The sequence below is a fragment of the Podarcis raffonei genome, chromosome 6 (genome assembly GCF_027172205.1).
Source record: "Podarcis raffonei isolate rPodRaf1 chromosome 6, rPodRaf1.pri, whole genome shotgun sequence".
Classification (NCBI taxonomy): domain Eukaryota; kingdom Metazoa; phylum Chordata; class Lepidosauria; order Squamata; family Lacertidae; genus Podarcis; species Podarcis raffonei.
Genome location: NC_070607.1, coordinates 94,285,916 through 94,399,790, shown reverse-complemented (window position 1 = coordinate 94,399,790; position 113,875 = coordinate 94,285,916). Strand labels below are relative to the sequence as shown.

Here is a 113,875-nt window from a genome sequence, read left to right as displayed (position 1 = left end):
TGGGGGGGGGAAGCCGTGACTCTTTAAAGTTGTATCCGAGTGCTTTAAATACAAGGTGGCTTTCAGGTCTACAGCAACAGTTTGTGTTCCTCTGCTTGAATTTCCTTCGCTTCAGAGTGCAGTTTGGTTGCTCCTCAATACGAAACAAACAGCAAGCAGCGCTGGACGCGAGCACGCCATTGAGGAGGGGTCCGGGCCTGACTTGCTGCTTTTCTGCGTGCAGGGATTTGGGCGGCGGGGATTCCAGTTGTGGCAGCCCACCACCACCACCTGCGTGCAGCGATCACACATGTTGACAGCCTCGGTAGAAACCGAGCCGAAGCTGGACCGCGAGGAAGCGGCGGGTGAACACTCCGCTCCCCACAAAATGCGTATTAAAAGCTGCGGCGGCGGCGGCGCGTGCTCTCCCCGCTTGCTTGCTTTTTTTGCAACGTCAAGCAGCAGCAACCGTCTCTTAATAAGCAGAGGCGGCTCTCGCTCGGTCTCCCGGCCGCCTCCGCCCCCCTCTCGTCGAAGATGGCCGCTGCAGCGAGCGGCAGAAAGGCCGGCTTTCCCCTCCCCGAGGCGAGACCTCCCCTTTCTGGCTCAAAAAAATAAAATAAATAAATTGCACGCACACATACGTTGGAAAAAAAAATGCACATAGATAGACCAACAACCAACCAGCCCTCCTTTCCTTTTTTTATAGTCGATTGCAAGAGGCGGAGGAGGAGGCGTGCCGGCTTACAACGCCGCCTCCCCCGTCTCCTCCTCCCGGTTTGCAACTGGCAACGCCGGGCTGGCCAATCAGCGCTCGAGCCGGCTCCGGGCACCGTTCCATTTCGGAATGTTGATACAGCGAGCGGACCAATGGCGTGCGGCGGAGAGAAATATGTGTGTGTGTGTGAGTGCGCGCGCGTGTGTTTTTTTTTAACCCGGCTCCCTCCGCTTGCACGAGCTCCGAGGGGGCGGGAGGAGGAGGAGGAAAAGCCGAAGGCAGCGCGGGCAGCAGGCGGTGGGGCAGGAGAGGGGGGCGTGGTCCGGGGGGAGCCGCTCTCTCTCTCTCTCTCTCTCCCTCGCTTGGCTGGCTGGCGGGAGGGAAAGTCTGGGAGGCAGCGCGGGGGGCTTCACCCCGCACAGCTTCTGCGGCGGCCCCCCTCGCCCTCGGCGGGGAAGGGGGCTTGCAGGCCCCCCTCCTCCTCGGCGTTGCCCCCCCCCCGATCATGGAGCCCAAGCCGCGACTTTTCAAACGCCTCGCCTCCTCCGGCGGCAGGATCTGCTCCCCGCCGCCCGGCTTGACGTCCGCCGGACCCTGCTGCCCCGACGGCAGCCCCCCGGCGCCCGGCTTGTGCTGCGGGGTGATCTCCGCCTCCTGCAAGCCGCTCGCCTCCCCGTACCCCCCTTCCTCCTCCTCCGAGGCAGCCAGCAACGCCGTCTACACGGTGCTGGTGGAAGATCCGGCGTCGATCCGGAGGAGGTCCCGTCGCAGGAGCTGCGAGGACGGCGCCGGCAGGAGCTCCCCGGCCGGCAGCAAAGGCAGGCTGCAGCTTTTGCAAAAGGTAAGAAGCGGCGGGAGGCGGCGGCAACTTCGCTCTCCCGCCCCGTCCGGCCCCGTCCCGTGTCGCTGCTGCTCCCGGCCTCGGCCGCGCTGTCGGATCTGGCGAAGGAGAAGCGGGTGGGTGTGTCCCGCCATGGCGCACAGGAGCACGGAGGGCGGGCGAGAGACGCAGGCGACTAGCTGAAGTTGCAAAGACTCGACGGCCGTGGGCTTCGCGGCGCTGCTGCTTCCTTCGTGGACTTCTGGGGCGGAGAAAGAGATACGGCCGTCCTACGCAGGGGAGGCCAGGAGTGCGGGGCGTGTGTAGGGAATATTATTTTTGCAGAGATCGGAAAAAGGAGAGTCCCCAACGCGTTTGGCAAGAAACTGCTTAGAGCCTTGGAGGCGGATTTCGGTTGCGGGGGGGGGGGTGCATTATATTTGCAAACGGGGGGAGGGGAATGCCCAGAGCCATGCATGGCAGCTGGAGGGTGGGACCGGGAAGTTGCATAGGGAGGGTGGGCTGGAGGAGCGGCCCTTACACGAAGCCACTGAGAGCCGCCGCGCTTGCTTGCAAAATAAAGAAGTCCCGGGTGGGTTGGAAAGACCCGGCTTCTTTGCAGACGGCACCCGCGCGCGCGCAGCCTTTTTGCCTAGGATCGGAGAGCGGAGACTAGCCGCGCAGTGCGATCCTTGGAGTGCTTTACTCGGCCGTCAATTCTAAATAGTAGTTGGGGGCTCCGCTAGGCCCCCGAAGCAAAAAGGGCCCGTGCCAGCGCCGAGCCCCTGCCCCGCTGCGCTTGCAAAGAGAGACGGTGCACGCCGTCGGGTCCAGCTGGCAAACCCGAGAGGCGCCCGGTTTTCCCGGCCTTGCAGCAACCCCGGCGAAAAGTTTGATTCCCCTTCGCGAAAAGATGGCGCCTCTCGCTGCTTGCTTTGCTTGCGCTGAAAGTTTTTGATCGAGGGGAGGGAATTGCAATGGGCCGGGACGTGGAGCGGAGCTGCAGAGAGCCGCCTTTTCTCTCTCTCTCTCTTTTTTCCGCCCCAGCCCATCCCCGCCCCATCGGGTCTCCACCCCTGCATGGCGGGGCGCGAGGGGCTCGGAGGGACGGGCCATCAATCACGCTGCAGAACAGGCACCGCGCTGGGCCAGGAGGGGAGGGCCCACCGGGGTGGGTGGGCTCGGCCTCGGTTTGTGGGTGGGGGAAACAGCAGCGCCCGCCTCCGGAGCGCTTCGCTGGGGATTCACACGTGCGCCGTGCAGGGGGCGGGGAGGCGTCGCTTCTGGATCCTGCTGGGAGTCCGAAAGGGCGAGTTGAGTCGCAGGCGGCGGCGGGCAGAATCTGGAGCTCGTGGGAGTTGGAGGCCAGAACATCTGCAAGGGCACCTGCTTGGCAAAGGCTGGTGCAAATGTTGGGCCTTGATTATTTCTGCGTTGCGGGAGGGGTAGACTAGATGGGCTTTGGTGGTCTCTTGTAGGAAAAGGTCTGCTGGACCAGGCCTGTGGCCCACTTTGCCCAGCACCTTCTCTCCTCCTGCAGTTTGCAGTGACCCATTTGGAATAAAGGTAAAGGGACCCCTGACCATTAGGTCCAGTCGTGGCCGACTCTGGGGTTGCGGCGCTCATCTCGCTTTATTGGTCAAGGGAGCCGGTGTACAGCTTCCAGGTCATGTGGCCAGCATGACTAAGCCGCTTCTGGCGAACCAGAGCAGCGCACGGAAACACCGTTTACCTTCCCACCAGAGCGGTACCTATTTATCTACTTGCACTTTGACGTGCTTTCGAACTGCTAGGTTGGCAGGAGCAGGGACCGAGCAACGGGAGCTCACCCCGTCGTGGGGATTCGAACCGCCGTCCTTCTGATCGGCAAGTCCTAGGCTCTGTAGTTTAACCCACAGCGCCACCCGCGACCCTCCCATTTGGAATACCTCATCTCAAAAGGCCCTACCTGCCCGTGGGCTGTCTTGCCAGAGTGGTGCATGCTCTAGTTATCTCCCGCTTGGACTACTGCAGTGCGCTCTACGTGGGGCTACCTTTAAAGGTGACCCGGAAACTGCAATTAATCCAGAATGTGGCAGCTAGACTGGTGATGGGAGCGGCCGCAGGGACCACATAACACTGGTCCTGAGAGATCTGCATTGGCTCCCAGTACGTTTCCAAGCACAATTCAAAGTGTTGGTGCTGACCTTTAAAACCCTAAACGGCCTTGGCCCAGTATACCTGAAGGAGCGTCTCCACCCCCATCGTTCTGCCCGGACACTGAGATCCAGCTCTGAGGGCCTTCTGGCGGTTCCCTCATTGCGAGAAGTGAGATTACAGGGAACCAGACAGAGGGCCTTCTCGGTGGTGGCGCCTGCCCTGTGGAACGCCCTCCCTTCAGATGTGAAGGAAATAAGCAGCTATCTTATCTATAAAAGACATCTAAAGACAGCCCTGTTTAGGGACGGCTTTAATATTTAATGCTGTATTGTTTTTAACACTCGATTGGGAGCCGCCCAGAGTGGCTGGGGAAACTTAGCCAGATGGGTGGGGTATAAATAATAAATTATTATTATTGTTGAGTTGGAAAGGGGGAAGCGAAATGATCAAGCAGGTGGAATGAGAAAAGGTTCCAGTGTCTGGGACTTTTTAGTTTAGAGAAAAGGCAAATAAGAGGGGATATGGTAGTGGTGTGGAAGTATGCACTGCATGTAGAATGTGGAAATAGAAGAAGTTTTTCCTCCCATCATTGCACTATAAATCATGGCGATTAAAGGAAGCTGAAGGTTGGAAAATTCAGGACAGATAAGACAATCCTCCTTTGAGCAGCGCATTGCTAAACTGTGGAACTCACTCTCACATGAGGCAGATTGGGGGCCACCACCAAGAAGACCTCTCCTTTGTTTCCAGCTTCTGAACATCACTTGTAGGGGTGCATGCACAAGTCGAAACAGGCTTGAAAGTGTTTAGGCAAATTTCAAGAGCTGGGAGGGATTTTCCAATGAGCTGGGGATCCCATGTTGCTTGGGAATCTTTCCTGACCATGTTCCAGGAATCTGTTTTATGCAGAGTCATATCACTCGTCCATTCAGCTCCATAGTGACTATGCCATGGATGAGGAATGTGTCGCCCTCCAGCTGCTGGTAGGCCACACGTGTCCGATTCCTTGACCGTTGACCCTGCAGGCTGGGGCTGATGGGAGTCCAGTAACATCTGGAGGGCCAGAGGTGCCCCATTCCTGGTCACGGTGTACTTGCACCTCTCCAGGATTTTGGATTGGAAGTTTTTTATTTTTATTATTTGCAGTAATTTATTAAATTTATATACCACACTTCACCACAATATCTCAGGGCGGTTCATGGAATAAAATACAAGTTAAAAACAAGTAAATAATTAAAACAAAAAGAACTAAACAATTTAGACCCCCACCCTTCCCACAGACGCACTGTAGAATATTTATCAGCCAAAGGCCTGGTTGAAGAAGAAAATGTTCGTTTGGCACCTAAAAACATATAATGTGTGTTTAAAGGTAAAGGGACCCCTGACTATTAGGTCCAGTTGTGTCTGACTCTGGGGTTACGGCGCTCATCTCGCTTTGTTGGCCAAGGGAGCCGGCGTACAGCTTCCGGGTCATGTGGCCAGCAGGACTAAGCCGCTTCTGGCAAACCAGAGCAGGGCACGGAAATGCCGTTTACCTTCCCGCCGGAGCAGTACCTATTTATCTACTTGCACTTCGAACTGCTAGGGTGGCAGGAGCAGGGACCGAGCAACAGGAGCTCACTCTGTTGCGGGGATTCGAACTGCCAACCTTCTGATCTGCATGTCATAGACTCTGTGGTTTAACCCACAGCGCCACCTGTGTCCCTAATGTGTGTTTAGGGAAGTCTTTAATGGCTGATGTTTTAATGTATTTTTAATCTTTTGTTGGAAGCCACCCAGATTGGCTGGGGAAACCCAGACAGATGGGTTGGATAGAAATTAATAATAATAATAATAATAATAGTCCCAGGTGAGCGTCCCTGGGGAGAGCACTCCGCAGGCGGGGAGCCACTGCAGAAAAGGCCCCGTTCTCGTGTCGCCTCCCTCTGGACCTCTCACAGAGGAGGCGCATGAAGAAGGGGCCCAGATGGTGATCGCAGTGTCCGGATCGGTTCATATGGGGAGGTCAAACCCAGCACTTTGAATTGGGCCCAGAAACTAATAGGCAGCCAGTGCAGTCGGGCCAGGATCGGTGTGCTGAACTCTGCACCAGCTGAAACTTCCAAACCGTCTTCGGAGGCAGCCCTACATAGAATGCATTGCAGTAATCTAATCTAGAGGTTACCAGTGTGTAGACAGGGTTAGGCCAAGGTGCTCTGTCACTGAGGTGCAACCCCTCTCTGAATGGTGAGGGTTGCCCACCCCTCCCTGAAGAAGTGAGGGGCAAAGTTCATGGGTGAAATTGCTCTCTTAGGGAACCGTCGTGTCTCAGGGTCGCCAAGCAGAGATGGGAGGCTGGTGGCTCTGGTGTTTTAACAGGCCCCCAAGGCCAGCCCCCAGTGTGATTCGTTGGGGCTTCTAGGCTGGGCTGGGTCTCTGTGATTTAGTGTGATGGGTGCTCTTGAGAATAAGCAAGGTTTCGTGCAGGAGTGGGGAATCTGCTACCTTTCAGATGCCATTGGGCTGAAGCTAACAAAAAAGTTACTATAATTAATATTTTACACACACACACACACACAACATTTGTTTATCCTCACACACCTATAAACATAAGCACCCCTATTAAATCCTTAATAAGCCAGTCCTAATATGCCAAACATAATAACACTATAAGCCAAATGTTTATTTGGTAGCGCTCTGGGTGTTGTTGAAAACATTACAATTCTACTAGTACAAATATTTCAAGGTCAGCCCTTCATCAAAACACCCTTTCTCTGATTCCACCCGCCCCCAAAGTAATTTGTGTATGTGTGTGTATTTGGGAGGGGGTCCCTTTTTCAACCTCTAACTTCCATCCTCCCTGGTAGGGCTGGGTGATGTTTTTCAGCATCATGATTTTTCACCAGCTAAACATCACAATATATTGATATATCACAATGTCTGAAATAAGGATGGAGGCTTCACGGTTTCCCCCGCATTGTGATTTTTGCATAGCGTAACACACACTCACGCACCATGATTCATAATTTATATCCGGGTCTAAAATCATGAAACGGATATCACAATATGGACCCGTTTTGGACAATATATTGCCCTTGCCTGCTGGTGCAGATGGAAATGGGATTCTAGCTCCTATTTTAGCAGGTCAACAGTACCACTGAACGTCCACTAGATGGACGCTGCTGTGATTCACTCCTGGGACACATATTTTCTCCCTGGGCTTTTTTAAAAGTGGGAAGATGGTGTGGAATAATTGGCTTTGAGGCTGGAGGCAGAGTCATGCACACTTCCTTGAAATTTCGCCTTTGTATCCTTTCTCCAGCCTTAACCTGACATGCAACAGGTTTCACCAACTTCGTAGTCATGAGGTCTAGAAGCTTGGTGGTGTGCTTTTAATTGTTTTGTTAGAGTTGAGGTTCTTCGAAAGCTGAGGTTCTAGAATTGTACGACTGCCTACATCACCGGTCAGAGCTTTGGAACCGGTGCTGAGGTTGGTGCAGAGAGGTCCAGTCTGCTGTAGTGGTCGGTTTCTGTAGACAGATGCAGCTGTGCTCAGTTCTCCTGTTTTTAAAAAAGAAAGCTCTCTGGGAAGCTGACTCCTTGCAGCATTGAGTTCATACCAGCAGATGCCCTCTGTCAACAAGCAAGGGGCTCGTCATAGTTTGAGCTGCAGGGTGGCAGCTGAGCATTGGAGAGTTTTCTAATTTGGTGTCGTCTACGAGTAATCTCTTAGTGCGGAGTGAGATAAGCTAAGAAGGACAGGAATTAAGACCGGGGTGGAGGAGGGAAGGTACATTTATTTTTTGGCTATTTAGAGCATTTGTAACCTGCTGCTCAGCCAATAAGGCTCCCAGAGCAGCTTACATCATCATCATCATTTGCAAACTTTATATACCGCCCTTCATCTGAAGATCTTGGGACGGTTCGCAAGATAAAAATACAGGATAGAAGCACAAAATAAATAGTAAAAACAATTGCCCTGCAGACTTACAATCTTAAAAAAACCCACAGCACACAAGGAGAGAGGATCACGGAGGGAAGAGGAAAACAAAAACCCAGGCAACAATTTCTGAACAGTTGTTCCTATAATATCCAGGTGCAGGATGTGCCTGATGGACCTCTTGCAGAGCAGGTGGAAGGAGCCTTGCGCCCCAGCTCTCCCACCCCCAAGTGACGTAGCAATAGTTTCTGCAGGTTACAGGAGGGTGGGGTGAGTGTGTCCTCCCAGCCCTACTGGGAGACTCTGGGAATGGAACCTGGGACCTTTTGCATCCGAGGTGTGTGCTCTAACATTTTGCAACAGCCCTTGCCCAGACAGGTGTTGCTGGCTTGCCCACTGTGTATCATTTCTCGCAGCCTCGCTCTCAGACTGCTGTAATCCAGGGCTTTCCTGTTGACCTGGGTTGGCTGATATCAGGGATGGGGAATCCCTTTCTGCCCCAGGGCCTCATTCCCTTCCGGACCATGTCTGAGGGCCCCATCCCCTCAGGGGGTTGAGCAGGGCTGGGGGGGGGAGAAGCAGGTGGAGCATCGAATGCAAATTAAATGCCTAGTTTCTACACACACAGGCCAATGGGATTTTTAAAAAAAAGATTTCTGGGACTCATCCCAGTTGCCTTCAATGGAGGGGGGTGGCCTGTGGAGAGTGTCAAGGGCCGGACGGAGCATCCTGGGGGGGCCACATTCAGCTGCAGGGTCTGAGGTTCCCCACTAGGGCTGGGCAATATCTGGTTTTTAACACCGTGATGTACCACTAACTAAACATCACAATACAGTCATACCTCGGGTTACAGCCGCTTCAGGTTGCGTTTTTTTGGATTACGAATCGCCGAAACCCGGGAGTTACTTCTGGGTTTTGGCGCTTGCGCATGCGCAGAAGCGCCGAATTGCAACCCGCGTGTGCACACATGCACAGACGCAGGTTGTGATCCATGCGGGTTGCGAATTTGCACCCCGCATGTATCCCGTTCGCAACCCGAGTGTCCACTGTACCTCAGGTTAAGCACTTAATTCGTTCTGGGTGTCCGTACTTAACCTGAAACTGTTCTTAACCTGAAGCACCGCTTTAGCTAATGGGGCCTCCCACTGCCGCTGCGCCACCGGAACACAATTTCTCTTCTCATCCTGAAGCAAAGTTCTTAACCTGAAGCACTATTTCTGGATTAGCGGAGTCTGTAACCTGAAGCGTATGTAACCTGAAGCGTATGTAACCAAGGTACCACTGTATATCAATATACAGTGGTACCTCTGGTTGCGAACGGGATCTGTTCCGGAGCCCCGTTCGCAACCTGAGCAGAACGCAACTCGCATCTGTGTGTGCGCGGGTCACGATTTGCCGCTTCTGCGCATGCGCATGACCTCATTTTGAGCGTCTCCATGCGCGAGCGGCGAAACCCGGAAGTAACCCTTCCCGGTACTTCCGGGTCGCCGTGGGACACAACCTGAAAACGCTCAACCTGAAGCAAAGGCAACACGCAGTATGACTATCACGATGTCTGAAATTAGGGTGGGGCTAGGCAGAAGGCGCTGGCTTCACAGTTTTCCCCACATTGTGATTTTTACATGCATGCCCCCCTCCTCAATGATTCATGATGTATTGCCAGGCCCAAAATTGTGAAACCAGTATCACAATATGGACTTCAAACCTGTTTTGGATGATATATTGACCTATCACCCAGGCCTTTCTTTCCCCCCCATTGATATGTTGGCTTAATCCTTACTACTTTCTGCAAAAGCAGATTGTCACAGGTTTGCCGGGTTACCCTCTTCTTTCCCCCCTGTTCCTTAAAGCGAAGCTGCTCAATATTTGTGGCATTTATTAGACTTGTGAGCCAAAGCCGCAGCAAAGGGAGCAGTTTGTAGTTTAGCTGACTCTGGCTTTCCTGGTCAGCCCCTTCAGAAGTGGATTGGTGTTCAGTCTAAAGGATTACAGAGCTCAAAAGCCGATCCACATAAAGATAGATGGATAGACCCCGGAGGTGCGGCTGAACTGCCCGCCCTTCTTTCTGAGCTGTGCTCCTGCTGCCTGGTGTGAGTAGATTTTTAGCGCGAGCGCAGAAGAGGAATCGGCCTCCATGTTAGAACACGCTTATCAGTCCTGAACGGGCTTTGCTGGCTGGGGTAGCCTGGATTTCAGTTGCAATAAGGCCAAGCTCGCTCCTGCCTTTGTCTGCACCTGCTCTGTTTATCTAAGATAAAGCCAAGGGCTCCTGAGCTTTAAGAACAGAGCCAAGCCCTTCGTGGCTGCTCACATGCGTGACCAGGGGGTGGGGGGTGGGTGGGTTCTTTTTTTAAAAAAGAACACCAATACAGTGGTACCTCGGGTTAAGTACTTAATTCGTTCCAGAGGTCTGTTCTTAACCTGAAACTGTTCTTAACCTCAACCACCACTTTAGCTAATGGGGCCTCCTGCTGCCGCTGCGCCGCCGGAGCACGATTTCTGTTCTTATCCTGAAGCAAAGTTCTTAACTTGAAGCACTATTTCTGAGTTAGCGGAGTCTGTAACCTGAAGCGTATGTAACCTGAAGCATATGTAACCTGAGATACCACTGTACAAGCAGAACCACAGAAATAATACAAGGCCATGTGTAATAATAATAATAATTTATTATTTATACCCCGCCCATCTGGCTGGGTTTCCCCAGCCACTCTGGGCGGCTTCCAACAGAATATTAAAATACAGAACCTATTAAACATTGAAAGCTTCCCTAAACAGGGCTGCCTTCAGATGTCTTCTAAAAGTCTGGTAGTTGTTTTTCTCTTTGACATCAGGAGTTCCACAGGGCGGGCGCCACCACCGAGAAGGCCTTCTGCCTGGTTCCCTGTTACCTTACTTCTCGCAGCGAGGGAACCGCCAGAAGGCCCTCAAAGCTGGACCTCAGTGTCTGGGCAGAATGAGGGGGGTGGAGACGCTCCTTCAGGTATACAGGACCGAAGCGGTTTAGGGCTTCAAAGGTCAGCACCAACACTTTGAATTGTAAAAGTAGAGAGAGAGAAAGAGACATTTTTATCACAGTTATCTTGGGGCCCATGTCAAAATAAGGTAGCAACCTTTCATTACCTCACTGTGCTGTGTGATGTTGATCTGCGGAACTCGCCGCCACAGGACAGGATGTGGTGGCAAGCAATTCTGGGCTGAAAGGAACTGGGCAAACTCTCAAGGGCTATGGCCAGCTGTTGCTGTTGATTTGCTACCTGCGTCCGGCATCAAACGCCTCTGTGTCCTTTTCCAGAGTCCTGCCCACTGCAGTGGGAAGGGGCTTCCGGCGGAAGCGGAGCCGGTCAACGGGAGGCCGAGGCACCTGTCCGATCCCTTGGTGCCGAAGCGGCTGGAGGATGAGGCGGCGGCACTCCGACTGCTGGATCAGGGCCCCCTGCATCATTCAGCCTACATCCCAGTGCCCAGGCAAAGGTAGGGTCATTGGAGAAAAGTTATTTTGGGTTTCTGGAGGGGGTAGTTCCTTCCTGAGTCTCATTTATTGCAAAGCTCATTGAATGGTGGGAATTGGAAGGAAAATGCACCGGTTTAGTGAAGGGCTGGTATCTTATCCATCTCTCGCAATGGATTGCTTTGCTGCATTTGGAAAACCTTCGGGCCGTGTCGTTGGCCTTGAGCGCTGGGGATTTCCCTGAAAACTAGTTCGGTGGCCGCAGCGGAGGAGCGCAGCTTGTTTTTGCTGCGGGCACTGCTTTCTCCAACTCCACTGCGAACATATTGACACCTGCTTTTCAGGACAGCTTGCTAGGTGCTGCATTCCTCTGGAGGGTTTTGTCACCCTTCTGTTAAACCGTGGGTAGGCAAACTAAGGCATGGGGGCTGGATCCGGCCCAGTCGCCTTCTAAATCTGGCTCATGGACGGTCTGGGAATCAGCATGTTTTTACATGAGTAGAATGTGCTTTTCATTTAAAATACATCTCTGGGTTATTTGTCGGGCATAGGAATTCATTCATCCCCCCCCCCAATATAGTCTGGCCCTCCACAAGGTCTGAGGGACAGTGGACCGGCCCCCTGCTGAAAATTTTTGCTGACCCCTGTGTTAAACGGTGATCAGCACGGGTCCCTGCTGGGCGCAGCTGCCATTGCTTTTGTTCTCAACTTTTTAGTGTCCTTGGTGTGTGCCAGGGCCGCAGCCTCTAATTCAGGGGTCAGCAAACTTTTTCAGCAGGGGGCCAGTCCACTGTCCCTCAGACCTTGTGGGGCGGCCGGACTATATTTTTTTGGGGGAAATGAACGAATTCCTGTGCCCCACAAATAACCCAGAGATGCATTTTAAATAAAAGGACACATTCTACTCATGTAAACACACACTGATTCACAGACAGTCTGTGGGCCGGATTTAGAAGGCGATTGGGCCGGATTTGGCCCCTGGGCCTTAGTTTACTTAAAGGTAAAGGGACCCCTGACCATTAGGTCCAGTCGTGGCCGACTCTGGGGTTGCGGCGCTCATCTCGCTTTATTGGCCGAGGGAGCCGGCGTACAGCTTCCGGGTCATGTGGCCAGCATGACTAAGCCGCTTCTGGTGAACCAAAGCAGCGCACGGAAACACCGTTTACCTTCCTGCCAGAGTGGTACCTATTTATCTACTTGCACTTTGAGGTGCTTTCGAACTGCTAGGTTGGCAGGAGCAGGGACCGAGCAACGGGAGCTCACCCCGTCGCGGGGATTCGAACCGCCGACCTTCGGATTGGCAAGTCCTAAGCTCTGTGGTTTAACCCACAGCGCCACCCCTGTCCCTTAAGTTTACCTACCCATGCTCTAATTCAGATGTTAGCAAACTTTTTCAGCTGTGAGCCGGTCCACCATCCCTCAGACCATGTGGGGGGCCGGACTATATTTTGGAGGGGAAAAAATGAACAAATTCCTGTGCCCTACAAATAACCCAGAGATGCTTTTTAAATAAAAGGACACATTCTACTCATGTCAAAACACACTGATTCCTGGACCGTCCGCGGGCCGGATTTAGAAGGTGATTGGGCCGGATCTGGCCCCCGGGCCTTAGTTTGCCTACCCACGCTCTAATTCAACCCCTGGTTGAAGCAGGGACATGGGAGAGCTTCTTTGCCCTCACACCTGGCAAAAGGTGTTGCAACACCGAATTCTCTGTTCTGGAATCCCGGACGGCCTTTTCCAGGACGCTCCCTTACCCCTCTCTGTTTTTCTATTCCCTCTTTGCACTCCACCCGCCCGCCCCAGCTCACCAGAACCAAACACACTCATCAGTCTGAAAAGGAGTTTTCTCTTTGTATTTGTGGTTAAGGTACATAGACTGTTGCTATGATTTGTTAGAAGGCGGTGGTTTTTATTCTGATGGAACGTAGAAGGGTTGTCCTGCCTAGAGATCGCACCTTAGAATCCTGCCTTTGCTTACCTGGAGCAGCTGAGTTTTGCAGAATCGGGAACAGGGGGGATGCTATCTTCAGCCAGGGTAGGATGAAATTACTTTCTGGAGGCCATACCTCTCGTGTGTTGAAATTTGCCCCCTTATCAATATCTGCCAGTCTCGTGGCCATGCCAATCGGCTTCATGCCACAGCTGATATTTTTTCCTCCGCTGATGTAATAATATGAAGAAACACCCTTAATGTTCAAAGTGCACCACACACTTAACACCTGCGGCTTTTTAAACTTGTAAGTGTGTGTGGGGTGTGTGGGTGTGTTTGTTTATTAATACGTTGCACAGTTTTGTGCTTTATGTTGTAAACCGCTCTGTGATCCTTTGATTAAGGGTGGTATAGACATTGAATAAATAAAGTAATAGTAAATAATTAACTTGTTGGGTTCTTAAGAAGCACCCTGGAATGTAGAAGGAGATATATAATATTTCTGGATATATGGAAAAATCTAAGGGGTGGGTGGGTTGGAGAATCAGATTTTGGAAGGGAAATTGACTTTATGCAAATAGATCCTTTCTTATCATATCTAAATTTCCTCTTAACATTTGGTGTATAGCGAATAACTTGAGTCAGCCTCTATGGTTGTACTGTATGGTATATTTATGGAATTTTTAAACGTGCAAATCTTGCATATTTTTATTTAGAAAATTTATATCCTGACTATTGATGGAATGATAATTGACACAGCTTGCAATACACTTTAGTACCATACGTAAACTCCAGATAGAAAGAAGTTAGACTTTCTGGGCTCTGTGGGGTTTATTTCCAGGCAGGTGTGGAAAGAGTTGCAGACGTTGTCTTACGGAAACAATAATTCTAAATTTATCACATGTCCGAGATGAAACTGCAGGTTGCTGCCCTAAGTATATCTTAGTTCTTGCCAGTAGGAAAAACAGAAATGATGAACATTTCGATGAAAAAGGAAAAAGAAAGAAAGGGTTACCTGGGCTTAGAAACAGTATGCAAGAATGCAGAGATGGAAAATAACTAAGGATGCATTGACACCATAAATATAAACATGGCTTTCCCAAAAGAATTCTGGGAAGTGTAGTTTGTTCAGGGTCCTGTGAGTTGTTAGGAGACTCTTATTCCTCTCCCAAAGCTACATTTCCCAGAGTTTGTAGGGAAGAGGGATTGGCTGCTAAACCACTCTGAGAATTGTATATCTGGGAGAGGAATAACAAACTACACTTCCCAGAATTCTTTGCAGGGGAAGCCATGACTGCTTAAAGTGGCTTAAAATTCATGATGAGAATGTGGCCTACATTCAGAAGAGCTGGTTTTTGCCACAGTTTCCATGTTTACTCAGGAGCAAGTTCCACCAAGTTCAGGCATGTCCAAAGTCCGTCTTGGGGGCCCAATCCGGCCTCCGGCCGGTTTTTTGCAGCCCCTGTGGCAGTTTTTTTATTGTAGTCAAATCCTAAAAAAAAGAAAATTCCCCAAAAAACTCAACAACTTAAACCCAAAAAAAGGCGCTGAACAACAACTTCTACTTCTTCTTTTTTAATATAATTTTTTTATTGTACAAGCAGAGTCTTAAAATGCATGCAATACCAGCAAACAAACATAGAAATTATTGAGAGTATACATACAAAAGAACAAAAATAAAGCAAAATAGAAAAAGGGGGGGAGAGAAAAGAAAAAAAGAAGAGAAAAAAGAGGAATAAAAGTATGAATAGAGTAAAAAATATAGTATCTCATATTTTAGTCAGCAAAAAAAGAGAAACTTTGGACTATTAAAAGCTCATCAACTTTGGTCGGCCCTCACGCATGTTCACTTCATCAAATCTGGCCCTCTTAAAATTTTGGGCACCCCTGACCAAGTTCAACGCAGCTCACTCACAAGTGCAGAGCTCTGTCGCCTGTGCGTAACAATGAGACGCCAGTGAGATGCAAAACGTTACTAGAAAGCTCAGCTGAATATTCACAGTGTATTCCTGCTCCTTGGTTATATTACACAAAGGTTTTGCTTTGTTTATGTTCTACTCCACCCCGGAAAATAATGTGCTGCATCCCCGGCTTTGCGAGCAAAGTTCCCCTTGCGGAATGGGACTTCCCCTCCCCTTAGGGACCTCCCCCCCAACGATTTGGGGAAGGTTTTGAGGGTGCACAGAAGGGGAAGTTCTGTTGTGCAAGCAGAAGTCCGTTGCACGAGGGGCTCTGGAAAGGCCCAGATTCATCCTTGGAAAATGTGAGCGCAACTCCGTTAGTCAGCGCCCAAAGTATTTTGATTCTGAACTTCCAGGGGACTGGGATGTCTTGTAAAACAAAAATCTACCCTTTTCCCCTTATGGGGTGTCCAAGAGCCCATTTAGAGTCCTTACGTAGGTTCCCTATTGGTAGGAGAAAATAACAGGCCAACCAGAGAATATTGAGAAGCAAAGCAGCTAGTAAGCTTGATCTTTATTGATCTGTTGCAACAGGGTGCTCCCCTCACACGCAGGAAAGGAGGAGGAACCCAGAATAATGGCATGCAAGGCCTTATATAGACTTTTGAAATTGCCACCCTGTAGATCAAGACCACCCCCAGAAACATCATACATACATCACAGAAGGGGTATGGCTCAAACCCCCCCCCCCCGATACATCATACCTACATCACAGAAAGGGCGGTCTACAGCAGAAATCTGAGTGCTTTGTTTACCTCCTGTCTGCCAGGTTACCTGTTTAATGGTCACTTGATTGGATTGCCTGGGGAGCCTGGCCAGTCTTTTGTAATGATAAATACTTAGTTCCTGAGCCAGGTCACAGGCTCACATCTTATTCATATCTTAAATGTGCCCTTAAGACAGGATTTGTGAGGAAAGAGACAATGGGGAGGTTTCCCACTTTGACCTTGCAGAGAAATCATGTGCTCAGTTTGGGAATCAAAATGGTTTCAGGTCAGTCTTCCTGTGCTGATCTATGTACGTGCTTGGTTGGTACACTTATGGACATTTAACATATATCTAAGACCTCAAAATTCCTATCACAAGCCCGCGGGTCCCTGCGGAATAAAGGAAGGAGTCCAGCCACCGGAGCAAATAGCTGTAGACCAAAGTTTATTGCGCAACAGGTTCAAAGAGGAATTTTGAACCCTGAGGAAGGGGGGACAAGGACTTTTAAAACTTTCCCACCATATCCCAGAATACAGTTCGTACAGCATCATTGCTACATCACTGGGCGCCACAGTTCAAGAAGGACACTGACAAACTGGAACGTGTCCAGAGGAGGGCAACCAAAATGGTCAAAGGCCTGGAAACGATGCCTTATGAGGAACGGCTAAGGGAGCTGGGCATGTTTAGCCTGGAGAAGAGGAGGTTAAGGGGTGATATGATAGCCACGTTCAAATATATAAAAGGATGTCACATAGAGGAGGGAGAAAGGCCGTTTTCTGCTGCTCCAGAGAAGCGGACACGGAGCAATGGATCCAAACTGCAGGAAAGAAGATTCCACCTAAACATTAGGAAGAACTTCCTGACAGTAAGAGCTGTTTGACAGTGGAATTTGCTGCCAAGGAGTGTGGTGGAGTCTCCTTCTTTGGAGGTCTTTAAGCAGAGGCTTGACAACCATATGTCAGGAGTGCTCTGATGGTGTTTCCTGCTTGGCAGGGGGTTGGACTCGATGGCCCTTGTGGTCTCTTCCAACTCTATAATTCTATGATTCTATGATTCTACATCACTGACATGTCACAAAAGGGGAGGGGTAGACAGGGGTTACACTAGTTTAACCTGGGCAAACATGTCCCGACAAGTCCTTGGTACAAGATTAGCATAAGCAGACATGTCAGGGCAAGACTCAGGTATAAGATTAGCATAGGCAAACACCTCTGACGTCCCACCACCCAAATTACAATAGAACTTCCTTTGCATGTCTGGACCCCTAGGCATATCTGGTGGTGGGTTTAGGCTTTCCTTGGCCAACAATCAGCTCAGCAATTGTCACCTTTGGGCACTTCCTGGGGTAGGAGGTGTGTATACATGGAGGAAAAGGGGATGCGGGTGGCGCTGTGGGTTAAACCACAGAGCCTAGGGCTTGCCGATCAGAAGGTCTGTGGTTCGAATCCCCGCGACGGGGTGAGCTCCCGTTGCTCGGTCCCTGCTCCTCCCAACCAAGCAGTTCGAAAGCACAAAAGTGCAAGTAGATAAATAGGTACCGCTCTGGCAGGAAGGTAAACGGTGTTTCCATGCACTGCTCTGGTTCACCAGAAGCGGCTTAGTCATGCTGGCCACATGTACACAGCTGTACGCCGGCTCCTTCGGCCAATAAAGCGAGATGAACGCTGCATCCCCAGAGTCGTCTGCAACTGGACCTAATGGTCAGGGGTCCCTTTACATGGAGGAAACTGGGAAAGGAGTTGATTTTATATGATTTTTAAAGCTAGGTAACTTCCCTGAGCTGTCAAGTCGAAAGGATGCAATCATGCATAATATTTGTAACATTTAACAACTTTAAAGATGTGCCCCCCCCCCACGTAATTTCCGTAACAATCTAGGGCTTGGATATGTTGATTTATGGCTGTGAAGCTGCACTTGAAAGTAAGTGGGTGACATTTTTGTTGAAATCCTGGGCGCCAGAGGATTTGGCAGCAGTGCCTGTCTCTTCCTAAGACTAATGGGAACAGGGTCAATTTCTCTCTGTCCATTGAAGGCTTGATTGTCTGGGACCTGGTGCAGGGCCTTCACTGCTGTGGCTCCCAGATTGTAGAACTCCCTGCCTCAGTGTGCCCAGCTGGCCCCAGGTCAAATAGCATTCTGGTACATTGTAAAGACTTTTTTTCCGGTTTGCCAAGTGTTTTATGAATATTTTCCTACACACTCCCCCCCCCCCCCCGCTTCATACTGTGAGTGTGCCTGGCTGTGGTTTCCTCTTATTGCCACGTGGCATTTTGTGTTATCTTGCGATTGTGAGCTGCCTTGAGCTGAAAGGCTGATAAGTAAACATTTTGATTAATTAAATGAAAAGTATACGCAGGAGAAGACGTCTTGCAAACTTGTTCAGCTTGTGTAATGTTCTGCGGGTTGCAGAATCCTGCTTTTCTGCTTGCAGAATTTGGGTTCTTGAGGGGTGGCTGCTGTGAGCTGTTCTTCTCCTGCAGACAATCCCATTTCATACTCCCATGTATGTCCCAAATTATTCTGCCCCCTGAGTTCTCTGCCTTCAGAGTTTTCAATTTAATGGGGGTGGGCTAGCGTAACTGAGTGCTGGAACGATGGAGGGAGCCGAGTTCGATTTCTGACATCTCCCGGGAACAAGGCTGTGCCTGAGACCCTGAAGAACCATTGGCAATTCGAGCAGAGCTAGGTGGATCGCTCAAGAGCGACAGGCCACAGTTCATCTGTAGAGCACATGCTTCGGGTGCAGCAAACATCTGCTTCAGTCTTCTGTTGAAAGGATGTTGTTTGAGGGCAGGGTGGATTTGATTTAAATCATGATTTAAATCACTGGTCAGTAAGACTTGATTTAAATCAATTTTTTTAAAGACTCATTCTTGCTGGTATAACCTTAATATTTACAACCAGATGAAGGTTTCATTTCTGGAATAATAAATTTTCAGAGTAGTTTTTACAGTTACATCAAAAATTACTGATTTGGTTATAATTATGACATTATTGTAAGGTTTAATAAGTTAACTGTTTTTATTTGGACAACTTTTCTGCTGTGCTTTATTGGAATTTAACTGTAGCAATAACATTATAGCATATGTATACATGTTTGTTAGCTGATGTGGTTCAACGTTTTTTTTTTTTATAAAAAAGAACTTAGACTGAGTTCTTAGCACACATGAAAAACTTAAAGCAAATCCTTATTTCCTGATGAATAGCCTTTGGACTCTAATGTAACTTGAATAGGAAACTATCTTTGGAAAGATCTTTGCCCCAAAAGCATTTTATTTTAATCCGATTTAAATTTTTAAAAAATTAAATCCGATTTTTAATTTATTTATTTTTAAATCTTTGATTTTTATCCACCTTTTTATCTCCACATTCAAGTTCCCAAGGCCTCCAGGTCTCTGAACTCCCCCTTCCTCTGCCCCTCCTGCAGAAGCTGTCAGCCCCACGCTTGTGGCGGGCACTCTGGCTGCAGCAGGCTTTTGCAGGCCGTGCTCAGCGCTGCCGCTTGTGAGCTCCCTGAGCTGGCAGTGCGGTGCACGCTGGCAGGCCGCGTCACTTTCCGTGCCGGGGAAGCACCTGGGCTAAAAATAGGCCTTAAAGCAGGCAGCAAATTATGTGTGTGTTTAATCTTCTTGGATTACAGGCAGAGGAGGCGCTGCTTTGCTTTGCTGTCTGCCGGAGCTGAGAGCGGCAGGACGCCACTTCCTCTGCCCGCGGGTGTGTGTGTGTGTGGACTGCTGTTAAGCAAGGCGGCCGTGGCTGGAGCGCCACCTGGTGGGATGGCGATGCCCTGCCTCCGCAGCTGGAGTTAAGAGAGTTTCGTTGGAGAATTTTGGAACGGCCAACGGCAGGAATGCACAATCTCCCATGATTTCCAAAAAACAGAAAGGGGGGGGGAGGGACAGATTGTGAAGATGCTGGAGCATATCAAATTGCAATTGGTAGTTTGCTGCGTTTGATGGATTGCGCACGTCCGGATCTTGGCAACATGGGCCGTATTTTAAGCAGACAGGTTGAAAAGCCAACTTGGCAAGCTGGGAAGTGAGTTTTCAGGCACCAGCATGGTACCCAAGATTTCTGTCTATTATTGCCAGCAGCAGGCACCAGTGGCTTAGGTTTATGCTGTTGTGTTTATGGTTTGCTCTTGGCTCCTGCCCCTTGGCCAGAGCATAGTCTGTATGCTGAAAGGAGAGGAGACGATACGATAGTCTTTATTGTCATTGTCCTATGCAGAACAACGAAATTGAAAAAAATCTACACCAGACATTCAAAACCAACAAGCCTGCTATCCCAGGAATCCCAACCTGGTTAGCTCCCTAAAAACTCTGATACCCCATTTTTAAATACAATATACTCCCATGCAGACTCCTTACACTGCGTTTAAAACCAAAATTGCATTTGGGTAGAAACTGTTTCTCGGGCAGCTAGTCCTGGTCTTTATAACCCTGCACCTTCTTCCAGAAGGCAGACGCTGAAAGAGATCATTTCCGGGGTGCGCACTATCCTGCGCTATCTCTGCAGCTTTCTTATGGCACCTGGAAGCATAGATTTGATCCAAGGTGGGAAGAGTGCGCCCAATTATTCTCTCCACAGTCTTTACAACCCTGGACAGCACTGGTTTTCCCCTGACTGTTCAGCTCCCAAACCACACACACAGACCCTAAGTTTATACACTCTCAGCAGTACAATGGTAAAATGCCATCAACAGGTCATCGACTGTAACTGAAACTGCATTACACAGTCGCTAAAGCAGCTGTCTCTTCCTACTACAGCTCTTTGGCGTTTCTCTGTCCTTTTGGCACACTCTGCTGGCATCAGGATGGGCGCTCTGCACATGCTGCACTCTGCAGCAAGCAATGCTTCCGAATCCCGGTTGCTGGAAAATACAGGAGGGGAGGGAGGGCGATTGTAACTCGGGTCCTGCTTGCTGGTTCCTGCAGTTGCGAGAACACTTCAGCTTTCAAGTCTTTAAGGAGATGTTTTTATTTTGCATTACAACTCAGCTTTATAAAGAATAGTACAGTGGACGCTCAGATTGCATATGTGATCCGTGCGGGAGGCACGTTCGCAACCCGCAGTGTTCGCAACCCGCAGCGGCGCGTCTGTGCATGCGTGGGTTGCGATTCAACATTTCTGCGCATAGCATGATTTAGCATTTTTGCGCAAGCACCAAAACCCGGAAGTAACCCATTCCACCGTTCTGGTACTTCCAGGTTTGGCGCGGTGCGCAGCCTGAAAACACACAACCTGAAGTGTCTGTAACCCGAGGTATGACTGTACATGGCAATCCAGACCTAAAGCAAGCTTGTTTCCTCCTGCTCCGGAGGGTAGAACTCGAACCCATGGCTTCCAGTTACAAAAAAGGAGATTCCAACTAAACATCGGGAAGTAGTTTCTGATGGCAAGAACTGTTCAGCAGTGGAACGGTCTCCCTCGGAAAGTGGTGGAGCTTTTAAACAGAGGTTGTGTTTGTGTGTTTGTGCATTTCTCAGCGATGCTTTAGTTGAGAAATTCCTGCCTTGCACGCGGGTTGGACTAGATGACCGTTGGGGTCCCCTCTACAGATTCCATGAAATTGATGCCATTTTTACGTTTACGTGGAGGGCTTGTTGAATGTGGAGGCGGTGGAGCTGTGCACCACACAAGCTTTCGCAGGAAGGAAGCAGCCTCTGGGCCAAAACTACCCGGTTGCAAAACGTCCTCTGTTCCCTTCCTCCCTCTCCTCTCCACCCCCATCCCGGACTTTGGCTGAGGAGTGCGTGTCTGTAGGCTTGTGGAAGCTCCTAAGAGAGGGGCGCATACCCCTCTCTCTCTCTTTCTTTCTGTGTGTACATGTGCCCACCAGTGCAGGCCGGAAGGACTGAACCCTCCCTTCCGAGGACTGGGTAACTTGATACTCGGCCGTCCCGGAGTGCTGTTCATCCCAGAGGGTTGCCTCTGGGCTCCTGCAATGCAGAACGGTCTAGAGAGACCTGTTAAGGCATTGCTGTGTGGTAGTAAACAGCTCAGCTTGGCCCCTGGCCGACTTGGCTCCCTCTGTCTCCCTGCTCCCGCCTGGTGCGCTGGGCGTGTTTGCGCACTGGGTGTGCAGGCTCATTTTCCTTTTGTGTGCCTGGAGGGTTTGGGGTGGGGAAGGAAGCAATTTATTCTCTCTCTCTTTCCCTCCACTGCAAATCCCCCCAAAATCCACCTTTTCTTTTAATCCTTAACTCCAAAGTTCCTAAACATATGTGGAACTGCAATGCCACGTGAGCGAGATGGACCCAGCAATAAAAGATAATGGGAGAGGATTTACCCCGGCAAATTATTGGTCAAAATTGCAAATACCCAAATACAGATGGTCATTTACCCTCGCTAGATTCAACGTGCTGCCATTTGCCTTATTGCAGGGCAGATTTGAGGGTAAACCGTACGTGGAACGAGTCTGCCCCCGCGGCTTGATGGAGGTAGAAACTGTCTCTCATGCCTTGTTACGCTGCCGTTTCTGCGGGGATCTACGCTTGGTATTTATCACTCCTGTTATACAAAAATCTCCAAATGGGTCCGAACTTCAATGTCTAAAACTCCTGGTAGAGGACAAGGATCCAGAGATCACGCTAACGGTGGCCAAATTCTGTGCGACGGCCACAAAACTTAGGGAACAAGCTGTACAGTGGTACCTTGGGTTACATACGCTTCAGGTTACATACGCTTCAGGTTACAGACTCCGCTAACCCAGAAATAGTTAAGAACTTTGCTTCAGGATGAGAACAGAAATCGTGCTCCGGCGGCGCGGCAGCAGCAGGAGGCCCCATTAGCCAAAGTGGTGCTTCAGGTTAAGAACGAATTAAGTACTTAACCCGAGGTACCACTGTACTACCAAAATGATTAAGGTTTTAAATGACAATTTTAGGTTATATTTTAGTGATCAAGATTTAATATATATTTTTAACTGCCGCTATATCTGTATTGTCTCTGTTGTACCCAATTGCAATTCAATGTATCCCTGTTGTGTTCTATGATTTTCCTGATATTGTGAGTGAGTCGGAAATGGTCTGTGACCGTAATAATAAAATTCATTCATTCAGTTCCTAAACATTTGCCTGCTAAGCCTAAGTGTGCATAACTTGGAAGGACGTGGGTGTTACGGGTCTTGTTTTGTTCTTGTTTTTATTATGTATTTTGAGTTCTTATCTTGTATTTTTATGCTGCGAACTACCCTGAGTTCTTCGGATGGCGGGCGGTATACCAATTAAACAAACAAACAAATAACTGCTCTGAACTGTGTCTTCCCCTGTGTCGAATGGAAGACTTGTAAGTTCCTCGGGGCAGAGACCTGCCTTCCAGAAAGTAGCGTGTAGTTGGATGGTGCCCTATATCAAGATAAATATCTATATATTCCTTTCAGGTTAAATAAGGGGTGGGCATTAATCCCAAGGATACATACCCTGGGCTTCTTAAAGGAAAGTAGATGTGCGTTATAATCCTGGGAGTTATAGTTTTAAGGACGCTGAAAGTTGTTAGGACACCCTGTTCCCGGAGCTGCTTGCTATTGTTTAGTCGTGTCCGACTCTTCGTGACCCCCTGGACCAGAGCACACCAGGCACTCCTGTCTTCCACTGCCTCCCGCAGTTTGGTCAAACTCATGCTGGTAGCTTCGAGAACACTGTCCAACCATCTCATCCTCTGTCGTCCCCTTCTCCTTGTGCCCTCCATCTTTCCCAACATCAGGGTCTTGTCCAGGGAGTCTTCTCTTCTCATGAGGTGGCCAAAGTATTGGAGCCTCAGCTTCAGGATCTGTCCTTCCAGTGAGCACTCAGGGCTGATTTCCTTCAGAATGGAGAGGTTTGATCTTTTTGCAGTCCATGGGACTCTCAAGAGTCTCCTCCAGCACCATAATTCAAAAGCATCCATTCTTCGGCGATCAGCCTTCTTGATGGTCCAGCTCTCACTTCCATACATCACTACTGGGAAAACCATAGCTTTAACTAAACGGATCTTTGTTGGCAGGGTGATGTCTCTGCTTTTTAAGATGCTGTCTAGGTTTGTCATTGCTTTTCTCCGAAGAAGCAGGCGTCTTTTAATTTCATGACTGCTGTCACCATTTGCAGTGATCATGGAGCCCAAGAAAGTAAAATCTCTCACTGCCTCCATTTCTTCCCCTTCCATTTGCCAGGAGGTGATGGAACCAGTGGCCATGATCTTTGTTTTTTTGATGTTGAGCTTCAGACCATATTTTGCGCTCTCCTCTTTCACCCTCATTAAAAGGTTCTTTAATTCCTCCTCACTTTCTGACATCAAGGTTGTGTCATCTGCATATCTGAGGTTGGTGATATTTCTTCCGGCAATCTTAAATCCGGTTTGGGATATAATAATAAGAAGAAATAGAATTTATTATTATGGTCAAATACCAGCTCAGGAGCTACAATTCTCAGAGTGGCTTAATTATTCATCCCTCTTCCATGGGAACTCTGGGAACTGTAGTTCTGGGAGGGGAAGAGGGGTCACTTAACAACTCTCAGCATCCATAGCAAGCTACAGCTCCCAGAATTGTTTGGAGCAAGCCCCGACTCTTTAAAGTGAATTTTACCCCAGGAAATTAACTGCCGCAAGGGCTGGATTAAAACGACCGGCAGGCCGGATTAGGGACTTTGTACGTGCCTGCCATAGAGGCATCTGGCTGGTCACTGTGAGAACAGGCTGCTAGACCAGATGGGCCCTTGGCCTCATCCAGCAGAGCTGCATAGAATCACAGGATTGCAAGGGACCCTGAGGGATCCTCTAGTCCACCCCCAGCAATGCAGGAATATGCAGCTGAACTGTACGGGCCAAATCCTGTGATCTTGGCATTATCTAAGCAGCTGGGGTCTTCCAGTGTGCTTGGATAGCAGGGCCATAACTTATTCTGCAGTCTCCAGTCCTAAATATGGTCTTAAGAGCCGTGGCAAATGGTGCAGGACCCAAAACGAACCGTTGCAAACTGGCCGCTCTTTTAAAGTGAAAAGCCTGCATGGTTTTCTTTGCAACTTGCTTGCTAAAGGCCTGGAAACAGGACGTTCCATTTCTGGCCTTTGCTTTCTCCAGCTTGGATGTTTGGCAGCCGCTTCCCGCAGCTTGGACAGAAGAGAAATGCATTATTTGTTTGTCCTTTCTGGGATCATGAGCTGCTGCTACAGGAAGTCATGTGGGAGTTGAGAGCAGAGGTTCTCCACTGCTGGGATGGAGGGGAGCCCAGATTTCGCACTAGGCCGTCAAATCGCTCAGGCACCGGCTTCCCATTGGCTGGTGCGGCTCAGCAGGAGGGAGGCGATAGGCTGTGAGTTTGGGAGGGAGGAGCCTTCGTATTTTTGATGTTTACACTTGTGCACCGGGGAGTCCTTTGACCCTTTATCTGAGCAAAGCTTCCTGGAGCAGGCCTTTCCGCAAGCCCAAGATGGCTTTGACAGCCTCTGCAGCCTGGAATGTGTGAGCAGGGTGTTGCCTGCTTTTTTAAAAAATAAAATTAAAATTAAAATTTGCACCCAGGCAATCCAGATTTTGTGCTGAGCACAGCCAAATTCTGCAAGTGGAAGAAGTTATTTTAGCATGGCGTCTCCCACTTTGCACAATAGGACCAAGCCAGCTAGCCCTGGGAATTATCCAATGCTTATTTCCCCTAAATTGATTTTTGAATTTTATTGTTATTCATGTTTTTATACTGTATTTTATGCTGCTTTTATTGTTAAGTGTTTTAAATTTGTTGTTAGCCGCCCTGAGCCCAGTTTTTGAACCGGGAAGGGCGAGGTATAAATAAAATTATTTATTATTTATTATTATTATTTTATATTTTGACGGCTTCTAGATTCTCTCTCTCCAGAGCAAGTGTGCTGGGGAGTGTGGCAATGGACTAGGCTTCCTTCCCCGCCTCCCCACCCCCACCAAAATTGCACAGTGACACCCCCACCCCTCCACATTTCCTCCTAGCTTTGTGGTTTGGTGGAAGGTCTGGCTGTCTTGTTGCAGAAGCACCTGGAGTGACTTGGCTGCTCTGTAGCCCAACAAGCAAGCTCTCCCCACACTGATTTTTCTGCAGGCAAGGTATCCTCCTTGGTTATTCAGCAGCCAAACTAGCAAAGGCAGAAGCCTAGCAACCATGATGTGGTGTCCCCCATTTCCAACATTCAAGCATAAAAAACACCCCATATAATGTGAGATGCGCATTCTAAGCTGGTGGGAGGTAGAGAGGCGGGGGGGGGGGGGAGAGAAGCAAAAGGAGCGCTATAATTCAGTTCTGCTGCTTGTATGACCTGCCAAGCCAGCCGTAAATTCAAACCGGTGAGAGAGAGAGAAAAGCTTCTGTTTCTTCGGCAAATGTCACAAGACAGGAAACGCCGCAATTGGCTTCATAACTTCAGCATCTGTCGTTGTGCTTTCTCTCCGCAGCAGGGACCCACGCTCGAGAGCCGGCCGTGCCATTTGGCAAACCGCTTACCTTGTAGTTCAATGTTCATTGGATTCTCTCATTATGAGAGGGGCAAAACCCTCAATCTACTTTCCCCAGATTTCAGGTTAAGAACGGACCTCCAGAACGAATTAAGTTCTTAACCCGAGGTACCACTGTACAATGGCCAAACTTAACACTCTAGTAAGGTAAAGGTAAAGGGACCCCTGACCATTAGGTCCAGTCGTGACCGACTCTGGGGTTGCGGCGCTCATCTCGCTTTATTGGCCAAGGGAGCCGGCGTACAGTTTCCGGGTCATGTGGCCGGCATGACTAAGCCGCTTCTGGCGAACCAGAGCAGCGCACGGAAATGCCGTTTACCTTCCTGCCGGAGCGGTCCCTATTTATCTGCTTGCACTTTGACATGCTTTCAAACTGCTAGGTGGGCAGGAGCAGGGACCGAGCAACGGGAGCTCACCCCGTCACGGGGATTCGAACCGCCGACCTTCTGATCGACAAGTCCTAGGCTCTGTGGTTTAACCCACAGCGCCACCCGTGTCCCTTTTAACACTCTAGTACTCTAGTACTGACCAACAAGGGTTCAAAAGCACATCAAAGTGCAAGTAGATAAATAGGTACCGCTCCAGCGGGAAGGTAAACGGCGTTTCCGTGCGCTGCTCTGGTTCGCCAGAAGCGGCTTAGTCATGCTTGCCACATGACCCGGAAGCTGTACGCCGGCTCCCTCGGCCAAGAAAGCGAGATGAGCGCCGCAACCCCAGAGTCAGCCATGACTGGACTTAACGGTCAGGGGTCCCTTTACCTTTACCTACTGACCAATAAAATGCCTCTCATGTTCCCACTGCACCATGTGCTCATTGCTTTCTGCACTTGTTTGTCTTGGAGGAGGTACTGGCAGCAGCGCTAGAAATTCGCCAGGCGCATTTTGCACCCGGCTATTGGCCACTTCCAACCGAGTGAAGATGCCCAGGCGCCAGGAAGGCATTTGACACCTCCACCCTCTGGAGGTGCATGTCTGGGGATCCCTGGATCTTGCCCTTTTTTTCGCACACACCCTGTTGAATTCTACCTGCGATACAAGTTTCTCGCCGCCTGGCCCCCAGATGGCAACAAGACATTCCATTTTAGCGGCTGTAACCCTGGTTTCAGGAGCCATTTAGTGCCTCTCTGAGTTTCCAACACTGAATTGGTGGCGGTTGTATTTTTGATGTGAGCTTTCTTGTTCGCGAAATGTGTTACAGAAACGATCTGCACCTACTTGCCCAGGGGTCAGCAAGCTTTTCCAGCAAGGGGCCGGTCCACTGTCCCTCAGACCTTGTGGAGGGCTGGACTATATTTTGAAGAAAAAATGAACAAATTCCTATGCCCCACAAATAACCCAGAGATGCATTTTAAATAAAAGGACACCTTCTACTCATGTAAAAACACACTGATTCCTGGACCGTCTGTGGGTCAGATTTAGAAGGCGATTGGGCCGGATCCAGGCTCCGGGTCTTAGTTTTCCTACCCATGTCCTTGCCTGGCTAGTGATGGGTTCAGCTTCATTTTTTTAAAAAAATCCTTATTGCAAACACATAGATACATCCATTATACATAAATAAAATGAACAGAAAAAGAAAAGAGAAAGAGAAAGAAAAAGGGGAAAAAACAGAAAGAGAATGAAAACAAAAAATAGAGCTAACTTCAAAAAACAAATATTTTCAAATTAACTTCTACATAGGGAGTACAAGCCTTCTTTACACAGCTTTGGCTTGACTCCTTAATTCGAACCGTGACTTCCTGCTGTCCACGAACGTACTTAGTAAATCATTTTTTCTCCAGATAGCTGTATTTAGATGGTAAGTCTCAGAGAAACACTCTCATTGCCAGTGGGATTTAGTCTACACTAAGCCAAGCGATGCCCTGGAAGCCTTCTTTTCCCATGTAATTTATAAAGACATCCCGGGTTCAGCTTCGTTTTGTTCTTCAGCCGGGGCTTGTGCAGAACCTTGCCCCCCCCCCAAAACCCCCTCCTGTTGCACGAGGCATCCTCTCTTTCCGCTTCTCCTCCCTGCCCTGGGGCTGTGTTTATGTTGCTTCCAGCCTGCCGATTCCTCCCGGTCTCTGCAAAAGTTATTTTGGAGTTGCTTTAGGAAGAGCTGCTTGGCGCTGTTGCTGTTTTTGTGGTCACGGTTGGCGGAGTGGGCGCCTCGCCAGCCAATTGGCGTGACCTTCAGTTAAGCCAGAACGCTGGAGGGTGGAAGGGGGAGTGGTGGGCAAATTTGGCCGCGGCGCCTGTTTATGTTATGTTCGGAGCTCCCTGTACTCCTTGAGTAGGAAGTCCAGCTTCTCCAAGGGAACACACACGCCCCGCTCTCGGAAATTCGGTGACATCACTGTAAGGGGTGGGTGCTAACATGCACAAATGTGGGTGTTCCATTTTAAGCCGCATGTGCGCCTCTCCTTCTCAGGAGATAAGATAAATAAAACTTCATTCGCATTAGCCAATGGCCATAGCAACAGTAAAACATTACAGTATACGCAGAAAAGGAAATTTGATATAAAAGCAGAATTTAAAGTCCTGAATCAGCAGTCAGTTAGTGGCCCTTATTCTGATTGCCTCTGCTATGGACCTAGCAACCTTTGCTGTTATCTGCTCATTTTGATCTGATAGAAGGAAGCGCATTGTGGCAGTGGTTGAGCGCCCTGGGATCAGTGGGCTGATGATCTTGTTCCTCAGGTCTTTGTAGAGAGTACAGGACAGGAGGACGTGTGCCACGGTTTTGGTGCTGCCATCTCCACAGGGGCAAAGACGTTTCTCAGGCGGGATCTTTTGGAATCGACCCTCAAATACCGCAGGTGGCAAAACATCCAGTCTTGCAAGTGTAAAAGCACGTCTGTATTTTGGGATGATAAGTTTGTGCAGATATGGGGCCAGAGAATCAAAATGGAGAGGTGGAAACTGAACATACCAAGGGCAGAATTTCCTTATAGTGGCCAGGTTGGTTCTGATGCTCGATATCTTTTAGATGTTGACCAGTTAGTCTGTTTGCTTTAGTGGGGCCCATAGTGAGTAGGTGTTGTGGGGATAGGCCACAAGAGGGAAGTTTTTGATAGACGGTTTTAAGCCCGGCACTTTTATGGGAGTATTGAAATACTACGGATAGTAAACCGGGGGGATTTGAGTTTAGGCGAAGCCAGAAGTTAAGAGTTCTTTGCCAAGTCAGTACTTCTACTGAAGGGAGACTTGCCTCCAGTCTTAATAATGCGTTTGGGATGCATGGCGGTACAGAAAAAATCAGCCTTAGAAACTTTGTTTGAACAGCTTCCAAAGTGCTAAGGTGCCTACTCTGGAGGTGGTGCTTGTTTCTAAAGGCAAATGTGGAATCAGATTGTTTGGGTTGCGTGTTGTGGGAGAGACCTGTTCAGAGGAGGCTAAGTCAAAGCTGGAAGGTCAAGGTTGTGGCGGGGACGGGACATAAAAATAAAGGGATTTTTTTGGGGGTGGGGGGAAATCTGCAGAGTGCAAAATCTCCTGAGAACGTAATCCACAGGTAGGCAAACTAAGGCCCGGGGGCCGGATCTGGCCCAATCGCCTTCTAATTCCGGCCCGCGGACGGTCTGGGAATCAGCGTGTTTTTACATGAGTAGAATGTGTCCTTTTATTTAAAATGCATCTCTGGGTTGTTTGTGGGGCATAGGAATTCGTTCATTCTCCCCCTCCCCAACTATAGTCCGGCCCCCCAAAAGGTCTGAGGGACAGTGGGCCGGCCCCCTGCTGCAAAAGTTTGCTGACCCCTGGGCCTTAATCCCTTTGCCTGTGCTGTTTGCACATCTCAATGTTTTGTTGAATTTCTGTTTTGAAGTGATTGATCTGTAAGCTGAAAGGGAGGGACCAGTTGGTTGATAAACCGGAGGATAAATATGTGTTGTGTATAAACGGTGTTTTGTGATTTATTTATTTATTTAAAACCCTATAATATAGAAAACATCATCCTTAAGGGCTAGAAAAGTCTTAATTCCAGGAACAGCAGTTTTTCACTTGCATGAAGGCCACTCCTAGGAGCGTTCGTAGATGGCTGTAAGGCAGCTTTTGCCCAGCTGTGGCAAGTTCTGTGCAGGGATTTATGCTGGAAGTTGCTCTTCTTGACAATGTGTTGTTGTTGTTGTGTTTCCTCCCCTCTGTCCTGCAGAAAGTTGTCTGAAAAGGCGGGGATTGACGAGGTCATAGCGGCTGCAGTCCTCACAAGCCTTTCCACCAGCCCGGTTGTGCTTAACAACCCACCCAACGGTTTCAGCGCAGGTATTGCAAAGACTCTGGGAGAAGAGGGGAGGTTGGGCTTTGAGAATGGCAATGCCGGCTTCCTAATATTGTCCCGGATAATTTTACAAGATGTCTCTACTCCGTTTGGGTTTCTGGAACATGTCACTTTTTACAGTTTACAGCACATGCGTGGCCAACTTTCTCTTGATCCACTGTGCCGTGTCTGCCAAACGATTTATATTTAAAATACTATAGATATAGATACATACACTGCTTGATTGTAAAAAAACAAGCAAACCCTCAAATCAGTTTGCGAAAAAGATAAAACAATAAAATGATAACTAAGAAAAGGTAACAAAAGAAGAAAGCTTAAATAGTCTAAAAACACATGAAAAGTCGCATCAACTTTCTGAACATCTAGATAGGTAAAGGCAAAGGGACCCCTGACCATTAGGTCCAGTCGTGACCGACTCTGGGGTTGCGGCGCTCATCTCGCTTTACTGGCTGAGGGAGCCGGCGTACAGCTTCCGGGTCATGTGGCCAGCATGACCAAACTGCTTCTGGCGAACCAGAGCAGCGCACAGAAACGCCGTTTACCTTCCCGCCAGAGTGGTACCTATTTATCTACTTGCACTTTGACATGCTTTTGAACTGCTAGGTTGGCAGGAGCAGGGACCAAGCAACGGGAGCTCACCCCGTTGCGGGGATTCGAACCGCCGACCTTCTGATCAGCAAGTCCTAGGCTCTGTGGTTTAACCCACAGCGCCACCCGCATCCCTCTGAACATCTAGATAGCAGGTGCCAAAAAGAGTAGTTAGGGAATCCTAAAGTTTAGGTGCTGCCACACCAAAAGACTGAGTTGTTACAAATGCACCTGTAACAGTGCCCACTTCGATTGAAGTGGTCAAGTGGGCGCATATGGGCAAGGCGATCTTGTAGGCAAACAAGTTGTCACTTGTTGACACCCATCTGTCTTAAGAGACAATGGAGAGCACCTCTGGGGGTGAAGTCACATTGCTGCTTTAGTAGCACCGAAACGACCTCCCTGGAGCGCAAAGCCTGAGCAATTGCCCTCTTGGCCTTGCTGATGGGGTCCAAAGTAATCACAACAATACAATACAATACAAGTTGTATTGGCAAATCGGCTAGCAGTACAGATCTCGTGAGTCCAGGTGTTATATGCTGACAAGGCCTCACTTCTGTCAGTAATTGTGCTGCAGCATTCTGCAATACTTGCAGCTTGCGTAGCAATTCATTATTTTTATTTTTTACTCTTTAAGCTGCCCCGGGAACATTTCGGGTGCCTGGCAGGAAGCCCTGTTCCATGCCAAGCTCTTTGCACCCCTAGCTTAGCCTTGTTCATCAGGGTCTCTGCTTACATAATAACAATAACAATAATAAAATATTATTTATACCCCGCCCATCTGGCTGGGTTTCCCCAGCCACTCTGGGTAGCTCCCAACAGAATATTAAAAAAAGAATAAAACTTCAAACATTAAAAACTTCCCTCAACAGGGCTGCCTTCAGATGTCTTCTAAAAGTCAGATAGTTGTTTATTTCCTGGACATCTGTTGGGAGGGCGTTCCACAGGGTGGGTGCCACTACCGAGAAGGCCCTCTGCCTGGTTCCCTGTAACCTCACTTCTCGCAGGGAGGGAACCACCAGAAGGCCCTCAGAGGTGGACCTCAGTGTCTGGGCTGAACGATGGGGGTGGAGATGCTCCTTCAGGTACACTGGACCGAGGCCATTTAGAGCTTTAAAGGTCAACAGCAGCACTTTGAATGGTGCTCGGAAACGTTGTGGGTTGAAGCATGGAAAGAGGTGTGCGTACCTCTGACTGACTTTTGCGTGGTTGGAACGAAGCCTGCTTCATCGACTGCCCTGCTGGCTCTTCACTCTGGCCCTGCTGGCATCCGGCCCTCGGAAGGTCCTGCACAAGGGGCTGTGGCCCTCGGAATGAAAATCGTTCTGACACCTGTTTTGTTTTTGGTGCTCCAAGGTGTTTTAGGCATGCTTGGGGTGGTGTGCAGTTCTGACGTCTTTTTTTTCTACCCCGCAGCAGAAACCAACGGTGATGTTTGGAAGGAAGTCCCAGCCATGTCCTCCAGCTGCAGCAGCAGCAGTAACAACAGCGGCGACTGGAGCTGGGACCCTCCCAGTGACTTCTCCACCCCCTCAACGCCGTCCCCACCGCTCTCCACGGAGGCTCCCGCCAGCTTCCTTCCCTCACTGCAGTCGGAGCTGGAGGAGACCGAGGCGACACACTTCCTGTTTGGTGACCCCATCCCCAGGAAGCGGAAGGTGAGAGAGTGGGGCAAGGGGGGGCATCTTGGGAAAGAATCGTAGAATTGGAAGGGACCCCAAAGGACTACCGTATTTTTCGCTCTACAGTCATACCTCGAGTTGAATGTGCTTTGGGTTGAGCGCGTTCAAGTTGCGCTCTGCGGCAACCTGGAAACATCGGAGTGCATTACTTCCGGGTTTCGCTGCTCGCGCATGCGCAGACGCTAAAAATGACGTCACACGCATGCGCGGCAGTGGTGAAACGCGGCACGCGCAGACGCACCGTGGCGTCTTGCGTTCCGTTCAGGATGCAAATGGGGCTCCAGAACGGATCCCATTCGCAGCCCGAGGTACCACTGCATAAGACGCATCCGACCATAAGATGCACCTAGTTTTTAGAGGAGGAAAACAAGAAAAAAAAATTCTCTGAATCAAATGTTGTAAGGGCATCCCGTCAGTCCCTTCTCCCTCCTCCTGGAAAAGCCAGCGCGGCTCTTTAAAGGGAGCGCTGAGCAGAGCCTCCCGCCTGCATTCGCTCCATAAGACGCACACACATTTCCCCTTACTTTTTTAGGAGGGAAAAAGTGTGTTTTATGGAGCGAAAAATACAGTACAGTGGTACCTTGGGTTACATACGCTTCAGGTTACAGGCTCCGCTAACCCAGAAATAGTACCCTGGATTAAGAACTTTGTTTCAGGATGAGAACAGAAATCGCGCGGTGGCGGCACAGCGGCAGCGGGAGGCCCTATTAGCTAAAATGGTGCTTCAGGTTAAGAACGGTTTCAGGTTTAAGTTCTTAACCCGAGGTACCACTGTATATGGAACTTGCCGAACTGACTCCAGGACCAGAGAGAAGAGACGGTGGAAGAAGATCGGAAGAAGTTTAAGGAATATTTGAAAAAAATATGTTAATATTTAAATCTTAGAATAGCTTTGGAAGTGAATATAGGCTGTCGGGTTAGAAGTAGAAGATAGTGTATTTTAAAATAGTATTATTTGTAAGTGATAAAATGTGAAGATTTTTATGGTTAAAGTGAGTGTGGTAAAAAAAAATGTTTAGAAATTATGATATATGTAAACTGCTAAAGATGAGGTAAAATGAAAATCAGATAGCAGGGACTTGGGGAAGCCCAATGAACAATGTTTAGAAAAAATAAGGATAAGACAAGAATTTGTTTGTATTGTTTGTTTTTCTGTGTTGTTTGTTTGTGTTATAAAATGAATAAAAAAAATTTGGGGGGGGGGGAGGAAGGGACCCAAAGGTCATCCAGTCCAACCCACTGCAGTGCAGGAATCTCAGCTAAAGAGTTCCTGACAGGTGGTCACCCAACGACGGCTGAAAGACCTTCAAGGAAGGACAGTCCACAACCTCCCAAGGGTGACCGTTCCACTGCTGAACATAATAAACCTTTGAATCTGTGATTCTACAAGTCTCTGATTGCGGCTGCTTGGTAGCCTTTTAGCCCAAATCTTCCAGGGCTGGAACAGGTTCCTGGTCCCCAGGATAGGCGTTGAGACTCCGAGGTGGGCCTGAAAATGGTACTTTTCTCCCGTTTCTTACAGAACTCCACCAAGGTGATGTTCAAGTGCTTGTGGAAGAACTGTGGGAAGGTGTTGAGCAGTTCGTCTGGGATGCAGAAACACATCAGGACCATCCACCTGGGGTAGGTTTGGGCACCCTGGTGGGAGCGTTCAGTTGCTGGCACCGTGGGCAGGTTGGGATTGCAGTGGGGAGAAATGTTGACATATTGCATGCTTAAACCCATTTTTGGAAGTGGGAAGATGAAGAGGGAAAAAGTTATGTGTGTAAAGGTAAAGGTGCCCCTGACCATTAGGTCCAGTTGCAGACGACTCTGGGGTTGCAAGCTCATCTCACTTTACTGGCTAAGGGAGCTGGTGTTTGTCCACAGACAGTTTTTCCGGGTCATGTGGCCAGCATGACAAAGCCGCTTCTGGCGAAACCAGAGCAGCGCACGGAAATGCTGTTTACCTTCCTGCCAGAGCGGTACCTATTTATCTACTTGCATTTTGACGTCCTTTTGAACTGCTAGGTGTGCAGGAGCTGGGACAGAGCAACGGGAGCTCACCCCGTCGCGGGGATTCGAACTGCCGACCTTCTGATTGGCAAGCCCTAGGCTCTGTGGTTTAACCTATGGGGTCACAAAGAGTCGGACACGACTAAACAACAACAAGAAGAAAGAAATAATCTTTCTTCAATTCCAGTGGCTACTGCTAGCCCCCCTCCATTTTTATTATTTTTACTTCTGCCAGGAGGAAAGCTGACCTGGATCAGAGCGACGGGGAGGAAGACTTCTACTACACGGAGCTGGACGTCAACGTGGACTCCTTGACGGACGGCCTGTCCAGCCTGACGCCCGTCTCCCCCACCTCCTCTGTGCCCCCGGCCTTTCCCGCCTTGGAGGAGCTGCAGCCAGCCCCGGGGGTTCCTTCGTTCAGTCCGGACATTTCCGCGGCGCCTCACCTGAGCCAGCCGATGCACATGGCCATCCTCAGCCAATCGGCGCCTACGAGCGTCTGCCACATTCAAGCCGACCATGCGTACCAGGTGGGCTCTCCGGATTGGAGGGCTGGCTGGAGCTTGGGGCAGGGGCGAGGAACCTTTTTCAGTTTGGGGTCCGCACCTCCTCATGCGCAACCTTCCGGGGGCCGCTTGCCCAGAGCGGCAAAACGGGACAGAGCAATGAATAGGACTCTGACCGTTGCACCATAGATTACCGTATTTTTCGCTCTATAAGATGCACCAGACCACAAGACGCACCTAGTTTTTGGAGGAGGAAAACAAGAAAAAAAATATTCTGAATCTCAGAAGCCAGAACAGCAAGAGGGATCGCTGCACAGCGAAAGCAGCAATCCCTCTTGCTGTTCTGGCTTCTGGGATAGCTGCGCAGCCTGCATTCGCTCCGTAAGACGCACACTTATTTCCCCTTAATTTTTAGGAGGGAAAAAGTGTGTCTTATAGAGCGAAAAATACGGTATATTCCAGCTGTGCAAAAGTCAGAGGCTTCTACGCGTAACACGTCTCTCTATAATGCTTCCAGGCAAGCAGGATTATTTTTTGCAATTGTATCTCACCTTTGCTCAAGGCAGCCTGCATACTTTTCCCGTGTTTTATTCTCAAAACAACAACCCTGTGAGGTAGGCTAGGCTGGGAGTGAGTGAATGGCCCAAGGCCACCCAGCGAGCTTCATTGCTGAGCGGGGATTCGAATCCTGGGCTCCCAGGGTCCTAGACCAGCACTCTAACCACTACACTGCCGCCACTGGCTATCAACGATGCATTAAGCACTCGGACAGGGTGTGGCCCCTGGGGAGGGGAAAGGGCTGCAGAGAGAAATCAGGGGTAGGGGGCAGCAATTGGCCCACACAGGCCGGACATGCCCCACCCCTGGTTTAGTGGGGGTGGGATATGAATTCCTGGGGGAAATGCTCACCGAATAAAGATGGCCCCAATGCGGGGCACAACCAGGTTTTCCTGTGTCCCCCCCCCCAACCCTCAAAATTGGTGACCTGCTGGTTTCTAAAAACAAAACAAGAAATGCCACTTTGCTTTGATTTCCAGGCGACGGGTCCTGCTGGCGTGCTGGCTGATCTGAAAGCGCCACCCACTGGAATGGAAATCAGCATATCATGGCAGCAGCCAACCTTTTTTCCACCTCTGCCCCCTGTCCTTTTTAAAAGCCCCCCGGTAAGTAACCCAGAGGGCCACGCTCGCCTCCTCCCCTCCCCTTTGCCAGTGTTGTGTAGCGGTTAGAGTGTTGTACTATGATGACCTGGGAGATCAGAGTTCGAATCCCCTGCTCAGCCATGAAGCTCTCGCTGCCCTTTGTTAGCTTGGGCCAGCCACCGTCTCTCAGCCAAGCCTACCTCTTAGGGTCGTCGTTGCGATGGGCGGGGGGGGGGGAACCGTGTACACTGCTTTGAACTCCGTAGAAGAACAGGTGGTATATGAAGGTAATAAATATAAATGGACGGCTACCTGTCCTGGATGCTTTAGCTGAGATTCCTGCACGGCTGGGGGTTGGACTAGATGACCCTCGGGTGCCCTTCTAACCCCACAATTATTTGAAATGAATAAATAAATGAGGCTGCTGGCTACAGAGATCCATTGGTGTAGTCACTGCCCATCATTGATTGAGGTTGAATCCTGACAAGACAGAAGTACTGTTTTTGGGGGACAGGAGGCGGGCAGGTGTGGAGGACTCCCTGGTCCTGAATGGGGTAACTGTGCCCCTGAAGGACCAGGTGCGCAGCCTGGGAGTCATTCTGGACTCACAGCTGTCCATGGAGGCGCAGGTCAATTCTGTGTCCAGGGCAGCTGTTTATCAGCTCCATCTGGTACACAGGATGAGACCCTATGTGCCCGCGGACTGTCTCACCAGAGTGGTGCATGCTCTGGTTATCTCCCGCTTGGGCTACTGCAATGCGCTCTATGTGGGGCTACCTTTGAAGGTGACCCGGAAGCTACAACTAATCCAGAATGCGACAGCTAGACTGGTGACTGGGAGCGGCCGCCAAGACCACATAACACCTACATTGGCTCCCAGTACGTTTCCGAGCACAATTCAAAGTGTTGGTGCTGACCTTTAAAGCCCCAAGCGGCCTCAGCCCTGTATACCTGAAGGAGCGTCTCCATCCCCATCGTTCTGCCTGGACATTGAGGTCCAGCGCCGAGGGCCTTCTGGCGGTTCCCTCACTGCAAGAAGCCAAGGGAACCAGGCAAGGGGCCTTCTCAGTAGTGGCACCCGCCCTGTGGAACGCCCTCCCACCAGATGTCAAACAGAATAACAACTACCAGACTTTTAGAAGACATCTGATGGCAGCCCTGTTTAGGGAAGCTTTTAATGTTTGATGCATTACTGTATTTTAATATTTTGTTGGAAGCTGCCCGGAGTGGCTGGGGAAACCCAGCCAGATGGGCGGGGTATAAATAATAAATTATTATTATTATTATTATTATTATTATTATTATTATTATTATTATTTACCTCTAATTAAGATGCCTCTCGGTGGTGGGTGGGTGGGTATGTCTTTGGCGGCAGAAGATGCAGCTGTCCCATGTTGGTCTCTGAACATAAGACGAGCACTGCAGGATGAGGCCCATCTAATCCAGCATCCGCTTCTCACAGTGGCCGACCACAGGCCTGTGGGAAAGCTGCAAGTAGGATTCGAACACAAGCCCTCTCCGGTGGTTTCCAGCAACTTGTATTTGGAAACATTGCTGTCTCTGACTGTGGAGGCAGAGCGTAGCTATCAGGGCTAGCAGCCTTCGATAGCTGTCTCCTCCTCTGCTGCTGCTGTCAAACACACCCTGGGCCCAGAGTTGTATTGCTGCTGCTCCGATTGCTGCACAGTTAGGGCAGTTAAGTAATATTTTTTCTCCTTCCCCCCCCCCAGGGCTGCCTAACCCCTATCCGGCCTGCTGACATAGGAGAAAAGCGCCCACAGGTCCCTCCTGTGCCCACTGCCAAGGGGCACCCATCAGTACCCTCTTCCATGCCAAAGCCTGCCACGGGCACAAGGTGAGTTGGCCAGCTGGTGCTCTTGCTTACGCCTCCATCCACAATTTGGTGTCTCTGTTTTGAAAATAGAACGGAAATTTGCATCTCTCCCCCTTAGCCTCGTAAAAGGTTTTGGTTTTCACACTAGTCTCTTCAGGCTCTGCCTGTGCCTCAATAAACTTATTTTTAAATCTAGGGTGTGCATGCGTTTAAGGGGAAAGGAGTTTCTCGTATACTGTACATTGAAACTTGCAGGTGTGCCTCTGGAGTAGAACAAGCACCATTTGACACTTGAGGTGCTTCCAGAGAGAGAAAGTGGAGCCATGCCCAACTGAGGTCTGTTCTGCTTTAAGCTGCCCGTGAAATAGCAACTTTCCTTCCAGGCTTGGAGGACCCACATAAGCTCCTGTAGGCAGTCCACTTTTTCCTATCCCCAAATGTGCTGGTGATGGTGGGGTCTTCATTGGGGCTATGGGGTGGGAGGAAAGGGTTAAATACTTCTGGGCACCCACCCACACCAACCCCTCTCACTCCATCCTGCGCTTGTGACCATGCACCCCGTGATGCAGTTTGGGTGTGTGTGAAAAGAAACCTGCAATAAAAGCAGCACTGTTTGGAAAGTGAAGGGTTAAAGTGATAGTGTCGATTCCTAGAGAGAGGAAACAGGACAGTTGCCATCTTCAGCTGGTGAAAGTGCTCAGCTGTTCCATTATGTGTTTTTTAAACTAGAGAGAGTCGCTGGTGGGGGAAAGGTCTGATTTTCTGCGTTCTGGAGAAAACCAGAAGGCAAAACAGGAGAGGAGCATGCTTTGCTTGCAGATGTCCTGTAAAATAAAATTTAAAAAGTGAACAAAGCCAGTCTCTTCCACTGTAGATGTCCCTTGTAGAAGCAGCCTTGAATGCTTTTCGGTTTTGCTTCTTGGATAGATAGATCTATAAGGATTACATCTCACCTTGGCCAAACAGAAGCACATTCTCTTCTCTGTTATGTCCCACCATCTATGTCTCTCTGCTTGCCCTGGGATGGAGAGGTGTTGGGCAAGCACAGGCCAGCCAATCTGTCCATTTAGCTCCAACAGCCTTGGCCCAATATACCTGAAGGAGCGTCTCCACCCCCATCGTTCAGCCCGGACACTCAGATCCAGCTCAGAGGGCCTTCTGGCAGTTCCCTCCTTGCGATAAGTGAGGTTGCAGGGAAGCAGGCATGGGGCCTTCTCAGTAGCGGCACCCGCCCTGTGGAACGCCCTCCCACCAGATGTCGAGGAAATAAATAACTATCTGACTTTTAGAAGACATCTGAAGGCAGCCCTGTTCAGGGAAGTTTTTAATGTTGGAAGTTTTATTCTTTTTTTCATGTTCTGTTGAAAGCTGCCCAGAGTGGCTGGGGGAACCCAGTCAGATGGATGGGGTAGAAATAATAATAATATATATTGGAGTGTGGCCTTCCTGCATCACTTGCTAACTGATCCTTCCCCTAAGCTGAAGTTGCCTGGGGTCGACCCTGGAATCTCCTACCTGGAGAAGTGGGCGTTTTGCCGAGGCTCGACCTCTCCTGCTTCCTGTGCTCTGAACCGGCGGCTGTTCGACCTAACTTATGGTCTGTGTGTGTGGTTTGGGAGCTGCACTGTCAGGGAAAAAACAATGCTGTCCAGGGTTGTAAAGACTGCGGAGAGAATAATTGGGTGCACTCTTCCCACCTTGCATCAAATCTGTGCTCCCAGGTGCCATAAGAAAGCTGCAGAGATAGCGCAGGATAGTGCACACCCTGGAAATGATCTCTTTCAGCTTCTGCCTTCTGGAAGAAGGTCCAGGGTTATAAAGACTCGTACTAGCCGCCTGAGAAACAGTTTCTATCCAAATGCGATTTTGGTTTTAAAAGCAGTGTAAGCAGTCTCTATGGGAGTAAAGGTAAAGGGACCCCTGACCATCAGGTCCAGTTGCGGAGCTCATCTCGCTTTACAGGCTGAGGGAGCCGGCATACAGCTTCCGGGTCATGTGGCCAGCATGACTAAGCCGTTTCTGGCGAACCAGAGCAGCACATGGAAACACCGTTTACCTTCCCGCCAGAGTGATACCTATTTATCTACTTGCACTTGGACGTGCTTTTGAACTGCTAGGTGGGCAGGAGCAGGGACCAAGCAACGGGAACTCACCCTGTCGCGGGGATTCGAACCACCAACCTTCTGATCGGCAAGTCCTAGGCTCTGTGGTTTAACCCACAGTGCTGGAGTATATTGTATTTAATTATGGGGTATCAGAGTTTTTAGGGGGGTAACCAAGCTGGGATAGCAGGCTTGTTGGTTTTGAATGTCTGGTGTAGAGTTTTTCAATTTCATTGTTCTGTATGGGACAATGACAATAAAGATTACCGTATCGCATTGACCTGTCTGCCCAGGCGACTCCTCCTCTCGTCCTCTCCCTTAACGGCCTTTTCTGCTCTGTCTCTTTTCAGGAAGCCTCGCGGCGAGGCCAAGAAGTGCCGCAAGGTGTACGGGATGGAGAACCGCAACATGTGGTGCACGGCCTGTCGCTGGAAGAAGGCCTGCCAGCGGTTTGTCGACTGAGCCGAGTCCCCCTGCGTCCCAGCTCCGGGGCGGCCGCCTGCCTGCCTGCCCGCCCGGGCTCTCCCCCTCCTTGTCGCGCGATTTGCACTTCTGTGCCTTCCAGCCTGGCCGTCCGCCCCCCTTCCTGGCAGCACCTCCCTCTCCCCGCCCCCCAGCCCCCACCCAAGGTGGGGACTCGCATCTGTGCCTTGGCTCAGGAAAAAGGAGAGTCTGCTGCGGACGGTGGCAGTGTAGCTTTGCAAGGAAGGAGCCCCTGCCTTTCCCAAGATGTGCACAGCCCAGGCAGGCCCTCTCGACCCCTACAATAAGAACACTCTGGTGCTTTCCCCCCCTAACCTTTTTGTAAAAAAATACCTGCCACCAATCTTTCTTGGCCAAATGGCAGCTTTTTCCACATCCGCACATGTGAAGATCGAGCCTTTTTTTCTGTTGGGGGGGTGTGTGTTTCTGTTTGAAATAAGCTATTTCTTTTCTTTCTCCCCGTATCCTTACCTCCTCCCCATTGTAGCCTTAAGGTCAGGGGTGGGGAGCCTGTAGCCTCCCAGAAGATGCTCAGCTGCAGCTCCCAGCATCCCTGGCTGGGGCTGATGGGAGTTGGAGTCCAGCAGTCCTTGGAGAGGGTCCCCCACCCTTGCTCTCTAGGGTCTGAGGCGAGGGGGGTGCAGGCAGCAGTGCCCCGTGAGAAGGCTGCCGAACCCAAAGAGCCAGTTCAAGGCAGGCCGAGCCAATGGTAGCTCTTCCTGCCCTCAGCGGAAAGGAGAACAAGTTTTTATCCCATGGCTAATGGAGAACACAGACTTTTGCACCTGGGCTTTCCTCCTCTTCTCCTTGTGCATTTTCTGTTTCATTATTTTGCTTTGGTGAATCAGGCATTTGACAGAAAGGAAAATGCCCCAAGTCTCCAGCACCTTCAGCTGTTTTCACGTATTGGTTGCAACACAACTTTCAGAAACAGAAAGGTGTTTTTGTCTGTTTTTGTATAGGTTTTGAAAGTAGCGAGTCTAATCTAGGACTCTGATGCAGTTGCCGGGGGTGGTGTGTGAATCTGTAGGGTGTCCTTGGAACCTGAGAAGTTTTATCTCCTCGTCTTCATTCACTATCTGCCTTCTCTCTTCCACCTCCACCCTCCAAGACACGGAGAAGAAGGCTGTATTATAAGAAACGTCCGGACTTTTGCAACCTGGCTTAAGAATGGTCCCGTGGTGGATTTGAATACCTTGGTCTCTTGCAAGAAATAAGCTATGCACGGGAAAAGGCAGTCTGCTGTTTCCCCCCCACAAGAGCCGGAATGAATTTGCATTACAAGTTACAAAGGAACACTTCAACTTTCGTACGTGCAATCCCAGACTCTCTCGAATTTTGTGTTTGCCGGCAGGAAATCAGGAAATGGATCTGCGGCAGGTTTTGACTCGGGTGCCGGATGTGGGTGGCAAAGTTGAAATTTCAGTGACGAGACTCGCAACTCCCTCCCACCCGGCAATTCTGGCTCGAATTTGAATTTTGGAATCAGGATTTTCTGCGTTTCGTATTCAGAGGAAACTTGCCAAATGTCGAACATTGAGGTTTCATTTTGGTCTGTTTTTCCATCTCTCTTCCACCTTCTGAACTTCTGCGGCTTATTTTTGGGGGGAGTAATTGCCATTTTGTAGCTGTTCTTGGGGTGGGGTGGGGTCCGAACCAAGCGGTGATGAGCTTGCTTGCACTTAAATGCACCTGATGCCAGATTGATGTGCTTTAAATGGAATTAGTCCAATGCACCTGTGTCACTGGACACACAGTGCAAAGGCATGACCTTTCCAGAGAACTCTACGCAACCTTCCCAGCCACCCACCTCAAGCAGTTTCTTGGGTCTCCCTTTCATTTGGGTGGGGAGGGGTCGCTCTTGTGCAGTGGATGTCCGCATTGCAGCTGTTGCCTAACCCTTTTTTTAATTTGGGAAAGTGAACATTGATTTTTATTTTTTCTCCAGTATCGCACCTGTAAAACATGTTGATATTCTTACCCAAATTTCATCCACCTCCATAAATATTTAGCTAGGCTGTTAGAATTTTTTTCCTTTTTTTGTTTTAGGAGCCAGCCAGGTCTTTATAACCAAACTAATCCTGTTAAGGTTTTAAACGTTTCGCCCTTCGTTTTTTTTAATTATTATTTTCGTGCCACACTTCAACCCCTGAGATGTTTCTTGTAGCTAAAATAGCTACTTGTCTGAAAGACAGACCTTGTAAAGTTGGGTAGCTATTAATGGGAATCCATGGTATTCAGATAAAATCTGCTTTTAGCCAAAATGTACCCAGAGGGAACTGCGCTGAAACGACATGCAGCGGCAGGAGTGCGGCTCCATTCCTGCGCCGCTGCCTTATTTCAGCGGCATTTGCACATTGTGTTGCACATTTCCAAGGTGCCTGCGCCTGTCATCCTCATGCTTTGAAAATGAGGACGATCAGCTTTGGGAGCCAGACTGCCGGGAAATGCCTCATCCGATCGCCACTCTTTGCACTACACCAAACTGCACAAGGATTTGAGGGTTTTTTTGGGGTATGATGTTCTTTAAGAAATCAAATGGTAGCAAAGTTTGCTTTTTTAAGGCCTGCCTCCCCGTAATACACAAGGTGAATGTTAGGTGGTTGGGGAGGTTATCCTGTTAACTTTCCAAAAGTCTGGCTTCCATTTTTGTAGAGGGAATGAACCTCACTCCCCAACCTGCAGCTTTCTCCCTCCCTCTCACTTTAAGCAAAACTGCACTGGCTAGTGAGAGAGGTAGTTCTTCTCTCTACCCGCCACCCCCCATTTTTTAAAAAAGCTTTGCTGTGCAGTCTCTTGCCTGCAGTGGAATGGACAAAGTCCTCCCGAGTCGGCCACAATTGTTGTTAACTGTTGGAAGATAATCAGCCCTTTCCCCATCACCCCTATTCAAAGTGGCCTTTTCTAGACGAAGGCTGCAGTCCTTTGTGTGCTTATGTAGCAGGACACCCTCTTGAGGGACTTGCTTCTGAGTAAGCAGTCAGATTGTGCTGCATGGCAAGCAACTGTGTGTGTGTTTGTGTGTGTGTGTGTGTGTGTGTGTTCAGGAAGCTTTATTTTATATATAAATATATATAAAAGCAGCTTTGGAATCTCTTAAAAAGTTCAGATTATTTTATGGTATGAAATCTTGGGTACTCCCACTTTGGAGACATTAGAGCGGCAGCTCTCCATTGAATGTAGACTTACTTCTGAGTAAGCGTGGGCAGGATTGCGCTCCAAGGGTCTGAGACTTGCTTGGAAGCACTTGCATGTGAACCCAGCTGAAGGGAGTGGGACTTACCTCTGAGTAAACATGGTTAGAACATGAGACCAACCATAGATGTTCAAGAGAGGCACATGGAACAGCTGTTCCTGGACTGTACCATTCTAAGTGTATAAATTGGGGGTGTTGCTGGTACCTCTCCAATATATATATTGCCTCCAATATATAAAAAAAATCCATGCACATGGGAAGTTTTAAAAACATGGCAGAGTAAATGCGAAGTTAGAATCTTCCTCATGTGCTTGTTTTGTATATCCAGGGAATTTTCTAACCTGGAACAGCAGCAACTTCCACTGCCTGCAGTAGCAAGCCACTATAAGACTGTGAAAACAATCCTAGTCACATGACTTGGCTTGTCAAGGGATGCGCCCCCACCCTTCTCTGTTAAATAGATTGCCACCTTGTGGCTGGAGGTCAAGTGGTACTTTGGTCCCAATGACACTTGCCCTAGAGCAGGCTTCCTCAAACTCGGCCCTCCAGATGTTTTTGGCCTGCAGCTCCCATCATCCTTACCTAGCAGGACCAGTGGTCAGGGATAATGGGAGTTGTAGTCTCAAAACATCTGGAGGGCTGAATTTGAGGAAGCCTGCCCTAGAGCAACCATTTTCAATGTTGGGTCTCCAGATGTTGGACTGAAACTTCCCATCATCCCTGCCCTCTGGTCCTACTAGGTAGGAATGATGGGAGTTGTAGTCCAGCAACGTAGTGTAGGGGGACCTAACGTTGAGAAAGGCTGCCTAGAACGTTGCCGAAGGCAGGGACGTGAAACAAGGGATCTGGTTTATACGCCATGCCCTCTAGGTCTCAGAAGCTGCAAAGTGGGCTGCGGAATTTGAATCTTTCCGGTAGAATCGGGGCTTTTGAGGATTCAGATCTGCCTTCCTCAGAGAGGGGCACCTTTCCTCTCTGGCCTGCCCTGCATATTTCCTGACTTTTAAAATGCAAACCAAAACTGGATTGAAGCCAGAATGTGCTTTAAGACTGTTGGCTGCCAAGGGGAGAAGTAGACGACTCTGACCCTTGCAAGCATTTATTTGATCCTCAGTAGGTGAAGCTTTTCCCAGCCCGGAGGAATACTTGCTACCTGAAGATCAAGCAGCTGCGTCAGGCACAGAAGTAAAGGGAAGATTTCTTTTTTTAAGTTTGCAACCTTACTCCATTTTCTTCCTCCCCGCCCCACTTATTTAAACCAGCAAGCCTCTGCTTTAACTTCAAACGGCAAAAGAAAATATTAAAAGAGTATTGACAGCCTAAGAGGCTAGTTTCTTATGGTTTTGGGTTAAATCGGTGGTTTCCTTGCAGTTGTTCCTGCTGCAAGAAACCAACCGAGATGAGGGCTTATCTGCACTTCCTCTCCCCCCCCCCCCGGTTTCTCCCCTCCCCCTGAAAACCGCTCTCTAGTATTCAATTGAGCAAACTGCAATTGGGTTTTCTGCAGTTTGCTGTTGGTTGTGTTTTTCCCAGGAAAAGGAGCAGGACAGTGGGGGAAACGGCTCAGAACCGTGCTTCCTAGGCATTGGAGAAGCTCAAGTGTAGACAAGCCCTGACACAGTTGCATGAAGTTTGCATATGATAGTTAATATGTATAGGAGCACAGACATGTTGACTTTCAGATTGGGGGATAGATAGGAGTCCCATGGTCAGATGCAAAAGGCTCAGGCCTCCTGGGCCACCCCGTCTTAACAACACCCCTGGAGGGAGGGCTTTTTGTCCTCAGAATTTCAGCAGAAGCAAAACACTTTAAAAATGCAGCCGAGACGCCTTTGCACTTCAACTGGGATGTTCACAGTTTGAAATCTTACCTTAAATATTTATCGGTGGCATTTTAGCCCTGTGCTAAAATGCCATTGCTTCTAAATCACCGTAAGCCTTAAAAAAAGAGATAGAAAAATTCGTGCAAGTAATAAAAAGTGGGGTGGGAGAGATCAGTGGTTGCCCTTTCCTCAAGTAAAATTTGCAGTGCGATATCCAGCTAACGTTGCATCTGTGCAAAGATTTAAACTTGTGCACTAGACTGCCCTCCTCTATGCCCCTCCCGGCACACGATCCTAAATTTTCTCTGGGTGGTTGGTGGTGGGAACCCAGAGCATATTTAGGAGAGAGCATTGGGGGGGGGGATCTATTGCACTAGTTTAAATCTGTGTGCTGATGGAACAAGTTCCTTAGTTCTACTTAGTATACACCCCCTGTGCTGCAAGCAGTTGGAAAAGGCAGTCAAACATGCTGGGAGAATAATCTCTGGTTCTTGGCAGTGATGTGACCAACTATCGTATTCCCAAGTCGAGCTTGTTGCCGTGTATTAGATCACTTTCAAGAGAGTTTGCACAAATCTCCAGCCCCATTTTTTTCTGCAGTAAGTGGCCAATATTTGTTGGATCTTGACAGTGCCAGATACAGTTGGTGAAGCTCCGCAAATACCTGTTTCCCCACTTCAATTCCCAGAATTAGGTTCTGCCCTGTGCATACCTTTTGGGACATTTTAACGTTTGAGTGGGATTATAGCCATTAACTAAATCCTCAAACATGCAGTGTTTAAGGGCGGTCAGATAAAACAGAATAAAAGGCTCTTGGGGGAGTAGGTTGGGGGGAATATCAGGTTTTTGACTGGCATCCTATCTGTTAAAAACTCCCTGCAGGTAAAAAGCTAGCACAGCATAGAGCTACGTGAGATCCCTTCTCAATATGCTGAATTTCCGCTTCCAGGGAGTTGTTTTACGAAGGGGTGCATTCAACTCCGGTTTCTACAAGCTGCTGCTGCTGCTGCTTGTGTAGGCTAAGTCTAGCATCCATCCAGGGCTTTTATGATTCTGTAAATGCCATTTTAATGGCCAGACTGGTCTGGCCAAGACTGTGCCAGCCAGAAATGCCCTCTTCTTACTGGTCAAGAGCTGTTGGGTTAGATATTAGGTCCTTAGTGGGGAGACAAGGAGGGTGGCTGGTAGTTTCCAAATGGAGGTCAATACAGATCTTGCAGTGCCCCTACCCTCCATTTTGTGAGGGACTGGCTTATTTGAGGAAAGGTTGCCATTCCACAACCTGCCTGAACAGTTTCTTTGCCATTAGCAACTGCAAGCAGCAGAGAATGCATGTGAAAATTCCCCAGCATAAAGATGCTTTTCACTTGATTCATATTTATGGCCTTGTCTGTTCTCTACATTGCTTTGAATATCAATCTAGCAAAGCAAAACAACACATTAAAAAGCGGGACAGCTCACTGTTGGCAGGTGCAACAAAATTGGGTCAAATTGCCGGCTGGGCCTTACATGAGTGGAATGTGGAGCATGCCTGTTGGTTCTGGGAATCATCCCTGGCAGGGCTAGACTGTAAATGAGGCTTGGACAGTGTGTCAACTTGATCATAATCTCAGATCAGAGGCAGCCGGCTTCAGAAGCCGTTTGTGGGTGTTAAGCGTTATTGCCGTATTCTGCTTTTCAGAGAATGGCCAGAAGGTGAGGGACATGATTTTGCCACAGTATCCCAAAACCTCCTTGGAGGTTGCAAGATTAAATTGGCACTTTTTGTAGCTGGGGCATCTGCAGTTAACGGAGAGCGTGTAGTTTTGACATTGAATGTATCTTCCCCATGTTTTGATGACTGTTTTTTTTTAGGGCCACAGGCAGACAAATCCTTTTCTAGATCAATGATCTCCCACCTGTGACACACAACTCAGCTAGGAGAGCTATGGCGCTATTAGCAAAACACACTTTTGTGTGTGTGTGTGTGTAAAAATAGCAAGCTAAAACATTCCTAAGTGCTGCCACAGCAAGAAATGTATTTTGAAAAGCTTTTTAAAAAACAAGCCAAAAGAAGAGAAGAGGAAGAAACCAAACTAGGATTTTTGTTCTGCTATGGTTGGAAGGATATTTACACAGCCCAGAATGCGACAAACAGTTCTCTTCTTTCCCTGCCCCCCCCCTTTAAGGAACCTTTTCTTTCAGGATGTTCGAAGTGTGGAGGTGGCGCTTCTTATACTGACTGTGTGTTTGCGTGTCTGTCTGTCTGTGTGTGCGCTGTGCTGTGCTCAGGTGACCTTTGGTATCAGAGGAAGCGTGCCAATCAAATTGAGACTTTTATCAGATATTCAGAGGGGAAAAAAGTTGTTGTTTTTCAAGAATATGCTTGTGTCTTGGTCTTTCTGGGTTTTGGTGTTATTTATTGCCTTTATAGCTTGCCTTTTTCTCCAGGGAGCTCAAGGTGATGTATATGGTTTTCTGCCCTCCTTTGTTTAATCCCCAAAACAAACCTGTGAGGTACCTTAAGCTGAGAGGCAGCAATTGGCCCAAGAGCTCCATGGCCAAGTGGGGATTTGAACCCCAGGCCCTATTCTAGCAGTCCAACCACTAAACCACACTGACCCTTTTGAAGTGCGAGACAACGGGTGGCTTTTATGGGAGCAGGGGCTCTTGGATGTAGATCACTTTCAAAAGTGTTTGCTCGGACCCAGTGACTTCTGCATCCTAGCAGCACCATTGAGAAGTGTTCAGTAGATAGCTAATGGAAAAAGAATGAAGGTTGACTCTGTAAGGGGTGCTGCCTTCCCAAGAGTGGAGAGCTATCTGGTCTGCTTTGTTTATTCCCATTAATAATAATAATTTATTATTTGTACCCCGCCCATCTGGCTGGGTTTCCCCAGCCACTCTGGGCAGCTTCCAACAAAGATTAAAAATACCTTAAAATGACACACATTATAAACTTCCCTAAACAGGGCTGCCTTCAGATGTTTTCTAAAAGTCAGGTAGTTGTTTATCTCTTTGACATCTGGTGGGAGGGCATTCCACATGGCGGGTGCCACCACCAAGAAGGCCCTCTGCCTGGTTCCCTGTAACTTGGCTTCTCACAGTGAGGGAACTGCCAGAAGGCCCTCGGAGCTAGACCTCAACGTCCGGGCAGAACAGTGGGGGTGGAGACACTCCTTCAGGTATACTGGGCCGAGGCCGTTCCCAGGTGGAAATAGGCTAGACATCCCAATTCAGTTAATTTCAACATGAAGTTGCTATTATTTATTAAACTTCTGTACCACCCTCCATCCAAAGACCACAGGGCGGTTTACAATATAATAATATAAAAAGGTAAAGGACCCCTGGACGGTTAAGTCCAATCACAGGTGACTATGGGGTTGCGGTGCTCATCTTGCTTTCAGGCTGAGGGAGCCGGCATTTGTCCACAGACAGCTTTCTGGGTCATGTGGCCAGCAGGACTAAGCCACTTCTCACACAACAGAACACTGATGAAGACCAGAGCTCACAGAAACGTCGTTTACCTTCCTGCCACAGCGGTACCTGTTTATCTACTTGCACTGGCATGCTTTCAAACTGCTAGGTTGGCAGGAGCTGGGACAGAGCAATGGGAACTCACCCCATTGTGGGAATTCAAACTGCCAAACTTCTGATCGGCGAGCCTAAGAGGCTCAGCAGTTTAGACCACAGCGCCACCTGCGTCCCTTCATAACAATATGTAGCATAGTAACAAACAATAACACACATGCCCCCATGCATAGTTTAAAAAGGCCATGGATCGTTAACTAGGCAAAGGCCTGGGAGGAGAAGAATGATTTCTCCAGGTGCCTCGATATTTAACAAACGTGCCTGGCGAGGCTCCCTAGGGAGAGCATTCCATAAATGGGGAGCCATCACAGAAAAGGCCCGTTCTCGTGTTGCCACCCTCCAGACCTCTTGAGGAGGCACACACACAAGGCCCTCGCATGATCACAGGTTGGTTCGTATGCAGAGAGGTTGTCCTTGAGGTATTGCAGTCCTGAGCTGCTTTAAGGCTTTTCCTAGGTCAAAACCAGCCTTTGCCAACCTGTTGTCCCTCCAGCCATTTTGGATTACAGTACCCATTTGCCCCAGTCGGCACATCTGCGTGCCAAGTTAGCGAAGGCTGGTGTTTGCCATGCCTCGCTCTCAACAAGGGCCAACTGGGAGAGATTAGCTGTGTACGGTACTGCCAGCACTCAGGCTTGCCTCAATCAGCTTCACCCCTCCTGTGGTTTTGCAGAAGCAAAATACTGCAGCGCAAGCAGGGCGAATGTTTGCTAACCTTGCACAATCTGCACACGTTGCAGAAGGAAGTTCTGCTGAACATCTGTCTCCCCCTAGCAGCAAAGGGTTAGATGTGCATCTGGAAGCAGACAGAAGGGCTGTGTGCATACAGTCGAGCTGGCAATTGACAGTGGATTAGTGCACTTCTCGCTGATGTAAACATGTATTAGAACTGTTTTAAGAGTATGGGAATGATGGGCTGCTCCTCTGGGTCAACAGTGCTCCCTGCACATAGAAAGCTAGCACATCAGGAACAAGTGTTCTAGCTTTCTCCCTGACACACTTCTATATCTAGGTTTGTTTTGTGTAAGGGGGGGGGCATCTATTCCAGTAGTATAGAATACCTAGGCCCGTGAAGCTGAGGCTCCAATACTTTGGCCACCTCATGAGAAGACTCCCTGGAAAAGACCCTGATGTTGGGAAAGATGGAGGGCACAAGAAGGGGATGACAGAAGACGAGGTGGTTGGACAGTGTTCTCGAAGCTACAAACATGAGTCTGACCAAACTGCGGGAGGCAGTGGAAGACAGGAGTGCCTGGCATGCTCTGGTCCAGGGGGTCACGAAGAGTCGGACACGACTAAACAACAGGCCTACATTGCACTACCTTACTGAAACCTTGGTGCAGTCAAGCCTTCTGAAATTAGGTTCAGCCTTCTAAAATAAGGCTAGTAGAATGAAAGCGTCATGTATCCTCCTTTACACCTAGGGTGGTGGTGGGGTCATATTTTTAAAAATCAGGTAAATGCCTTACTCTTAAAATATTTTTGACTTATTCCTAAGGAAGTGGAAGAAAATGCTTTACAAATTGTTCATAATCAGCAGGCTGCTTTTTGTCAAGTTCTCCCCCCCTCCCCCAATAGCTTGCAAAGCAAAATACACTTGAAATATCCCACAATGGGTCTCTCCCTCACACCCTGTATTGACTATATTTCACAGCCATGTTTGATTCCTTGCGCAGGGAGAGAAGCTATGGGAAGCAACTTCATGGGCACAGCTCTCAGTGCTGAATCATGCCAAGACGGGGTTGTGGACGTTCAGCACTGGGCAGGGAATAGCGCTGTTGCACCCATGTTTTCAGTGCTGCATGTGAGTTTTCAAACCAAATTCTCCCCAACAGCCAGGGTAGAAAAGGGGGGTTCTAACACTTAAAGAGACTTCGAGGTATTGGGTCTCTGTATTTATTAAATCACTTAGGATCCCTTTGAACATGATCTAGCTCCAGATCCATATTTTTTTGGTGTGCGTATCAAATGTGCTAGAGACTGCTAAATCGCACAGCAGTTTTCCCATTTTCCACAAATCTACATGGCATACGACAACGTTGATACTGCAGGTTGTATTTTCACCCCTTTTCCAAATGACTTGTAAGATGGAATTCACATTTTTCACAGCTGCTGCAACATGTTCACTGAGTCACCCACTATGACACCAAGATCCCTTTTTTTGGGTTGGTCACCATGAGCTCAAGGACCAGGTGGTCAAGGGATCATGGCTGCAAGCTTCTCCCTGTTGACAGTAGGGGGGGAAATGTATGTGCACACCTCCATCTGTCAGTTTTGGGGCTTGCAGGGGAATCAAGTATTCATTTTGATCACACACACCACATTTTTTTCTGCTATAGGAGTAGGTCTCCATACACCCCACCTGCCCTATCTGCAAATAGCCCAGGTCAAGAACAGGAAATTGTAAGAAGCGCGTTGAAACTTAAAAATAGAAACCGATACTTTTAGCAGCAATATCCCAATTTATTGAAACAGACTGATTTTTGCAAGTATGTCTAAGTTAATCTCATGACAAAGTAAATGTAATCGGCTTGGCAGACCTCTGGCACTCGCCTAGACAGACAGGAAAGTGTGAGATCATCTAGAAAATAAGGTCATAGTTACCTGAACTACAATGACAGAAAATCAGTACAAACACACACTCGTTTCCCAACTGACTTCTGGGTTCTAAAATCTCCCCATATCCCACCCTCAAAATATTAAACATTGGCAATACAAACACAGGTTTATAATATATAAAGTCAGTATAATATAGAATATTCCCAGCAAAAAAAATAATCAACAATGTTCAAACACTGCCCTTTTTTGTTTGCTTTAGTTACATTTTAGTAGACAGGTTTAAGCACGCTGAAAAATAAATATATTTATATTTATATATATGAAAGCACACCCCCACACATACACACACATGGCATCCCTTCCTATGAAGGAATTCTTTAAAAATAAACAAGGCAGAAATTCAAACCATACGACAGAGAACCTTAACAAATAAAATAAAAACCCAGTTCAGTATGGCTTAAAGAGTTGCACATGTCACAGAATGAACTAAAAGTAGATTATCTTCAATCATATTGCAAAGTTTCCAGTTACTGAACAACTTTATTAGAGCTTCTCTCTTTTTACTTTAAAGGGGGGGGGGTGATGTGTAACATTGGAAGCATAAGCATGATTGTGAAGAGCCTTATCTGAAGGTAGCCAAGCTTTTTGGCCAGATATGCCAAATTCAGAGGGAATCAAAACATACTAATTTTGGGCACAAGTCAGGGGCATCACTCCTGGGCATACCTCATTAAGAAGGATGGGAGTCACACTCCTGAATAACTCCCATTTAATTCAGACACATGTATGCCAGAGAGCTTCCTGGTATAAATCCCAAACTAAATAAAAATTCATGTTACCTAGCCTGCAGAAATTACACTGCCCATTGAGTCATACGATCAATGGCCTGAGATGAGAAGAGCCCAATCAACCTTTTTGCTCCCCCTGCTGTAGGGGGATGTTCTCCTGCACAAGCCTCTTTGAAATGCAGGGCAGCATTCTACAAGGAAGTTAATCCCTGATTAAAATACACATGTGCGCAGAACAATTCCATTTCTTCTTTTTTGGTAACACAAAACGCCAATCTTAACATGAGCAGAGCACCCTGAATGCATGTTTTGTTTCATAGCTCAGGTTCTATAAATGCTAGAAACTTCTTGTTCTTAAAAAATGAAACTTGGAATCTCAGGATTATGATTCGTCAGGGAAAAGAATGCCACTCCTCCCTCCTGGTAGATGCATATTTTTTGCTTGCAAAAGTCCTGAGTTCAATTCCTGGTAATGCTAGTTAAACAGAGCCAAAGGGAAGACTGCTGCCTGTGGTCTTGGAGGGCTGCTGCCAGTCAAGGAAACAATGCTGGACTCAGTGGACAACACACTGACCAGCTCAACATCATGATCAAAGCAGCATGAATCAATGAAAAAAGGTACAAGCAAAATAATAACAGGAAGATGAAATGATTAGGAGCTCAATATGGTTAAAACAATATATATATATATATATATATATATATATATATATATATATATATATTGCAACACTGCTCAGATTCTTAATTGCAACGTGCTTACCACAGAATCTTAAATGCATGTGAAATGCTTAAAATCAATGAAATTGATTTCTAATACTAGGGTGCAAAATCTTTATAGCTGCTTTACAGCTTCCAAGTCACAAACCTACCAAAGTCTAATGTGGGGGAAAGACCATAGAAAAGTAACTGCAGCCAATCACCTCATCTGAGTCACATCCTCTATAGCAGTCATAGGCAAACACCGGCCCTCCAGATGTTTGGAACTACAATTCCCATCATCCCTTGCTAACAGGACCAGTGGTCGGGGATGATGGGAATTGTAGTCCCAAAACACCTGGAGGGCCAGAGTTTGGCCATGCCTGCCATAGGCAGTCTAAGAGACACCACTAAACCTATCAGTCATCTCCGATCGGCTGATACTTTGCAGCCTTGCCAGCATCTTCTTCACAGTTTACAGTGGTTGCTAGACCCCAAATGGGCTTGCTGTATTTTCTTGGCAAAACAAAGCACTGATCTAATTCATAGAATCGTAGAATTGGAAGGGATTCTGAGGGTCATCTAGTCCAACCCCCTGAAATGCAGGGATCTCAACGAAAGCATCCCCGACGGATTGCCTCCAGGGAAGGAGAGTCCACCACCTTCTGCAGGGGTCTGTTCTGCTGTCAAACAGCTCTTTCCCTCAAAAAGGTCTTCTTTGATGTTTAATCACACCTACCCAGCATGAAAGCAGCCCAGCATGACCTTGATCCTGTTCTAGCAGCCTACAGGTGAGTGCAGAAATGTGGTTTGGTGAATCACAAGCCATGTAGGCTTTGTTTAAAGACAAGCACACAGCAGACACCCATTTGAGTAATCAAAATTAAGTGCCTACCTGCAGGGTTGGAGACACTGTCCACTTCCAGATAAAACTACTTGACTAGCAAAGCGACAGAAGAGGGCACAGACCATCAGGAACAGATCCTGAGCAAAACCCAGCGAAGAGAACCAAACTCGTACGAGAACCCAAAACAGCTCAAGCTTCTTTAAAATCGTGTTTAAAAGAAGTTCCCAAGATCTTTGCGGTTTTTCTGAGATCTCAGCACACACATACAGTGTACATCTGCAATGTTGTCACTGAGAAAGCTGAAACATTCACATTTCATGCGTCTCGTTGCTTCCACTTAGTCAAAATAGCACAGAAATGACACTAATAAAATGTATAAAAAACAAGTGGCTCCTATTTAGAGAGAGGAAGAAAACTATTTTAAATCAAGCAAGCACGGGGGGGGGGGCAGGGAGGAAAATGAATACAAAATCAAGTTTAACCAAGATGAGGGAAAAGCAACACGGAAAGTCAATTCAGGGATGAGTGGTACTTTCATAACTCCCTAGTGTTTTAGAGAATCATCTAGGTATAGATGCACCATCACTGTGGAAGGACGTGTGGATCCAGAATTGGGCTCCACAGTCACTTATGGACTCATTGTTAAAACCGTGTTTATGGAAGACAATCTTACTCGGCTACGAGTGATCGCCAAAGAAAAAGAAGATGCATGTATGAAGGTCCTTTGTCCCTATTCTATCACCACACCACATATGAACCAATGAAGACAGCAACATGGAATTGGCAGTCTACATAATAACCAAAGTTCCCAAGGTAGAGTGGAGAGAAGGAGGGGCCAGGAAGGTTCAAGAGAAAGTGAAAATTACTTCCCACCACCTCACTTTCATGGAAGGTTTCCTGCACTTTTGGTTTAAGTACTAACAAGCCAAACTGAGTACACAGGGAACCACTTCGCAGATATGGCCAGCAAGGGTTGGTTTGTGTGTGAAATCCAACTGTCAAGTCAAAGTGGGAGGAAAATGGAATGTCTTAAATTCAGGAGTGTGCCCCCCAAACAAAAAAGCTTTATTCATGCCAAACACTAGGACTCCTCAATTCCTGATGTCCTTTGTTCCATACAAGATGATGACAGTGAAAAGGGAGTCAAGAAACTCAAATCTCCAGCATTTTCTAGAACTGCTCCAGCATTTTCTAGAACCAAGGTCTCCATTGTGCATAGCTTTTTTTCCTGCAGCATTTATAAAGGTGTTTATGAAAGTCCAGTATTAAAACATTTGTCTTCCAGTTGAAATAGAATGAGGCTGTACAACAAGCTCAAATGCAAGAAGAGTCTTGGATTCTAGCCCCCGCCCTGCACTCTCCCTTGAGAATATTAAAGTATTTGGTTATTGGCCATGTTTCCCTGGCTAAATAAAAACAATTCTGTACCCTTGTCTAGCAGCAGAGCATTCCACATTCACATAATAAAACTTTTCTTTGAGCTAGTGAAGCACTAAGAGCATGGAGTAATTTCAGCAAGACAGCCTAAAATACACCAGTGAATGTGGTCTTACGAAATGGTGGGGAGTGACAACGGATGGAGAGGAAGAAAAGAAGTGCGTAGAAAAATAAAATGAGTGAATTTCCCTCTCAGTTCTCTTTATTAGCCTGAGATTTATCCAAGTAAAGGAAGCTGAAACATTAACACAGTGACCCATGAATAAAGCACTGAAACAAGTGTCAATGAAATGGTGTGGTTTACACCAGCAAAGCTCTTGAAAGGAAGCTGTTCATTAGTGCAAGACCAGATGGAAATTCTTGCATTAAACACGTCAGTGAAGGGTTAGTATCTTCAGTGAAAGGCATTTTAACATTGAAAGGTTGTCACCACTGGGGTTTGTCTTCTTTGGATTCAGAAAAGCTGGCTTTGATGTTCTTCCAGAGGAGAAACATGCGTGGTGGTGGTGGTTTTTTTGTTTGCACGGTTTTGTTTTGGGACTATTATTTTTTGCAAGCTCTGTCCTCAGGCTGTGTACAGAGGATAGCCCTGAAGAATTTGAAGCCATACTGTACAGGCTTAGCAATTGCTGTCCAGCTATTTTTTTTGTTATTCTTTTTTTTAAAAAAGTTTTCTATGAATATGTTTGCAGATTTCTGTAGTACTTCAAGCAGTGTATGTTTGAAGGCCGAAACGAGCATTAAGCAGCATGACTGACAACTGCTGCCATAAGGCGTGTGACCTTCCTTAGCACCTAGTGTGATGGTGCCCATGACAAGGAACACTAGTGATCATCTGTGGAACAGTTCTGAAATCAATTGCAATGTGTGTGTTTTTTAATATATGTACATTAAATAATATGCTTATACACTCTCTTTACAAGAAAAAGGAAAAATAAAAAACAGGAAGTGGAATCTGCTCCCTGTCTTTCACAGCAATGACCTGCTATTCAAGGTTTCATTTGGGAGTTAACTGATGAAAACCAGGTGCTTTTTCATTCTTATCTAATCGGTTCCATGCCCTTCATTGTCTTATATGGAGAAGTAGCTGCAATTGGAAGTAAATGCTAGGCATTAGTAAGATTTTGCCCCTCCAGTGAACTCCAGTGCAGAGAAGACACTTCCATTGCTCTTTAGAAATGATCATCTGTACACAATCTCAGAAGCCTGTTGTCCTTGCTGCACCAAAAAATAACAATAATAGCACCTTTTATATTCAATTTCCTTCCTCTGAAGGCTGCTTCCTGTGGCAGGTTTCAAGCACAATTGGTAGCACACACATTATTCTGCATAAAAATCTGTTCCAAAGATAAAATGTACAGGCCAGTTTACTATTTCAAGCTGCACCAGAAAAGCAGCAGTAGCCAACTATGAAACATACAACTCGCCAGTTCTTAGGATCATGACCCTAGACACTTCTCCGTGGGTGCTGCAGGGTACAAGCCTGCGGCCACAACTGGTAGACAAGATGTGGAAGATCTGCTTGGATGCTTAAATACATAGTCCGAATTTTCCAGATTCAGGGACATAGATGCACCCACAACAAACGGTCTGGCACTACACTTGAAGCACAGAAGCAGTAGCCAAAGAAGAGAAGGAAGAACTCAGGTCATTTGGGGAGTTTGTGCCATTCTCTCGGGGCTGCCAAAGAAATCTGAAATCTGCCCTTTTCAATGCTCACCTTTCATATTTCTTGTGCAGTTCCTCTCAATTTCAAATGAGGCGGACACAGGGTAACTTCTGGGTGCATTGTGCCACACCTCCTGTTTCCCACTCTGCTGTCCTTACTGGCACCCAGAGTTCTGCCACTGGTGATGGACAATTTACCTTTCCACCTGGCAGAGCAATCCCTGATTCTTCAGAGGGAACTATGACACAAACGTGTATGATAGCAGGGATTGGTACACTTGCCGTGAAAAATTAATGCGTCCAAGACCTTACAAAAAATACCCCACATGGGTACGTTCTAACAGAGCTTGGCAGAACTTGGCAAAGAAGGTGGTACGCTGAATATTGCCATATGTCACTGAACAAGAGAGAAAGACAGCCACACCAGAAGAAAAGTGCATTTACAAGACTTGGCCACTAGGGGACACTTTTGCAGCAAATATCCCTGCATCATATAGCATCACAAATCAAACCTCAGAGGAGGGTATCTTTATATTACAAATGCCAATGGGCAACTGAATCCTTTGCTCAATTGACCGGAGGGCAAGTGTCCCAGTTCTAGTGAAGACTATAGACCTGAAAGGCTATTGATCTCTCTGGCTTACTGAAAGAGTTGCATTATTAAAGGGAAAAGTCCTGAAATGCTCACACTGCTCTGTTTACCATGGGGAAGGTAAAAAAAGGTAAAGGACCCCTGGACGGTTAAGTCCAGTCAAAGGCGTATGGGATTGCGGTGCTCATCTCACTTTCAGGCCAAGGGAGCCGCCGTTTGTCCGCAGACAGCTTTCCGGGTCATGTGGCCAGCATGACTAAACCGCTTCTGGCGCAGTGGAACACTGTGACGGAAACCAGAGAGCATGGAAATGCCGTTTGCTTTCCTGCCGCAGTGGTACCTATTTATCTACTTGCACCAGCATGCTTTCCAACTGCTAGGTTGGCAGGAGCTGGGACAGAGCAACAGGAGCTCACCCCGTTGCGGGAATTCGAACCACGGACCTTGCAATCCAGGCATCCCCAACCTTCGGCCCTCCAGATGTTTTGGACTACAGTTCCCATCATCCCTGACCACTGGTCCTGTTAGCTAGGGATCATGGGAGTTGTAGGCCAAAACATCTGGAGGGCCACAGGTTGGGGATGCCTGTTCCAATCGGCAAGCCCAAGAAGCTCAGGGGTTTAGACCACAGCACCACCCACGTCTCGGACTTTACCATGGGTAAACTTGTCACAAATCCCTGGCTGCTGGAAGCAGAGTTGTTTCAAAATGTTTTGGTAATTATTGTTTGAGAAGTAAGAGTCCTCCATATTTCAAGCTGACAGTAGAGGAAAATTTGAGGGTGGAAGCTCCATGGGGCCTGCATACAATCTGGTTGGCTCTCACTGAAAGACAAGGACATGATTCTACGCATTTCAGGACCATGTGAAGGGCAACAGGCAAGAAAGTGGAAACGTTTCAGGGGAAATGTTTGCTGATACAGTATCTGGAGGGAAGAAATAAAGAGCTTGTTTGCTTGGGGGGGAAAATGCTCCACACACAAGACATTTTTGTACACAAGGAAATTAGCAAGGCTACTTGAGCTTTCCCAACACAACCTTCCTCTTCCTTGCCCCATCCCAAACAGATTGAGCAGAACAAAAATCCCTAAGAAATCCAAGTGAAATCCTTGTCGGTATCCTCACAGTTTTCATTCTCCTGTGGAGAGTCAATGTCATCTTTGTCATCTTCCAAAATCACGTCGTCTTGTGAAATTTCTATGTCATCTTTCCATTTTATGTCATCGTCACCCCCCATGTCTTCATCTCCTTCTGCTTTGAGGTCGTCAGGATCTTCCATATATGGGCCTTCTTCTGTGCCGTACAATTCGTCAGGGGAGCCATCTCCTCCGCTGGCATCCAAGTGGCTGGCCATGCCTTGGCCAGAACAATCTGTGCAAATGCCATGGCGGCGGGAACCGTGCTTAATCCCCACGCTGGCTGCAGACATAAACACTCGGTTGCACACTTTGCAGACGTATTTTTTGTCTTTGCTGTGGACCTTGATAAGGGGAGCAGGGAGGAAAGACAAAGTTAAGGCAGGTGGGTCTGCAAGTAAGAGACTTTATGGTGCAATGGCAGCTAGATCACATTGCAACAACTAGTGAAGTTTTTTGTTTTTCTTTTCAAAGCAGCTGTCTCGAATTTCTTCATTTTGTTCTAACATGATTTCGTCTGCCAGCAATCAGGAATAGATGCAGGAAACCTTGAAAGCATAAAAGCAGAACATGCCACTGTGTTGCCTCTAAACAAGGCTATGAGTTTCAGAAGCTATATTTTAGTTACCCTTGCACAGATTAGGATGGCCAGGCAATGCTCATTTTAACACTGGAAGGTTCATAACAAAAATTCAAAATGGACAATCTCCCATCTGTGTGCCCCTTTATTGTCATCACTCACACTCATACTGCCAAAAGTGACTAAAAAGTGGAGGTTTGATTTTATAATTTTGAAGAAGTACCATATCAATGTTTGTTCTGAGCTAGGATTTAGTGTCTAGGGTTAAACTAGGGGAGATTATTTTAATTTAATTGTATTTTGTTTTCAAATGTAATGGTTATTATTTGCCCTGAGCCTCGAAAGGCAAGGCAACCTACAAATTAAATAAAATAACATTTGAAACGACACAAATAAAACAGTGCAAGAAGTCCACCATGTAACAACAAACTACAGGCCTTAAAAGAATAGGCCTTAGAGAGAGAGAGAGAGAGAGAGAGAGAGAGAGAGAGAGAGAGAAAGAAAGAAAGAAAGAAAGAAAGAAAGAAAGAAAGAAAGAAAGAAAGAGTAGCTGGATGAAGCTCAGGGGCTACTGAGTGGCATATGACTAACTCCAGCCCAAAGGATGCAAATCAAGGGGCATCTCAGGGAGCAACCAGTCCCACGACCAGATGGCTGGGCACTCATCCGAATGGACAAGCATTCACGGAAGGAAGGAGAAGGCAGTGGGGTTTTGGGTACTATGGCAACAGATAACAGGAGCCCCTTCAATATTGCTGCTTCAGCAGTGCAGGCTAGCTGCCCATCTTGTCTATAAATGCCGCCATTTGGCAAACTAAGACGCAGCATTCGCACCTGCCTTAGGCAGCCAGAGGTGTATCAGCTGTCTATATAACAAACTTTCCCCTCAAAGGTGAAAAGAAAGTCCTATCAGGAGGCAGCTGGGAGAAAGACAGGTTGTCTGCAGAAAGTACAGCCTGATGTATATTTTGGACACTGCACAGAAGGAAGTGGGTATTTTCCCTTCACAACCAAAAGCTTAGTTACTCAAGTACATGGCTTCTATCCTTCAATCCTCCTACCAAAAGGTGTAAAAAAATGTTTAAAGACCAGCTCTACCAAAGAGACAGTTCGGTCTGTATTTCTGATAACAAGAGAATCCAAATTTCACTTGGACTTCAGACAGCAAATTATGGAACCACTAACTTGACCGGAGCCCATATTAGCCAATGCCTTTCTAGAAGGTGGGGAAATCTGCTGAATGTTAAGGTGGCATTAGTGCAGCTGAGGATAACAGTACAATATATTGCACCCAAATAATATAAGAGTGTGTGTGTGTGTGTGTGTGTGTGTGTGTGTGTGTTAACTGCTAGTTCTAACACAGGAGATGTGCGGTTCAGCTGTGGGAGGGGCAGGAGCACACAGTATTGAAATACATTAAGAGCAAGAATAAGGTCCACACAGAAATATATGAAGTCGCCTTCTTTTTTAGGATATGTGGATGGTCAAAATGCAGCCTCTTAAAAAGCATTTTGATTGCCAGCTGATCGATATGTAGCTTGACAATGACGTTTCTTTACATCCTTACAGACTTTTAACAAACATCACTGTCATCTGTCATGACAATTTCTTGGGCCCAACAGCCCGTAAGAAACAGCAGGACAGCATATACATACGCCTCCCTTCAAGACACCTCATAGTGAGAAAATCCATCATGCATTTGGCTCAAGGGTTAACAAGCATAGCAGCAATGTAACGAGAAAGATCTGGCTTACATTTCTATGATTGGTATCAAACTCTTTCATATGGACAGTGTCCAAACACAGAATTGTTGTAAGAGACCCAGTGTCAACTGACCCATCCCATCTCCCTGAATTAAAACATGTCTTCTTCCTTAGAACCATATGGGCTCCCCAAGCAGCTGATTCCTTCTTTCCATGCACGTCCACAAAATGGGAGGAACAAAGCCTTGAAAGTTCACTTTCACTTTCTCTTCCTTTCACAGACAGAGAAAGGAACATGTGCACATAAAACATCACCTTTCATGTTCTCAGTCGCAAACCACTCCTGCGTTTTCCAGCTGCCCCCTGCCCTTCGGAGCAACTCCAAAGGCGCCAGACTTACCAAGGTATGCCGTTTCATGTGCTCCCGGCGGGTGAATTTCTTCCCACAAATTTCACAAGGATAGGGCCGTTCTCCAGTGTGGGATCGCATATGCCTCTTCAGGATACACTGGTGCATGGCTGAGAAACTGCAGTAGGGGCATTTGAACTTCTTTCTGATCACCGTGAATTCGTTTACTGGAAGAGAAACACAACACAGTGCAGGTTACAACTCTAGCACAGTCCTGTTCTTCAGCAGACACACAACTAACTGCTTATCCAACAGACCAATAGAAAAACTCTGTTCTAATGGGAATCAAGGACACCAAGGGCAAAGCTTCAGAAACTACTTTTGTAGCAGGGCTTTTAGTATTATTGCTGTAACCTTATAGACTTACACGCCATTCCCATATTTACAGGCCCATTCCCATATTTATCTAGAATTCCATTTATTTATTGATTTATAAGATTTCTTACCTACCCTTCACCATAATGTCCCATGGTTGGATACAACAATAAAATATACAATTATAAAGACAGATACAACTATCACAATGATGAATCACAGAAAAACTGCTCCACATGGAACAGAACGATGTGACAGAGCAGGAAGTATGCACTGGGCATCTTAATTGTTGTTCCTTTTGTTGTTGTATACCACTGAAGTGTTCTTACAGAGACGTAACCCTTTATAAATAGGCTAAGTTAATGTTCATTGTCTTTCCTCATGGAAAGTTGGCAAACTCTTATAAAGACAAGCTGTGCTCTTCTGTTTAATGGGTGTGTATTTCATGGGTATGGGACGCGGGTGGCGCCGGGGGGTAAACCACAGAGCCTAGGACTTGCCGATCAGAAGGTCGGCAGTTCGAATCCCCGCGACGGGGTGAGCTCCAATTGCTTGGTCCCTGCTCCTGCCAACCTAGCAGTTCGAAAGCACGTCAAAGTGCAAGTAGATAAATAGGTACCACTCTGGCGGGAAGGTAAATGGCATTTCCATGCGCTGCTCTGGTTCGCCAGAAGCGGCTTAGTCATGCTGGCCACATGACCTAGAAGCTGCCTGCGGACAAACGCTGGCTCCCTCAGCCAATAAAGCGAGATGAGCGCTGCAACCCCAGAGTCGGTCACGACTGGACCTAATGGTCAGGGGTCCCTTTACCTCCCTTTATCTTTTATTTCATGGGTCCAGGAAGGCTCTCACAAATATGGTACTCACAGAATCATAGAAAGGAAGAGTTGGAAGGGATCCCAAGGATGATCTAGTCCAACCCCCTGCAATACAGGAATCCTGTCCACAACCATCCTTGGGCAGCGTTAGAAACTGAGATATGAAAGCTAGGAGCTAAATGGCACCTTAAACCTAGGTTATGGGCAGAACAATGGAATGTCTAGGTGCGCTTTTTTATAACAAAAGTACAAAGCTGAAAATCAATTAACTGCAGCTAAAATATTATGTTCCTTTTTCACATGGTATAATCCTTCCCCAGCCCACTCCCCTAATATTCTTAAGAGGGTCTCTTTTCTAGTCTTCAGAGAGTAGCTGGAAGTAGGGAGGCAGAAAAAGGTCCTCCTTTCTTTCTACTCTGCCTTTTTAATCTGAAACCTTAGGCACAGTACTGTGCCCAGAGCTCAGAAACTGCTTGCACTAATGAAATTCCCGGCCACAAAATGCACCTAGGACAATGGAGGTTTCGAACACTGTCTCTGGGTGGGCTCCAACCACCAACATTATGGTTAACAGCCAGGTGCACTGACCCATTGTGCCACAGAGATTCATCTCAATCAATCTGCAGAGTTTCATAACACAATATATTGGGAACCCCAATAAGCTTCCAAGATTTACCAGGGAGAGACACTGATTCAAAGAGAGGGTATTCTTTTTTTAAAAATAGGAATAAATGCCAGTGGAAGCAGATGAATTTCCCTGGGGGGGGGAAACCACCCGAATCAATCTTTACCTACATTACAGTACTAATATTCCCCTGTAACATACAACCATGGAAAAATACTGGGTATGTTCTAGCCTAGGGTTGCCCTCTCAGTGCATGCTAGGCTATAGTGAAGCCCAGAAGGCCTGGCCAGTTCCAAGAATCAAGTAAGCATATACCCAATAATATTTTGCTGTGGTGTGTACTAACACCCAATAGCGGGAATTAGCAAACATTTCTCAACAGCAGGGGAATTAGCAAAAAAAATCTCAACAGCAGAAGCTTCCTATTAGGACAGGATAGTCTCAAGGTCTGAAATTCTGTACAAGCAAATGTATTGATTTAAGCTGCAACACCTTTGTACTGGTTAGAAACACCCATACAGCTATCACCGTGTCAGTGCAGAAACAAGAAGTAGCTTCATCAGAAAGGTTTTTCTGGTGGGACTGTAAAATACCGTATTTTTCGCCCTATAGGACGCACCGGCCCATAGGACGCACCGAGTTTTTTGGGGGGGGGATAAAGAAAAAAAATTATCCCCCCCCCCACGGCTTCAGCGCGCCCCGCGCTCCAGGCAGCAGGCTGCGGAAGCTGCGCGAAGCCCGAAGCATAGCTTGTGGATAGCTTCCTGAAGCCTGGAGAGCGAGAGGGGTCGGTGCGCACTGACCCCTCTCGCTCTCCAGGCTTCAGCGAAAGCCTGCATTCGCCCCATAGGACGCACACACATTTTCCCTTCATTTTTGGAGGGGGAAAAGTGCGTCCTATAGGGCAAAAAATACGGTACTTTGCTGTAGCTGAAAATTGTCAATACTGTATCACCAAGGTCTGATGAAACACCAAGAAAAAGAAGTAAATGTTTGCTAAAGCACATCCTCTGTTACTTGTCCTATGTGCAGGTGTCTGGTGTTCAGGCAGAGCTCGCCTTAGCAACAATGACCTGATGCTTGGAATCAGGCCAGAAATAACTTGCTGTGAGCCAGTGAACCGTAAATGCAACACACCGACGACTGCATGCGGGACCTCATTTTATAATCCTGGACTAGCCCCAAAGTGAAATGGTGCTTGTGGGGTAACATGGCTATTAACCTTTCAAATGCAGAATCGCGCATTGACCAAAAAACAAGAAAAGGGTTCTACACTTATGTAACAGCAGCCACCTATAAATCATTTTCACTGCTGCAAACGGAGAGAGCGTACCAGCAACAGCAAACAATATCTTGTGTTAAATTATTTTTCTATATACGATATAGCTCAAAATCCCAAAGAAATATTGGGATTGTAGTACTCCCCTTTGTGACTTTTTGAATATTTTGGATGAAAAATTCATATAATTTTTTGGACTATCAGTAGTGCTTCTCCTTGTTGTCCTGCTTTTAGAGGAGATGTGCACTCAGATAGACTCTAGGGAAACTGCAGTAACGAGAGCCCCGGGGTCTAATTTGCCAACAGACTCTACAGAGCAGCTGGGTAAATGCTTCCCCCTCCAAATAAGATTGGAAGTGGAATATGCACTAACTAAACAGGTGAAAACAGCAGCTTGGATCTTATTTATTGAAAGGTAATCATCTATTTAAATTAACAACTTCCAGAGGGATAGCCGTGTAAGTTTGCAACAGCAAAAACAACAAAGTCCTTAAAGACTAAAAATTTTATTATGGCATAATGCCATAATAAATGTATTAGTCTTTAAGATATCACAATATTCTTTTTATCTAAATATTCACTCTCTTCTGTACTGCTTTATCTTAAAATATCGCATATTAAATCATGATGGTAAACCTTGATTAAACCCAGATGGCCTTCTCCATAATAGCACCCCTGCAGGGGAACATGCTCCCCTCTAGAGGTTTAGTTGGAACCAATATTATCCAGTTTTAGGTACCAGCCGAAGACTTGTCTTTTCATCAGGCTTTTTAAGGTAGTGGGACGCTTAAATTCAGGAAAGTGAAAGGCTGATTTTATTCTATTATTTGTGTTACTTATGATTTTGTTCTTAACATTTATTACTTTATGAAATTATTACTTTAAACTGGAGTCAGAGGACAAAGAACAGAGCGTGGGTTTTTTACAAATAAAAATGATGAATTTTACGAAACGAATTTTGCTAGTACCAAATATTTGGGTCCTAATGGTCAAGTTAGGGAGTCTGCAGGAAAAATCAAGGTGGCAAACAAAATAATAATTATAATTATTTATTATTTATACCCTGCCCATCTGGCTGAGTTTCCCCAGCCACTCTGGGCGGCTCCCAATCAAGTGTTAAAAACAATATAGCATTAAATATTAAAAACTTCCCCAAACAGGGCTGTCTTCAGCTGTCTTTTAAAAATAGGATAGCTGCTTATTTCCTGGACATCTGATGGGACATCTGATGGGCAGGTAGGGTCTCAGCCTGTGTACCTGATGGAGCTGGTAGACAGCCGCCCTGGACACAGAATTAACCTGCGCCTCCATGGACAGCTATGAGTCCAAAATGACTCCCAGGCTGTGCACCTGGTCCTTCAGGGGCACAGTTACCCCATTCAGGACCAGGGAGTCCCCCACACCCGCCCGCTGTCCCCCCAAAACAGTACTTCTGTCTTGTCAGGATTCAACCCCAAACTGTTAGCCGCCATCCATCCTCCAACCACCTCCACGCACTCACACAGGACATTCACCACCTTCACTGGTTCTGATTTAAAAGAGAGGTAGAGCTGGGTGTCATCTGCATACTGATGAACACCCAGCCGAAAACCCCTGATGATCTCTCCCAGCGGCTTCATACAGATATTAAAAAGCATGGGGGAGAGGACAGAACCCTGAGACACCCCCACAAGTGAGAGCCCAGGGGTCTGAACACTCATCCCCCAACACCACTTTCTGGACACGGCCCATAGGATGATTACACTACAGATAATGGGAGGAAAAATGCATTTTACACAGAAGAAACTAACAATATTGTGATCAATACGCCGACTGTATGCATTCTAATGATTCCTCCTTTTATAAAAAGGAATCCCAATTAAAGACCTATACAAAGAATGTAAATTTGCACATACAATTGCAAATAGTCCACCTTACAAGAGGTGGGAGTTTCTTGGCCAAAGAAGGGAGGCAAGAGAGAATGAAGATAAAGGTATGGAGACTAAGGGATGAGCAGTTACAACAGGGGAACAGAACAGAGAACAGTCACCATGGGAGAGTCTCAGGGCTGCTACACACAATACACACTGAATGTCATACAGAGACCATCTTCAATTGGAACGCCTTCATGATTAGCACATATGCCTACTTCAAATACTGTACTAATGTTCATGTTTTCTTATCTTATGCTCCCAATGGTTTCATTCTATTCAAATAATATTTGAACAGAGGTGCCATGTGTCAGGAAGGTCATGTAGTTACTGTTCATGCCAACTCTGTAGGCTACAAGGAAGTTCATTAATTAGCATCAAACATGGACCTGAGAGATGTGAGTTCACAGGAGCAACACATTTAATGTCAAATTTCCCCCTAAACCAACCATTTGCTAATTCTCAAATTAAGTGAGTCACCACAAGCTTCAGATGGAAACAAGGGAAACTAAACTAGGTAGAAACTAAAGAATCATGATTACAAAATAGAGAGCGAGAGAGCAGAACTGATGCTTTTAGCACCTTGGCTGTTAAATCTCAAGTAAATTGAATAAAATAATACTGAATGATCATACACTTCCTTTCAAAGGTAGATGCTTGGTTTTTCTTAATTTATATACACTCAGGAACCACTAAATTTCAGCCCAGTTGAGTAAATCAGTTTCCGCAACAGCAGACCATTCACACAACAGAGGGAGCATAAAGATTGTATTCTTTAATCAAGCAGTACTGCAAGCACAATTTGAAATAGATGTACAATATTATCACACCTAAACACCCGTTATCAGTCAAAATAAATACTTCAAGGATTTATAATTCTATACCAAAGTCTAAGAGTTAATCTCAACTGTGCATTCTAATTCTTAGTCTGCTCTTATTCGATGTTTAAGAGATTCATCTCACTTTGACTACACCCAGTACAACCTGTCTTCTTAATATCCAAATATCATTCTTATAAGGTAGTGATCAGCAAACGGGATCAAGTTATAGTGATAGCCCCTCTCCAGTTGCCCCTCTTCACTAGCAGTGGACTAGACAAAATAAATGGCTTGTATTAGATAGTTTCATAATAAACCAGTTACTAAAAAGTCTAGACAAAATGAGCAAACTATAAGCCGTTCAAGTAAAGGTCACCGAGGGTTAACTACAGCCTGCACTTCAACTTCACTATTTTAAAAACTATTCAGCCACAGACACAGAACAAGCAACTTTACAAAGAAAGTGACGGCCATGTAATTGTTTAATTTCTCAAAGCTTCATTAAGACAACTGAGAGCAGAAGGTAGTATAACAGAAATCTGCCTGCTAAGACTGTGGATATCTCATCCGATTATAATCTCTAGTCATAGGCTTTTCAGGTTTTTGTAGTCTTCCAAAAAACCTGAGAGTGAGTGAGTGAACGCACCATGTGCAAGGGAATCATTCCAATGGCTACTGAAAGCATATATCTTCAACAACTCTCAAAGCTACTGTTTATATATTTATTTTATTTATTTATCAAAGATCTCAGGGTGGTTCACAGCATAAAAATACAAAATACTTAATAAAAACAAGAACAAAACAATGACCACCTTGCTTCCACAACACATTTAAAAGGACACATAATGTCAATCAGGGAAAAGGCCTGGTTGAAGAGGAACATTTTTGCCTGGCGCCTAAAGATGTACAGTGAAGGCGCTAGGTGAACCTCCCTGGGGAGGGCATTCTACTGCAGAAAAGGCCCATTCTCGTGTTGCCACCCTCCGGATTTCTCATGGAGGAGGCACACGACAAAGGGCCTCAGATGGTGATCTCAGGGTCTGGGTCGATTCATATGGGTAGAGGCGGTCCTAGAGGTATTGAGGTCCTGAGATGTCTAAGGCTTTATAGGTCAAATTCAGCACTTTGAATTGGGCCTAGAAACTAATTGGCAGCCAGTGCAGTTGGGCCAGGATCAGCATAATATGCTCAAACTGTCTTGCTCCACTGAGCAACCTGGCCGCTGAATTCTGCAACAGCTGAAGTTTCCGAACCTTCTTCAGAGGCAGCCCTACGCATAACGCATTGCAGTAATCTAACCTAGAGGTCACCAGTGTATAGATGACAGAAGTTAGGCTATCCCTGTCCAGATAGGGGCGCAGCTGAGCCACCAGCTGAGCTGATGGAAACCACTCCATGCCGAGGCCACCTGAGCCTCAAGCAACAGCAAAAGATCCAGGAGCACCTGCAAGCTATATACCCACTCTTTCAGAGGGAGTGTTACCCCATCAAGAGCAAGCAAGCTCCCACCCATCTGGTCTAGGGAACCACCTACTAACAGTGCCTAGTCATATATGAACTGAGCTTCAGTTTGTTGGCTCTCATCCAGTTCATTACTGAAGCAAGACAACGGTCCGACACATCCACTGCCTCACCTGCAGATGTAAAGGAGAAGTAGAGCTGTGTGTTATCAGCATATTGCTGACAACAGTTTAACATCTACAGTTTCCTGTAGATGTTAAACACCAAAGGGGATAACACTGAACCCTCAGGAACTCCACACTGAAGGCTCTAGGGGCCAAAGACCACTTGCCAAGCATCAACCTCTGGAAACGATCATCCAAATAGGGCAAAGCAGTGTCACCTACCCCTAACTGGGACAGAAGGATAGCATAGTCAGTGGTATCAAAAGCTGTTTAAAGATCAAGGAGAATTAATAGGGACACATTTCCCATTTCTCTTCTGACTGAGGGCAACCAAGGCAGTTTCTGTGCTGAAACTGGACCAAAATTCTGATTGAAATAGAATCTCTGTGTGCGCACCCTACATTTGTAAAGTCTGGAAGAGCTGGAGCTGATTTTTTAAAGTTAACTATCCTAGGATATAATTCATGTTGGAACTATGAAGATAGTGCTTGCTTTTAATGCTGCTCATAGCCTCCATATACCACAGAAATGAGCTTGGTCAGACAGCTTTCTCCCATGGCTGGTTTAATGTTGCAGAGCAGGTGTAGGGAACGTGTGGATCTTTATAATTTGCTGGATTACAACTCCCATCATCCCTAACCACTGGCCTTGTGGGCTAAGGCTGATAGGAGTTGAAGGCCAACAACACCTGAAGAGAACCATGCTGGCCATCCATGCTAAGCTAGACGTGGTGAAAATTTATCACAAGTCAGATGCACCAACTATTACCTATTTACTTACTTACTGATTTGCATATCTGTGAGATGGCTCACAGAAAATAGAAATACACAAACATTATATTACATGGGAAGTTAATCTTGCCATTGGGAGCAGTTTGCATGCAGTTGCATTTCACGTGGGCATTATTAGACATGGTTTTAGTGCAATGCTATACATGTCTGCTCAGAAGTTATAAATGCAATGAGACTTAATGTCAGGTAAGTGTGCATACGACTGCAGCCTTAACTGACTAGTTAAAATCCAAAGCAGAGTTCTCCACAATGCAGCACAGCAGAATCCAGGGAAGAAAGTTCTGTTTGCTGTATTAATTTATTTACAAACCTTGTTTTATCTTTTCTATAAAACACAAGATATGCACAACCAAATGAAAAATACAATATAGCAATTTACATTTTTGAAAGGCAGATGGGACCAGCAAACTAGACTAGATAATTCTTTACTTTGTACTACTGGCATTTTATTGGTCTAGGTGCTTAAAGTTTTATAATTTCTTTGTCAGCCAAAAGAACTTTCCTCCTCAAGCAAACTTTGGCAATGCATTGGTCAAGGAGAGGCAACAGTTAATACATTTTTCAATTAAAATTTTATTTAAAACAATCCCCATTTCAAATATGCACCTATGTCTAGCTCTGTAAAGCAAGAGCACCACTAGAAATTACATTCATTCCACAGCTTATTTCTGAATTTCACAGTAGTGACAATAAACATATCTGGAAGTATTTAATAGTTTAGTAAAGGTGCTATAGTACAGGCATTTACAGCATACTTTTTGTCTAATGAACACAATTAAAATATACAAGAGATTTGCAAGAGAAGCGATCTGTAAACAGCATTGACTGGCTGGTGTCCTTCATGTCACCAAGAAATACCCCTTCTATCCCCTGACCAGTTTTGTGCTCTAAAAAAAGCTATTTTTAAAATGTTTAAAATGATGGATGGTCAGATGCATCCAGTGCTTTAGAAAATAAAAATGGGTGTCGTCGTGTAAAGCAGGAATGAATGGAAGAAAAAGAAACGTTCACTGTTGAAGCAGTGTTTGATTTGCTAGTAGGAATGTACTTGTCTTTCTAACTGTCAAAAAAGAAATTGGGCTCACTCCTCAGCTGAAGGGGGGTATCAAGAACTCCTCCACCCATTGCACCTTTCTTTTATCCATCGTTACTTTTGCAAGCACTGGATTTGTACAAAAGAATAATTCATTTCATTTGGGTTTGCGTTAAGAAAAGATGCTGCTGCACTGCATCCCAATTAGATTATAAGAGTCATTATCAGTGTCACCAAGAACAAAATAATGATAGAGCAACACTCTGTAAATAGCACCATAATAATGAACATTTATTTACAAGTAATGCTGTTAACCTTTAAAAGGTTTCAGAAATCATTCACTTTGCAAATATATTCATTCATTCATTCACACAAAATGCATACTTTTGCATCTTAAAAGTGTTATTGTTATCAAAACATAGTGTTCTTATAAGTTCAAGTATTGTTTCTGAGGTACTTTTTATGGCTTTACTTTTTAAAAAATAGAAAACCTCTTTGGTAGAATAATTGTAGCACACTAGATTGGAGCTTTATTACAATTTAAAGTACAACCCTAACCATGTATACTCATAAGTAAGCACTATCGGGGCTGATTCTCAGGTAAATGGATTAGGACTGAAGTCTTACTTACAATTCACGCAAGTTTCTTACTACCAGTAATAATAAACTTTTACTTCATTTGCAACATGATGACCACTCTCAGAAAGTTAAAATTGCCTCCTTTATCCTCAAGAGGGCCTAACAGCACAGCCCTAATGAATTAAATTTGATTTGCACAATCAGGACCATAGCAGAACTAAATGTTAAGATGTTTTAAAATATACATTTATTATAATGTATAATGGAGCAGGAATGTTCACTATGCTGCTGCCCTTAATGCACACCTGCTTAACTGACTGAGCAAAGCATGTACTAAATTTCATTGGATTTACTGCTGTGAAATAGCACTTTTTCCCTATAATCTCTTAGCTAACCCTTTCCAATAGAGCAGGCATAGGCAAACTCGGCCCTCCAATGGGACTACAATTCCCATCTTCCCTGACCACTGGTCCTGTTAGCTACAGATCATGGGAGTTGTAGTCCCAAAACGTCTGGAGGGCCAAGTTTGCCTATGCCTGCAATAGAGTAATCCCTACAATCATATACATCATAAAAATTCATCCAATCTTCTAGTATAAAATGAACACACCAATCATCAAACATGAATCAGCAAGTCTACTGTAGCAATACACTGTCTGCTATACACTGAATATTTTTCATAAACAGGATTATAAATTCAAGCAATGGATTCAGTTTATAACATGACAGTCTTTAAAAGGAACCAGGATGGCTAGTGATGATTTGGTTCACTAAACATAGGCAGAGTTTTATGATACATGTAAGAACAGGCCTTCAGAATGGTGGGCTCCCCATTTACAGAATTCTCTCCCCAGGGAGTCATGCCTGGCATCAACATTAGGTGTCTTTAGGTGCCAGGCAAAAATATTCCTTTTCTCCAAGGCTTTTAAATCTTAATTTCCTGGTTATCTTTTAGTGGGGGAGGGATTGAGTTCGATCTGTGCATAGATAATACTTGTGTACTTAAGATTGTTTTATTCTGTTTTTATACTTGTTCTTTGGAAGTCACTTGGGAGTTTTTTTCTGAGAAAAGTGACTAATAAATAACGACGACAAAACCAAGTAGTGTCAATCTAAATGAAACAGTATCATAATACCCTTCTTACAATTAATGAAAAACTCAACTAGCTTCTGAATTCCAGCTTTTTCCAACAAGCTTCATGCTTTAAAAAAGACTAGTTGGCTGGGGTGGGTGCGTGGCTGTTAGGGGATCATAATCCAGTATGTAGCGTCTGAATGGTCATCAATCAGGGCACTGTTAGACAAGATGGTGTTTGCCACTTTCCAAAAGTTTCTATGTTTTGATGCCACCTGAAGTCTTTTATTCTGGGTAAAGACTATGCTGAATCTTTAGGCAGCAACCTGCCATTTCTATATCTTTGTTTTGTTTAATATGGTTTAACACTGAAGCACAGAAAGCCAGCTCACAGATTCATGATTTTTTTGATGGTGGTGGTCATAATGCAAATATTACAATACTGCTCCTGTCTGGATTGAGTACATGCAATGGCCACCCAGTCTTTTGAAGATACTAAATCCTAGTAGGAGCTACCCATTAGGAACATTTTACACACATCCAAGAAGTGCTGCACTCAGTGGGATACACGCAGGAGACTTTCATGGGTAGCTATTCTGTTTTAGCCTCAACACCTTATACTGTACATTGTCTCCTTACTAGCAAAAAATAAGCATCATGCAAGCAAATAAAAAAGCGCTATTCCTTCAGAGACCCAGAGCTTTCCCTTTTTTCCCTCTCAACTCCTGTGTGCTGATCTCTGCCTGCCCTGCTGTGCTTTCTTCTCTCATGACCTACTGTTTGTCAAAGAGCAAAGTAAATTATTCAGCAGTTGCCAGACGGTAAAATGGCAGGCTAGTTGTGCTAATTGGAAGAGAAAAAGTATTTGCTTGCACGCTCATGCCCTGCCAAACACAAATTTTTGCTAGTCAAGAAAGAGATGGCAAGAGAGTTTAGAAGGGTTTTGTTATTCAAAAGGCAAAAGGTCAAAATACAGTTTTTCCCCCAACTGGCTTTGGATTTTTGCCCCCCACCCCCAGCAAGAAATTGTATTTCTAGTGTCACCCAACATAATCTCTGGACTGGCGAGATTAAGGAAGCTCTAGAAACCAATTTTGAGGAATCAGTAGTAACTTATCTCCTTGGTAGTTTGCACCTGAAGCTAAGACTAAGGAAGGTGAAGCTAGAAGTCATTTCTACCAATCACTGGGGCTTCTATGCACATATCACATACTTTTGCTCAATATTCTATTCTATAAATGATAGGGATTTGGTTCTTAACATATCTGTAGGTCTGTTCTCCAAGAGGAGAAGCAAAAGAGGAAGACGTGGGCTGACAGGCAGCAAGAAAGAAAATGACGACTTTCCCCAAGAGCGGGACTTCCTAACAAGACTAGGGTGTGAAAAGTACTTTTAAAATGATTTTACTAGAGGACATTTTTGCAGGACTAACAAAAAATGAAAAGCAAAACCACCAACAATAGCAGCAGCATAACAAAAAACAACATTAAGAGGGAGAAGCCTCTACAGTTGTTCAAAGCAAAGTCAGTAAGCTAATAATCAAGCAGAGAACAGGCAATAATTTTAAGTTTAAAAAAAAATCCAGAATTGTAATTGGAAATAACATAGCCTAAGGAGGACAGGATTCTTATTATCGTGAGAAATGAATGCCTGCCTTCCTTTTGAACACTTAAGAAAAAAAATATTGAAGCACCTTGAAATATTTTTATACAGCTATTAAAGGAGAACTGGTACCAACAATAGACAAAGATGGGAAACTAGTTTAATAAATTCTAAATACCTTTGTCCTGAAGACTAAAAATGTTATATTGTGGAGCAAGTTGTAGTTCTTTTCACAAGGAGAATGGGAATATATAGATAAGTAATGTTCAAAATCATTTTTCCTTTGGGGGCTTCCCTTTTCTACCCACCAGTTATTCACTATTAGTCTTCAGGCCATTTCTGGACACCTCCTCCAAGCTTCTATATAATATTCCTCTCAAGCAACTATTAATGGGAAACATTTCTCCTTGGATCATAACACCTGCTGGCAAGTTTTCAGTTTTAGGTGTGCTCTAGATGGCCCAAGATTTGTGCTTGTTATCACAAGGTGGTTCTGTACCCAGGTCCATCTTTTAGCTACACCAAAAACAAGTTAGTATTTTCATGGCTGTCCCTCATTTATACTGTCCTGATTTCTAGGACTCAAAAGAAGTGTAGCCTACCCGATTGAAAAACAACGGATTTTAAAGAAATTGGATTGTTGTTGTTGTTTTTACATTTTTGAAGTAATTCTATGGGAGCTAACTGTACAAATCCACTTTCATCTGGCTGTATTACAACACTCATTACAACTGAATACAATTCACAGATGGTGAAGGTATTTGAAAATACTGTTGCCCATTTAGTACAGGGGTGGGGAACCTCTTTTGGCTAGTGGGCCAGATCACTATCTTCTTGACCCCTGGCAGGCCAAAGATGACACCTATCAATCACCTGACATCACAATTAATTTCAGGGGATGCTGTTCTTTGTTTTTGGTCTCCCCACTTTACTCTTTCTAGCATTCCACCCCTCATATACATCCTCATATATACAGGTGTGAAGCTAGGAGTCAAGAAAAGGGATGCTCCTTTAAGTCCTGCTTCTCTAAGTTATGCAAATGAGATAACGGTTTTTTTAAAAAAGGCATAATGCATTCTTAATCTGCTACAATAAACATGGCATTTGCATATCACAAAACATTTACTCTAGATCACTGCATGACACATCATTTGAATGTGATATTCATTTGCTGATATTTGAACTGTGCAACCAATCCAGCAGGCTTCGACAGCAGGTGACTTCAATCCTGCTTTTTTAAAAAGGCATTTAAAAGATGCCTTTTAAAAACATAGGAAACTGCCTCACATTGTCACATCTTTGGTTCATCTAGCTCAGTGTTGTCTAAACCGACTGGCAGCAATTCTCCAGAGTCTCAGCCAGGGGTTTCATCCAGCCCTACCCAGAGATACTGAGGATTGAGCCAGAGGCCTTCTGCATGCAAGGCAGATGTTCTACCACATCTGTGCTGCCAGAACTTTGCTGGTGGTTGATCCAAGTACATTATAACTCTGTCCTACTAATTCAGTTGCATTTTCTCCCTGTATTTTTGATATATATTTTAATATTGCTGTATACTGCATTCAGATAATGTGGGGAGGAGGTAGAGAAATGTTTTTAATAAATAATGTGCTGAGAAAATGAATGGAAAACCTTTTGATCCTTTGAACCTACTGTTAAAATCTAAAAGTGACTATCTACCCAGAAGACACTGCAACTCAGGCAGAACTACCCTGGGACTATGGGATGCTGTCTGTAGGAATAATCTTGTTTAGACTACAAAAATGTTTTAACATTTTCTCTTAAGATTATTACTGCTGAATAACAAAATTATATTTGTTCTTTAAGTCTGAAGCATCTCCTAGATTTCTGTCTCTCTGAATCCTGACCATAGAACCTGGGGATAAAGAGGTTTACAACTTTCTTTCATTACCTGGCCATTGATTCAGCATTCACACTGTACTGAGCACTGAGACTGCTGACAAAGCAGAATGCACTACCCAGTCAAGAAGCTAAGAAATACACTTCTAAGAGTTTAATCTCACTCTCTCCATTGCCCAACAGTTTTCTTACTCATCATCAGATTCCTGATTTTGATCAATACGATTCAGAAACTCTTCAGATACTGGCTGTGTAGAACCCAGATAGCAAACTTTCATATGAGTACTGAGGTTTTTCTGGGTACCAAAGCCCTTGCCACAAAAAAGACACATAAACGAACGTTCGCTGGAGTGCACAGACATAAGATGCCGGTTTAAGTCTGTCTTGTCTCGGAACAGTTTCAGGCAGCAAGGGCATTGCATCTTCTTCCTGTTGAAGTGGATTGTTTTTTCATGACGATCCATGTTGGATTTTAGTGTGAAGCTAGCAGGACACTTTGGACACTGGAAACGGGCAAATTGCCCTGGAGATATATGCTCAGAAAGGTTAGCCAGTATTGGCCTAGAGTAGTCCACTACATCAAAAGGGACAATCATGGGGAAAGTGTGTTCCTTAATGTGTTCCTTCAGCTTTTCCACACATTCAAAAAATCTTCTGCAGAAAGCACAGCTCAGCCTCTTGTGGCCAGAAGAATCCAAGAACAAACCCTCGTGGACTAAGTCCACATCTTCAGATTGTGATGGATTTATATCTAAAAAAAAAAAAGGAAATGCAAAAAATTAAATTTTAAGTTTTATACTTTGAATCATTAACATACAGTCTTCCTTCTTTCCATTTACCTGTTTCAGAACTATCTAACTGCCACAGTGTTAGAAATCCATCATAGGTGACCTGCAAAAGAAAAGTGCAATTATGTTAATGATCACTCAGAGAACATCAAGTACTTTAACACCTGTAAATTACTAAAACTCGCTGTAATTCTGCTACTTCTGCAAATCTTCATTACAAATATTTAGTTACTCAAATCAATGTTTCATTTCATACCTAAAAGTATGCTCAAAATATATAACCAATATATACCCAAACTGCTAATAAGAACTGTTAAGTATCTGTATATTTGTTCATTTTGTGATCTCAAAAAATCTGTGTTCAGTAGATTCTGTACAGAAATGAGAGCTTCGCAGGTATGCCATGTCATCATAATCATTTATTAAATTTATTGGTTGCTTTTTCTTGCCAAAGGTAACTCAAAGCAATTAACAATCAAAAACCCACTTAGATGCACAAAAAAGCATTAAGACATTTAAAATACATTTAAAACACCCCACCCACCCTAAGAGGCCAAAGATAGTTACAGTGGTACCTCGGGATGCGAACGGGATCCGTTCCGGAGCCCTGTTCGCATCTTGAAGCAAATGTAACCTGAACCTGTCACGTTTCGGTGCTTCTGCGCATGCGCGTTACATCATTTTGACGGTCTGCGCATGCGCGCGCGGCAAAACCCAGAAGTAACGCACTCCGTTACTTCTGGGTCGCCGCCGGAGCGTAACCCGAATTTGCCTAACCCGAAGCGTATTCATCCTGAGGTATGACTGTAGAGGCTAAAGACCTGGTTAAAGAGGAAAGTAACTGCTTGGTGCCTAGAATATAGAATGATAGAATGATATAGAATGATGGTGCCAGGCAAGCATATACTTTTCTATTTTGAAGCACTACCATGCTATGAAGCCAAGAAGTAGGCCATGATATGTTATGAGAGACCTTGTTAAGTGAGACCCAGAAGGGCAATTTGTATACCAACATTAATTGATCCTTAGCACCAAACTGTTAAATTCTGGCATTTCAAAAAAAAATGTGTAACTATCCCCGATCAGAACTATCTGCTCCAGTTTCCTTTATCCACCCCCACCCTTAACTACATTTTAGTATTGTCTAATTTAAAAGGATTAATTACTGGATACTTTCAAGTTTTGAGTTATTTGCATCATATTACTTGTATCCTACACAGTACTTCCCTATGAGACAGAATGGGTGATTTAGTTGAGGTGGGGTGGAGATGTAATTACCACTGAATACTTTCATCAAGTTGTCTGTGATGATGACAGTTTTCTTTCATTTTTTAAAATCAGGGAAACAGTTGTTTAACTAATAATAATAATAATATATGATATATTTTACAAGACCAGATACATTTACAGGAAGAATAATTATTCCTGCCATGCTTTTTGATATTTAGAATAATTATTGCCCATTGACCATTGGATAAATGGTCCTTAGGAAGCTCTCAATTCTGTACATGCTTGATTCTGGTTGCTAGGACTCTGAAGTATTTTTTCTAGTCCGGCCTTTATGTTTCCTTTAAAAAGTTAAGGAAAGTATTTCTATAAAATAGGGATCTGAAGATCAAAACCATTAAGTGTGTTGCAAGAGTTAGTATTACATATTTCCGTAAACACACTGCTGTTTGGAACAGAAGGAACAAATTACTCTGTGCATTTTTTGTATGTTGATAGAATTTCACAAAGCAGTAAAGGTAAAGGAGAGTACCACATTACGGACAATACAAATAGCCTAGGTCTGTTACAAATTTGAATAATTCAAAATTCCAAGATACATTAAGAATAGCAAACTGAGCATGATGACACAATTTCAGTCGTAAGTTTTATAACACTTAAAAACTAGAATTACCCCCAGATAACTATAATATTACCTGAGTTGAAGGCATCACTCTTTTCACAGTATCTGGTGATATTTCACCAGAAGAGGGGATGATGGTAGTGGGGCTCTGAGTGGCAAGGTGTGATGAAGGCAGCAGAGGAGGAGTTGATGCTTCCACTTTGCCATCACATTCACCCCTTGAACGATTCAAGTTGGTGCCAGACCCTGAGGAACACAGGAAACGAGTCTCACCCACATGAACTAGCACCAGCTGGTGGTTTTACAAAAGGCAGGGAATGAACAGCTGTAGCTTAATCTTCTGTCAGTGGGAGTGAACGAAGTGCCACAGAGATTCCAGGCCCATTGACTGTTTTAAATAGCCTCCCCACCCAAAAGTGTGGTGGGAATTATATCACACAGCAGCATAATGGTCACTAAAGGAAGTCAAAACAAGAAAAAGAACACAAGGCAGCACAAAAATCAGAACAACTTTCAAAAGATACAATGATCCGTTCTTTGTATGTGACTAATTCATTGCCATTTCTTTAAAACTTCAAAAAAATTAAACATAGAAAGGACAAGGTTGTTCATCATCTCATTAGCAATTATGCAATTGGAAAAGGAATTTATGGAGCTCTGCTGCAGCCAGCAGTGGGAGACCCATGCACACATCAGACTCTAATAATGACTAGCCTATTTAAGTTAGTCATAACTAGCATTGTTGCTGTTAGGGAAAGTAATACAAAAACAACACACATCCAGCTTAAACATAGCCCACACAAATAATGCATTATGGTACGAAAAGTCTTATTTTTTCTGAGTTAATTCACAGAGTTCTGGGACCACTAATGAATTACAGCCTCAAACATAATCTCACGATCAAATCCACAAGGTACAAATACTGTATATTTTTGTGTTGAGGGCACTGTAGTACAATATGCTGGGGACACAAGACATCACTATTCACACAAAACGTGAAGTATGTGTAGCAATTTATTTTCAAATATTTGCAGAATTTAAGTTAAACATACATGATAGAACACTAATTATTACGAAATACTAGACTTAACAGCCTAATCCCAAGACTTGAAATGGTAGCAATAAGGTGAGTAACACAGAGGAACCTATGTTAGGCACACTCTGAACCTGTGTGAGGCTACCAGACCAGTACTACGGTATGATTAACTAGTTAATTGAACTTTTTCTTACCAATAATGTATTTAGAAAACTGTGTATGTATCAAAATAAATTGTGTGATGATTAAGCTATCAGATAGCATTATACACACACCACAAAACTATTTAAATTCTGATTATAAATGGTGGTTATAAAGAACTTTTATCCTGAACTGCAAAAGCAAGAAAGAAGCACAATCCTATTGAAGGCATAGAATGAAATAGCAGTATCAGAGCAACAGAATATGTATGTTTTAAATCTTGTTAAAATTAATGTATAGCAAGAAACATGTTCTATAAAAAGTACTTTTGAAAAATGACCACAACACAAACATTTTTCTTTAGCTTTTGAAGGTTTTTATGCATTGACTGTCACTTGATTTATAAAACCTAAGGTCAAATGTACATGTAACCTGATGCATAAGTTGCTACTATAAATAGTTTGAGATGACATAAAAAATAACATGAGGTACTAAACTTAAGACATATCAAAAAGCTATCATAAATAATAAGAGAGAAAATGTTTAAGAACACATCTGAGCCAAAGGATTAGCAACAGTGTTTCCATACCACATTCATCCAAACACCCAATTTATATACAAGATTATTCATTCCATTGAAAAGCCACTCAGCAAGGATGAAGTAACAAAAGTTTCAAGTCTTACACTCTATTCCTTGGGTTCACAGCAGATTGTATATATTATTTCAAAAGGTTTCCAGACATGTAATTTCCACATGTTTTAATCTTGAATAGTGTATTGCAAATGCATTGATTTGAAAGCAATTTGACACATTTCACTTTCAGCCTCATATAAAGAACTTATTTTGGTGCTTTTAATTTATTTGCTTATTTTAATAATGCTTTTTTCATGTCATGTTATCAAATACTGGGCCCACTGCTGACTTCCCATAAAGTTCCAATGATATTTTATTATTATTAAAATGATTGATAAATACCTAAATATCATTACACAGATTCCACTATAAAATAAAACAATGACACCATTAAAGTTTAATATTTTGAAGTCCCTCAAGTGTTTAATTGCCCTAGTTAGTATAAACCTATTCTAAATACAAGCCTTCTGTTTGCAAAAGCCCCAAAACTGTTGGACCTCCTCCTAGAGGAGGTAAGGAAATCTTATTTTAATGTACATACTGCCTTCCAAACAGAATCTGACTTACAAAAAATACACAATACAGCAAAATTAAATTCAGGGTGTAATGGCAGCATTGGATCAAATCAGTTAGGGATGAAATAGTTTTTAAAGCCTGGGAAATTAAACTGACACCAAAAAAGTGTAGGTGCAAGGTAAGTCTCACTCCATCAAGGCGCTATGCCTGAGAAGGCTCTCCCTGGTCACCACCCACTGTACCTCAACTGGTGGACGCATCTGGAGAGGAGTCTCCAAAGACTACCTCAACTGATAAATAGCAAAGTATTTTTGAAATAGTTCAAAGCCTCTTTTCTGTTGCCCTCTTACAAGAGATGTTTTTAAAAAAACAGGTTTTTGGGTAGTGGAGGTGTTAATTTACTGTTTCAAAGCTTTGGAATGTTTCTATAAAATACATAAATAAAAATAAATCTAAAAAATACAAGAGATGAGCTTGGATTCACTGCATATGTACTTGGAAGCAAGTTTCACTGAGTTACTCATAGTTACTTATGATTGCAATCTTAATGTGTTCCAGTGGATTAAATTATCAAAATATATACAATTTCAGCATATTAAATTTCAGCAAATAAGCAAAACTCAAACATTACTCAAGATATCACCCAAAGCTACATTGCGTTAAGTTTTACCTGTTTTCAAAAATATTCAGAGAACCCTGCTAGATCAGGCCAAGGGCCTATCTATCCATTCTAGATGTCTGTGCTCACAGTGGCCAATCAGATGTCTATAGAAAACCCACATGCAAGACATGAGTGCAACAGTACTCGTCAGAGACCATGAATCAATAAAATAAAAACCACCCAACACTTTTTCTTCTTCTAAAATTAAACAAAAATATCTGCCAAATACCATCCTTAGTTTATTTGTGGCACCAATATCAAGAAACCCATATATTTATCCCTTCTACGTCAAAGGTTCAAGTTCTACATTTTGCTTTCCATTGTGTCACAAACTGAAGCACTGCCATGGCATCCTTCCACATCAAGTTCCTGAGTGATCATATCAAAGCAGCAGGAAACATTTAAAATGTTGGGATTGCAAGAGAAATACAAATAAAAAGTTGCTCAGCATACTCAATGAATCTATGATGCAATAAACACTTGAGAAACACTTCAAATGAGACGAGATCACAGTGTTATTCTGCCTGCCACAAGGTAGTCTCAAAGCTACAAAACCAAAACTGACAGTTTTACCCTATTTGTGCTAGGCAACAGTTCGTGCTGAATATATATTGGTGGGGGGCTTTAGTTGCCTAGAAGCTTAGTTGCATTTGATATCCCATTTAGGTTACCTCATCTCTCTCCCCATTCCCCATGATAATGGCAGAACATGCAATTCAGCAGAAGTGAAATTCAGGGAGCACAACTATACAATCAATACTGTGAAGTTGTTTCATGACTGAGTGTGACTTAGCTGGATAACAAACACGCTGTGTTTTTGGCCCACACATACTGTCTTCTTTGCCACCTCCAAACTTGTACCATAGTGAAAGAAATTAAATGATGTTTACTTAAGACCTTATGTTTCTGTCATTTAGGAAATACTGAACACACAATCATCTTAATTGTGTCTTTAGCCCCATCTGTTAGTTTTTGATCCTATATCAAGAGGGTTTATTATGGAGCAAGGCTTTAAAAAGGGATGCCTTTTCCTATCTGTTTGGTAAACAAGTATGCATTTGATTGGCTAACAAGATGAGCAGCAACACACCAATAAAAACTGCCAACTCTCCTAGATTCCTAGCCTAGATTATGGATTCACATTATTAAGTAAAAACAAATAGTCTTGTGGCACCTTAACCACTACAAATTTATTAAGGCACAAGCTTTATTATGTCATTTGTTGTCAGCACTGCCCTTCTGCATTCTATGTAGATCAGTAGCTACACAAAACAAATAAATGGACATAACTGTGCTCAGAATGTTAATATCCCAAAATTAATAGGAGAATATTTCAACCAATCAGAGCACTCTAAGTGATCTTAAGGTGGCCATACTTCAACAAGGGAACTAAAGAAAACTCCAGTGGGATGTGTGAATTAGCTTACCAGTTGCCTTATTGTCTGTTCTGCTTTCAGGTTCTGCTTTCAACTGTTCTGCTTTGTATTTCTTCTTCTTGCATTTCACTTTCCTCTCACCTCAACCCTCTACAAATCATGTGTATATATGCTTGCCAATTTAAGATTACCCTTCATGAGGCTGATAGGGAGCAGATTCCAATTATCATCTAATTACAAATGCCACTATCTGACCAGCAACTTTCGACAGACCAAGGGCCACCTGTCACAAATCTGCTGGTAACATAGTAAAAACCTGTGTCTAGCTACCTTTTCAGATCAGGATCTTGCATGACTGAATTACTCTGCCTCACATGAAAAAGATACCTAAGAATAGAAAGCTAGTATTTCAGGAGGAAGGCAAGGCTATAACTCTTCTACACGCAGGGTATTTTTCTGTATGGAGCAACACTTAATTGTGCAAGCCCATCATCTGCAATATGAAATGGTATAATTAAGGCAAAGGTTTTCAACTTATCTGCTGTTTGTGGGAGCTAGGCCCAAGTATCACCTTGTTAAGGCTCTACATGCATAGCACTCAAAATAATTAAAGTTGCATTACTTTGGGATGCACCACACAAGGATACAAAATAAGAGTGCCTAGAACTGTTTTTTTAAATAACTCCTTTATGAATGCTTTTAACTTTTAAGTAGTGTACAAAGGAACAGCAACTTACAAGACAGTGAATGTGTGCCTTTGGGTAAGTATTCGAACAGCAGAGAACTTTCCTCTCCCAGCATGTCAGCTTTCAGGGACAACAAGCTGTTCTTGCTCATAAGGGCTGCCCGCAGATTAGCAACTGCTACAGCCTGGAGGGCATCTTCCTTCTCTGGAGTAAGAGGCTGAGAGAGATAACCAGCTTCACCTCCTAGAAGTGCTTCCTCGACATTTGCATAAAGGTCCACTCTCTCTATTCGGCTGTCAGAGTTGCTGGATTCTGCCCCTGTCAGATCCACACCTAAATGGAAGAAAAACCCAACATTAGTAAACATATCACAATAGAGTTCTCTCAGCCACATGTACATTTGTAGCACTTCCTCCATCCATCATTCCACAGCATCAGAATCAATATGCCTGCTTAAAATGAAGGAGCTGAGATTACTTTGTCTTTTTCCCAGTTTTATGATGCCTTCATCTGATGCTATAATACAACTGTTGCTATATTTGTGCAGTACACACTTTTGCAAAGTTCTTAACCCGAGGTACTATTTCTGGGTTAGCGGAGTCTGTAACCTGAAGCATATGTAACCCGAGGTACCACTGTACAAGGGACTAGTACATGCTTCAAACAGTGTGCATGTCTCAACACACTATGCATGGAATATAGAGAAGCCTCAGAAAGCTTGTTTTAGACCCATCTTGCCCTATTCATTTATTTTATTTAAATATCTATACACTACTTCTCTCTGAAAAACAAAAAATGACCACCAAAATAATCTGAAAGAAAAACCAAAAGCAATCTTCTAAACAGTTGTAAGATACCAGAGCAGATATTGATCAGATTCCCCAAGAACCAGTACACCCACACAATTGTTTTAATGCAAAATATACACTCACATAATTGTTTTAGCCTTGCAGATAGAGTGGAAATTAATCAAGTCTCCTGGGCAGTTTGAGTGCTGCCACCTACCACTGGTCACACATCAGATATAGAAGGAACAAAAAACCAGTCTCCCCTGATAACTGTGAAGGTGGGTGGGCTCAAATGGGAGGAGGTGATCTTTTAGAAACGTTAGCTTAGCCCCAAACAGCTTCAAGGTCAAAGAAGATAGTACTGCGAACTGGGCCTGGAAACAAACTGCGAGACAGTGAAGTTGTACAATAGTTATTTTGTAAGATTATACTCTGGTTGTAGCCAAAGCTTTGCCTACAATTCTGGCCACAGTCACCTTAGAGATATCCAGGAGTAATGTCAGATTTGGAAGCACTCCCAAGCTACACACACACCTCATTCAGCACAGTCTCATTCAGAAGAGCCTGGGCAACAATTTTGACATCATCAAGTTTGCTAACCAACACAATATCCATCTCATCTGATTTATGTTTCACTTTATTAGTTTCATAGAAACACAGAATTGTAGAGTTGGAAGGGACCATGAGGGTCATATGATTTAACCCTCTCCAGTGCAGGAATCTTTTGCCCAACTTGGGGCTCAAACCCAAAAACCTGAGATTAAGAGTCGCATGATCTACCAACTGAACTATTGTCAGGTCTCATCCTACAATCACCTAGAAAATGAGTCAAGATCTCAACATCTTTCCTAGAATCAGAAGAAGCTGGATGTAATCAGCACACCTAGTGACTGCCCAGCTCAAATCTCCAGACAAAGTTTCCTAGTGTTTCCATGTAGATTATAACAGAATTGGAACAAATTGGAACCCTGCAAACTGCATGCCATGGAGACAAGAAGCAGCTTGTCAGCACCACTGTATCCTGAAAAAAGAGATCAGAACCAACATAAAACATTGTTGGCAAGCCCCGTATCTATCAGACAGACCAGAATAACACCATGTTCAATATTACCAAAAGTCACCGAGGTCTAACAAAACTCTTGCCTGCTCTGGTTCCAAGAGGTGACAGTCATTCAGCAGGAAAGCAAGGCCACCTCAGCCCTAGAACCAGGCTGGGAAACAAGGGAGGAATCCAACATCCCATTGTGGTCTTCCGATTGTTCTGTTAATGAATGCATTTCTACTTGCCAAATGGAACAATTCCACTCCTCCCTCCAAGCACAGTTCTGAGTCTCCTAACCATCCAGAAAGGATTTCGGGGAGCTGTGGTGGCATAATAGGGGGGGAGAGAGAGCCCCCCTTGCACTAGGAGTCCTTGTACTGGTTGCCATGAGTGTGCCAGGCTGAATCCAGGCCCAGATTTTTTAAAGGATCTAGGTTAGGGAAGCAGAACCTTGTTCAGCCCAAGATCCATATTCCTTCATGGCCTACCTTCTAAGACCCACATAGCAGTGGTAGGCAGGGTCAGATGCAAAAATGGGCTGAGCAATGGATGAGAATCCTACCTTTTTACAAGAGATTCCATTCCAGCTATGCAAAAGTTTGAGGCTTCTACACATACACATATACCACATATCCACCCTCCTCCCAGGTATCCAAGAGGCATTATCACAGTTCACAAACACACTGAACCAGACAAAAGCACTCAATCAAAGTGTGGCCTATAGAGGGGCATAGCCTAAGGAGAATCCTGAGGGCAAAACAGAGAGGCCTCTAGGCCTGAGATTTCACATTCCAGATCTAAGAAATCAGTTTCATTCAATAATCCCTGAACCACCCCACTACTATTCTCCCAACCTCCTTTCTTAGCAGGTAGAAGGCAAACAGTTTTCAAGTACATAGTAAACAGCAACCTATCATGGTGGTTGGGCAGAAAAATTGTTTTTAGTTATCCTGCCTCAGCATTCTTCTTCCACACCCACATCATGGAGCTGATGAACCAAGAACTGTACTGTCCAAGATTAAATTTACTGCTGCAATATGAAGAAGGGCAAGTCCGTGAACTATGATACAATGCTGATAGAAGTTGACACAGATAAATGAAAAACTTAATTAAATTGTGGGAGCTGTACCTGAGACATGGCAGGAATACGAATTGAAAACCCTCCTCCATCTGGTACTGTAAGGAGTCAGGGCAGTTATTAACTGGAAACTCAGATTTAATAACCTTAAAATAAAGCTCTCTTTTTAAGATGGGCCATTCTGAAAATTGTATTTCTGCTTAGTGCCATCAAATTAAAAACAAAAATTAATACTGCAATATAAACTTAAACTAAACTAAAAAGAGAATAGTGTAATATACAAGAGATTTCACTCTAGCCTATGTGTGCAGCGGAGTGGAGGGAGGCAGAATGTTGCTTTGCACATTTGGCTTGGTATGTGGAAGGGACAGCCATGTAGTGGGTTAATAAACCTTTAAATAACATCCGAATCAGCCCCAAGAATGTTCCCTTGATAATATCACCAATGTATCATCCATATGACAAGGGCATTCAGAGGAGCATTCTGTTTGTGTGGTAAGAATTAGCCAACTGCATTATACTAAAATACAGCCCTGTGCAGGGCTTGATTTTTTAAAATAAACTAACAAATGTTTACTTCAATAAACCTTATTATCTGAAATAAAGTATGTTTTCTGTCCTGACTAGTACTACTACATTTTTGTTTCCTTTAGAGCCCAGTTCACATTACTCTTCCTTGAATACTAACAGTGTGACAGGACAACAAAGTAAAGCCACAATCCCTGCTCAAAAGGAACATCTGCATCCACATTAAAATCTGCCCAGGAAGCCCAGCTAGGAACACAGCGTGTATATGAACTTCCATCTATGGGCACACCAAAGTAGGGTCTTCCTTTTTGTGGATTAACAATCACAGACTTCCTGGGTGATGTTTAACTAAGTTACATGCTGAACAGAGCATTGAAATCAAGTGACGTCCTCTGATTTCAGTAGATCTGCTCCTGTGATGACTTAGTCAGATACCATCTAATGTCATCTGAAAATCAATACTGCAAAAGCTTATAGATACAAAAACATTTCAAAAAAGGTGCAGGTGGGAGTGTTTGTAGATGTCAATTCCCAAAGCAATCTACTTTCTTTTTAATAATACATAGATTAGGTAATGTTTGAGTATTCAAAGGAAAGGAAAGAAAGGAACATGCCAGAAAAAAGCAGAATAGTTAACACACAACTATATTTAAACTTTCAGGTAGGTAGCTGTTTTGGTCTGACGCAGTTGAAATAAATAAAAAATTGTCCAGTAGCACCTTAGAGACCAACTAAGTTTGTTCTGGGTATAAGCTTTTGTGTGCATGCACACTTCTTCAGATTTCAACTGTTCCCATTCTTCCTATGAAGGTAATTGACCTCTACAGTGCCAGACTTTAATACCACAAAATCCTACAGCCCAGTGTTTTAGTATTTACTTAATCCTATAAAACTATGTCCCTAATATATGTGAATGACCCAACAGGAAAAAAATAATAATGCTACTCTTTCAGCAATTCAAAAAAATCCTTGTTTTCATGCATATCAATAATTTAGAAAGATAGTTTTCTGCCTATATTAGCACTGAAAAGCAGACTGAAAAGATTAAAAATAAGCCAGCTAAATCCTTCATTTGATTCTCAACTACTGATATGAAGAAAATCTGCACTATGCATTGGCTTACAAATTTTGTTAAGGAGACCAATGAAAACAATGTATTTTTCCGTGCTTCTTAATTTATGTATATATTTTTATATGGTTGCCTTTTGGGGCCCAGCTCCTTGAAGGAAGCTTACACCATAATAAAGCACCAATCTAAACTGATATAACAAAGGTAGAACCACCAAAGGTACCCACCAATAAAAAACAAATCAAAAAATATAGGCCAGTTAAAATAATCACGGAGAAGTAACAACAATAACAGCAGCTAACATTATCCTTACTCATATATCCCCAAGAATGATGTTCAGTTGTCTCTATACTAATGCACAGAGCACGAGAAATAAGATGAACTTGAGCTCTTAATACAGGATGGTAAAAATGATATAAAAGGCATTGTTGAAACGTGGTGGAATGAGACTCATGACTGGGAAAGCAGTAATTGAGGGGCATAACCTATTCAAAAGCAATAGACCAAACAGGAAGAGAGGAGGAGGAGCATTATATGTAAAAGATGTGTACACCAGTGAGGAAAGCCATGATCTGAAGCATGAAAGGTAGGTTGAGACTATTTGGGTAAGAACTGTATGAGAGGGAAATAGCAGTAACGTCACTGTGGGAGTCTATCACCCACATTTTATGAAATTGTGGTTCATCCTAATTAAGAGATAACCCTTCTGTGGCTTTTAGATCAATCTGTATGAATTCTATTCAAACAGGATCAAAACTGCAAAATGGTAGGATTTTTTATTGAATCTTTAACTGGTGCTCCATATATTGCACCACTTACAGTGCAGACTGTCATTATACAACACAGAGTTCTAGCCCCAAAAGTACGTATGCAGGTAGTCTTCTGTCAACTGCTGGTGTGTGCAATGCTCAGTGTGAATTAGTTTATAGCATGCTACCACATAGGCTTGCCTTACATCTGGTTGCAGTGATGGACTAAAAGCTAATACACACTGAGCTTGGAAACAGTCTCATACTGTACTTCCTTAATGTAAACTGCTGCAGCTGACTGGCTGTTTTTCATCAACCACCAAGACTGAAGGAGGTTGACAGAGACCTAAAATTTGAACTGAGCTGATATTCCAAGGTTAATTGACAACACAGTCAGTAATTCCACTGTAGGTATGCCGTGCTTTGATGTGACTGATTTGGGCAGTAATGCAGGCCCTACACACAACCCTGGACAGTTACCAAAGGGGTTACATTTACCTTCTTCAAAATTCAGACTGGAAGAAAGCATTCCGGTAAGTAATCATTTTATTTTCTAAGAGCCAGTGTAAAGCCACAGGAAAACATTTAACACATAATTTACATGGTTATGCTTCATGTTGTATATGAAACAACATTTTTAAGCTTGAAAGTTTCCCAAGATGGCACTGCTGCATAAAAAGACACAAGTACAATACACAGAATTTGAATAAAATCTTCAAGAAACTGAGATGTTGACTATTATATAACAGGAAATGTGTTCGTTATTTTACATAAATGGATTTCCATTTTCAAAGATACTTTGTACCACTGCTACTTTAGAGAACATGTTATGCAGCTTTTAAAAGCTTTTTTTCTGGTACAGAAATATTTGTGTTTCTCTTGTTAATTTATCTATTTAGGGCTTAATATAATTATTTTTCACAAGTTTTCATTAATAAATTCAGTTACTGGCATTGAGATATATAGCAGCTTGGGAGGGGCTGCCTTCAGATGTCTTCTAAAAGTAAAATAGTTGTTATTTACTTAGCATCTGATGGGAGAGCATTCCACAGGGCGGGTGCGGCCCCCTGTCTGGTTCCCTGTACTCTCACTTCTTGCAATGAGGGAACTGCCAGAAGGCCCTCGGAGCTGGATCTCAAGTGAAAAGCAAGACATATCCTTTACGCTACTATACAAGTAATCAAACCATTAAAGTTTATGGCCTTTTAACTAGTATGCCACAAATGATTATGCATTCACATGAATGATTATACATATCACATGATATGATTCTACAGAGACAGAAAGAAAAAAAAAATCTTACTTGTTTCACGACTACTGTATGGCCATCCTTGGGCAGATAGAAAAGGTGGTACTGGAGAGCTTGTTCTGCTGTCATCTCCCAGTTGCTGTGTAATATGGCGCACAGTATCTTTGTTTTTTCTGTTCTTTCTGCGCCCAGTAGGCTGCCATCCATCTGCAGCGCCTTGTTCTGAAAAAGTATTCTGCATTGTAGTATCTTTGGCAGACTGCAACTCATTTCCTCCATAATGAGATGGAGAGCTCTGTTCCTCTTTGATACGCAAGGATCCATACCCCATATCACTAGACCACAGAGATTGGGATGAAATGTCATCATGACTATCCATTTTTTGTTCTTGATCCTCTTTTCCATATGTGCTTCCTCCTTCATGACAACTAGCAATGGCTGAATCACCAGAGGAGTTTGCAGGACTTGTCCGCCGAGCTAGCCAGGGAGATATGCTCCTACCAGCCACCACTGCCGAAATCAAAGCATCTGTACTACTGCTGGAGGTTGCTCCAAGTTCATAATCAATAAAATCATCTGATGCATCAGACTTAATGCTTATGTCAAGAGCAGCCTTTATGAAATTGTGACAAGCTTGAACAATATCAGTCATCTGGAGATAGCTAGCAGCTGACATCACCTCAATAACATTCCTGCTGGTCAATGCAAGGTGTGCAGAGTACATGAAGTCAATGATTGCTTTAAACCCCTGGGCTGTTACAATATCTAAATGAGTGACCGTTGCCTGGTCAGAAGTCTTCTGCACCTGGCAGTACAGTGTCTTGAAGTAGCGACTGCTCCCAAGTAAAATGTTTTTGTGAGCCTTGAAAATCTTTCCCTCCACTATAATGCAAACATCACAGAGGATGCCATGCTGTCTTTGTTCATTGAGTTCTTGAAGCAGATGACGATAATGGGAGGCAATTTCCATGTCTTCCTTTCGATTATTCATTTAGAAATATTTGTGCTACTGCTTCCACACAGGTCTGTAAGGGAGAAATAGAGAGTCATTATCACATTAAAGGGGCTGTCATACTATTTAAATCACCACAAAAATTCAGAGAGGCATTTAGCTATCTTTCCAAGTTTGAAGACAACAATAATTAAGGCATTATACTTAGAACAGAGAGTTTATTGCTTGACTTTAATATTGGATTTGCATTTAATAGGCAGGTTTTTAGAAATGCTAATGTCAGGTGGGGGGAGTTGGTAATTATTGGGACTACAGCAGCTGGGAGGAATGATTTAACCCATTCTTCCACGGCTGAAATCCTGAGGAAAATCCCTCATTTTAGCAGCAATGGGGGGATTTTCTGGCCATGCAAATACCAGCTTCAGATAATGGATTTTCTCAGGCACACAGCAAGGGAATAAAGAGTTAAATTTCCCCTACCAGCTTGCTGTAAACACAATCATTATTACCCCTTTAACTAATGCTATTTGTGCTTTTAAAAACCTGCACATTAAATATAAAGAAGCACTTGAGGTCCTATCTGGCTTGGCCCAAGAGAATAGCCTGCACTGAATATGTAAACTTGGACCATCAATATTCAATAGCTTTGAATATTCTTGAAGCTTTGAAGATAGCATGCCAGGATATTAACCTTTCAAAACTAATCAAGAGAAAGTATGATGTATTTACCACAACTACAGAGAAAAAGAGACTGAGATAAGCTTCCTGTGTTAAGGTATCAAATTTTAAGATCCTAGCAAGCTAGTGTTGATAATTATGTTTGTAGAGGCAAAGCATCCTATAGCAGAAATTCCTCAGGAAAGTTACTAGATCCTGCGCGAGAAACAGCTGAATTCACGTCAACCTCAGCTAGGGCTAAGGGTGGTCAGTGCCCACAGATTACGGTGATTGTTGGGAAGGGAGAGAAAACCAGGCAGATGTCAGAATTAAATGAAGAGTTCAAAACGAAGCAGGGCAAAGGCTAATAGAGTTCTGCCAAGAGAACAAGCTGGTCATCACAAACACTCTTTTCCAACAACACAAGAGACGAGACTACACATGGATATCACCAGATGGGCAGCATCGAAATCAGATTGATTATATTCTCTGCAGCCAAACATGGAGAAGCTCTATACAGTCAGCAAAAACAAGACCTGGAGCTGACTGTGGCTCAGATGATCAGCTTCTTATAGCAAAATTCAAGCTTAAATTAAAGAAAGTAGGAAAAACCACTGGGCCGGGTAAGATACAATCTAAATCAAATCCCTTATGAATACACAGTGGAAGTGAGGAACAGGTTTAAGGATTTAGATTTGGTGGACAGAGTGCCTGAAGAACTATGGATGGAAACTCGTAACATTATACAGGAGGCAGCAACGAAAACCATCCCAATGAAAAGGAAATGCAAGAAAGCAAAGTGGCTGATTTGGAGGGGGCTGATGGGAGTAGGCCCACTTTTTGTGATCCTATCTCTTTTTCTGCTCTTTTAGATGTGGCAGCCATTTTGTGTTGTGCCATGTACTCACAGCTGCCATTTCTGACTGGTGCCCACAGCACTTCAAAATTCCAGATGTGTTCATCAGCCCCAAAAGGCTAGAGTGTACAGATTAATTATAGCTTTATAAGACACTAGTCATTCCATTTTCTTTTAAATTTATCATCAAGTTACTTACAGAACCATTTTATACCATGTACTTTCTGTGCTCAGTTGATATCTGCTGTTTATACTTTTCCATTGTTTTAAAAAGCTACTAAAATGCACCCATTCTAATGAATTTCCTTCAATTAAATTTTACATTCTCCTTTTCCTACCTGTACTATGCCTTGTAGATTTTAAACTTTTGGATAAACTGTCTACAGAAATCTCTAGCCAAAACCATGTCCATAGTAAATAAAAAATAAAAAAATTATGTGGGCCATATTCCAATGCAGCAGCTCCACTGGCACAACAGACTCCCATGCACACAGCAGAACTTCAGTTCCCACATGCTCTCAAAATCAGCTGAGGAGATATTAGGGGCACACAGGGGGAGCATAGGAAACAGAAATTCCAGCACAACAGCAGAACCCCGCTGGTGGACCATTGTATAAGAAAGTCTGACTAAAATGCATTATCTGCTGAAGTTATTATCTATTCTGTATACTTCTTAGGAATAAGAGTACATGCACAAGCAGCAAATTGCTGCCAACTTTCCAACACCTAATCACACATGTGAATGCAGTTAAGTAGCTTCCACACAATATGACTTTATGATCCAATTTATTTTTCTATTACACTGTCATGAGTTAAGCTTGTTATTAATTCAGCTTCCATGCGAGAAGTGTCCTTCCAATGTCTTCAGATAATTCTTTGTTGACATTATACTCATTATCTTAGTCTCCCTCTCCTTCCCTAGCACTAGATAATTTCTCTTGGAAACACAAAGTCAGCTAATCACACAATGCAATCACCCACCCCCAGGTATTTACCAGCTTTAACCACATCTGGTTCACAGTTACTGGTAAGCATAATTGAATGTCCTTTAGCTGAGAAAGTGTATATCAGTGTGTGTTGGCTGCTTCAGCTATCTATTCTACATTTGGTTATATTTAGTCTTCTTCTATAATAATTATTCCTTTCCCAATTAGCCAACATGAAAAATAAGAGATGAGTCATTGCTAGGTTGACCTACTGAGACTTACAAGTGTCACTAAATTTCCTTGGATTAGGGCCAGGTTCTTTGATTCTATGCTAAAAACTCAATTCTTGCACCAAAGTAGCTCAATATCCGCAAAAGGGAATAATTTATGCAAATGACACAATACTATAAACTTAATTTACATCCTTCACTTTAGTAATAAAAACAATATTTTTGATAACCTGGCTTTTAATTGAATTTAAATAAATGTGTACATTATATTTCATAAATGCCTTCGAGGGTATTCAGGCAACATGAGATCACTTCTATCAATCTATCTATTAACTTTTTAAGTAAACACCCATTAGAAAAATATCAACTTAGTAATCTAATGTATAGAATATTCCCAACTACAATCACTTCACAAAGGAATAAATTCAAATTCCATCAGTACTGTGGACAGTCCAGATTTTACAAACTGTATACACATAGATTACAAATGAGCACAGTTAAATGTGATTCAGGGATGAGGAAGCAAGCATTTCTGTGCAGCTAGAAAGGTGACAGACCTTCCAGAATCCCGAATCCCCGAGTTTTTGCTTAGTGTCAACCTCACAGATTAGGCAACAATTTTTAATCTGCAGACTAAAGCTTAAAATGTCTCCCAATGACATCTTCATAGACAGTAGCAGCACACTGTTCTTCATACTATTGCTTCCCAGACAGATGAAGTCCTAAAGGAAAACATCTAACCATAAATGACCACTATGAATTTTCAGAACTTGGGAGCATCCAAAGAAATGAGGTTCAGCAAATGAGCTTTTCACTATGCTTGGAAACTAAGCACACTTCTCACGGTGAAACCTTAATGAACTGCATGTTATCTGTTTTACAGTGATAATGGAAAGATAGTTGCCTTCAAGTTTAAGTGAATTGTCCCATTTTCTGCAAAACTGCAGAAAAGTGTAAAAATGCAACTGAAAACAAAAGGTATCTCTCACCACAATTAAGAACATAATCTGTGTGGGAATACCAAACAGAAGTCTAGACTGCCACAACTTAGCAGAAGTTCCTAAATACTATATGAGAAAAACAGAGGGCCGGCTGAAAAAGAAAAATGTTTTAACAGGTGTTCTGTGTCCCATTCAATAGTATTTGCTGATATTAGTAGCCAAATGTACATCAAGAGTCAGGCTTTTTGTGAAATCAGAATCCACAGCAATGCCTTCCAGTGTGGTAATGAGAGAATGTAGGACTTCCACTTCATCCCAACATTCTATTCAAACACAGCTCATCTTTTTATGAATTCCTTTCACTTCAATATGCTTCACTCCATGCTACAAAATGCCATAATAACCGAACTACTGAATTGTGCAGTGTGGTGCATGCAAAAGAACTACAAAGAGTCAATCAAACGTTGAGAAACAACTTCAACTCTATAGAACTGAAGAGATATAGTTACAATTTAATTACAGTTCTGCAATTAAATTAATGAAGAGAAAGAACAGGTCTTGAAAAATGCAATCCAAAAAATTTCTCAGGCATGGACTATCAACTTCTGCAGGTCAGATTTTCTGGTTCTTACCCCTAATATGAAAGAGGCATCTTACTTTTAGGACACCTAATCTTAATACTAGCTGATATCACAAGGAGGAACCTTTAACAAGGTACAGTAAAGTTGTTACTCATACGGCTAAAAACACAATTAGGAAACCCCATAGAATTATTTATTATTTCATATTGAAATGTTGACCGTATTAACTGCATCACAAACAAAGAACTTAACAATGTAGCTATGGATTTAAAGTGGATATGCACCTTTATAAGGGGATTATGATGGCAAAAGTATGTATCATAAAGTGGGTTGTATTAATTTTCTAGAGTGAAGAAGTGTACAATTTAAAACAAGCAAGCATGCAAACAGAAAGAGGATGTCCTGAACCCTTTCAACATATATACTCCCCCCCTAAAAAAATTGCTTCTTCCCCTACAGGGGGTGTTAGTTCTCTTCAAAGAACCATACTGTGAGCATGGAGAACAAAACATGAGTGGAAGTTTCAGCACTATTCCCCCACCCATGCTTTACTTTCAACACCCCTACATTTTTAAACAGGGAAATAAGTTACATGGGTTCTGACACAAATGTTAGCTGCAGTAACATCTAGTTTCCCTGCCAAGCTAGCAATAGTTCATCAAAATTTATTTCAAGTTCAATTATTCCATTTTGTATATTCCAGTTTTATAAACACAACTTTTTTTCTCATCACAAATCAAATTTATGTCTAGTACATGGGTGTCAAACACAAGGCCCGCGGGCCGAATCCGGCCCGCCAGACCTCGTCATGTGGCCCGTGTAGCCACCGCCGGCCGCCAGCCTTCACCTTTTATTCTCGCTTTTCTTTTTTTTTTTGACACAAGAAAGCCGCCTCTTCAGCGCATGCGCGGCAGCCTACAAGCCAGAGAACGTCTGCCCTCTAGTGGCGCCGGCCGTTCTACACAGGAAACCTCCACTTTACATGCATTCCTACAGATACAACCGGCCCTTTGAGGGTGACCAAACTGCTGATGCGGCCCCCGATGAATTTGAGTTTGACACCCCTGGTCTAGTAGAAATATGATATGTTTAAACAGATCAATTGGCATTGTGTGAAACTTTTAAAGCCAGAGCAACAATAGAACATGATATAACTGCAGTATAGGTGTCTGTAGTCAGAAAATTTCTACATCTCTGCTTTGATTATTTTTCATTTTTCTCCATCCACTACAAGTGTACTTTCTACAGTTTCTGGATATGTAAAAAGCAGGCAGACTCCTGGATGGATGGATAGGTATCACACAATAAAACTGTAACAGTGAATTTTGTTAACAAATTTATGTGCAAAAGCTATTCTGCAACAGTCTTTCAGAAAGAGAAGTGGGGGGAGAGAAAGAGAGATCACAAGATGTCCAGATACAGTCAACCCATGTCTTCTAAGTTCCATTAGACATCTGGACAAAGCACAACAACATTCAATTATGGAAGTCAATGCTCCTTTCTTCCCCGCCTCCCCCCTGATATTTGAGATGAATTAGATTTGTGAAACCATTACTAAAAATTAAAAATAGAAGCTAGCCAAAGATACTAGCTTACTTTAAGCTATGTGATTATTTGGCAGTATGCACGCCATCAAAGTGAGTGTGGTTAGGTTTGGAGCAGGGGAACTAACATTGCATGCAAAAGCTTCCAAGTTCAATCCCTCGTGTCTTCAGATAGGACTGGGAAGGGCTCCTGTCTGAAACTCTGGAGAATGGCTGCCAGTCACTGTCAACAATACTAAGCCAGCTGGATTAAGGATCTGACTTGATATAAAGCAGCTTCCCACATTCCTACACTTCACAGAAATGAGACTTAAAATGGCAAGTATTTGGATTTCTTATCTTCCTTGCACTTTAATAAAGAATATCATCATAAAGCAAAAAAAAAAGTTAAGATACTACAAAACCAGCAAAAGAGTTCTGGTATCATCCCTACTCATTAAATACCCAGTCCACCTACAACAGGGGTCAGCAAGGTTTATCTTCCTGTGGAAGATCCCTCTGTGGGCCGGATCTTCCACGCGCGCCTGTGATTTTCAGTTCTGCACAGATGTGATTTTTGGAGTCTGCAAGTGTGCAGACGCAATTTCCGGTGCCGCGGATGCGAGCCCCCGCACCACGCTGGTTTATCACAGTGCGCGAGTGGGCAGCTCAATTCAGGGGCGGCTCATGGACCAGTCAAACGACCTCCACGGGCTGCTTCTGGCCCATGGGCCTTAGGTTGGTGACCCCTGACCTACAATTCTGGTAAAATTCTGATAGCAGAAGTTTCAGTACTTCATCCTACATACTTCTGCTGTGAGCTTTTGGTTCACATAAAGCACAGCCACACAAAGATTATTTCTTTGGCAGTGCAAGAAAAAGTAGATAGTAGTTCATAATGCATGCAGGTCCCAGTGTATCAACTTCTTTATAGTTGTCTTGCCAACTGCCCCACTTACCGGTAGTTGTCTGTATAAGGCATCGCTGATTTCAACACAATTATGGAAATGAAATTTGACACAAAATGATAGGTGAATGCAAGAGATTAATCAGACAGGAAAGGCCCACAAAGCTGTTGGGGGAGAATGGTACTCCAAGCAAATGCAACAGAAAACATTGGAGGACAGAAATGGGAGATACAGTAAATCAAATCTTAAGTTTTGGCATGTAGAGGAATGGAGTCATAGAAGCTGACTTTGTCAGCAAACCTCAGCCACCACATTCTACATTAACTTCCACCACCAGATGTGCATACAAAAAACCATCTTTGCTACTGTAGTAACCATTGAGATGTAGCAATCTGAAAGAGGTCTCAGCCTTCTCACAAAAGTTTTCTGAAAGACTGTGGCTGCTCTAAACTACAATCTGAAGATTAAAATGCCAGGGACATAACCCAAGAATGCATGACCACAGGAGAACCAACTTCAACAGTAACTAGCAAGTTTCTCCTATTCAAAATGGCCTACCAACCAACTATTCTCTGCCTTAGGTAATCTGAGCTTTAACTGATGTCCCCAAGTTCTGCCTCAACCATGGCCAGAGACTGTAAAGGCCAATAGATCAGGCATGGGTCAGATGCTACTTATTAAGACTCTCCAAGAACTCTAAAAGGTTAGTCACGATGTGCCCTTGTGGAAGCCACACTGGTCCTTATGCAGCAAGGCTTCTTCCTCTATATGCTTCTTTAATAATGTTTTCCACCAAGTTTTATGGAACAGATGTTAAGCTAATCGGCCTGTGATTTCTCAGATCCCCCACCCCCACCCCACGGCCAGGAGTTTCAACTGTCAGGACCAGCTTCTTGCTAAATGCCCAATGTACAATTTGTGTCTCTGTGGAACCCAAGACCACATAAAAGAAAGATGAGTATAAACCTCTAGCAGACATGTCAAACACCAACAATTTTGCCCATGAGTAGATAGCAAATTGCTGCAGATCTAAGAATGTATTTATGGCTCTCGATGGAAGCAGCCTAGATTTATCATGCCACACACCAGTCAAAATATTTTTGCTGGACACTTCCATGTGGATATGAAAGTGAATGCTGGAGTTGAGTCAAAAAACCCTGAGTGGAACTCAACATTGCCCTATGACAAACATTCCATCTGCATCAGAATAATCCTTCTCCCATAAACTGTTCTGGAGGTTCTCTCGATGCCCCTCCCGAAGCTAATTCTGGTGTGGGGGAAAGCACTTTTGTGGAAGTCCTTGCATCGCACTTCCCCGATAAGGCTTGTTAGGAGAATCATGCCCCTTAATTGTACTTATCTAATAATACTATTTATTTTAAACTTATTCTAACAATATGTAATTTATATACCTCCTTCACTCAAAGATGCCAGAGCAGAATATGTATAAGGGAAAAAAAATAGCCCCAAACTTAACATTGTAGAAACAAAATGAAATTCATCAATTAAATTTACAGTAAAAAATTGCAGGCAGCAGCAACAGCAAAAAACAAACAAAAAAACCCCTTATACCCAGTTCTACAGTGAATCTCAACACTACCCCTGCCCCACTAGACAAAGAAGTACATCTTCAACTACCAGTGGAAAGCAAGTAAGGCTATGGAAGGATAGTTCATTCCATAGGTGTGGATCCACTTCAGAGAATGTCCTGCCACAAGCACCTGCACCGTGGACCACATTAGGTTTAGGAACCACCAAAAGAATTTGATCTGCAAATCATAGACCAGGGTATGGGAGGAGGTGTTTTTTCAGATATTTGGGACCCAGGCCATTCAGGGCTTTAAATGTCATCAGAAGCACCTGAAAGACAACTGGCAGCTAGTGTAAGTATTTCAAAATAGGTGTGAGCAACCATTGGCACTCCCAAGTTGCAAATTCCAGACCACTGAAGGGCAACTCCACATAAGAGTGTATTGCAATATAATAGTCCAATCCGAAAACTATCAGAGCTATCCCTGTCCAGGAAAGGCTATGCCTGGTGAACCATCAATAACTGGGAACAATCACTTCTAATCATGAAGCCACCTGACTTTCAAGTGACAAAGATGACTCCGGAAGTGTACACATACCCAGGCTACAGACCTGTTCCTTAAAGGCACTATCCCATCCAGGACAGGCTGTCTTACCAAACCCCATAAAAGCCCACCCATAGCATCTCCATTATGTCTGGATTCAGTTTACTGACCCATACCTAGCCCATTACCACCTTGAAATATCAGGTCAGCACCTGCACTATTTCTCCTGATTCAGACAGGACTGAATGGGATTGAAATTGGTGGTGCACCACCATCAATTTCTTAAGCACCTTGCCCAAGGAGCGGTATTTATTTAACAACTACAGGTTTAAAGAAAGTGCCTCTTTTAAAGCCACTGGCACCTTCTCAGCCCTCAACATTAGCTTTTATTAGCAAAGGAGACATGCAGTAGGCTGAATCCCTTTAAGCTTGCCCACATCCTCAGGCCATAATAACTGAAACTGATTCAATAAAACTTAACCAGATGCTGTTCTGGACACATCCACAAGACTAGTCCTAACTGCAGTATCTAATTCTGTATGGATTCAAGCAATTTTATCTTCAAAGTGCTTAGCAAATTTGTCACATAATGCCTCCAATCATCTCCTTCATTGGGACAGATACAAATGGCCCCTTCACTGTGTGTATAAGCTTTTGGATGCCTACTGCAAGCTGCAATGGTGGCAGAAGTGAAGCTCTTCACTGCCATCACTGCCACATATTAACCACAACTGTATGCTCATTAGCTGTGTTCAGTCATATGTGTTTCAGGATTTACCCAACTTGTGCTACACCATAGTCCATCCTGTTTCATTGCCCACAACTCCCCAGAAGACTATGGAGATCTGTAAGCTCCATAGTGTCTGTCTGAGAAGGCACTTGGGAACAATTGTGTTGAGATCCCTTTCCACTTCAAATACTGTTTTGCAACCAGCTGTGAATCTGACAGTACCATCGTGCAGCTTTCACTGAACCAATGTGCTAACCAAAATATCACAGAGAACTTTTGTCGAGTGCTTTGCTGAAATCAAGCTAAACTGCATCCACATAATTCCCAGTGTCTGCTAAGTTTCCTAGTAAAGCGATACAAGATAGAGATAATATTAGTTTACCGGGATTTATTATTGGCAAATCCATTATGCTAGCTTCTGTGAATTACTACATACTTTCTTAAGAATTTAATTTTGCATTCTTTCCATTTCGGGGGGAAACTGATCAATTGATTGGGAAGCCTACTATGTCTTACCTTTAAACTGCCTAGTTTAAGATAAGACAACAACCATTTGAGTACACAACAAATATTCAGCTAATCCTATTGTGCAGGGTGTCAAAGTTTTCTGGCATAGGTACAAAGCTTCAGAGTTCAGGGAATTATAAGTGTAAAGGGTAACTATTTGAATTTCAGGGAGCCTTTTGAGATTTAAACTAAGCCCCTTTTATCCTTTTATTTACCAATTAAATTAAGAATATAGTAACAAGGATTAGTTCACACTACAAATAATGCAGGAAAGCCATGTTGCTAAAAGAAGCAAACAGAACTCAGTTGAAAAAAGGATCACTGCTCAGGAGATGTGGGCTGTTCATGAAAATAATTTTGATTTAAGAAGCTAGAAAGGCAAAAAGTTATGAAACAAAAACTATGCATACTGTACTTGTATTATTAAAACCTTGAAGGAATGGTGAATATTGCAATGAAAAGCAAAAGCTTTCATGAGGAAGTAAAGGCAAGAAGAAATGTATTTTAGAGTATGTCAAGCCAATATCAAAACAATACCAGACCAAGCAGGCACCTACAGTTTGTAATTAAGGCTGCAATCCTAGCAGTGTCTACTCAAAAGTAAGTCTCATTCAATTCAACGAGGTTTACTCCCAGGTACTCAGGTAAGTAGGTTAGGTTTGAAGCCTCACTTCGCTTAGGCTATCCACCCAATAAAGTATGCCAAGGTTGTTTCTGTAAGCTACTCAGAAAGCTTTTCTAATATACAACCTGGAAGAGAAGGACATAGGCTCTACTGTATGGATGTCCTAGAAAACACAAGCCATAGGGACAATGTGGCCCATTTCCTCTGTTCTCTGAAATTCCAAAATCTGACCTGTATATTGCCATACATCATTTATTAAAGTAGGTATTATGTCTGTTTAATTAGCAAATAATGTCATATGAAAGAGAAGAAACAGATCCAATTAGTTTACAATGGATAATTGTATCATTCTCACTTATTTAGATATGGCTTCATGGAGTAAACAGGACATCATAGCCTAATCAGAAGCTGTAACAATATGATTCCAATAAGTAGTCTACTAACAGCAAAATTAGCTTTTCATCATCCATTTAAACAACAATCGACACTAGTATCTCATACCGCAAGCCTAAACACACTTACTAGGGAGTAAGCTTAACTGAACACAGCAAAACTTACTTCCAAGTAAACACGCATTAGGATTTCACTGTCAGATTTTCTCATTATTTTCAAGATGGAGAAATGCAAGTTCTAGTTAATCAAGACCTGGATACTGTTTTGTAGATCCTGTCTGTCCCATAAGGCTCTCCTTTGTTAACTTGTAATACACCAGAGGATAATTTTTCACTATGTGGAAAACTGTGGTTAACAGTAAGCTCTAAAGTCTAAGACTCTAAATGCATACACACCCCATATCATGAAAGGACTACAAGACTGAGAACTTGACAAGCAATAGCTGCATTCAACTGCTATTAATTCAGTTCAGCACAGCCAATCAATAAAACAGAATTGGCTGTCAAATGCTAAGAGTGGTTCCCTTTATCCCTGAAATACTACTGTATTTAAAGTGACACAGTATAAACTGCCAAACTTTAGTTCACCGAGCTGGCGGGGGGGGGGGGGGATATCGTGCAATTTCCAAAGTTTGTGTAAAACTGCAGCTTTTGTCTGTCTCGTGGCAAGAAAGCCGTGTCTAGCTTTTCCTTTTACCAAAATAGAATACTCTTCTCAAAGAAAACCCCTTAAAATAGAAGCAGTAAAAGTAGGGAACCAAGTTACTGTATATGTACTGGTACTTAAAATGCTAGTGTACAACATATATTTAGAAAATGCAACTAAACATTTCAAATGACTCAAGTATTAAAATGCATACAATAACTTCAGTACAGGTGCCTGCAAAACACTGTTTGCAAAACACACTTCCTTATTAGCATATATATAAACACTGCTGATAATAACCTTGTCTCTAATCCATGCTAAATAAATACCTTGACTGAATACAGAGAAAGCTAATTTTAAGAAATATCTCCTAGTAAAACTGCCCTTTGTTTCTATATTTCTTGACACATCAAAAATACATTACTGCATACAATAGTTCTATTATATCTATTTCTGGCTCTCCAGCAGTACAGCAAGCAATAAGGAGCTGTCTTTAAATTGAAGGAATCCTCCCACTGTTAACAGTCCTGGAAATCTGGTTCATTCCTTATTTGTCGTCTGGGATTGAGTTATCAGATGCTACTTGCATGACTTTTACAGAACTGACAACCTATTTACAGACACAAAAAGGCAGTCTACAACTTAAAAACTTCTACCATCACCTTTAGGTTGTTGTTGTTTTTTAAAGGAAACCTTTTACTCTCCCTACAAATTATTCTTTTGGGGTGTTGACACCCCCTTCATAAAATGTTCCCTACCTGTATGCAACATTTTCAAATCAATTCCCTTACTTATCACTTAGCATATTAAAGCTTTAGGCAGGGAAAGCATTATTCTGAAGACTGGGTTTTTAAAAATATACAGGGTCACTACCAATATTTCAGCTTGCAATTAAAATGGAGGAAAGGCCAGCCGATCGGTGCCTGACTTCAGGGGGAGACAATAACCCCAAACAGGCCTGGCTTTAGAGAGGCAGAAAGAGAAAGCAAGCGAAGGAGAAATATACAACATGTTTCACCAGTATTATTACCTCATCCCTTTCTTCCAAGCAGTTTTGAGCCACTCTCTCTTGTCAAGCTCTTGGGTCCAACTTGCACAGATGCTTATTTTTAAACGCTGTGGGGTGGTTTTTGTTTGCTTTTCAAATAAAATTATCAAACCAGCATGGAAAGGCTTGCTATTTCACGAAGTGGAGCTGCTGTTAAAATGCCCCCTTGTCTCCTCTCCACTCCCTTGAGCTGGGTGTTGACGCAGCAGAAATTACCAGCTGGAAAATTCCCCTTTTGGAGGTTAGAGGGAGGGGTGGGGTGGGGGGAGAAGAGGAGGAGAGAGGGGGTGGGAGAGAAGCAGGGAGGGGGGTTAAACCCTGCCAGTCACAGAGCTGTCCCCCATCTATCCACCCACCTAGCCCCAAATAAGGCATCATGTCCCGAGGTGAAGGAAGATCAGAGGAGCTCCATGCCCCTTCCACACACAGGGGGGTGGGAAAGTCATCTCAGCAAAACCGCCCCCCAACCACGTCCCACCCTCCAGCTGGGATTTTACCCAGCTGCCCTTCCAGCATATCTCAGGGAACAGGCACAGCGTGCGTGCGCCGCGCGCAAGGAGGACGCGCGGCCCCCACGAACCTCCCATTGGGCGGGCGGGCGAGGGGCGAGCGAGGGGTTGGGGGGGCTAAAATCCATGACAGAGAGGGAGGGGGGCGAAACGAGTATCCTTTGCCTTCAATTAGGAGAGGTGGGGCAGGAGGGGGGGGAGAAGGGAACCCGATGCCCCCATTCAACTGCCCCCCCAAAGGTCAATTTCTCTTCTCTGCTGTCCCCCAGAGGAAACCCCATCCATAGTATGTATATGTGTGTGTTTGTGTGTGTATATATATATGTGTGTATGTGTGTTTGTGTGTGTGTGTGTGTGTATCTCACCCCACACTATCTAGAGAGAAGGGGTGTGTGGTAGTGGTGTGGGGGGGGTGAAAAGTCCTCCCCCCCCCACCAAGAAAAACGCAAAAATCTCCCTACAGGGAACTAGGTTAATAGGAGACTTTGAAAATGCGCCGCTGCGCGCCATAAATAAATGCACGCAGAGACCCGAGGGGACCGAGTTGCCAGGTCTTTCAAAACATACTTTTCCTAGAAATAAAGAGAAGGAGGAAAAAGTATCGCGAGCGGGAGCGCAACCCAATGCGGTTAAGAAGTGGGGACGGCGCGTTTTTTAAAAGAAATAAAATAAAAAAGCAAGTTTTTGTAGCGCGCTTAAGGCTATTTAGGAAACAACAACCACCTATCCCCCCCCCCCATTACAGACACCATCGCCTCAGGGCACAGAAAGCGGTCGCCGTCGAACACGGGGGAAGAAGGGAATAAAGGGGGTGGTGATATTATTGTTAACCTTGTAAGATGTATAAATGGAAAGCGGTTTTTTTGTTTTTTAAAAAATTGTTTTGTTTGTTTATTCTGCCTGCCTGCCCATCTCTCTCTCTCTCTCTCTCTTACCTGCGCTTCATGAGGAGCGCGGCCGGAGCGCTGGCTCCACACGGTCACGCTCCGCGTCTTTCTCTTCATGAGTTGTGTGAAGGGGGTGGGGGGGGTCGGGCGAAGAGAAAGAGAGAGAGGGGGGACGATTGTTGGGGGGGGGGAGAGAAAGATGTGTGGGGAGGAAAAGAGAGCGAGCTGGTGCGCGCTCCCGCCTCGCTTTCTTCCCTGCCCCCCCCCCTCCTGAGGGAAAGGAGGCGCGCGCGCTCCACTTCCCCTCACAACTTGGCCCTAGAGGGGGGAGGGGCCGCCGCGCTCGAGCCGGCAATAAAAAAACCCCCACAACTAGAGGTGGGCGTGGCCAAGCGAAGGGTGGGCGGGGCTCCTGTGAAAAAGGAAGAGCTGAGGGCAAGGAGAAGTACAGCAGCCGCGTCGCTGATTGGGTGTAGCTGAGCACAGGCCTCCCTAAGCCACACCCACGCGGAGTCTTTTTTTTATTTTCCTCTCTTTCTTTCTGTCGGTTGAGGCCCCGCCCACCCGGCCTCCCCTCGCGCCGGCAGGGGATTGAGAGAGCGCGCGAGGTGGGAGCGCAACTGTCAAGCTTGCCGGACACGAGGGTTGGTTGCGCGCGGGCGTGAGGGGGGGGGGAAGGAGGCCGCTGAGCATCATGGGACGAAGCCGAGCCTGACAAGACTGTTGCCAAGGGCAAGTTGGGGCTTCTGTCTCCCTGGCAACGGTCAGGGCCTTTCCTCCCCTCCTGCTCCCGCTGTCCTTCACGCCCTCTAACATTGCGGCGAGGGCTTAATGTAGGGGGACAGTTGAGCGAAGTGAGGGGGGATTCGCACACGTAGCTGCTTTCCTCCTCGCCGTGAGGGGCTTGGCGAAATTAAAAGGAAATGCATCGTGCCGTGGTGTTGAAACGCACGTTGTATGAAGGGATCCAACAGACGCTCAGTAACTCACAAGCCACCACAAAAATCAAAGGCAGAGCGAGAACACATGATCTGGATATATAGCAACTGCCTCTTTAAAAGAACAACAATTTGGAAGCCAGCTGAGTTTCATAGAATTCACCCATCCGAGCAAATGCACATGTGATTTATTTAACAAACAAACAAATAAATTGGGAAACCCCCCCCCCACAATAATGTGAGTTCTTCAAAGCTGTCTAATAACTTTTGCACATACATTCCACAACATGGCAGAAATACCTGACGTCTCGCGAAACAATATAATTTTCAGCTTTATAATAACGGCCGGGAAGTTCAGAACTGATATATATCAACGTATTCCAAGGAGACCAACTCTCAGCCTCTCCTAACTTCAAAAAAGAAAAAAAACACCTGTCTGCGCAACTTTGAAAACTTCCTGATCTATAAAGTGTGTGTGTTTGCCGAATAAAATAATTTTGGTATTCCCCCAGATCCTAGTTGTGTTTTGTTTTTTAATTTTAAAATTCAGTCTATGATGAACCAAAATGCTGAAATCAAATAGCTGCCTGATAAAAGCCAAACTTACACACTCAAGAACAGTACTCCATATGCTGAGATGGCTAAAACACCTGCCTACAGGAGGGGAAATCAAGTTTTGGATTTTAAAAAGAAGTGCAAAAAGTAATAATGGCTTCCTGTCTATGCAAATACATCAGAGAATAAGCATATAATAGAATTCTGAAGTTCAATAAAATATGCTACAGTCTTTCCATTACCTCTTTTTTAATCATGTTCACCTTTCACATCTATATGCTAATTTATGCCATTGTGGTTAAGAGTGTCAGGAATGGAAGAGTGGATATACTGGTGCCAAATCCCACTACAGCTACACTACCCCTAAAATCAGCCACAAGAAATAATTGTTCCTGCTCTTTGTAACTTAGTTCTAACTTTCCAGCTCACTATAAACCTGCTGCAGCAAATTCTAAAACAAATGCAGTTTATTGTCCAAACTGCAGGGCGGAGGAGTCTGTGGGTTGCAGAAAAGGTCAATTTACTCAAATTGCCTCATCAGACTTCCTCCAAATCACACAGCCCAGTTGCATTCAGAAGCCTCGTGCTCATTTGACATGCATGCAGTTAGTTTTAAAATGTTCAGAAACTAAATTTCACGCATGAAGTTAAAGCCTAGACTCCTGTCATTCAGGCTGACTAAGCCCCTCAGCCACAGGGCTCAGGTAATATAATACATGCACATCAGGGATGCACAGCAACATTTTTTTTCAGGGCCCACTTGTTTAAGCCAATAGTGATCTCAGTTCTCTGAGTGCCAGCCCTTTTGGTGTAGCCAAAACAGCACCATCCATGCTGAAGAGGGAGATACCAGCGTGGTCAGGGGAACCCAGAGGTTTGCAGAAGTTCCCTCCCTCCCTCTCTTTCTCTCTCACTCTCACACATGCCGTAGAGGAAAATAAACTAATGGGATGACACTCCAGAAACTGCCAATAAAAACTAAGCATGCTAAGTGGGCATGGGGGAATCCTGAGTCTGGGGAATTGGTTGAAAACCGGGGGTGGGGGGTGGGAGTATGGAGTATTCTGGAGAAGGCTGGCTGGAACTCTGACCAGGAACACATTTTGTTGCAGGTCCCACTTCTGCTTCAGCCCGTAGCTCAGTCAGTACTAGAGCATAAGACACTTAATCTCAGGGTGGGGGTTTGAGCCCCACGTTGGGAAAATATTTACTGCATTGCACGGAGTTGGAATAGAATAGATGGTCCCTGTGGCCCTTTCCAATTCTATGATTCTATGAACCTGAGCCCTTCACTTAAAGCATTTTCTTTTCTTCTTTTTCTTTTTTAAATCTGAAAGCGTATTCTTATGCTAGGCCCTGATACCAAATCCTGGTGTTACTCTGCCTGAATGAGTAGAGACATTTGCTGTCCATGGCATCCATATGTACAGATTGTAACTTTCGGCAGGCATGGCCCCAGTGAAAACAGACATTGGATCAATATCTGTGCAAGAGTGAAGAAACATTGTTTCACGCATGCAAAAGCCGCCGCAGCTTCGCTTGAAAGCCTGAGTGAATTTTGTTAACCGTCCTTCAGATCTGCTCATTCATTGCACTCTGAACGTCTTTATTTTAAGAAAAGAAGATCAATACAAATTGATTAATGCAACAAAGCTGTCTTTCAAGGCTGACATAGTTTTTTCTCAGCAGCCTTTTCTGCCGGGTAGCTGAAGGCAAAGCTTGCTAGGAAGAGTTCTGTTGCCAGTCAGATAAATCATGGTTTGCCCGTTGCAATAGCCCATGTACTTGTGCAAATTTAAAAGCGCGATTGAGGACATGAAAAAGCCAATTTATCACTTCATGGCATTTCAGCCAACAGCTCTTTGAAGTCGCCCAGTATCAAGAGCTGTGATGTGGTCTGGATCAATTGCTTGCTTCATTGTAAGGCTATTTAGGATGCATATTATGGGCCAGCTTCCAACACTGACTGAGTGCAGGGTGCAGGGCCCAAGTTCTGCCATGCTCCTGCCCAGTGGCGGCTGCTGCCACCAAACATTTATTCACACAAAAGTCCTGTGCATCCTGCACTCGGTCCCTGCTCCTGCCAACCTAGCAGTTCGAAGGCAAATCAGAGTGCAAGTAGATAAATAGGTACTGCTCCAGCGGGAAGGTAAACGGTGTTTCCGTGCGCTGCTCTGGTTCGCCAGAAGCGGCTTAGTCATGCTGGCCACATGACCCAGAAGCTGTACGCTGGCTCCCTCGGCCAATAAAGCGAGATGAGCGCTGCAACCCCTGAGTCGGTCACGACTGGACCTAATGGTCAGGGGTCCCTTTACCTTTAATATAATTTTACCAACCCAAGCATAGCTTCAGTGAGAACACTTGCAAATAAGTGGTTTACAAATTGCATTCTTAAGGTCTTCTCATTCCAGCTGCTTATGACTGTATTTTCTCTGTAGACTCCTCCACTTCTGGGAATGAATTCCTCCATCGCCCTTGCGTGTCTTTGATTTCAGGCATGCAGGCCCTAGTTCCCACCCTACAACCCCCAGAATTTTTTACTCCTCCCTGCCCCCTTCTCTGCTGGAAGAAGGTATGTATTTATTTAGCTCTGTGTGTCAAGCGAGCATCATTCCCTTGTGAGCTGCGGCAGCTGCAACCTGACTTCTGCCTTGGGGAGTGTGCTCAGAGATGGAAAGGGGAGTTGCAGGAAGAATCTTCCTCAAAGGGTCTAGGAAAAGCTGGAAGAGTCAAGTCTGCTGTTCCCCACCCCAGTTCTTCTAGGTTGTTCCAAATTTGCTCATCGTTTATTTTCATTCTGGCTCTTTTAAATTTGGGTATTGCTGACTTTTGAACAGATCACTTTTGCAAATAACAGCAGGGGAGAAAAGAGATGTGCATTGTGCCCTTAGCATATGTGATCTACATTCAAGGCCTCTCCTGGCATGACTTTCAGCTCTTTCAGGATTATGATGAATTGATTAATGAATTAAGTGTAATTTTGGGGAGGAAGAACTAGGCTCAAAGGTACGGCGTCCTCCAAAGCCCAACCCCACATTCATGGAATGTCAAAGGGTAAGCCCCCCTCAGTGCTGAAACGATCTTTTGGAAGGGAGAAATCATTCTCCAAACAAATCCTTTAAAGCTGCAAAGTGGTTGTCTTCTGGCCACTTGGAGGATTCACAAGCAGTCTGTGTGCATCCTCCAAGCTTTTTGAGCCCTAGGCTTAAAGCAGGAGAGTAAAGGCCTCTGCTTCTTTTCATCATCTGTACTCCAGCCAAGGATTCGCAACCACACAGTGGCTTCTATTGCCAGGAGTGTGCTCTAGCAGTAACAAGGGTGTGGTGTGCGATCGACCTGTGGCTAGTGCAAGTTGCAGAGATTTGAGGGAAGACAGTACTGTCCATCCATTATTTTTCCGCAAGGACAAGTCGTCTCAGCTGTTCCCAGGGATTATTTCCTGACTAGCTTCCCCACACAGTTAGTCTAAGGAGATATTTATGTACTTTTGGTGTAGAGGGACGCCGGTGGTGCTGTGGTCTAAACAACTGAGCCTCCTGGGCTTGCCGATCAGAAGGTTGGCGGTTTGAATCCCCGCGATGGGGTGAGCTCCCGTTGCTCGGTCCCAGCTCCTGCTAACCTAGCAGTTCGAAAGAACGTCAAAGTGCAAGCAGATAAATAGGTACCGCTCCGGCGGGAAGGTAAATGGTGTTTCTGTGCACTGCTCTGGTTTCGGTGTTCCATTGCACCAGAAGCAGCATAGTCATGCTGGCCACATGACCAGGAAAAACTGTCTGCGGACAAACGCCGGCTCCCTCGGCCTGTAAAGCAAGATGAGCGCCACAACCCCCGAGTCTTCTGCGACTTGCCTTAACTGTCAGGGGTCCTTTACCTTTTTACTTTTGGTGTGTGGCAACAACCACCTAGTTTCAAGTAATCCCCTTTTGGGGGAAAGTGATTGAGAGGGTTGTGTCAGGACAATTGCAAGTTCTCTTGGATGAAATTGATTACAGTGGTACCTTGGGTTATATATGCTTCAGGTTACAGACTCCGCTAACCCAGAAATATTACCTCGGATTAAGAACTTTGCTTCAGGATGAGAACAGAAATTGCGTGGCGGCGGCAGCAGGAGGCCCCATTAGCTAAAGTGGTGCTTCAGTTTAAGAACAGTTTCAGGTTAAGAACACACCTCCAGAACGAATTAAGTTCTTAACCCGAGGTACCACTGTATCTTGACCCATTTCAGTTTGGGTTCAGGCCTGGCTATGGGACTGAGGCAACCTTGATTGCCCTAATGGATGACCTTTATTGGGAAAAGAACATGGGGGGGGTACAACCCTGTCATTCATATATGTTTTCTCAGTGCCTTTTGATATCATTGACAACAGACCCTCCAAGTGCGCCCATTTTCCAGGGACAGTACCAGATTAACAGAAGCCGTCTGGTTTCTGATTTGATCCAGGAACATAACACTTTTCCTTAGGATGTCCCTATTTTCATCTCAGGAATGTTGCTTGGTATGGTAGGACATCCCTATTTTCATTGGAGAATTGTTGGAGTGTATGGAGTTGTACGACCCGCGAGCCAAGGAGATAAGTAACTATAAACCTTTAGAATAAGTCTGAAGGCAGCCCTGCGTAGGGAAGTTCTGGTTCAGGCAACTCAGTCAAATGGGTGGGGTATAAATAATAAAATCATCATCATTAAATAGGTTGTCCCTATTTTGGCGCAGGGACATGGGTGGCGCCGTGGGTTAAACCACAGAGCCTAGGACTTGCTGATCAGAATGTCTGCGGTTCGAATCCCCGTGACGGGGTGAGCTCCTGTTGCTCAATCCCTGCTCCTGCCAACCTAGCAGTTCGAAAGCACGTCAAAGTGCAAGTAGATAAATAGGTACCACTCCAGCGGGAAGGTAAACGGTGTTTCCGTGTGCTGCTCTGGATCGCCAGAAGCGGCTTAGTACTGGTCACATGACCCGGAAGCTGTATGCCGGCTCCCTCGGCCAGTAAAGTGAGATGAGCGCTGCAACCCCAGAGTCGGCCACGACTGGACCTAATGGTCAGGGGTCCCTTTACCTTTACTTTCATTGAAAAAATGTTGGAGGGTATGTGACAATGGCTTTCTCTTGAACCAACTCAGTGAGACGGGTACCAGGAGCACTGTGTAGATTCTTTTTATTATTATTATTGAATTATATTGCAAATACATACAAATCAAAACTTTTAAACGTGAAAAGAAGAAAAAATATTTTAACAGGTTACAAAGAACAAATAAAGAAAAGGGAAAAAAGAAAAGAAAGAGGAAAAGCAGAATTATTAATAAATTACATAAACTAAAACAATTATATCTTAATGAAGATAAGAAAAAAATCATAGATGGAACAGCGTTAATTCATTCATTATTAAACAAAATAAAAGAATTCCTTCCAGTAGCACCTTAGAGACCAACTAAGTTTGTTATTGGTATGAACTGTCGTGTGCATGCGAAGGAATTTTAAATTTTGTTTCGACTACGGCAGACCAACACGGCTACCTACCTGTAACTAGTATTAAACTAAGACTGTGTAGTACTGTGTAGATTCAATCATATCCCTATCCTACAGAATGGGAAGGAACAATTGTTTAAGTTATTGTGACACAACACTGTAAGATTTTGCCTTCTGCGGTCTCACTCTATGCAAGAAGCTGACGTCAACGGCAAGAGTTAAGGACTCCACATTCCTAATTCATATTACACTGGGGCAAAGGTCATCTGGTTTCTTTATCAGGCCCTCCTGGGAGGGAGAGAGGAGGAAGGAAGGGGGTGCTGATGGGGAACCACTGAAGTCGGTGAATTATAATACTTTCAATGGTGGGAGTTGACAAGTTGACTGTAACTTTTTCCATGATGCGAAACAAGGCATTTGTTGGTTTGTGGAAGGAACCACTCAAGGTAATTCTCTCCTGAGATGTCTCCAGGAGAAGAAAATAAATGGCGGTGTATATGTGTGTGTGTGCGCGAGCACGCGCTCTTGCTTTGCAGCCAAATCCTAAACCTGTGTATTCTGGAATAAATCCCACTGAGTTGAATGGAACTTATATCCCAGTAAGTATTCTTAAAACAGGAGCCGTTGTGAGCTTCCCATGCCATTTTGTGAAAGAAAAAATCACTTTGCATTGCATTACTAAGCCCATCACATTGTTGTACAGCAGCTCTCTTGAGGGCCAAAATGTCCAGATGTCCCTTTTAGTGTGCATTCACGATTATTATGCTCATGATGGTTATATGCAATCCTGCTTTCAGTTCAGTTTGGGGGCAAACATACTGCTCTTTCCCTGGTCGTTGGACGACCTGAAGTTTCCTGCTGAAATCATGTAACCTTTAATAGTACCAATGTTCCACAAGACGAAGGGTCATCCCTCTTTAGTTGCCCTATAGCGCCAAAGAGCCCCCCGAGATGGCAACACTGGGGTACCTCGGGTTACATACGCTTCAGATTACAGATGCTTCAGGTTACACACTCCGCTAACCCAGAAATAGTGCTTCAGGTTAAGAACTTTGCTTCAGGATGAGAACAAAAATTGTTCTCCAGCAGCGCGGCAGGAGCAGCGGGAGGCCCCATTAGCTAAAGTGGTGCTTTAGGTTAAGAACAGCTTCAGGTTAAGAGCAGACCTCCAGAACGAATTAAGTACTTTACCTGAGGTACCACTGTATGGCAGAATGATTTGTGGAGGGTCCACTATATATTCAGAAGTAATGTGCTATTATGATGTCACAATATATTGCAGAAGACACCTGCAAAAAAACACACACCACAAACCCACCTGAAATATACTCAGAGCCGAGTGTGAATTTCATGCTCTTTATTCAGCTTGTAGTAGCAATGAATGAATCTTTCCCCAAAACGTCTGCTATATATACATTATTTACACAATGGGCCCCGCGTGATTGGCTAATTCCGGGCTGCTCCTGTAGGCCAATCAGGTTGCGGATTCACTTCCTCCAGAAGCCTGATTGGCTGCTCCTGCAGGCCAATCAGGTTGCTGATTCCCTTCATCCAGCAGCCTGATTGGCTGCTCCTGCAGGCCAATCAGGTCGCTGATTCTCTTCCACCTGGAGCTAGATTGGGTGGCTCCTGCGGACCAATCAGACTGCTGCGTTCTGGATACTATTGTTCTAGGATTCACCTTAGTACATAACACCACCAATGTGGAGGGGGCCTGCGTGATGACCAAT

At 44.7% G+C, this 113,875-nt stretch overlaps 2 protein-coding genes across 5 annotated transcripts; one reads left to right on the top strand and one right to left on the bottom strand.

Annotated features, from left to right (window-relative positions):
- The first annotated feature begins 1,016 nt into the window (after nucleotides 1-1,016).
- SLC2A4RG (SLC2A4 regulator) lies at nucleotides 1,017-40,692 on the top strand. 2 transcript variants are annotated; one of them, XM_053394544.1, is made up of 9 exons: nucleotides 1,017-1,538; nucleotides 10,868-11,046; nucleotides 30,212-30,321; nucleotides 32,345-32,583; nucleotides 34,130-34,230; nucleotides 34,838-35,132; nucleotides 36,146-36,271; nucleotides 37,981-38,105; nucleotides 40,537-40,692. In XM_053394544.1, the coding sequence occupies exons 1-9, from the start codon at nucleotides 1,203-1,205 to the stop codon at nucleotides 40,646-40,648; spliced, it is 1,623 nt and encodes a 540-aa protein (XP_053250519.1). In that variant the 5' UTR covers nucleotides 1,017-1,202; the 3' UTR covers nucleotides 40,649-40,692. The 2 variants fall into 2 exon arrangements, with proteins under 2 accessions (XP_053250519.1, XP_053250520.1); XM_053394545.1 differs by lacking the exon at nucleotides 36,146-36,271 and having other exon boundaries at nucleotides 1,019-1,538.
- A 15,750-nt stretch (nucleotides 40,693-56,442) lies between these two features.
- On the bottom strand, nucleotides 56,443-105,523 carry ZBTB46 (zinc finger and BTB domain containing 46). 3 transcript variants are annotated; one of them, XM_053394537.1, is made up of 7 exons: nucleotides 105,237-105,523; nucleotides 103,775-104,024; nucleotides 90,250-91,220; nucleotides 83,744-84,025; nucleotides 78,716-78,888; nucleotides 76,845-76,896; nucleotides 69,522-76,756 (listed from the first exon to the last, which is right to left on the bottom strand). In XM_053394537.1, exons 3-7 carry the CDS (start codon nucleotides 91,184-91,186, stop codon nucleotides 76,194-76,196), a joined length of 2,007 nt encoding a protein of 668 aa, XP_053250512.1. In that variant the 5' UTR covers nucleotides 91,187-91,220; nucleotides 103,775-104,024; nucleotides 105,237-105,523; the 3' UTR covers nucleotides 69,522-76,193. The 3 variants fall into 3 exon arrangements, with proteins under 3 accessions (XP_053250515.1, XP_053250512.1, XP_053250513.1); XM_053394540.1 differs by lacking the exons at nucleotides 69,522-76,756; nucleotides 76,845-76,896; nucleotides 78,716-78,888 and adding exons at nucleotides 56,443-59,327; nucleotides 61,667-61,842 and having other exon boundaries at nucleotides 105,237-105,366; XM_053394538.1 differs by lacking the exon at nucleotides 103,775-104,024.
- Nucleotides 105,524-113,875: the final 8,352 nt, after the last annotated feature.

Excerpts from the sequence above, each read along its gene's own strand:
- SLC2A4RG (XM_053394544.1), top strand. The coding sequence starts at position 1,203 with ATGGAGCCCAAGCCGCGACTTTTCAAACGCCTCGCCTCCTCCGGCGGC. Across the intron at positions 1,539-10,867 it reads GGCTGCAGCTTTTGCAAAAG|AGTCCTGCCCACTGCAGTGG; the intron begins GTAAGAAGCGGC and ends GTCCTTTTCCAG. Across the intron at positions 36,272-37,980 it reads TCCTTTTTAAAAGCCCCCCG|GGCTGCCTAACCCCTATCCG; the intron begins GTAAGTAACCCA and ends CCCCCCCCCCAG.
- ZBTB46 (XM_053394537.1), bottom strand. The coding sequence starts at position 91,186 with ATGAATAATCGAAAGGAAGACATGGAAATTGCCTCCCATTATCGTCAT. Across the intron at positions 84,026-90,249 it reads ATACAGTAGTCGTGAAACAA|GTGTGGATCTGACAGGGGCA; the intron begins GTAAGATTTTTT and ends TCTTCCATTTAG. Across the intron at positions 76,757-76,844 it reads GTTAGATAGTTCTGAAACAG|ATATAAATCCATCACAATCT; the intron begins GTAAATGGAAAG and ends TTTTTTTTTTAG.